Source organism: Urocitellus parryii, chromosome 4 (assembly GCF_045843805.1).
Source record: "Urocitellus parryii isolate mUroPar1 chromosome 4, mUroPar1.hap1, whole genome shotgun sequence".
Classification (NCBI taxonomy): domain Eukaryota; kingdom Metazoa; phylum Chordata; class Mammalia; order Rodentia; family Sciuridae; genus Urocitellus; species Urocitellus parryii.
The window spans coordinates 99097464-99240663 of NC_135534.1; the positions used below are offsets into that span (position 1 = coordinate 99097464).

A 143200-nucleotide genomic window follows, 5' to 3' on the forward strand; every position below is an offset into this window, starting at 1 on the left:
ACCCTTGGACAGCCCCGCAGGCGGTTCCTGGCACCTTATTCTCGTGAAGCGACACTCCAAGCCGCTGCCCCCAGATCTAAGGCTCCCATCGATCGCCCGGCCACTCTGCGGGCGCGTACCCAGCTCCTCGTCAAAACAAGGCCACCCCCCTCCCCCCAGCATCTCTCACAACGCCACTATTAGCCAGGCTCTCTCCGCCTTTTTAGGCCCCGACCCCACAACGACTGTGCTCCTTTCTATCTTCTGGGATGCCTCTCTTAGAACTCCGTCACCTTCCTCCCTTCTCCCATTCTTTGGCCTCCCAAACTGGGCGCCAGCGGCAGCTTCGCTGAAACACGCCTATTCGGGTGGGTCCTAAGTAGTCGCCTCACCGGCCTAGAGCCTCCCAGACCAGGTCCCGGCGGAGGAAGAGCGTTGGTGGGGCGCACTGGACTGCGGAGGGGCGGCGTGAATTCTCCGAACCGGTTTTACGACAACGTGCGGCTGCGCAGAGTGGCTGACGGCAAAGCCGCGCTGCTCTAGGAGAGGTCACTCCGGAGACCGTATAGGTTTTGGGGTGTGGGGGGAATCAGTGGCATTATGTGGCGCGTCTGTGCGAGACGGGCCCAGAGTGCAGCCCCAAGGACGGGACTCGGAGCTCGATGGACGGCCTCCCGGGAGGGATCTGCAGCTCAGTGTGTGAGCCGGCGGTCTGGCCCCGCTCGTTGCAACAGCACAACCACAAGGTATGGCGGGGTCCGGGCATTGGGCGGCTGGAGCCCCAACTCTGGCGCCACTCCGCGGAACCGCTTACTGTTGCAACTTCTGGGCTCGTCTAGCCGCCGCAGTTATAGTCTCCCCCCGCATCAGAAGGTAAGCTCTCAACCTGGGACCCGGTTGCCCTTCAGGGCACTCTTCTTGGCCTTGGGAACCTCCAGAGGCCCCAGTGATCTTCCAACTCCTCCCCAGTATCTGTCATCGCGCCTTGTCCAATACCTAGCTTTGCTGCAGCTCTTGAACGCCCTTCTTAGGGTCTGTTCCATTCAAAGGAGAGTTCCAAGCCTGGGGCTGTGTGTTAAACATCTGCTGAGGTTAGGGGTTTGTCAGACCCACTAGACTGTGGAGGAGGAAGCCTGCCACTGGAAATAATAAACTTCTGGTAGGCAAGAACTCCCTTTCTATCTCCAGGACCCAGTGTGTAATGGAACTCAGTAAACTTTTTGCATGAAATTAAATTGAGTGAAACCTTAAAGGAGGCTGAGAATTAAGCAGCTCTTGTTGATTTAATGCTTTTCCTTTTTCTCTTCCAGGTTCCGTTGCCTTCTCTTTCCCCCACAATGCAGGCAGGCACAATTGCCCGTTGGGAGAAAAAAGAAGGAGAAAAAATCAATGAGGGCGATCTAATTGCAGAAGTAAGTTTTAAAATATGGAGATGAGTTCGAAGGGGCTGGATATGTTGAACAGCTTTGTAGCTTTATGGATGCATAATATACCCTTTGCTTAAGAAACAGATTTTTTCCCCCCACAACGTGATATTAGAATTGGTTAAATAAGTGGTCGGTCAGCAGCTGGCTAAACTGATCTTTTTTTTTTTTTTTCTTTTTTGGTACCAGGATTGAACTCAGAGGCACTTAACCACTGAGCCACATCCCCAGCCTTTTTATGTATTTTATTTAGAGACAGAATTTCACTGAGTTGCTCAGGCCTTTGCTAAGTTATTGAGGCTGGCTCTGAACTCAAGATTCTCCTGCCTCAGCCTCCAGAGTTGCTGGGATTACAGGTGTGCACCACCGCCCTGGCCCATACTGCTCTTTGTTTACTCAATGCATTTTAAAAGAATTCTTTCTTTCAAGTCCATGATAATGGCTTTATTGTCATATGACTGTTGAACTGTATAATTCTAGACAGTTCTGGGTACTGGAAGTACAAATCTTAAGTTTCTGCTTTGTGTTAAAAGGTTGAAACTGATAAAGCCACTGTTGGATTTGAGAGCATGGAGGAGTGTTACATGGCAAAGATCCTTGTTGCTGAAGGTACTAGAGATGTTCCAGTTGGAGCCATTATTTGTATCACAGTTGGAAAGTAAGTAGAACCCTCACAATTTGTGAAAGTTCAGTGCTTTTCAGAATATTTTAACTAAGAATTGAGAATAAGTAAAGGCTGTGTGTGTGTGTGTGTGTGTGTGCAGTCTTAGCTGGGCGCAAGATCACGAGCCACCACACACCTTGTAGATACAAACAGCAATTCTTTATTCTCGAACTCACACCCGCCTCTACACATGTTCTGGGGAAATCCGCGTTCTGCCGCCACAAAATTCACGTCCCAAATGCTTTCTGAATTCAGCGAGAACTCAAGGGGAACTCAAGGATCCGGCGTGCCTGAGGCAGCAGGAACGCCCTATTCCCAGCAGGAATAACCTTAAACCTGGAACTTCCCTAAACCCAGATTGTCTTAAACCGGGAAGGCCTTAAACCCAAATTATCTTAAACCCGGATACTTCCTAAAACCTGCAGGATACACCCTAGTCCTGGATCCACCTGGTCCTTGAGCAGGGTCACCTTTCTCAAACACACATGCAAGGTCACAGCAAATTTCCAAGGCAAGTCCATTTAACTTGGGGTACGCTGGCAAGGAAATTTCGATGCGTCATTCGTACTTGGCAATGGCCCTCAGCATGTATGTGTGTGTGTGTGTGTGTGTGTGTGTGTGTGTGTGTGGTGTGCTGGGGATGGAACCCAGGGCCTTGTGCATGTGAGGCAAGCACTCTACCAACTGAGCTGTATATATATTCCCAGCCCCTAGTAGAGACTTTTGAAGACTTCTGTGGGAGCTGAATTTACTTTATAACTCCTTTATATTTACACATTCTTTCTTTTCCTTAGACCTGAAGATATTGAGGCCTTTAAAAATTATACTTTGGATTCCTCAGCAGCTCCTACCCCACAAGCAGCCTCAGCACCAACTCCAGCTGCTGCTACTGCTGCTGCATCTCCACCCACGCCTTCTGCTCAGGCTCCTGGTAGTTCATATCCCACTCATATGCAGGTGAGGATCAGCTGAGTATTTGCTCTAAATGATTTAATATCTATATATTTTTCATAGATGGCTATCATATACTGGAAACTGGCATTAAATATGGTTAGGTTTTGTCATTTGTGAGTATATGGAGATTTAACCCTGAAAATTGATAACCTTTGATCTTAGTTGTTATTTCCAGGCATGTAACTTAGACAATTCTTTTAACCTTTCTCCACTCAGCCTTGGTGTATTACACAGTATAATGCTTGGTAATTCTTACTCAAGAACATTATGTTCCACAATTATACATTGTCGGTGGAACTGTGGACTAGTACAGCTACTCTAGAAAGCAGTGTGGAGATTCCTCTAAAACTAGGGATGGAACCACCATATGACCCAGATATCCCATTCCAGAGTATTTTCCCAAAAGACCTAAAATTGGCAAACTACAGCGACATAGCCGCATCAGTGTTTATTCACAATAACTAAATTATGGAATCAAACCAGAAGCCTATGGATAGATGAATGGATTAAGAAATTGTGATATATGCCTGGGGTTGTAGCTCAGTGGCAGAGCACTTGCCTGGCACATGTGAAACAATGGGTTTGATCCTTAGCACCATATAAAAGGAAACAAATAAAATGAAGGCATGCTGTCTATCTACAACTACAAATTTTTTTTTAATTGTGATATATATACACACTCGCACAATCAGTCAACTCAATCAATAAAAAGAATGTAATTATGGCATTTGCCAGTAAATGGGTGGAAAGGGAGATTATCATTCTGAGTGAAATTAGTCAAACTCAAGAACTCAAAGGTTGAATTTTTTTTCTCATATGTGGAAGCTAGAGTAAAATAAAGGAAAGGGGGAGGGAAGAATAAAATTACATAAGGAACCAATCAAATACAAGTTAATAGATGATTAAAAGGAAGTCTAGTGGACTAGCAGAGGAAAAGGGGAGCAGGGTGGGGAGGACAGGAAGGAAATCGAGGGCTCATGAATTGAAATAGATTTCCATGCATGAGTGTGTTTGTTGGGATAAACCCAGCTACTATGCATAACCATAAAGCCCTAAGGGGGAGGGGGGAACACAAAAAGAGCTGAGTGTCAAGGTGCATGCTTGTAATCCCAATGGCTCAGGAAGCTGAGGCAGGAGGATCTCAAGTTCAAAGCCAGCCTCAGCGACAGCAAGGCACTGAGCAACTTAGTGAGACCCTCTCTCTAAATAAAATAAAAAATAGGGCTGGGGATGTGGTTCAGTGGTTGAATTCCCCTGAGTTCAATCCTTGGTACTCCCCCCTGCCAAAAACCCATAAAACATTATGTTCCCGATTTTGAAGGTGATTTTACTTATGTTTACTCCCTGTACAAATGGAGTGCCATCTGTTGAAAGTCCTCAGTTGGTGTTGTTATTGTCAGGGTGTCCAGTTGGGTTCCAGGTCCTTGGTGTCCCCAACAAAGAACTGAGCAAGACACACAAGTAACAGGTGAAGTATAGATTTATTGAAGGTGAAGATGGAAGTAGCACTCTGTAAGGTAGAGCAGAGTGAGCCTAGTAAGAGAGAGCTTCAAGGCCTCAATGTCTGGAAATTAGTGTTTTATTTAAAAGTCTAAGAAGACAGCAGATGAACTGTGAGGCATTTTCTTCCCTATATGGACCTGATGGAAGATCTTACTGGTCACCTTATGAGACCTGGTTAGAATATTTTCAATTTTCCCCGTTAGTTATTTTAGAAAACCTAATTAGAATACTGCTCAGTTTACTCCATTGGTCATTTTAAAATACTGAACCCATGGCAGGAGTTGGCATGGTAATGTCAACGGAGACATAACTCACCTCCCTGTGTTGTCCTCCAGCGCATCCTTCTTTTATACGCTGCCTCTGCCACCTTGGTGTCCCTGAACTCCTGCCTAAGAGTGTTTTCCTTTGACATGTGTTGGTCTACTTTTGCTGAATAGGTGAAGTACTTCTGTAGTATTCATAAATGACAATAAAGAGTAAGTGTGCAGTAAACACATAGAATAGCACTGCAACAAAACTGAAAGCTATAAATGCAGTCACTGTTGATTGTACTAAGTCACTTTCTAAGAAATTAAATCAGTTTATATTAGAGTAGTCCTGTGTATATTTGTATATTTTTAATGTTGAAATTGGATAAAAAACTAGTTATCCTTTTTCTAAAGGATTAATATCTGAACTTGCTTTAACTTATTTTTTCTTGAAAATTTTGTTTAAGAATCATTTTCTTCATTGGAAGTAATGTTCCACTTAAAGGACTATTAGTAACAATCACTTATGATGAAATTTTACCTGGTCTTACAATTCACACAGTTATATCATCCTGTTCAACAGATTCTATCTCATTACATAAGACCTCATTTCTATCCATTTTATGTCTGCGGCTTTGTATGCAAATGTATAAGTGTTGGGTTGTGCCTTAATTATTGAGATTATCGGCTCTAGTCTTTGGTTTTTTTTGATTGAACCCAGGGGTGCTTAACCCCTGAGCCACATCTCCGGCTCTTTTTTATATTAGCTACAGGGTCTCAGTCCGAGGATGGCTCTGATCCTCCTGCTTCAACTTCCTGAGCCACTGGAATTACAGGCATGCACCACCAAGCCCAGCTCCAGTCATTTTTAAAAAACAGATGAAGATGGCAAATTTTGAACAAACAAAGCATTTTTAAAGAATTTTCAGTCTTGTTTTACTTTTTCCCCCCTTCTGGAGACATCTTTGATTGAAATTACTTTCCCCTCAACATCGGACTATTCAGTATTGCTAATTAGATACAAAAGCCTAAGAAGACAGCAGATGAAGTCCATTATAACTGATGGACTGAATAACCATCCACATTCAGTGTGCACGCAAACTATAAAAATAAGAAACCAATTTTTAATTAATTAATTTTTACAGAAGGTCCACTAAAGGTACAAAGATCCAAGACCATTTTTATTTTGATGAAAGGCATATTATCTAAATTTTTCTTTGCTTGCTTGTATTTTGGTGTCAAATCTAAGAATCCTTTGCCAAATCTGAAGATATTCCGCTATGTGCTCTTATATGATTTTTGGGAGATTGACTATATACCAACTCAAATGGCAAAGGGGCTACAGATATAGCTTGGTGGTAAAGCATGTGTTTAGCATGCACAAGGCCCTGGGTTCATTCTACAGCAACACATTAAAAACAAATAAAATATATATAAGGAGTAATATACACATAAAGAGAACTCTAACCCATAATTTGCAACAGCCAGTCCAGGAAGCCAAACAATATCCTCTGCAGTGTTTTTCCTCAAAGTGACCAGAGATGGTTAATAACTGCCAGGTTCTTTTTTTTTTTAATATATTTTTTTTAGTTGTAGTTGGATACAATATTGTTAATTAATTAATTAATTATTTTATGTGGTGCTGAGAATGGAAACCAAGACCTCACCTGTGCTAGGCAAGCTCTCTATTGCTGAGCTACCACCCCAGCCCCCTGCCAGGTTCTTTAATTTTTGTGTCTCCTTCCAACTCAAGACCAACCAGAGGTATTTTTAATTTTTAATTCAGATGTTTCCATTTTGTTGGTGTGGAAAGGACTATTATAAGAACAGTTTTTGAGGAACTGGGAGTGTAGCTCAGCAGTAGAGCACTGTTTAGCATTCATGAAGCCCTTGTTTAATCCCTAGCACCCTCCCACAAAGAAAAACCCAAAATAAAATAAAGACCTACAGTTTTAAAAAATTTTTAGTTTAAAGAATTAATTTAAATGGACATAAATTCTTTGAATTTATAATTATAATGTTTTGAAATATGTATACATTGTGAATGGTGAAATTGAATCAATGTACATTTTTATTAACTATAATCTCCAAAGAATAGTTCTTACTGGTTTTGTAAATCTTATGTCTAGGAAGTTTGGGACAAATGTGGTTTTCTTTGGGTGAAAAGATGTATGGAGCACAGTAAAATTTTAGCAGAGGAGTTCGGACCAGATCAGTTTGTAAAAAAAAAATACCTTCCATCTTTTTTTTTGTGTGTGGTGCAGAGCCTTATAAATACTGTGCAAATACTCTACCACTGACTGCATCTCCAGTCCTTTTTATCTTTTATTTTGAGACAGGATCTCACTAAGTTGCCCAAGCTGGCCTGGAACTTGTGATCCTCTTATTCAGTCTCCTGAGTGGCTGTGATTTCAGGCTTGCACCACCATACCTGGCAAAAAAATTCTATCTTTTATTTATTTATTTATTTTTTAGTTGTAAGTGGACACAATACGTTTATTTTATTTTTATGTGGTGCTAAAGATAGGACCGAGAACCTCACGCATGCTACCTCTGAGCCACAATCTTATCCTCTCCAAAATTCTATCTTAATCTAAATGTCATAGAAAGATGAAAAGATGCTCTATGATTAGATATTTATTGGGGAAATTGACTATCTGGAAAAAAAATTCTTCCCATTTACCTGTTACTTTGAACTTTGAATGGTGTGTCTGCGTATGGCTAATACGCTTTAACGCTTAAGATGATCTGAAGGAGTATTTAACTGGTGGAAAGCTCTTGAGGCACTGAGCTTTCGATGTGATGACTGTTTGGACTCTCAAAGTCACTATCACTCCCTGAAACTGTATAAGGTTGCCTGAGTGTTTTGTGTCCAATGCTTCTTAATATTAAGCAGTATTATGTATTTACTTCTACAGGTACTTCTTCCTGCCCTTTCTCCTACAATGACAATGGGTACAGTTCAGAGATGGGAAAAAAAAGTGGGTGAGAAGCTAAGTGAAGGAGACTTATTGGCAGAAATAGAGACTGACAAGGCCACTATAGGTGAGATTTCTTCAGCTCTTAATGGTTGAGGCACTAAGTTTTCTAGTGAGCAAGAGGATTGTCATTCTTTCTTGTCACAAGTGAATGATGATGTGAAAATTTTACAATTTTTAGGATTCATTTCCTGGGACAAGAGTTTTATAACAAAAATGTATATGGTCAAATTTGTCAGGTACATATCACATTCATTGAATCAAGAAGAATGTCAACTCAGATTATTCTTAGGCTAGAGTTTGCTTCTTAGCCTTATTTTTATGTTACTGAAAAGCTATATCATAACTGCCATTGTCTAAACTGGGCAAAAAAACAGAAGAGGAGAAAATCACTCCCAAGGCAGGAAAATATAAAAATATTTAAGATGGCTTCAAGGGAAAGCTGAAAACCAGGGTTTAGATTGTTTTCATAGTTTGAAAATGACATGCATATTAATCTGTTCCAATAGTACATTTCCATGTTTCCCCCTTTTTTGATTTGTTTTTATGCTCAGAAATAAAATGCATATAGATAATCTTATATTTGTGATAATATTTAGGATATTTGTAGGTATTATGAATTTCTTGCCCTTTTCTCCAGTCGTCAATAAAGGGAGCCTGTCTGTTCTACAGAGATGTAGTAGAAGATCCTAGGCATCTTCTGCAATAGGCTTGGCAGATTGTATTCTCTTAAACCCCATCGTTACTCACTGGCATCTTGGCAAAGGAGAATTAAAGAGTAGGACCCTACAATGCCCCATTTCCCTCCCCTACTCTACCAGAACAGTTCTTTTTCTTTTGTAAATTATAGTTCTCCATAAATGGGTGTTTTTGGGGGGAAGATGGTTATTTATCTACGAGTCAAAACTTATTTATCTTCTCCAGTGGCTTCTTTTAGTTTTACTTTTGCAACTCTAATTTTTGGTTTCTTATAAGAAAAGCAGTAGCTGAATAAAATATAAGTTGTCAACACCGTAGACATTCCAATAATGTTGCATTTTTTCACATTGAAATATTTAGTATAACACTAAATATAACCTCTTTGAAAAGCCCCAAGGAAACTTTTAGAATTGAACTTGAACATCACTGTTCATCTGGGATGTTTTTTAATTTGACATCCATGTGGCTGTGATTTTTATTTGTACAGCTGACACTATCTTGAAGTCTTGTAAGTCTGCATGGGATCTGCCCTTGGAGATATTTTTAATAACTTTGAGAACTAATTATTTTCTCTAATCTCTGATAGTTTTATTTAGCAGATACAGTTGCTCCTCAGAATCCACAGGGAATTGGTTCCAGAATAAAAATCTGTACATGTTAAGCTCAGATGCATTATTTTTTTCAAATGATTTTAGTCCTGTGGATTTGGAGGGTCAGCTGTATTTGTACCAGGTATTGTTTCTAAGTTCTTAAGAAATATTCATTTAAATTCATTAAAATACCTGAAGTAGGTATAGTCATCCCTTGGTATCTGGAGGGGGGCAGGGAATTGCCCCCCCCCAACCTGCAGATAATTAAGTCTCTTATATAAAATGGCATAATATTTGCATAGAATTTATATGCATTCTCTCATATTTGCCATATATTTGTTTTTTTGGTTTTTCTTTTTGATGTGCTGGGGATTGAACCTAGGGACTTGTGCATACTAGGCAAGACCTCTGCTACTGAGCTATTCCCTGACCCTTCCTATATACTTTAACTAATTTCTAGGTTGCTTCTAATACCTAATACAGTAAAAACTAAGTAAGTAGTTGTTACATTATATTGTTTAGGGAATAATGACAAGAGAAAAAAGTCTATATACATCTTCAGTATAGATGCAATTATCATAGACTTAACTCAGGAACAGTATAAAATTTTGACCTATAAATAGTTAAATCCAATGATGACTGTAATATAATTTTGCCCATTTTATAAAGAAACTGAGGTCCAGGTTAAATAGCTTATAAAAAGGCTATGTAACTAGTTAGAATGAAAAAAGCCTGTACTTAAAACTCTACTGTGAGTTTGTATTAATAGTAGAGTCTTTTAATTACCATAATTTTTTTCTTTCTATTTAAGGTTTTGAAGTACAGGAAGAAGGTTATCTGGCAAAAATCCTGGTTCCTGAAGGCACAAGAGATGTCCCGCTGGGAACCCCACTTTGTATCATCGTAGAAAAAGAGTCAGATATCGCAGCATTTGCTGATTATAGGCCAACTGAAGTAACTGATTTAAAACCACAAGCACCACCACCTACCCCACCTCCGGTAGGTATGGCTCCAGAATCAAGGGAACATTTATCCTGTTAAAGAATAAATTAAAGGGATGTGATTAGATGATGTCCTAGGTTCCTTTGAGCTCCAAGATTATATGAATGGGGAAGGGGATAGTTTGTTAACATTTGTAGGGTTAGTTGGCACTGTGCCATGCTTTTAATGGTCAGTAGTTTGAGCATTCTAGCTTTTTTCCCACTGCTGTCTTGAGTCCTGCTGAGAAAAATGTGGAGGTGACATAGTCACATTTACTATATGATGCCTGACATTTCTTATCCTTTTAGGTATTTACATTTTATAGTAGGTCAATATATATTTGTAATGCACTGGAAGCTTGACAAGCATACTTGTTTTGCATAGAATTTGGTATATTACCATATACAATGTATTGTATAGTATACATCTATAACATGAACTTTTGTGAACTCAAAGTATAGATAGATAACACAATGAAGCTTCTGCAGATGCTAGAATCATGTGAGTTCAGACTAGGTGCACATTACTGTAGGAGAAAATTTGATTTCTGTGTGTCCTTCATTCACAGGGAGCTAGAAAGTAGCAGTGTTAGTTAATTTTTTTAGATACTTTTCAACTTGGAACATTCTAGCATAATTTTGTATTTTGAAATTTGATTAAATAAAGACAAAAGCTATGTTGGTGATGTACTTAATCAGTATAAAGAAATGGCAAGTGATTGAAGTGAAGAGAGGCTGTAAGGATATTATATAGTGGTCAGCAGTATTAAATTCAGTACCTCTCCATGTTTTCCTAAGATAACTTGACTTTGTTCTGTCTTTGTCATAAAAGATTGTTTTTGCTGTTCCTATTGTTACACTGTGTTGGTTAAGCAGAAAGAAAGATCTTTGGGGAAAAGGATGCATGTTATTTAATTAAAATACCTTTTAATTTATTCATAAAATATACACTTAAATCTTTCAGACCAATCTTTGCGTGATTAATTAATAATTTGAAACTTTTTTCAAAGGTGGCCCCTGTTCCTCCAACTCCTGCACCTTTATCTCCTACACCCTCAGCCACCTTTCCAGCTGCTCCTGCTGGACCAAAGGGAAGGGTATTTGTTAGCCCTCTTGCAAAGAAGTTGGCAACAGAAAAAGGAATTGACCTTACACAAGTAAAAGGTAAGATTCTGTCTATGGCATGGAGTTGTAAAGTTAAAATATAGTTGAATTTCCTCTTTGAAACCAGTGCATACAACTGTATATAATAGGATGATGAGGGAGGAAAATATCTCTTTATTGTCTCCACAGAGTAGGGAAACATTGTTATGTTTTATTTAGTCTTCTTAGGATCTTCCTGAAGAATTTAGATACCTTTTAAAAATTGCCCTACCTTCATGGGAACTGCTTAATTGTTAGTGAAAATACACATTTTTGCTTAGCAAAGTTGGGTTTTAGGACCTGGTTTTGTAATAAGAAGATATTTTTATTAGTGCTAGGTTTACTGAATGTAACAAAACAAAACATGAAGTAGGGATGATTTTAAATGACTTAAAATAATAAAATTCGTATGAAACTGAATTAAAGCTCCCTAAGGGCAAGGGCAAAAGCTTTATTCATCTTTTTTTCCCCAAAGTAAACATACAGCTTAGCCAGCTGTGGGGTGGTGCATGCCTGTAATCCCAGTGACTCAGGAGGCTAAGGCAAGGCTAGCCCCAGCGACTCAGCAAGACCCTAAGCAATTTAGCAAGACCCTGTCTCAAAATAAAAAACAAAAATGGCTGGGGATGTAGCACAGTGATAAATCACTTGGGTTTGGAATCTTAGCTTTTTATTGTTTACTATGTTTTCATCTTTAGGTGAATGACTACTTAGCTTATCTATGTCTTTAGATGAATTTAAGATAGTAATGTATATAGAGAATGATGAGAATTAAATGTGTTATAAAGGTGAAGTGCTTAGAAAAGTATCTAGCATGTAAGTACTCAATATGTATTTGTTGTCATTCATATTGTTACTATTACCTGGCACATAAATTCTTGTATTCTTGGATAAACTTAAGCTAGTTTAATATAATGTGATTTAAATACTTACTTGGAAAAGGAGGGGAATTAGTATTCTTGGAACCTGGTTTGATGGTTAATGCTATGTGTTGGTCATTTAATGTACCACATTTAATTTGAACAACAGTTTCTAAAGTAAGAATTAACCATTTTTTTGGGTAAGAACAGAATCTTAAGGAATATTCCTATTTGTTACATAATGAAGTTGCAATTTGAATCTGGATTTGTTATATCTCTGAAGTCTGTTTTTTTCCCACCACCTTATGTTGCCATAATTACCGAGGAAAAATATGGCTGGTTTCCCAGTTGCCCAGCTGTGGGCACTCAGTGCTGGTTATCATCTGCCTGCAAACTACTATTTTGTAGTTAAAAGTCAAGCCAATCCCAAGATACAAGGATAGAAAGTTATAAATTGTTTGGACTTCACAGGATTCTTATAATATTGGCAGACTCTTTTTTTTTTTTTTTTTGTCCGTCTTATGCTATTTCACTTGTATGTTGCCATTCCTTTCGTATATATGATTAGAGTCAAGATAGCAGTGTTAGTGGGAATAAATTTTGAAGACAGAAGAGGGACTAGATTATTATTTATATCTGAAAAATTTAAACAAGTTAAGAAAGACCATTCATAAGATAGTTGGCAACACTAACTAATGAGATAAGAAGGGAAAATCCCATCATTTTTACTATGCAGGCAGTTAGGTTGTTCATTTATTATTATTTAAGCAAATATTCACCAAGTTCTATATACATCAGATCCTTGTTCATAAGATTTTAGTTTCATTTGCCTGCATGGTCGACAGTAAAGAAATAAGCTGGGTGCAGTGGCACCTGCCTATTATCCCAGCAGCTTGGGAGGCTTAGGCAGGAGGATCACAAGTACAAAGCCAGCCTCAGCAATTTAGGAGGCCCTAAGCAACTTATTAAGACCTTGACTCAAAAAATAAAAAGGGCTGGAGATGTGGCTTAGTGCTTAAGTGGCCCTGGGTTCAATCCCTGGTACCAAAAAAAAAAAAAAAAAAAAGTGAACAGAAAGGAGATCTATAGCTTAGTAATTAAGAGTGGGCTCTGATCAGAGGGAGGGAGGAGAAGAGGGAAAGGGAAGGTTCTGGAGAATGAGAATGATCAAATTATGTTATGTGCATGAAGTGTGGGCTCTGGAGCTTGATTGCTTGAGTTTAAATGTTAGCTCTTTTAGTACTAGCCATGTGAACTTTGTGTCTCATTCTCTTCATTTGTGTATAAAAATAATACCTGATTTGTTGTGAGGATTACATGAGTAAATAAATGCCTGTGCAGAGAAAGAATATTTAGGTATTAGCTATTACAGTAATATATTTTATTAAATGATGATTTCAGTGTTAAGAAAGAAATAAGCTGAGTGATACACTAGTGACAGGATAAATATATGAACGGTCATGACTACTTTTAGACATGGTGGTTAGAGAAGATCTTTTGGATGAAGTGACATTTGATCTGATTGAAAGATGAGGAGTCAGCTTTGGGCCAAGCATGTGAAGTACAGAGGAAAGATCATTTGGGGCAGAGAGACCAGCAGTATACAATCTAAAATGGAAAAGAGCTTGACGTGTTCGAAGAATGTAATGGAACATAGGGAGCAGTGGGTCTGGTATAGTGGTAGAAGATGAATGAGTTGGGGAAGAAGCACAGAGATGAGATTATTATGAGTCTTATAGATCTTGATCAAGAGTTGAAATTTCATTTAAAGTATAATAGGAAGTCATTGAAAGACATAAGCAAGGAAGTGAAATAAAATGATTTATGTTTTTTAAGAGAATATTTTGGTTGCTTTGAAGAAATGGATTAAATGAAAGCCAAGTTATCTGTTTAGATGGCTGGAGCTAATGATGGTAGCTTAGACAAGGGTGGTGAAAATAAAAAGAAATGAACAACTTTAAGACACATTTTTTACCTGGAATCAACAGAACTCAATCAAGGATTTTGTAGAGGACAACAGTAATTTCAGAAGAATGATTGAGTGGAAACCTATCTGAATAAGTCAAGAAGTAGACGTGAAATGGAGAGAGGATTGTGGACAACTCATTCAAGAAGTCTAGCTGTTGTTGCTCACGCCTTCTATCCCAGCAGTTCAAGAGGTTCAGATAGGAGGATCAGGAGTTTAAAGCCAGCCTCAGCAACTTAGTGAAGCCCTAAGCAACTCAGTGAGACCCTGTCTCTAAATAAAATACAAAAAACAGCTAGAGATAGTAAGTGCCCCTTAGTTTAATCCCTGGTACTGAAAAGGGGGAAAAAAAAAAAGCTTGCTATGAAGAAAGGCATAGGAATAATGATAGCTTTAGATGGATGTGGACCTAAGAGGGTTTTTGCTGGGCATGGTGGCAAGTGCCTGTAATCTCAGCAATTTAGGAGGCTGAGGCAGGAGGAGCGTAAGTTTGAGGCCAGCCTGGGCAACTTCACAAGACCCTATCTGAAAATAAAAATAAGAAGGGCTAGGGATGTAGCTCAATGGAAAAGCATTCCTGGATTCTACACTCAATCCTGAAAAAACAAAAAAGTAAAAGAAAATAATAATAAAGTAAAATATATGTAGGGAGGGCTTTTGAAGATAAGTGTTAGAATGAATCTAGTATGGAGTTCCTCAGTAGTGGCACTATTGATTTTTTTGACCAGATAATTTTTTGTTGTATGTGGGTTGTGACCTGTACATTATATGATGTAATGTTCTTGGCCTCAATCTAGTAAGGTGGTAGTTCCAATCTCTATTTAGGACAAACAGAAATGTCGTAAGACATTATCAGGGATTCCCTGGGGAGCTAAATTGCTCTCCTTGAGAATCAGTGGCCTAATAGAAAAGGATCAGTGGATGACATAGAAGGGGATTATGAGCAGGATGGTTTCACAAGGAACAAAGTTCTTAAGAAGGAATTCGAAAGGGCTGTGGCTGTGGTTCAGTGGTAGAGCACTTGTCTAGTATGCGTGAGGCACTAGGTTTGATCCCCAACACCACATTAAAAAAAAAAGAAGAAGGAATGTAATTGGCCTTTATAGAAATTAAGAACATTTTTATCTATTTTCATAGGAGAGAAAATATAGAATGGCTTTATCAGTTTGGTGGTAAAAGATGACAAGAGTTCCTTTTTGGTCACTGCTCTTTGATAAATAAATGTGAAATGAAGATATTAGCTGGTTAATGAGTGAGGAAATTTTTGTGGTTAGAGCAATTAGAAAGTAGTAGCCTCAGAGATCAGAAAGGTGAATTTAAAGGAAATGATTGCATTTCTGGGCAGTTTTGTGTATCTGTTTTAGGTTTGTGTTTCTGTTTGTGTTTGTATTTCTATATAGCAACATTAAGTTGCTCAGTGTTGACACTGAGAAAGATAAATAGACTTAGGGTTTTGCAAAGGAGGATTATAAGAATAATCCATAGAATGTAAACTGGGTTAGGAGGAAAGTGAAGACCAGAGGGAGGTCATGGATAATGAGAGTAAAGGAATCAGTGGAGTGGTATCTTGATGAGGCAGAAGTGATTATTTTTTCATTGGGGGAAGGGTGTGGTCTGGGCTAAGTGAGCTCAGAGTATCAGTATCAGTATCAGTTATTGTGTGTTTTCTGACTCCAAATGCTTGGTATCCCCATATCCTTCAATTCTCTGATGCCAGCTGGGTGTCCAGGAATTCAGTCCAATTTTGACATTAGCTACCTAGATTTGGCATGAATCCACAGGGCTCAGTCCTGTAAGACACCCTTTACTTCAGTTACTTTCAGTTGCCAGGCCTGGGTGTCATCTTTATGTCTTAATCATTAGTTAGTAATCAGGAATCCCCAAGAACCTCTTCTCAGGTTTGGTGATTTGCTAGAACAACTCACAGAACTCAAGTAAACACTACTTACTACTATTGATTTGTTATAAAGGATATAGCTCAGAAACAGCCAAATGGAAGAGATGCATAGGGCAAGGTATAGTGGGGAGGGGTACACAGAACTTCCATGCCTTCTCTGGCATGCCATCCTCACAGCACATGGATATGTTTACTAACCTGGAAGCTCTCTGAATATCACTGTTAAAGAATTTTTATTTTCAGTGTTGGGTATATAGCTCAGTGGTAGACGTTTTGTCAGTTCCCAGTACTGGAGGAAAAATATTTATTTTCATAGACATGTCATTACAAAGACATGATTGACTAAACCGTTTGCCATTTTGTCATTGAACTCAGTCTCCAATCTTCCTTCTCTCCCAGGAAGTGGGGCAGCAGAGGAAGAAGGAGATGGGGAGAGAGAAGGGAAAGGGGATTGAAAGTTAATTACCCTCAGTCATGTGTTTGGTCTTTCTGGCTGACTACTCCGATCCTAGTAGCTATCTAAGAGCCCAACCTAAGGCACTTCCTTAGCAAAAACTCTGGTGTGGTATGAAGGGACTCATTATGAGTAATAGAAGACACTTTCCACTCAGGAAATTCCAAAGGTTTCAGGAGGTCCATTCCAGGAACCTAGAACAAAGATCAAATATATTTTTTATTATATCACAGTGATGGCATTAGTAAGATGGTTGCTTGAATTCTAGATTCAGAGATATCTAGAATTACTAGTACTAGTTTAAGTACTAGTAATAATATAGTCTAGGATTTTACCTTAGAGGTTGGGGGTGTTCTTGTGGGTGGGAGGGAAAAATTGGAGCTGAGTGTCTTAGAAATCTGGGTTTTGAGTGGATTGTGGTTCCCAAGAGGACAGTGTGTTAAGATGCAATTAATCTGAGTAAATGGGAATGGTTATGTATTGGTAGATGAGACAGACATGAAGAATAATAGGCTGTATAACCAGATGACATGAACTTCAAAAGGGGTTGAGGTTTTTGAGGAGATAGAAAGTTTTAGAATTAGCTAGGAGGAGTAGCAAGGATACTTAATCCACATCCCGACTCTGAGCAGCATTATGTGAGAAAGAAAAAAAAATAAGCCCAATTAAGGAAAAACTAAGGGAAAAGTTGAGTAAATCAATAGATTGTTTTGCAAATTTGACCAAAATATAATTAGTTAGGGAAAAACTATGTTGAACCCTAAACCTTGGTTCAGAGTTTGATTAGACTCAAGGCTGCCCATATAATATTTTATATTTCTTTGGTGCACAGAACTTTTTACATCCCTATCCCATTTTGTCTTCACAACTTTCCTGTGAGCGGGGATTGATATTATAATCTCTGACCTACACGTGAAAATGAGGACTAGATGAGACTATGTAACTATAGTCATCTGTCTAGTTTATGTTAGATAAGAACCCTCCATACTTTACTGCTTGTTCACTGTTCTTCCCTTTATGTCATTTTGCCTCATGAGTGTCTGCTATGTCTTCTTAGGCAGAGAGGCAAAGAAGGGTAAAAGGTTTCAGTTAATTACTATTGGTTAGGAAGTTCTCATAGGTGGCTGAAGCTTGGAATAAGGCAGGTGATGCTACAGGTTTCTTCCCTGGTGGGGCTGCACATCTCAGTGTCTAGCTCAGCTTTGGTTATAAGGGGAGGTTATGGTTTCTATCTTTTATAAAGGAAGATAATCTAATAGGGATGCTGACACCTCTGTTCTAGAGCTCCTGGTGAGGATAAACACAGTCCTAGCCAACTCAGTTTTTATATTGAAGGAAAGGAATTGGGAAGAACTACACACAATGAGAGTCCTTTTAAAAGTCTGCCATGGGGGAAGATGAATCAATTTGACCAAATTTTTTCTAGAAGTGGGCCAGTATAAAAGGTATTATAATAACTAAAGTCTGAATCTATCAAAATTAAAGGTCAGGATTATGTCCTTGGGTCTAACATTAAATGTATGCTGTTACAGATTGGAGGAGGGGGGAAATTAAATAAAAATAATACTAAATCTCTTAAATCTATGGAGAGTACTTGGAGAGGTCCTTCCTCATATGTGGCATTGTACCCGATTCTTTGTCTCTAATCAGTAGCTTTGGCTACTGTGAGAAAGCTGTGAATGTCTGAGACCACCTAAGGAATGAATAGTCCTCAAGATGAGATAATTAAAATTAAAATTCATGCTATTGGGGGGTGAAAATTTGTCCAGACAATTACTCACATATCTGTCAACCCTGTAGAGAGAATTCTTTATGAAGTAAAGTGAGATTCTATTTCAGGTTGAGAATTTTTTGTTTGTTATTTTTTTCTTTTTATTTATTTAGCTAACAAGTAGGGAACAGTTTTTCTTACAGATGTGTAAACTGTGCTCAGCATTATTTTTTTGCCAGTATTTCCCAAGTTAAAAGAAGATGGAAAAAAAAAAAGCACAGCTTATTTAGATGGAAATCTAAAAGAGAAATAGGCCAGGTGCAGTGGCACATGCCTGTAATCCCAGGGGCTTGGGAGACTGAGGCAGGAGGATTGCAAGTTCTAAGCCAGCCTCAGCAACTAGGCGAGGCCCTGGCTCAAAATAAAAAATGTAAAAGGGTTGGGGATGTGGCTCAGTGGCTAAGAGCCCCCTGGGTTCAATCCCTAGTACGGAAGGAAAAAAAAAAGAGAGAGAGAGAAATTTGGCATATGTCTAATCCCAGCTACTTGGGGAGGCTAAAGCAAGAAGATCACAAGTTCAAGGCCAGCTTGGTAATTTAATGAGACCCTATCTCAAAATAAAATAAAAAGTCCTGGGGATATAGCTCAGTGGAGTAATACTTGCCTCGCATCTGTCTCTGGATTAAACCCCCTGTACTGAAAAAACATAAAAAGTAAAAAGAATAATGAATAAACGCTGATATTTTAAGGGAGAACTTGAAGGACTGCAACCCCTATAGAGTGTTTTTGGTAGCAAACCCTTAGGAACTTGCACTTCAGGACAATGTTGATCTCCTTGGAGATCTAGTGGCATGCTGTCGTATATGTGATATTTATGTATTTCTTCTAGGGACGGGACCAGATGGCAGAATTATCAAGAAGGACATTGACTCTTTTGTGCCTACTAAAGTTGCTCCTGTGAGTTATATTTGACTTTTTTCAGTTTGTCCCTGCAGAGTGTTTTGTCCTGCCTGTTAGACCATTTCATACAGTATGAATGAAATAATTTAATCAAAACTGCATTTTCTTCTAATATCAGTGGCTTAACAATTTGCATTTGGGTATTCATCCCTCCGCACTTGCCTTTTTTTTTTCCTTTTTGATATTGGGGATTGAACCCTGGGGCTCTTTATCACTGAGCTACATACCCCGCCCTTTTTTTCAGTTTTGAGACAGGGTCTTACTAAGTTGACTACGGCCTCACTAAGTTGCTGAGGCTGGCCTGTGGTCCTCCTGCCTCAACCTCCTGAGTTGCTGCAATTATAAGCATGTACCACCATGACCAACTCAGCCCATTTTTAAAAACATATTTGCAAGTTGGTTGTCTAAGTTTATATGTGTTTAATGAATCTACAGAAGGACTAAATCTATATGTCCAAATTCTGTTTTATTGGGTAGGATGTTAAGATAATCAGCGAAAAATGAGGAAAATTATTTAGTTATTCAATGTTCTCTTTATTTAATATTTTTTTAGTTGTAGTTGGACACAATACCTTTATTTTTTATTTATTCATTTTTATGTGATGCTGAGGATTGAACCCAGGGCCTTACACGTGTGAGGCTTGTGCTCTACTGTTGAGCCATAATCCCGGCCCCAGATGTTCTCTTTAAAATGAAAGATTTAGCCTTGTTTTTCCTTAACATTGTTCAAGAAATTGACTAGTTTGTTTATATTCATCTCTTAATCCTTTTAATTTAAGAATGGTTTGATTGCTTTATTGAGGATAATTTTGCAAAAATAATATTATTTTGACATAAATTAGGCTCAAAGAAAAATGATATTTAAAACATGATTTCAGAATTCTAAGTAAAACCAATTAATAATATCTCTTAAATCTAATTCAAGTCCCTTTTGCTTCCTGGGGATATAACTAGTTGTTCTACAAAACTTTTAGTTTTTACTTTGCCATCTGTAAAGAGTCACTGGTAGTGTACCAGGTATTTATGCTTGGATTGAGCCATAGTTACTGAGAGCTTTTTCTTTCCACCTACAGGCTCCAGCAGCTGCTGTGCCTCCGCCGAGTCCAGGAGTGGCACCCATTCCTACAGGTGTCTTCACAGATATCCCAATAAGCAACATTCGTCGAGTAAGAGCATTACCAAAATCTGGATCCAGAGCTGTTGGAAGCATATTTACTCTAGTTGTTTTGTTGTATTCATAATTTAAAACATTAACAGTCCTTTTTGTTTGGGAATATTAGATGAATAAGGAAAACTTGTTTGGTTAGTTGAATACTTGGGATAAAGAAATCACTGTGTATACATCTTCCAATTCTGATAATGCTTGGGGTTATCATTATGAGGTAAGCAGAATGAAGAGGCAAATAGATCTGAATTAGGGAAGGTCTCCTCTCACTCAAGATAATTGATTTTTGAATCTCTGGTTTCAGGTTATTGCACAACGGTTAATGCAATCGAAACAAACCATACCTCATTATTACCTTTCTATTGATGTAAATATGGGAGAAGTTTTGTTGGTACGGAAAGAACTAAATAAGGTAAAACTTTCAGAAATTCCAAATCTATAAATTATAAAATATTTTTTTCCACTAAACAGTTACATTTTTGTCTGTGTATTTTATTACAGTATGCCAATTGGTGATAAAAAATGAAATATCATTTTAATTTTAACTTGCTGTCAATATCCTAGAGAATTTTCATTTTCTAACCCTTGATTAAAACTTGTCACTTAAAGTCAACTTTGCCAGACATATATTTTAGCCTAGCAAAGTCACTGGGATGTAATATTTGAGGGTTTTTTTTTTTTGGTAAGTAAGAAACATTATAGATATAATTTTAGGAAGCTATTAAAAGTTCTGACTCAGGGTTCTTTGAACAATTTAAGCAATTATTATCTTTTGGAAACTCTGTTTACATAATTCTTCACTGCTTTGAAAGATTTTTTTTTTAATATTTTTTTAAAGAGAGAAGAGAGAGAATTTTTTAATATTTATTTTTCAATTTTTCGGTGGACACAACATCTTTATTTTATTTTTATGCGGTGCTGAGAATCGAACCCAGCGCCCCGTGCATACCAGGAGAGTGCGTTACCGCTTGAGCCACATCCCCAGCCCTGAAAGATTTATTAACTTAGCAACACTATTAAACTTTGTAGAAGGTGGTGTTTAGTGCATGTGTATTGTTATATACACATTTATAAGTCATACTGCTTAGCTTGTATAATAGCTGTAATACATATGTGCTAGGTTTGCATAATTCTTTAAAAAAACTTTTCTAGATTTGCAGTTGATATTTACTTTTTTTTAAAATACCGGGGGCTGAGGTTGCAGCTTAGTGATAGAACACTAGCCTGGTGCATATGCAGCACTGGGTTTGATCCTCAGCACCACATAGAAATAAATAATAAGATAAAGGTATTTTGTCCATCTATAACTAAAAAAAATTTTTTTTAAATACTGATAATTGGGCTTGGGATGTGGCTCAAGCGGTAGTGCGCTCACCTGGCATGCGTGTGGCCTGGGTTCCATCCTCAGCACAACATATAAACAAAGATGTTATGTCTGCCGAAAACTAAAAAATAAATATTAAAAAAAAATTCTCTCTCTCTTCACTCTCATTCTCTCTTAAAAAAATAAAATAAAATAAATAAATAAATACTGATAATTTTTGGCCATGATACTTAACCAGAAAAATTATTCCATGTTGTCATTGTGTGATATGATCTATAGGTAGTTTCTGGGAAGAGAATAGAGAACTTACACAGTTTGCTCTTTAGTATGAAAGGAGGATCAGTTTGTGAAACACAGATTGTCCTGTCAAATGAAACAAAATAAAACCATTGTTCAAGTGAGTCCATTTAAAAATATTTTTAAAGAAATACTGAATTGCATGTCATTCTTCATACTAGTGTTGTAGACTAAATCTACAAAATTGTTTTTCTATGTTCAGTATGCTTGTGTCTTTCTAAATACATTATATTCAGTAACAGGAGACAGTTTCAGCATTGTTTTGATCTATATTCATTATTTAGCTTTCAATATTGGATTAGCTAAAAATCTTATTTATGGATGTAATTATATGGCAAATTCTTGCTTATTAGTTTTTGTTTAAAAATTATGTTTAGTAAGAGCTAAGCTTTTTAAAACAAATGCAGACATTTATCATTAATAAAACCTATGGTTTAATATCAAAAAAGAAAGGAAAGAAAGAAACATTATATTTACTTTTTGTTTATAGTTAAGTATTATGCACTTACTTGGTGTTTAGGATTAGCATAAGGCACTTTTGGAAACGTGATATAAGACACAGTCTTTTATTGTTATGAGTTCCTAATTTAATTGGGGCTAGAATATTTGTGAAAATATGGAAGGCTTTTTTTTCTTCTTCTTCTTTTTGGTGATGCTGGAGACTGAACCCAGGGCATCATGAATATTTTAGGCAAGTGTTCTATATCACTGAGCTATAGCCACAAGATTTTTGTCAAAGTAAAAATATTCATTTGTTGATCAGTCTCTCTCTTTTTGTTTTTTTCTACTGGGGATTTAACCCAGCGGCAGTTTACCACTGAACTACATCCTTTTTATTTTTTGTGATAGGGTCTTACTAAGTTGTTTAGGGCCTCGCTAAATTGCTGAGGCTGGCTTTGAACTTGTGATCCTCCTGCCTCAGCCTTCTGAATTGCTGGGATTACAGGCATGAGCCACCATGCTGGACATGGATCAGTTTCTTTATGGTAATACTCATCAATTGCTAAATTTTATTGTACAGGTTATTACAGGTAAAGGATCTATATAGATTTAAGTGTTATTGGAGTTTAGAGAAGGAGAAACCAATGAGAGTAGTTGGGGAATTCACAAAGGACATAACTTGGTTGAACCATGCAAAGTTCGAATTGTTTTTATTGGCAGAGATGTTGAAGTAAGTTCATGCTAATTATGGAGTGCCTAAGGCTCTTAATTCTCCTTCCCCACTTTTTCTCCTTAGACTTGACACTATCTAATATATGTCATATATTTATTATTTATCCTCTTTGGAGCATAAGCCCCCTGAGAACAGAATTTTTATGCATTTTGCCTACTGTTTCGTACCAGAGCTTCACTGTTAGTGCCCAGCATAGACTCTTAAATGTGAGATACATAGCTGAATGCATGAGTGAAACAGTGCCAGAGCTCTGCAGATGGCTATAGGAGTTAAAGATGATGGCAAGCTTTTTTGTCAAAGTATTAAAGCTCTTTTCTCACAAATTTACTTGGAAATTAGGCAAATGTATGTACAATGTTTTTTTTTTTTTTAACTTTTATTTATTTATTGTATGTGGTGCTGAGGATCGAACCCAGCACCTCCCATGTGCCAAGCAAGCACTCTACCGCTGAGTCACAACCCTAGCCCCTGTACGATGTATTTTATTCAAATTCTTTTGAACAGCTTTATTGAGTTATAATTCAGTTATAATTATAATGCCATACTATTCATCCATTTAAATTTTTTTTAATTGTAAATGGACACGATATCTTTATTTATTTTTTTATGTGGTGTTGAGGATCGAATCCAGTGCCTCTCACATGCTAGGTTAGCACTCAACACTGAGCTACAACCCCAGCCCCCATTTTCACCCATTTAAAGTGTACAATTCAGTGGGTTTTAGTATATTCACAGAGTTGTACAACCATCACCACAGTAAGTTCTAGAACATTTTCCTCACCCCAGAAAGAATTCTTCCACCCCTTAAACCAGGTGTGGTTGTGTATACCTATAATCCCAGGTACTTTGGGAGACTGAAACAGAGGATTGCAAGATTGAGGCTAGCCTGTGCAGTTTAGCTAGACCCTATCTCTAAAATAAAAAGGGCTAGAGATGTAGCTCAGAGGTAGAATGCTCCTAGGTTAATCATTAGTAGGTAATTAAAAAAAGAGAGAGAGAAATGTTATACCCCATCAGACCTCCCATCATTCCAATCCTAAAAAACCACTCATCTACCTTTTTTTTTTTAAATAATTTTTTAGTTGTCAATGGACCTTTATTTTATTTATTTATTTGTGTGCAGTGCTAGAATCAAACTCAGTGCCTCACACATGCTAAGCAAGTACTCTGCCATTGAGCTACATCCCCAATCCACTCTTCTACTTTTTGTTTTTGTAGGTTGGTCTATTATGGATATTTCCTATAAATGGAATCATATGATATATAGTTTTTTCTGAATGGCTTCTTTCATTTAAGATGTTTTCAGAGTTCATCCACAATGTAGCATGTATTAGTATTTTATTTTTTTAAACTGCTGAATAGTATTTTACTATAATGAGATATGTCACATTTTGTTGAGTTGTTCATTAATTGATGATGGACAACTCAACAAAATGTGACATATGGATTATTTCCTCTTTTTATCTATTGTGAATAATGTTGACATAAAATTTTTATGTACAGATTTTTGTGGGGACCTAAGTTTTCATTTGTTTTATTACATTTATGCCTAGGAGTGGAATTTCTGGATCATGTGACAACTCTATGTTTAACTTATGTGTGTTTATGTGTGGTGCTGGATGAGCCCAGGGCCTTGTACATGCTAGGCAAGTACTCCTCCATTGAGCAACACTCCCTCCCAGCCCTTTGGTTACTTTTTGAGGAAGTGCCAGATTGTTTTCTGAAGTGGACTTGCCTTTTTATATTACCATCAACAATGTGTGATTGTACTAATTTCTTCATATCATTACTAATAATACTTGATTATCTTTTTGAGTCATCCTAGTAAGTGTCAAGCGTTCATTGTGGTTTTAATTTGCATTTCCCTGGAGGCTAATCAGATTCAACAGCTTTTCACAAGTTGGCATTCTTAAATCTTCTTTGTAGAAATGTTTACTCAGTTAATTTACTTTTTTTCTTTAATAGGGTTATCTTTTTATTATTATACATATGATTTCTTCATTTACTCTGCAGATCCCTTACTGTAGATAAATGGTTGCTAAAGTTTTTTTTTTTTTTTTCCATTTTTTAGCTTTTAGTCTTGCTGTCTTTGATGGGATCCTTTGAAGTGTAAACTTTTAGTATGTCTATTTATCCAATCCCCCCCCCCCCCTTTTGGCATTTTATCTGCTAAAAGCTCGGTCCTTTTTTTTTTTTTAAATATTTATTTATTTAGTTGTAGTTGGACACAATATCTTTATTTTATTTGTTTTTATGTGGTGCTGAGGATCGAATCCAGGACCTTGCACGTGCTAGGTGAGTGCTCTACTGCTGAGCCACGATCCCAGCCCAAAAGCTCGGTTCTTGTCCTTAATGCTAATCCAATAACAAGAACACAGTTTTGAGAAAAAATGAATAAGAAATTTTATTGCTTTGCTAGCAAAGGAAAAACACTGGGGACTCCTGTCCCAAAGGCTGTGATTCTGCCCATCAGCAGGAACAGGAGGCTTTTAAAGAGGTGATTCAAAGGCTACATTCCATGTGTTCTCTGTTGGAGTTGTAATTCACTTGTTAATTTGGAAGATAGTCATTTCTGAGATCTTCTGGTACTATCCCCAAAGTCTGGATAGTCTTTTCTATGGTGGGTGTATAGACTTAAGGAGAGATAAATCTGCCTAAGAAAGGAAGAAAGGTAATCCTGTTTCCCCTGAGGTTAGGGAATGGGAAAGATTAGGGAGGAGCAGGGAGAGAGAAAAAGAAATGTGTTGTGTTAGTCTGGGTTCTCTAGAGGAACAGAATTAACAGGAAGTATAATTATAAAAAAGGGGACTTATTAGGTTGGCTTATGTGACCAAAAGCTAGATAGTCCATAGTTGCTGGCTGGAGAGCTGGAAAAACCAGTAGGTGTGCATTCCAAGAGACTGAAGCCCCAGGACAAGAGAGATCAACAGTGCTACCCTAGTCCAAGACTGAAGGCTTCTGGAGAATCTCTGGCAGTCTTCTTGGAAGAGTGAAGAAGCGAGAGTTTGATATCCTCAGATGATCACTGTAGCAATCAAGAACCAATTCAAGAATGGAGTTGCATCTCAATAAGAATTGAGCTCCTTGCTTCCTTTTTCTTCAACTTTTATTCCATTCAAGCCATCATCCTATTTGGATAGTGCTGCCCAAGCTTAGGGAGGGTCTCTTTCAGTTGGCTATCTCACATGTTCCTAGACCTACCCTCACTGACATACCCAAAGACTCTTAATCTTCACCATCTCTTAATCCAATCAAGTTGACAATTCAAATTAACCATTATATATATCCATTTTAAAAATAAGTTCCAGTGGCTGAGAGCAAAGTTTATATTCAAAGCATAAAGTAGACTACTGTTAAAAAGTCTTTGTCTAAGGTTATGAAGATTCATACCTGTTTCCTTGTAAGAGTTTTATTGTGTATTTCTGCACAAATATAAGTAGGAGTCAACTTCATTCTTTTGCATGTTTACATTCAGTTGTCCCAGCAACATTTGTTTGAAAAGATAATTCTTTCTCCATTGAATTGTCTTGGCATCCTTGTCAAAATCAATTGACCATACATGTGAGAGTTTGTTTCAAGATTCTTAAGTCTATTCTATTGATCTGTGTGTGTACCCTCTAGCCAATATCACAATCCTGATTACTGTAACTTTGTAGTAAGTTTTATGGGTAGAGAGGTAGATGCATACATACATACGTACATATGTACGCACATACTGGGGATTGAACCCAGGGTTGCTATACCACTGAGCTACATCCCCAGCCCTTTTTAAGTTGCTTAGGGCTTCACTAAGTTGCTGGGGCTAGCCTTGAACTTTTGATCCTCCTGACTCATCCTCCTGAGTTGCTGGGATTATAGGTATACACTACTATGCTGGTCTGCAGTAAGTTTTAAATGATGAAGTTGTCATGTTTGTTCTTTCTCAAGATTGTTTTTTCTGGATATCTTGCCATTATGAATGAATTTTAGATTAGCTTGTAAATTTCTGCTACAAAGCCAGTTGAGATTTTGGTAAGGATTGCATTAAATTTGTAGATCAATTTGGGCGTTGTTGCCATTTTAACAATATTGTCTTCCCATCCATGATTATGTGATGTTCTGGCATTTATTTAGGTATTCTTTTAATTTCTTCAGTCATTTAAGTAAATTTTAGAGAAGTTTTACATATTTTTTGTTGAATTTATTCCTAGATACTTTATTCTTTTTGGTGCTTATATAAATGGAATTGTTTTCTAAATTTCATTTTCAGATTGTACATTGCTACCACACAAACAAAAATAAAACTGAGTTTTATATATTGGTCCTTGTTCCTGCAACTGTGCTAAACATTATCTATTTAATGTTGAGAAAGGGACTAGGGGGATGAAAATATACAAGCAATCCAAGGTGGGAAGGATGAAATGAAACCAGAAGTTGGTTCTTCCATCTTGTTTAATGTAGGCCTTAACAGGTATACATCAATTTAAATATTTTTTTAATCTAAGGATTAAATCTATACATTAATCTATGGATTTATTTGTTTTTTTATTTTACTAGGAATTGAATCCAGGGGTGCTCTGCCATTGAGCTACTTACTTCCCCAGCTATTTCTTTTTAAATTTGAGACAGGGTCTTGATAAATTGCCTAGGCTGACCTCAAATTTGCAGTCTTCCTGCCTCATCCTCCCCAGTAGCTGGGATTATAGGCCTGTACCACCACACCTGGCTCAATCAGGGTTATCTAATTTGTTCGAATATGGTTATTCATAGTATTTCTTATAATCCTTTATTTATATAAGGTAGATAGTAACATCTCCTGTTTCATTCCTGATTTTAAGAATTTGAGGGGCTGGGGATGTGGCTTAAGCGGTAGCGCGCTCGCCTGGCATGCGTGCGACCCGGGTTCGATCCTCAGCACCACATACAAACAAAGATGTTGTGTCCACCGAAAACTGAAAGAAATAAATATTAAAAAAACTCTCTCTCTCTCTCTCTCTCCTTCTCTCTCTTTAAAAAAAAAAAAAAAAAAGAATTTGAGTCTTTTCCTGTCAGCCAAACATTTGTCATTGTGGTTGTCATTTGACTGATCTTTTCAAAGGATCAATTTTGATCTTGTTGAGATGAGTGAAAATTAAGACATATCATAATTTATGGGATGCATCTAAAGCAGTACTTAACAAGAAATGAATAGCTGTTAAGGCCTACATTAAACAAGATTGAAGAACCAACTTTTGGTTTCATTTCATCCTTCCCACTTTGGATCACTTATATATTTTCATCCCCCTAGTTCCTTTCTCAACATTAGGTGTACAATCTAAGACGTTGGGGAGAGAACTTAAGAAAACGATCATAGTTTCTTGTCTTTACAGATGTTAGAAGGAAAAAGCAAAATTTCTGTCAATGACTTCATCATAAAAGCATCAGCTCTGGCTTGTTTAAAAGTTCCTGAAGCAAATTCTTCTTGGATGGACACAGTTATAAGACAGTAAGTATAACTAGAGGTTTATATCTATCAGCAGTTTTCTTTCTTTCTTTTTGTTGTAGATGGACACAATACCTTTTTTTTTAATTATTTTTTATTTTTATGTGGTGCTGAGGATTGAACCCCTCACACACACCAGCCAAGTGCACTACCACTGAGCCACACCCTAGCCCAGCAGTTTTCTTATGTTATCTAATGTATAAGTAAGAGTTATAGGGGGATATGACATTCGTAGGTGAAACAATTTTAAAACTACACAAAACAATTTATGAGATAGTACTAGTTTAGCTAGTAAAGGCTGTAAATTCTTTGTATGAGCTCAGAAAAGGGAAATCAGTATACACTTGAAAATAGTGTTTGTTATTGTCACCGTGGTACTCAAGTATATTTCACATAAGGATTTCATATTTAATTCTTAATGGCCATTTTATGAGTAAGTGCTTTCCCTCCATTTTCTAGATGAGGAAACTGAGGCTCAGTGGATTAAGTAAATTGTCCTGTGTTAATATGTTAGTAAGTATTATAACTATGATTGGAACCAGGATTCTGACTCCTAAGGTAGCCCTTTTCTAATATGAGATAGATGCTTTCTTCTTATAATTATTATTATTATGAAAAGGAAAAAAACAAAACAAAAAACGAAGCTCTTTTCCTTTCTTCTGTGCTCTCACACACTTATAACACCACATCTGTGACTAGATGTATGTGTGTGTGTGTTGGGGGGTGTTGGTTCCCCACACATCAACCAAGCAGTCAGTTCTGGAGTGTGTAGGTGTCCTTCAATTCAATTCAATTCTGACCCTCTACCTGGGGTTAGAGTCAGATCCCACAGACTGGGGACTCAGTCCCACTAACACTACTCTCACCTCAGATGCCAGTCTCAAATCTGTCTACCTTTGCTGCTGAGCTACTGACTACAAACTGAGCTTCCTATGACTTATATTCATTATTTATATTCATTATTGGGTTTGATAATTGGCTAGGACAGCTCATAGAATGTAGGGATACACTTACCTATGTTTACTGGCTTATAGAAAGAATATTACGAAATACATAGATGAATACTGGATGAAGAGATGTAGGGCAAGGTATGGAGTAATCTAAAACTTCCATGTTCTCACCGGGAATATCACTCTCCAATCACCTCCACATGATAGAAATTTCTAAAATATTAACATTTAATATATAAAATGCTATATGTAAATATAACATTAATGTAATATTTATGTTAAATATTTTAATTTTTTATGGTCTTCTCCTGTAAAATATTTGGGTCTAATTAAAATATGTAGTTTACCATAAATACTATATTCACTGGTTTTAATGATGACTTAAGGAGGGGGAAATAATATTCTGTGTTCTCATCATGAATTTTTTCTCAATCTCCCCATACTGGATGGTTTTTCCTTGGTCACTCCCCTCTTGGAGAACATCTACGAGTTTAATATTCCTTATAAGCATATTAGTCTCATAGTATTGTTATAAATTACCACAAAATTGATGTCTTGGAATTGAAATTTAGGACTTGGAGTTCAGCACAATGGTAGAATCCTTGCCTGGTATGCACATGACTCTGGATTTGATCTCCAGCACCAGCAAAAACAAATAAAAAAATACAAACAAACATAAATCTACTCTCTCATAGTTCTGGAGGCCAGGAGTCCAAATTCAGGGTATTTACAGGATTTTGCTCCCTCCAAAGATTCTATGGGAGTATCTTTTCTTGCCTTTTCCAGTTCCAAAAGTTATAGGCATTTCTTGGTTTGTGGTTGTATAAGTTCAGTTTCTACTTTCATCTTTACATGGTCTTTTTCTTTGTATTCTCTTTTCATTCATTTTTACATGGTCTTTTTCTTTGTATTCTCTTTTCTTAAACAGACTCTCGCTTGTATTTAGAGACATCCAGATAATTGAGGATGATCTTATCTCAGGAAGTTAAATATACCTTCAAAGGTGTTTTTCCAACTAAGTCTGCATTGATGAATCTGGAAATTAGGATATAGACATATATTGGAAGACTACCAGTCAACAGAGTCTGTCTTCCTGTTTTCAGTACTGTCCATACCATCAAGTCATGGATAGCTTTCTGGGGCCTGAGCAGAAGTAGTTTGTAATTTCTGGCATTCATAGCCATCTATAATTCAGTCAAGGCTTGCTTTCTGATCCTCTATAAAACCTTCTTGTGCCATTTTGAGTTAGCCACTGTTGCTGTATATGCCATTAAGTTTCCTCTTCTCTGAATGTTATTTGGGCTTTTCCTTTCTTTGATTTTAGATTGATTGCTAACACTTAATGAGTGCTTAGGGAATTTATATTCATTATTTAATTCTCATGAGTATATTGTAAAGTAGGTACCATTTTTGCCTCCATTGCATATAAGGAAATTGAGGCACAGAGAAGTAATCTGCTACATATCCAGAGAAAGGTAAACCAGCCAAGATTTGAATCCCAGCTATATTACTTAGCTTTCTGTCACTGTGACAAAATATTTGAGATAAACAACTTCTAGGAAAGGTTTATTTTGGCTCATGGTTTTATAGGTTTCAGTCCATGGTCCTTCGGGCTTGATATGGTAGAAGCAGCTTATTCATCTCATAACTGCTGGGAAGCAAAGAAAAAGACCTAGAGGTGCTCATCCTAATATCTCCTTCAGGGGCACACTCCAGTGACCTAACTTCCTTCTACTGGGCTCTACCTCTTAAAGGTTCCACCTCCTCCCAACAGCACCAATGGCTGGGACCAAGCCTTTAACACATGGGTCTTTGTGAGACATTTCAGATTCAAACCATAGCACTCCCAATTCTCTGAACCAAGACTAAAACCTAGTCTTGAACCGCAACATTATACTTTTCTATCCTGTTTAAAGCATACCTGTCTTATTAAAGCCTAGTTCAAGTTCCCCTTTTGTGAGTACCTACGGAAAATTATGCTCTCTGAATATCCTTCTGAATAGTGTATGTATTTCTCATTTGGTACTTGCATTCATGCAACAAACATCTGTTAAGCACTGGTTTTGGTTTTTTAATTTTAAGTATTCTGAAGGCAAGTATAGTTTCTTATATTCTGCCCTTCTGCCCATCATATAGGCAATTTTTAAAACAGTTTTAATTTACAGTAGTTTACATACCATAAAATCCCACAGCTCAACATTCCTTGATTTCTGTAAATTTACAGAATTGTGCAGTCTGCCATGTTCTCATTTTAGAAATTTCCATTACTTCCACGAAGATCACTCTTGTCCATTTGAATTTGAATTACTGCTCCTATCCTCAGTCTTCTCAGCAATATGTACTGCTGACTCTATATGTTTATCTTTTCTATACTTATAGAAGTGGAATCATAAAATGTGCCTTCTTTTGCAACTGGTTTCTTTCACTTAACAATGTTTCCAAGAATCCCCATGGACATGCATCAGAAGTTTATTGTTTTCTATTGCTAAATAGTATTCATTTGTTTCTGTATGGGTGTACCATGTTTTGTTTTTGCATTCATCAGTTGATGGACGTTTGGTTTCCCTTTTTTGCTATTATGAGTAATGAACATTTGCATACAATATTTTGTGTAGAAATGTTTTCATTTCTTTGGAGTACATTCTTAGGAATAGAATCACTGAGTCATTCATTGGGTAAACATTTAATTTTTAAAGAAATTTCTACACTAACTTCTCAAAGTGGTTGCACCATTTTACCTTCCCACTCACAACGGATGAGAGTTCCAGTTTCTCCACATCCTTGCTAACACTTGTTATTGTATATGTGTTTTAAATAGCCATTCAAATTGATATTAAGTGAGTGCCATCTACTTTTAAGACTACATAAAGAAAATAACATATAAAGAAAGGATCAAAGTTGCAGGGCAAATTCTATGAATTGTTTACTTTTTTAAATTTTTAATTATTTGTTCTTTTTTAGTTGAATTGTTTAGTAATTCTCACCAAACACCCTTCATTTATTTGTTATACAGCCTTTCAACAAATACTTATTGAACATGTACTGTTTGCTGGATTCAGTGATAAACAAGTTAGGAAATACCATCCCTATTTCAGGGAGAAGGTTATTAAGCAAGTAACATTGTAATGACAATAACTTCAAATATTTTTAATTGGCACATAGTTATATGTATCTATAGGGTTGAGTGTGACATATTAGTGTATGTATACAATGTATAATGATCAGATCAGGTTAAATGGCATGTCTGTCACCTTAGACATTTATCTTTTTTGGCGGGGGGGGGGTTGTGAACAATTCAGAATTCTCTCTACTAGCTTTTTTTCTTTTTTTCTGGGGAAAGGAGTGTGTCAGTACTGGGGATTGAAACTTGGGGTGCTTTTTTTTTTTTTTTTTTTTTTTTTTGTGATGCTGGGGATGGAACCCAGGGCCTTGTACATTAGAGATAACACACTCTATCAATTGAGCTATATCAGCTGAGACAGGGTTTTGTTAAGTTACCCTGGCTGACCTCAGACTACTGGGTAGATGGGATTACAGACATGTACCTGGCTCTACTAGCTATTTTGAAATATTCGATTAATAAAGTCCAGTTATGGTAACTGATAAGGACCACAGTATTACTGGTAGAGGTCTCTGTGTTTGCATGTAACAAAAGCCTGTCTCTAGCCAGCTTGGGCAAATTGGGGGACTTGGTACCTACAATCTTCTAGAACTTATCCCTAGGGAAGGCTGAAATGACTGGAGTTCTTTCTTTAGAGCAGAGCCATGCCTTCATGTGGAATTTTGACTTTTTCTCAATTGAAGAACACTTGGGCAGGATCCCTTAAAGACCCCATAGAGACTGTAGGTACTATTCAGAACTTGGATGGGGGAAAAAAGTCATCTTTTTTTTAAAACCTTTATGGACATTTAGTATCTCTTCCTTTCATAAATGTAGAGAACATATAAAGAAATGTCATAGTATTTGTGGTTAGTAACAAATAAAATTATTTTCATATCACATTGTAGTTATTGCATCTATCTTTTTTTTTTTTTTAATTTATTTATTAATTTATTTTAGTTCTCGGCGGACACAACATCTTTGTTGGTATGTGGTGCTGAGGATCGAACCCGGGCTGCACGCATGCCAGGCGAGCGCGCTACCACTTGAGCCACATCCCCAGCCCTGCATCTATCTTTTTTAAAAAATTTTTTGTAGTTGTAGATGGATAGAATGTCTTTATTTTATTTGTTTATTTTCATGTGGTACTGAGACTGAACCCAGTGCCTCACATACACTAGGCAAGTGCTCTACCACAGAGTAACAGCCTCAGCCCACTGCATCTGTCTTAAAATATTATTTTGCTTATCTCCACTTCAAAATAATAGGAATTAGTTTTGTTTCTTAATTATTTTTGTAATTTGAGTATTTTATTTTTGGTATTAAAAAATATTCTAAAACGACAGCTGAGGATGTAACTCCTCCTGGGTTTGAGTCCCAGCACTGCAAAAAATAAATCTGAGATGAAACCTAGATGCATAGGTGCTTCTGGTGATTTACTCTGGAAAAATTTGGAAACCTAATTTTAAGTTCTGAGATAGCACCACCTCTATGTCCTGAGTACTCCTTTTTCCCTTCTAATGCAGTTCTGTTCTTTCACTCTTTTTTTCATCTGCTCAACTGCTGCCTACAGAGACTCAGCTCCAGACTGTGCACCTCCATTTAGTCTTGGAGTTCAGATAGTTAATTCTTACTGAATGTTGTGTTTTTTGTTTTTTGCTAGCTATACCCATGTTTTTGGTCAAGAATGGTGGAAGAAGTTAGAGTGGTGTGACTCCAATCTACTGACAAATTTTTCTTTTTTTTCTCATAATCATTTTTAAAAAGTGTAAGTCAAGGAGAGGGCACAGCAAAATGTATAGACTAGAACAGACACCTCGAACTGAAGCACAAACTGGCTCTAAAAATTTCTAAATATTCATATTCCTCCTTAACTTAGTGCTGTTTAAAAAATTTTAAATTTTTTTTGTGGTATTGAGGATTATACACAAGGCCTTGCATACTAGACAAGTGCTCTGTCACTGAGTTACATACCCAGTCCATAGGCTCTTTTTTTTATTATTATTTTTTTTAAGAGAGTGATAGAGGGAGAGAGAGAGAGAGAGAATTTTTAATATTTATGTTTTAGTTATTGGCGGACACAACATCGTTGTTTGTATGTGGTGCTGAGGATCGAACCCGGGCCGCACGCATGCCAGGAGAGCGCGCTACCGCTTGAGCCACATCCCCAGCCCCATAGGCTCTTAAAAAAATATCAGTATTGATTATTTTTCATTTCTTTTTTCTTTTTAAACAGAAATCATGTTGTTGATGTCAGTGTTGCTGTCAGCACTCCTGCAGGACTCATCACACCAATTGTGTTTAATGCACATATAAAAGGACTGGAAACCATTGCTAATGATGTTGTTTCTTTAGCAGCTAAAGCAAGAGAGGGTAAACTACAGCCGCAAGAGTTCCAGGTGAGATAGTACATACTGACCTTTAATGCTTATTTTATTTTCCACTGTTTGATTCTGCCACATAGTTTTAACTGATACTAGGTCCTAAAAATAAAGGAAAATTGAGTCACATGTCAAATGCTGAAAATAAGACATTTTCCAACTAGTGTGCAGAAGCCAATACAAAATTGTCGTAAGACCTTTCACAGAATATTTGTAATTTTTTCTACTTTACACTGGCAAGCAATTAATATGATCTGTTTTTAATCTTTTTTCCTTTAGGGTGGCACTTTTACAATCTCCAATTTAGGTATGTTTGGAATTAAGAATTTCTCTGCTATTATTAACCCACCTCAGGCGTGTATTTTGGCAATTGGTGCTTCAGAGGATAAGCTGGTTCCAGCAGACAATGAAAAAGGGTAAGTGCCAAATTGGAGAAGGAATTATAAGCTGACTTTCATTACATTATGCATCTGTTTCTGAGTTTGGTTTTATAGGTACTTATGGCATGGTGTACTGGAGCTTTAGTAGAGTCAGATGCAAATATAGGATGAAATTCCTTATAGCAGAAACTTCTATTTTACTAAATGCAGTAATCCTATTTAAAATGGGATCCTGCTCAGTAGTGCATGTCTATAATCCCAGTGGCTTGGTTTAGGAGGCTGAGGCAGGAGGATCAGGAGTTCAAATTCAGTGTCAGCAAAAGCCGGGCGCTAAGCAACTCAGTGAGATCCTGTCTCTAAATAAAATACAAATTAGGGATGGGGATGTGGCTCAGTGGTTAGGTGCCCCTGAGTTCAATCCCCAGTACCCCAAAAAGTGAAATTAAATTAAAAAATAAGAAAAATAAAATGAGATCCTATTGATGGGATCTTATTTGAGATTTATTCTAGGTGAGAGTTTAGCACACTTACAAAGGTCAGATAATAAATATTTCTGAGCATGTGGACTCTATTGCAAAACCCTACCATTGTAGTATGAAAGCAGACATAAATAATATATGAAAGGATTAAAATTAAAAAAAAATCTATAAAAATAGGCAGAGGACAGGATAATGGCACATGTGGTATAATTTGCCAACCCATGTTCCCAGGTGTCTGTCTGGTCTTTTTCTTCAAGCTTTTAATTTGAACTAAAGATATAGAGAACATGACATTTTGTGTTCTACGAATCAAAATGCATTCTACTGTCATGTATAAAAAATCAGAATAAAAAATTTTAAAAAAAGATATAGAGGGGCTGGGACTGTGGTTCAGCAGTAGCACGTGTGAGGCACTAGGTTTGATTCTCAGAACCGCATATAAGTAAATAAAATAAAGGTCTATCAACAACTAAAAATATATATATTTAAAAAGATATACAGGACATGAAGAGTAGGTGGAAAATAATATTACTTGGGTTGGATTATAGGGTAGGAATCAGCATGTGCATGATTGCTGGCTAAAATCTGTTTATTGCTTTCAGAGTAACTAATAATATTTTTACTCTTTCTAGATTTGATGTGGCTAGCATGATGTCTGTTACACTCAGTTGTGATCATCGAGTTGTGGATGGAGCAGTTGGAGCCCAGTGGCTTGCTGAGTTTAGAAAGTACCTTGAGAAACCTATCACCATGTTATTATAATTAACCCAAGAATTTCTGTATTCTCCCTGGTCACATTGGTTCATTCTTATTGAGATATTTATGTTATTAAACAGGTGGTTGTTTTAAAGTTAACCAGTTAATTTTTGAGTCTATCTAGATAAATTATTTGTAATGGGCATTACTGAAAATTTTTTTTTAATGCCAGTTATACCCAAATATTGTATGCAATTGGTAACTAAACACCAGATTTTAATCTGTGTACTTTTAGTCATGGGACATGTGGCCTAGCCTGAGGATAAGTATTTCCATAGGAGATATAGAATAGGCAGAAACCTAGTTCCCTAGAGACAAGTAACCTGGGTAAAACCTTACAGTTTTAAATTTGCCTAAAATTGCTTAGGTGTGAGGGAAAGAGAAGTCAGGAAAATTACTTCTCAAGAGAAAGATCTGAACTGAATCAAGCTTTATTTTAGAATTTAACACTGGTTCAAAATTTTCTATTATATGAACTTGGTTTTGGTTTATCATTCATGGGAAGGGTATAGAATTTCAGGGAAAATAGCTGAAACTTTAAGAGTCCACATTTTTTTACACTTCTTCACTGGTTGGTCTTTATTTTTCTATGAATCTCTAAATGAAATGATTTTCCCCCTCTTACGATATATAAACTATTTCTTGGTATAAATGAGAATTTATGTGGGTATTTATTTAAACAACTTAAATGTGTAATTCTTAAAGTAGAATTCTATAGTTATTTCCAAATAAAAGAACATGCTTATAAAATTTAATACAATTAAGAAGTTGTGGAGGGGCTGGGGATATAGCTCAGTTGGTAGAGTGCTTGCCTCGTATGCACAAAGCCATGGGTTCAATCCCCAACACCAACAAAAAAAGAAAAAAAAAAGAAGTTGTGGAGGTAGAATTTTCTAAGATTAACTGAGAGTTGATTACAAATGAACTTAGTTATCAGGATTTATTATTCAAATAACTGGAAAACTATGAGATAATTATGGAATATATGCGGGATGAGTGTACATATGTAAAATATGGTTACTAAAGTTGGATATGTGCCAAACTCCATTTTTCAGCAAGTCCTGTCTGAAAAGAGAAGGGATACACTGGTGAATTGTTTAGAATGCTAAAAAAGGAAGCCCAAGCCAGGCACCGTTGCTACCTTTGTTGTCCCAGCTACTCAGGAGGCTAGAGGATCTTTTTTTTTTTTTTGAAGAGAGAGAGAAGAGAGAGAGAATTTTTTTAATATGTATTTTTCAATCTTTATGTATGCTAGGCGATTGCGTTACTGCTTGAGCCACATCCCCAGTCCTTATACCAGTCTTTATGTATTTATTCACACATTTGATAAAAATGTCACAGTTAAGAGTGAAATCATTACAATGACATAAGTAAGTCTACAAAGTCAAACTGCTTTTTTAAGTCCGAATATGGGGCAGCTACAGCTGCTTAGCACCTGTGCACACCCACGCAGGCATGCCCTCCCACACACACCCACTCAAACTGGCAGGCACTAAGTTCCAACGTTAATAACCCAGGGACTCTTCCCTGGCTCCGCTAGAGGATCTTTTGAGCTCAGGAGTTTGGGGCCAACCTGGACAATTTTTCAGTCCCTGTCTGAAAAAACAAATATAAATGATGTCCAAAACAAAATGGTAATTTGTTTGGATAAAGTGAAAATAGTTAATATAGGCATACGAGGTTTTTTTCCTACCCTAGCATTGTCTCATGTAAAATAAGATAGCCCTGAAAATCCTATTTGAGAGAAAAAATTAATTATGGCTACCTTATCAGTCTAAATCTTTTTTCAACTTTATTATTTTGCCTTTCTCTTGGAGAGGAGGAGGACATGCTATCCAGGACAATAAAAATGAATTGGGAACTTTATCACAGTTCCAGATTTTCTATTGAATTGACACATTTTAATAAATGTTTGGAATTATTTATTATAACTACTTAAAATAAACCTGACCAGTGCTTCCTTGTATATGTAATATGCGCAACTATCCCCTGAAATTTGCTTTAATGTTTCAGTGTTGAATCTGTTTCTGAATGTTCATTTATTATATGGTGCATAAGTGATACTCTATATATTCCTCAAACATTCACCTTGCTATATTATTATGAAAATAATTCAACATATTATTCTGATTTTTCACAGTATTTAGTAATTTCAGGTTGAAGATTATGCAAAAAGAACAAGTGTATCACAAGGGACCAAATTAGTATGAGCCAAATTTGGTTCAAACAAGAAATTTCAAAGATAATTTATTCTTTGCTAATGCTTATGGCTCTGTTGTTCCCTTGAAAGAAAAATAAAAAGTTCCCATATAATAAAAAGTTGTTCTGAGTTAAAAATTAAATCTCAGCTATAATCTAAATCTGGACTCAGTATATCTCTCTTACCAGAACTAAAAGAAGAAAGCTAGAAAAGAAAAAGTCATGGATTTTGGTTTAAATTAGATTGTTTTAAAATTAAACTTTGTTTTCAATGTGTGTGGTCTAATTTTTCATCTTTTGGGAATTTTTAAAAAATGATTTTAAGTTTCAGTGTCAGCTATATACTCATAAACTCTCAATACAGATAAATTGGTAAAGGTCTGACTTTAGGAGGATAGCCAAGTCTTTAAGCTTAAGAAGTTACTGAAGCAGCCTGTGTTCAGACATGGTACTTATTATCAAAATGGAAAGAAAGTGAGATCTGGCTCTGTTTGATAATTTAGTCTCAATTCTGAGGTTTGTGAGTTAAAGTTATGGTATCCTGAAGCATATTCTAAAAAAGGAGTAATTGTGTGAGAGATAATAGGAATATGTTGCAAAGGAAAGTCATTACCTATTAATGCATGAATTGGAATATATAGGGAAATCATAATCACTATTGATAAGGGACCTAAAACTAAATTTGTAGAAAAATTTACTCTTTAAATTTCAAATTTTGAGAAGAAATCTTTTTTTCTTTTTATTTGTTCCTTTTACTTTTATGTGACAGTAGAATGTATTATGATATACATAACATGGAGTATGACTTCCCATTCTTGTAGTTGTATATGATATGGAATTATACTTGTTATGTATTCATTCATATACGAACATAGGAGAGTTATGTTGAATTCATTTTACTCTCTTTGCTATTCCCAACCTCCTTCCCTTCCCTTCATTTTCCTTTGTCTAATCCAGTGAACTTCTATTCTTCCCTTCCACCCCCTTATTGTGTGTTAGCATCTGTATATCAAAGATCATTTGGCCATTTTTTTGGGGGGATTGGCTTAACATGGTAGACTCCTGTTCCATCCATTTACCAGCAAATGACATAATTTCATTCTAAAAGAAGTCTTAATAAAGGGGTTGAGGTTGTGGCTCAGTGGTAGAGTGTGAGGTACTGGGTTTGATCCTCAGCACCACATAAAAACAAACAAATAAAAGAAAGGTGTTATATCTTAATAAGATTCAAATTTAAGCCAGCACACATTTCATTATTAATGCCCTTTCTGGGAATATAGTGCTTTTTTGTAGGAAGGAGGAGGCAAAAGTATTTTTCTTAATATAAAATCCATTAAGATATGAGTGATTTGGGCTGGGGATGTGGCTCAAGCGGTAGCGCGCTCGCCTGGCATCCGTGCGGCCCGGGTTCGATCCTCAGCACCACATACCAACAAAGATGTTGTGTCCGCCGAGAACTAAAAAATAAATATTAAAAAAAAATTCTCTCTCTCTCTCTCTCTCTCTCTCTCTCTCTCTCCTCTCTCACTCTCTCTTTAAAAAAAAAAAAAGATATGAGTGATTTAAAAAACTATCAAGAATGTAAATTTAACATTGTATTATTAAATGTATTAGCTGTTGATATGCATTTTATTAATGAGTACACAGATATAGTGATGCAACAAGCATGTGTGTACTGAGTGCAAAAGGAGAGATTCAGTCAGTTCCTTGTGGTTAGGAGGATTTCCTAGAAAATACATTTTGACTGTTTTTGTAGAAGAAAAGATGGTGAAGGCATTCCAAATGTTTTGAGAAATAACAATTTAATAGGTTTGTTAATTTTAGGGCATGATATCACTGCTAAAATTTTTCAGAAGATAAATTTTTGTATTGCTAATAGAATTCAAATCCAGGCCAGGTTTAAGAAAATTATATTTGCTTAACATCACACAAATTATTTCTTTTATCTATACAACATTAGTTTCTAAAGTTAAAGGTTTTAAAATTTATAAAGACTTTGTAATAATTAAAGAAGCTGTTTTATCTAGAAAAGATGATTAAGGAATGTTCAAAATTTGATGTGCATATTGCTAAATCAGATTGTATCTGACACCTTAGATTAATGGAAGTTGAAAATATATTACTTCAGGCCTGGGGATGTAGCTCAGTTGATAGAGTGCTTGCCTTGTATGCACAAGGTCCTGGGTTCAATCCCCAGCATCACCACCACCACACACACACACACACATACACACACAAATGTACATTACTTCATTTCTGGGGGAGAAAGGTACTTTTCCTAAAATCTACTTTTTCCCTCAAATTAGAGATGGATCTGTTCTGCTTATGATGAGCAATAACATCATTACTGTTACTGCATCACTGTATCCATTAACAGACAAGTCCATACCTGATATTAAAAGAAGTCTTTTAATATGATTGGATGGCATGGACACCTGATAGGGCTGTTTAACTGAAATACACAAGTTCATAGATGCATAGATTTGAGTATTATATTTGGCCCTGTATCTTTATTGCTGGAGGAAACTTTAGTAAAGCCTATCCTGGTTTTAGAAAACTTTGCACAGTCTGGTAGTTTTTCCTAATGTAAAACTTTACTAGAGATTTTTAAAGAAATTTTTTCAAGCAGTAAGACAAGATTTTCTACATGCTGTTTGGAAATAATGAGAATTTTTCCCCAAAATATTTAAGTTATTAAGGTCAACTCAATTATTTTTAAAATAAGTACCTCATGGATTCACTGTTTTTAATAGTTTGGGGTTGATGACAACTTTATTTGAGAAGAAAAAGTGAGTGAAAAATAGATACAACAGCTGAAGGCAAAATGTCAATACATCAAAGTGACCTCTTAGAAAATATGTGATTAATATTTAAACCACTACCTCTTTACCTATAATTTACATGACTTATAGCATTAAAAACCCCAAACGTAGTGCAGCTGTTTTATACCAGTGGCATCATGATCATTAATGTAGATTTCTCTTTGATAAATTTTGCAGTAGTCATTTCAATATTAACAGATTCTGGAAGATTCAGGTGTAATCTGTACTTTTCAGAGACTTCGATTAGTAAATCATCCTAAGAATAATAAATTGAGAGATTATTAAAAGGTTAAAATAGAAATATTTTCGGTTAAAGTTTATGCTGTGGATTATTGCTCCCAGTTATTCACTTCTATAAGAGGAGAATCACTTTATTGCCATGTGACTTATAATGAGCAATAAAATTTCTGGTGCAAATTCCTGACATTTTGAGATTTTTATTGCTGCTCAGTATGTCAGATGTTAACTGACAGAGTACTAGAAGTAGGATATTGCCATACTAAATTATGTGGTATTGTTTTAAGAGTCAACCAGAAAACAGCAAGGAAACTTACTTGGACTTGAAAGATGTTTCACAGTGATAAAGCTCTTAGTGAATGTAGCATGATCATTTGGAAGACAAATAATATACCTAATGAATTGGTAGATTTAGATGAAATGGGAAGTAGAATGTTAGCATGTTAGGTTCCTTAAAATATTTCTTTATTCCTTAGCTCCCTAGTTCATTGTTTTTCATGATCTGTTGGGAGGTATTTTGCTATGCAGTATCCACCTTGGCTACATCTTAAAAAGAATATTTTAAAATAAGCCATTCTTTTTTGGGGGTCGGGAGCTACCCAGGATTTAACTCAGAGGCACTTGACCACTCAGCCACATCCCCAGATCTATTTTGTATTTTATTTAGAGTCAGGGTCTCATTGAGTTGCTTAAGTGCCTCGCTTTTGCTGAGGCTGGCTTTGAATTTGCAATCCTCCTGCCTCAGCCTCCCAATCTCCTGGGATTACAGGCATGCACCACTGTGCCCTGCTAGAATATGCATTCTTATGCTCTGTATTTCACAAGATATTACAGGAAAAATTAGTGTAGAAAATAATTGCGCAGTGTTTTAGTCAGCTTTTTTGCTGCTGTGACTAAAGGATCTGACCAGAACAACTGTAAGGAGGAAAAGTTTATTTGAAGGCTCACGGTTTCAGAGGTCTTAGTCCATAGAAGGCTGGCTCCATTCCTCAAGGCTTGAGGTGAGGCTGAACATCATGGCAGGAGAGTGTGACAGAGGGAAGCAGCTCACATCAGGAAGGGGAGAGAGAGACTCCACTCTCTAGATACAAAAAAATATACCCAAAGCCAAGCCCCTAATGCCCACCTCCTCCAGCCACACCCTATCAGCCTTCAGTTACCACTCAGTTAATCCTTATCAGCTGATTAATTCACTGATTGGGTTAAGACTCTCACAACCCAATCATTTCTCCTCTGAACTTGATTGCATTGTTTCACAAATGAGCTTTGGGGCCATCCAAACCACAACACTCATGTTGCAAGTAGAACTGAAAGAGAATACATAGAATAGGAGCCCAAAATTTCTAATAATTGAAAACTGAAAAATTGAACAAATTTTTGTTTTCAGCCAATAAAGGATAAAAATTGAGAAATTTTTATTAACAAAGCCTGATTTTGACAGTTTAGAGATAAGATTAAATCACAGATCTTTATGCCTGCTGTTAAAACCTCTTGAGTAGATTAAGGTAGACTTCAGTAAATCCTTGCATTTGGCTAAAATGACAGCAATTAGTCTCAAGAGATAGGTTTTGAAACATGGGCATGTCTAAAAAGGAACTGTGGGTGTGCACTGAATGTAAGCAAAACAAAAACAACTTGGACTAAAAGGAACTGACTTCAAAATTTTAAATATCATTTGGGCCTCTGACACTTCATGAGCAGGTCAGGCTGAGAAAGCTGCTCAGCACACGAGAAAGGCATAGTCTATAATATTTAAGATACAGCCAAGGTGGATAATGGAGAAGGAAAAAAAAAAACCTCCTGCATCTGGAGCTGAAGATCATGAAACTGGGGAGCTAAGAATATCCTTCACCTTCACATAAGGGGCCTTCACAGGGTTTGCCTACTAGTATTTCAGAATTGCTGTGCGCCAGGTAACATCAGTGAGTCTCATTTTTCCCATTTCTGAACTTAGATTGTAAATTATGGCTTTCCTCTCCCCATTCCACATTATACAGTGGATGAGGCTGGAGGAATAAATAATTTGTATGTCTTCAGGCTGTGATTCAGGAGCAACACAGATTATAATGGCAAAATCCTGTACTTTAGAGCCTGATACTGGGAATAGATGTGTTTTCCTTGAGCAAAGGAACAAATATCTGATCAGGGTAGAGTGACAGACTGTAGGAATGTTTCCAATTATCTGCCTTTTTTTTTTTTTTTAACCAGGGATTTAATCCAGCCTTTTAATTTTTTTTTTTTTTAATTTTGAGACAGGGTCTCCACAAAGTTTCTGCGGCTGGCTCTGAATTTGTGATCCTCTTGCCTTAGGCTCCCAAGCTATTGGGATTACAAGTACGTACCACTGCACCCAGCATAAGTTTATTCATACTTTTTTTTTGTGAGGTGCTGGGGGTTGAACTCAGGGCCTCATGCATGGTAAACTTTACCACTGAGCTATTTCCCCAGTCCTCAATTATCTGCTCTTTATAAGAGAATCATTCCTGCCAGGGACTTCTGTCTTTACCCAGTCTTTCTGATTGGAAGATTTGGCCTTGTACTTTGGCTAATGCAATGCAATCAGAAGTGATCCATACTGTCTGAATGGAAGTTTTAGCCCCATTGCATGGGTTACCATTTCTACTTTTCCTCTACCACGAGAATGGAATATCTCAGATGGTAATTACTCCATCTGGATCTCGGAATGTGACAGACTCATGGAGTAGAACAGGTATAGCTGATAAACCTGAGCAAATGGTAAGCTCCTGACATTCTGAAGTTCATAACAGTGAATGCTGACCCTCTGAATCTAAAGGTTCTGCATCCATGGATTCAATTTTATCTTGGACTGGAAATGCAGAATGCACTGGAAATGATGACTGCATCTTTATTGAACATGTAACAGGCTTTTGTTCTTTTCATTATTTCTGAAACAAGATAGTTCAACTACTTGCTATAATTTGGATCTTAAGTATCCCCCCAAGGTTCATGTGTAAAGGACTGCTCCCCAGGGAAGCAGCTAGTGGGAAGTAAGGTGGTGGAACCTTTAGAAGATAGGGCCTAGTGGCAGGTCTTTATGTCATTGGAGGCATGCCCCTGAAGCAGACTGGACCTTGGGTACTTTCTTTCTTCTCCCTATCACTATAAGATGAGTGGTTTTGCTCTGCTACATGCTCCTGCTATGATGTGCTGCCTTACCACAAGTCTAAAATAGGATCAAATGATCATGGATGGGACCTTTTGAAACTATGAATCATTTTTCTTTGAAAGTTGATTATTTCAGGAAATTGTTATAGTAACAAAGCTAATGCACAACTACTTACATAGGATTTCCATTGTATTAGGTTTATAAATTATTTAGGGATGATTGATAGTATATAGGAAGATGTGCATAGGGTACTCCCATAGGTTATATACAAGTTTAATATAACTATATCATTTTCATATAAGGGACTTGAGCATCCTTGAATTTAGGTAACTGTAGGAGTTCATGAAAACAATCTCCCATGGATATCTAGGGACTACCATATTACCTTCTGAACTTACCTCAGAAACACTAAGGTCACAGAGAGACACTGAATTAATACCAGGTAATTCAACTTTTAATTCAATTTTCAGAGGTTTCTCATTCTGATCCTTCACAATTTTTAATTCATAGACTGGTATCTTCATCTCCACCTGTATTTCAGTACTAGAAATCTCTTCTATCAAACGTCCTGCTTTGCCTGAAACTTGGTCTTTGGGCAGTAACAGCTGAGGAAATTGATCTGGATTGCTCACAGTACTGCTTCTTATCTGTCCAAGACTATGTTCTTTATGAAAAAAAAAGGAGAAATAAAAATTACAAAATGCTATCAGGTTTGAGCTGCAAGATATGTATTGTTAACTGAGATGGAAGATAAAGCTGCAGTTAAATTAGTTTAGGAATATTAAGCCAAAAGAATCTGGGGATGTAGGTCAGTGATAGAAGCCTTGCCAAGTATGGGAGCTCCTATGTCTGCTCCCTAGTGCATCCAAACCAAAAAAAAAATCTGGTTGAACAATTTAGAAGTCTTCATGGATTCTTTAACATTTCTAATATTTAATTTTTATATTTTAAGTTTCTCATCATTGAAGACTTCTAGATTGCAAAACATACACAGGTTGCAAGAAAATTTTAAATCAAAAGGTTAGATTTTGATTTATATTTATCAACTTACCCTTTCTCATTCTCTCTTTTAAATCTGTGCATTCAGCCTGTATTCCCATTAGATTTTGTTTTGTTCTTTGAATGCTTCCTTTTATTCTGAATTTGGTAATATGGTAAGTGTGTGAGAGAGTGAATTGGAGTTGTTCTTCAATGCATTTCATAGTCATCTTTACTAACTGATCTTTTTTCACTTGGTCCTTTTCTGCTGTCTGGAGAATATCAGGGTTGTAGGCAACATCGATGACTGTGTAAGTATCTGTGTGTAATTCAGAGGGTATAAAGTGAAGATAAATTCTTTCTCTCATGATAGTGTCAGGTTATATATTAAACTATATTCCCAATAAAGTCTGTATTTTTCAGATGCAATCACAATAGCATTATATACACAAAATTCCAATGAAGGCATTGCTTAGCATCTTCATATGGGTTAAAAGTGGCTCATATTATTAGGAAATTTGAACAGTGTTAAATTTGCATGATAATTCATTTGTCATTAATTATGTTATTTTTTAATATTTATTTATTTTTTTTAGTTGTACACAACACCTTTATTTTGTTTATTTATTTATATGTGGTGCTGAGAATCGAACCCAGGGCCTCGCACATGTTAGACGAGCGCTCTACCGCTGAGCAACAACCCCAGCCCTGACATTAATTATGATCAAAAAAATATTTTACTTGAAATGCCTTTACCAAGTAAACTATGATCCCATGCTAATTCCCAGTAAAATTTTAAAAATGTGTTTTCTCTCCTTTAACCCATTGTACCTGATGTCTCAGAGATATCTTCTGGTCTGCCAACAATTAGAGGTACTGGATGAGTGAGTGATTTGGGAGCAGGGATCCTTTTCCACTGACAAAGGTTGATAAAAAGCATTTTTTCTTTTGGTTTCTGGAAAGCAAATAATTTTGATGTCTCAAAACCTTAAAATTTAATTTTCTTAACTTAGGTTTTGATAATATCCTCAAAGCAACTCATCATAAAGCTGGAAGAGGGGGAATTTTAGGCACTAAGTCATTCCATGTATTAAAACCATATTTGATAAATTATACTTGATTTTCCCAAAGCTCTTGACTTTTTCAGCAAGAATCTAGCTGCTGTTTCCTCCCAAAAAAACACCTGACAGCAGAAGGGAGAATTTATCTAGGTGCATTTGACCCTGTTTCACCACTTTATATCTTAAATAAGTTCTTTATTTGAAAAAGATTCAACTTTACAATTCTCTATTAAATCACTACATCACCTTTTCCTTCTAGTAGAAAAAGTGACTCATTTTGAGGTTTCCAAAACATATCAATATGAATTTCCCATTCTTACTCCTTCAACACAATCTTCCACGCTATGTTCCATTTTCTATTTAAAAAGGCAGATTTCATCAAGTTTTCTTGTATGAAAATAACAATTGCTAAGGGTAAGGCATTCATTCTTTGGTTATTCCAGGATCATTCATTCATTCAAGACCTCCCCATCCCTAGCACTAACTCTACATACATACCAGGATCCTGGTCTGTACACAGAACTGTGGTTCTGGGCCAGCACATAGCTGTTTTCCCTCCTTCAGCTCTTGTTCAATAAAGTTTTTATAGCCCTCAGGGTTATTTTCAGCCAGATCATCTAGAAGGTTCCAGAACTGAGTAAGCTGGGTGAGTAGACCTTTTGAGGATGTCTTCATGATTGATAGTAAAATAGGCCTCTAAAGCCTGTGGAAAGATAACTTAAAGAAAAAACTGTCTGTGTTAACTATTGATATTTATTTATTTATTTATTTATTTATTTATTTATTTATTTATTTATTTATTTATTTTAAGAGAGAGTGAGAGAGGAGAGAGAGAGAGAATTTTTAATATTTATTTTTTAGTTCTCGGCGGACACAACATCTTTGTTGGTATGTGGTGCTGAGGATCGAACCCGGGCCGCACGCATGCCAGGAGAGCGCGCTATCGCTTGAGCCACATCCCCAGCCCCAGACATTTATTTTTATTAGGGGAGGGGGAACTCATCAGGAATTTTTTTTGGTGAAGTTAAGGTAAGCTAACCTTAACACCTGTGTCTAAAAGATTGTGGCCCAGCACGACTTTATCATTTCCTTATTCTACATCCCTTCCTAAATTCTTAAGTTGACCTCTCAGATAAGGCCTTACCTCTACCTAGACCTTCACAAACCCTAAGTGAGCATAGCAGTCATCTTCTGTCTGGGATTTCTGGTGATCTAGGTGATTCCAATACCTGAATATTGGTTGACTGGAGCCTCCCCAGTACTGAAATAGACAAGTTTGTGTGTGGGGTAAGGTCCACATGAGATCTTCTTAATCCTCAGTGTAGTTTAGTAGTTAACATCAAGGACTCTGAGCCAGTATGCATAGATTCTAAATTCTATCTCCTGCTAGCTATGTGACCTTGAATAAGAAATGTAAATATGTCTCTGTTCTACTCAAAATGAAGATAACTCCTATCTCTGACAATTAATGTCAGGATTAAATAATTAGCTCCTTAAAATACAGAAGCTGGAACACTTGGTAAACATTACAGAAGAGTAATAATATTTCTATCTTTTGAGATAACCCTCCTGGTCCCCCTACCCTCTTCCTACTGGAGAGGTGTCTCATAGAGTCCACAGAATGAGGAAAAAAGGAGGCTTTGAGTCTTTGAATACTACATTAGGGTTAGATTAAATAGACAACCAAACCCAACGAACAATCATTCCAAAAGCTTGGGAACCCACCTCTTCTCTCGGTTCCTAGACTAACCGCGACGCCTGTTACCAGGGTAACCAGATGGTACAACTTGTAATTAAGCCCGGGAAGCTCCAGCCAGAGAAGGTCTCTACACGCAGTTCCGGAATGTTCCCCTCGTGGTGCCGGGCTTGCACTTCAGCTGGACCCGACCGGTGTTCTCTTCCAAGAAAGCGCCTGCTTCCTTTCCGTAGGCGTCGGCCCCTAGAGTGCCCAGGAAACCCTCCCAGAGGGAGTCTTGGGTCTCGGATAGGAAGGAAAGATTTCTCGCGAGCACGACTTCCGGCCTGGAAGGGAAGCCTCCTCCTTTTTCTCCCAGATCGCTTCCTCCCCCCACCCCCGCCACGCGAGGCTGCGGCGCACGGTATGGGTGTGTTTGTGTGTATTTGTGTGGGGCGGGCGTTTGAAGGGAAAAACACCGGGAGCTCCAAGGCCGCTGGGGGACAGGGACCCCGGTGACAAAGATGGGGGTATTTTCTCTGTTTTCCATTTGGAAACCTCAACCCCCACTTCAAGCACCCTAGACACTTTTGGGGCCCAACGGAAGGTCGTACCCATCCCGAACGTCTTCATCCTTTCTGGGGAGTGAAACCCTACTCCGAGGGGCTATCCCAGCAAAGTGTGAGCGGGGAATGCTCGGGTCAGCCCGGCGGTCCGGATTCCGTGCCGGCGCTCCGTCTGGTCTCAGTCCGGGAGAGAGATCTGGGCTGGGGGAAGGCAGCCGTGGCCTGGGCCACGGGTGAGGGCAGAATAACCGGTGGGAAGGCTACGTTTCACGAAGGACTCGGGTGAAGCTGCAGAGCTGCCTTTGAGCCCTGACTCCTTGGCTTCCTGGGTCGGAGGAGATCTTGTAATGGAGTGGTTCTTCGTCTCACACTAACAAGATGCCTGATTTCCTCAGGATTGAGGGGTGAGTGAGCGTTGGGGTGGTTACACAAAGCCCCTGCTAGCTGCACATGTGCATAGATTTGTCATCTAGTTTTTGGAAACTTCCATACAGAATAGGAAATAAAAGGCCCCGAATTAAGAAATTAAACCCATCTTTGCATTTGATGTTTTTAGGCGTCAGTTTTTGTTACTGTTGACTTTTGTGGTTTCTGACACTCTTAAATCTAGGTATTTGCTTCATCGCAAACTAATTTTGGGATTCGAGATTTGATTTCTAAACTGGACATTGACACACATCGTTTGCCTGGGATTATGAGGCCTGGGGCAAGTTACGACTTTTTAAGGGAACTTCATCTACAAAATAGGAATGGAGATGCAGTCGGCCCTTCGGTATCCTATGTTCCGCATCTTTGCGTTTTCGGGTTCAACCAACAGCCAATTGAAAATATTGAGAAAAAATTGCCTCTGTACTGAACCTGTACAGATGTTTTTCTTGTTGTTATTGCCTAAAGAATACACTTTAGAAACTATTTACGTTGCATTGTATTAGGTGTTATAAGTAATCTAGAGATGATTTAAAGTATACAGAAGGATGTACATAGGCTAAATGTAAATACTACCCCATTTTGTATTAAGAGACTTGAGCATCTTTGGATTTTGATATCTTCAGGGTACTGGAACCAATCCCCTGTAGATACTGAGGGACAGCTATTTGCCTTATTAAAGCGTAGAGTTGTGAAGATTAAATAAATCTGAGCCTATGAAAGCACTTAATTTTAGTTTTAAAGGACTTTAATGTGCATTATTTCTTTACATCTTTATGTTAATTGTGATCAGATATTTCTTTCTTTTAATGGTGAAGGAAAAACTATTCCTCAGGACCTTTGACTTCTAGTTCAGTGATCTTTCCTTTACCTCATACTTCTTTATAAAATTTAACAAAAGATGAGACAATCAAAGAGATTATTAAGTGTTATTTATTTATTCATTTCAGATTGAAGAATGTCTCGGGTTCCATTGGGGAAAGTCCTCCTGAGGAATGTCATCCGGCATACAGATGCTCACAATAAGGTGGGAGGTACATCCCAGTCATTGCTCAACTCTTAGCCCATTTAGTATACTAAGCATTATTCTGGTACAGTTGGGAAGTACCAGTATGAATCAATAGATAATTACAGTACAGTTTGGTAAGTACTATTTAGTAGAGACAGTTACAAAGTATGTTAGAGCACTGAAGAAGGAATATTGAACTCTGCCTTGGGAAATTAGAAAAGTTCCTGCAGAATGAATGTATTTGAACTGCTGATATTTTAACTGGTTCTTGATGAATTGCTATAATTTTATTTGATATAAAAGATCATTCTGAACAGAGTATCATCTATGGAAACAATAAGGCATGGGCTGCAGCCGTAGCTCAGTACTAGAGTACTTTCCTAGCATGTGCAAAGCCCTGGGTTCAATGCCCAGAACCACCAAAAAAAGAAAGAAAAGGCATGAATCACTTGGTGTGCATCTAGAAAATAAGGAATATAGTATTAGATAAGATCTGAATAGCAAATTAGGGTTAGTTTGTGATGTTTAGAAATTAGACTTTTACCTCAAAGCAATAAAAAAGCCATCAAATATTTTCAGCAGGGCATGATACGATTATATTTGTATTTTAGAAAGATGATTTATTAACTGGGTAGGGAATGAATCAGATGGGAGAAACAGTAGAGGGATCATTGAGGAAATGAATATAGTGTTCCAGGTGAGAGATGATGAGGGTTTGAATGAAAGCAGTGACTGTAGGGATCAGAAGAGCAATTTAGGAGATACAGTCCAAAAGTCTTGGAGACTGATGGGATGATAGTGATAAGAGTGGAATCAGTGTGTGTGACTTGGTAGATGATAATGATGAGCCCATTAATTAAAACAGGGAACAATAACAATGAAAGATAAATATGATGAGAACTTTATTTAGTTTGGTTTTGACCATTTTATATTGTGAGGCTTACAATTGAAAGTTTGAATTTGGAAGAAAGGAGAAAAGTTGGGAATGGACATAAATGAAAATTGATATGTAGATAAGTGATAGAGGTCATAAGAGTAGGTAGATAAGGTCACCTAGGAGAGTACATATAATGAAAAGGAGGGGCCAAGACCCTTAGTTTAGTGTTCTTCAGTAAATTGTACCATTGGTTTTATCATAAATAATATCACTATCAGATCACTTAAGTTTTTAATTGTGGGTGATGTTACAACTGCTACTTATGCTGATGTGCAATTGTGTTAACCTACTTCTAGTTGTATGGGGGACTTAAGATTTGAGAGTGGTAGCTAAAAATGATAAACCTAGCACAGATTTAAAACAATTATGCAGGAGAAATTAGAAATAAAATGTGTTCTTGTTTGTGGGTAGTTGTACTTTGCTTTCTAGGAAATTCTCTAGCAACCATACTGTTTTTGTTTTTGACAAGAATTATAATGTCAAAAGAGTCTTGGCTTAGAAATTTTAGGTTTTTTTTTTTTTTTTACTTTCTCTGAGCTTTTGTTTTTTCTCAGTAAAATGTAATAATGATACCTGCTTTGTTTTCCTCATAAAGTTGCTTACGAGTAATTGAGATTATGTAGTTAAAATTATGTTGTATCTTAGAAATTGTTGTTATTTGTTAATTGCAGCACAATTGTAAAATTGGTAGGGTAGTAAGTCTGATTATGCTGGGGTTAAAAAGTTCTGTTGCTGTAGAATTCTACATACTTGAGATTTCATCTATTAAATTGTTCAGCCACTTTCTAGAGAAGCCAGAATTTATTTTCTAGGTGCCTGATCATAGTCCAGTCTGTAACCTGTAATTAGTGCAGACAGTATTTTCAGATACTTTTCTGCAATGTAAAGTGTTATTTTTAGTGACTTATTTTTGTTTCTTTCCTTTTAAAAATAAATCTAGATTCAGGAGGAGTCAGATATGTGGAAAATAAGAGAACTAGAGAAACAGATGGAGGATGCTTACCAGGGGACGAAAAGGAAAATGTTACCCAGCAGTTCAAGGTGAAGTTGCAGCTCTGAGAACCAGAATATTTCTCATCTTCGTAATAATTATCAACTTTTGCTTAAAAATATTTTGATATGTTAAGATAGATAAATTCAGTCATGTGAGTTATATTAAGCCTTCCCTTTTTCACAAATCTAGACCCAAACATAAAGATAATGACTATGATCCATATGCTAGACACTTTGTATTTATTTGCCTTTTTTTTTTTTTTTTTTTTTTTTTTTGCAGTGCTGAGGATTGAATTGAGGGCCTCACACATGCTAGTACTTATTCTAAAATTTCTTACTCCTACAGCTGAGCTACAGTCCCAGCATTTTTTTTTTTTTTTTTTTTTTTTTTGAGGCAGGGTCTTGCTAAGTTGCCAAGGCTGGGCTTGGACTGGAAATCCTCCTGCCTCTGTGTCCTGAATTGCTGGAATACCAATCCTTTTAATTTAATTTATTCACGTTTATTTTGTGGTACTGGGGCTTGAACCATATCAGTGGGCATTCTACCTCTGAACTAAATCCCCAACCCTTTGTATCTTTTATTTGAGAAAGGTCTCACTAAGTTGCCAAAGCTGATCTCAAACTTGTGATCTTTTTGCCTAAGCCTCCTGAATCACTTGGGTTATAGTCATGTGCCACTATGCCCAGCAATACTTATTTGCAATGGAAAACTTAAAAAAAAATTCGGCTGTGGACAATTGTAAATACTTAGGGTCGTAGATTCTGACCTTGTCTAATAGTTTTTAAACTTACAGTTTTCTATTGGAATCTTTTGGTCATTTAATTAATCAATCATTCTATTTCCCTTTAACTTTTCATTCTTTCAGCCTTTTTCTTTGCTCCGTCTACTTACTGTCTTTGCCAGATCAATAGCTTTCCATATTTCCTTTGTAATAATTTTGAGTGTGAATGTGAAGGATTATACAAGCTTAGTTTTCTTTTATCTGTAGAGGTATAGGAATGTCTGAGGAACTTGGAACATCTCTTAGGCTTCACTCATATGCCTATAAGTGTAGAAGCTATGTTTAAGAGAAATGAATATAAAGTCATAATTCTGATTACTAAAGCTTTTTTTGGGGGGGTGGAAATTAGCAGTTAATAATGAGATATTTAAGGAGAGTATGTATGCCTATGGAGTATGTGGACTTCAGTGTATGATTACCTATGTGTGAATAGCTTCAAGTAAGAAGTATTTAGGATGTACATGGTGGGCTGGGGATGTGGCTCAAGCAGTAGCGCGCTCGTCTGGCGTGCGTGCGGCCTGGGTTCGATCCTCAGCACCACATACAAACAAAGATGTTGTGTCCGCCAAGAACTAAAAAATAAATATTAAAAAATTCTCTCTCTCTCTCTCTCTCTCTCTCTCTCTCTCTCTCTCTAAAAAAAAAAAAAAAAAAAAAAGATTCAGACATGTCATGTTTCATAGCAAATCTGTGCTCTTAACTACTACAAAACTTTAAAAAAAAAAAAAAAAGGATGTACATGGTAAAAAGACAGTCACAATATAAATAAATATCTGCCAGGGTTTTGTTTTTTTTTTTTTCTTTTCTGAAGGTGGTCCTTTGAGAATTCAGAAGTAGAGTTAGTACAGGTAATGATTTATTTTGTACTGGTTAATTCCAAGTGGCAATCCAGAAATAAAACCATTTCTCTTAGAGTAGACTTCTCCTAATGCTGTCATGGTGAATGAATGGTAAATCTTTTTTTTTATTTTTATTTAGTACTGGGGATTGAACCCAGGGGCACTTTACCACTGAGCTACATCCCTGTCCCTTTTTTATTTTGATACAGGGTCTCATGAAGTTGCTTAGGACCTTGCTAAGTTGAGGTCCTTCTGTCTCAGCCTCTAGATTTGCTGCAACTGAAAGTGAATAAATTTTAAAACAATCTTTTTTAGGGACAAGAATTCTGATAATGTCATTTGCTGTTCTGTTTCTACCAGCTAGAACAGTAGTGCCTGGCATGTAGGAGAGCCTTAAACATTTTTAATAACTCATGAGGTGGCTTAGTAGCTGGTTAGTGGAGATTGTAAGCAGAGGCCAGATCAGTGGTTATCAACATTTTTCCTGCCCCAATATTACCATGGAGTAGTCCTTATTCCCATTGTTACTGTGGCCTTATTACAGCAAGTTGCTGATTTGCAAGAGTGGGAGGTGTGTTTCAGAAACTTCTAGAGTAAAATATTCCCAACTGTGATTTTGCTGTGCTTCTCACTTTGCATGCCCTCCTGGTGAAGAATTAGTGAGTGAGCCTACAGCATGACACAGTCCAAAAATGATTTCATCTATACTCTATAATGGGAGTAGTAACAGTCAAGATTTGTTATTGTTTATATGTATATATATAAACACACACACACATATATATATATATATATATATTTTGTGGATGAACCTTTTTATTTATTTATTTATTTATTTATTTATTTATTTATTTTTATGTGGTGCTGAATGGTTGTGAGCCACTGGATTCAATTCTGAGCCACAACCCCAGCCCTAAGATTTGTTGTTGGCCTTTACAAATAAATAGAGTTGTGTTAGCTTTATCACAATAACAACATACCTGAGATGATTAATTTCTAAAGAGAAAAGGTTTATTTTGGCTTATAGTTTTGGAGGTTTCATAGTAGATTGGTGCTATTGCTTTGTGCCTGAGGTGAGGCAGCTTGTCATGTCCAGAATGCATAGTGTAGCAAAATTGCTCACTTCATGTGCAGGAAGCAGAAAAGGAGAGAATAGGAAGGACTGATTTCCCTTATTCTCCTTGAGGGCACACCCACCAATGATCTAAAGACCTTCTACTAGGCCTCATCTCTTAAAGGTTCCATTACCTCCCAATAGTGTCACTCTGGGGATCAAGCCTCAACTCATGGGTCTTTGGAGGACATTTCAGATGAAACTATTAGCAGAAATGAACAGATAATTTCTAATCCATGTTATTTTTATTTTTTAAACAATATTTGGTTGTTTTTTTCCTCCTCTCAGCCTGTTCTGTGTTTTATGCATGATACTTCATAAAGTAACCTTACAGATTGTTTTGAAGTCTAAAAGTTCTGTTTTCTTCTGTAGTCGGATGCGTAGTGATGGTTTTGATGAAGAAAGTCAAAGAGACTACTGGAGGCCAAAGAATGAAATTGCTGGGACTCTGGAAGATGATTTTCTGAAAGCTAAATCCTGGAATAAGAAGCTATATGATTATGAAGCTAACATGCCAGACAGGTTTGTGATTAATTTTTTTATGATCTTTAATGGTATTTGGCCTGAGAATATGTACTTGAGAATTAGTGACCTAACAAAAACCTGGTCACAGGTGTTTATAGCAGCTTTGTTCATAATTGCCAAAAAAGTAGAAACCCAAATATTTCCTGATGAATTGATAAACAAAATGTGGGATATCTGTACAAGGGGATTTTTTTTTTGGCAGTAAGAGGAATGAATTACTGATATGTACTACAACATAGAAGAACCTTAAATCTTATGCAAGATGAAAGAAAAGCCAGACTCAAAAAGTGACATGATTTATTTTTACATGGTATGTCCAAGATAGGCAAATGAGTAAAGACTGATAGCAGATTGATAGTTGACATGGGTTAGAGGCACCACATTTTGAAAGGGCAAATTTCTCAGTATGTGAATTATATTTCAATAAATATTTTTAAATTACTGTTATTTAAGAAAATAATTGCCCCAATGACATTATTTTTGGAAAAGTGCTTTTTACCTAAAGAGCAGTATCTTAAAAAAGAATGGATAATTCTTTTACAAATGGATAGAGGAATCCTTTGTGTCTGAAATGATAGTGTACAATACAGAAAATGTAGCTGTTACTGAGCTATAATAAGGATATGGCTGTACTATATGTCTGTTTTCTTTGTCCCATGTGTATGAATGTGTATATATGGCCTAAGTTAATCTTTTTAATTTCCCAAAATGTATGCATTGCTTTAACAATATAATGTGTCACCTTACAGATGGGGTCACAGTGGTTATAAAGAATTGTACCCTGAAGAGTTTGAAACAGACAGGTAAGGTAATTAGGTTTACTGAAAAAAAAGTTGAAAATTAAGGTAGCATTAAAGTCTATATTATAAATTACCTTCCTAATTTTTAAAAATATTTGCCACTGAAAATGTAGCTAGAACTAGGTGTGGTGGTTTATACTTTTAGTCCTAGCTATTCCGATGTTTGAGGCAGTAGGATCACTTGAGCCCAGGAAGTGAGACCAGCCTGGTCAACATAGAAAGCCCTTATTTCCTGCCCCCACAACAAAAAAAAAAAAAAAAAAAGGAAAAAAGATTTGGTTGGGAGGCAATCCCTATTTTGTCTGTTTTTGATTTATATTTGGCATATTTGTAAATATTTTGATTTTTATATATAATAGTCCTTTCCTATGTATGGTAGATGTGTTCTAAGACCTGCAGTGAATGCCTGAAATCTCAGATTAGTACTGAACCCCAAGCACTATATTACTTTTTTTTTTCCTGTGCATAATACGTACCTGTAACAAACTTTTATCTTTTCACTTAAAGGAAGCATTTTATGGCTTCTCTTTGGTATATCTGAACTGCCAGCATCACTACTCTGGTGCTTTGGGCCACTGATAAGTAAAATAAGGTTTACTTGAACATAAACACTGCTGTACCATGATAGAGCTGATAACCCAGATGACTTCTAAATGACTAAGGGTTGGGTAGCTGGACAAGGTGATTTGCATACCAGGTGGGACAAAGAGGGACTGTGAGGAATTTCATCATACTACTTAGAATGGCATGCAATTGAAAACTTGTGAATATTTATTTCTGAAATTTTCCATTTAGTATTTTTGCCCTGTGATTGGCCAACAACCCACAGAAAATGAAACCATGGATAAGGGGAGACTGGTGTTTAACTATTCTGTACAATATGGTACAATATTAGAATTTTTATCTTCATTTTAAAGATGAAACAAATACTCAATGTAAGTGTATAAGACTCATAGTAACCCTTTGTCAAAATTGATTTAAAATTCAAATGTTAACAATTTCTTATCTAGAATGCAGAATATTAAAATGTTTATGTGTACCTTTTCTACATGAAAGATTCTGTTTTTTTTTTTTATTTGTTTTTTTTTAACTCTTATTAGTAGTGATCAGCAAGATATTACCAATGGGAAAAAAACATCTCCCCAGGTAAAATCATCTACTCACGAATCCCGCAAACATAAGAAGTCAAAGAAATCTCACAAAAAGAAGCAGAAAAAAAGATCACACAAAAAACAGAAGAAAAGCAAGAAGGAAGCCACAGATGTAACAGCAGATTCCTCAAGCGAGTACTCAGAAGAAACTGGGGCTTCTAGTACCAGGAAAAGAAAACAACCACATAAGCGCAAGAAAAAATCTAGGAAAAAGTCTCTCAAAAAATCTGCTTTATTTGTAGGGGCAGAAAGTGACACTTCCCAGTCAGATGATTCAGCATCCAGCAGTTCTGAGGAGAGTGAGGAAAGAGACAATGAGAAAACCAAAAGGAAAAAGAGAGAGAAAAATGTCCATATCCCCATAGTTAACAATGAAATACAGGAGAGGACAAACAAACGCACAAATTGGAAAGTGGCTACAGATGAAAGGTCTGCGGAGAGCTCAGAGGATGACTAAATGGGAAACATTCTTGTATTTCTCATTTGACTCTGGTTATTTACAGCTCTTACACCTTGGAGTTTGGCCAGTGACTCCTTCAGCACAGGGGGTCTGAGGTCAGAGCTGTCTTGTGCCATCTATATGTTTTGACAGACTCCTGTCTTCTGTTTTGGCTTGTTAAACTTGATCCCCTTTTCTTGTTAATAGGGAATCTGGTATTTTGTTATGAAGGTTTCTTGAAGAGATTATTTTTTTGCAATTAATCACATTTAGTGTAGAGGACATATATAGTAAATTAAAGAACCCAGAAAGCTGAATCCAATAATGACCTGGGTACACCAATTGGAATGTTGAAGTTGGGGAAACTGAGGGCTGAGATCAAGAGGGATTGATTGGAAAGCAGTGTTAAGTAGAATGGTTTGATAAAGCAAACACTATGTTATGTTTATACAGCAGGTATCCTAACTGATTTGTCTTCAGCCTTGGTGCTTTGATCCTTGGGTTTTTTTTGACCCCACAACTGTGGTCTGGTTTATTTAATGAGAAAATGGCTTAAGAACAAACTGTTTCATGTTAAGATCCAAAGACAACTGAGTCTAGGGTTTTCCCAAATTTCCCTGCTGGACAGGATCTATAGCTACACTTAGTATACTTGTAACACATGGTAACTGGATAGTAAATGGTTTTATAGTTCCATTGCTGTATATTGCCTAAACAGACTTGTGTTCAAAATTATTTCTTCAGTTGTCATAACATCTACCAAATGCGGAAGAATTAGGAATTAGTTATGTTAATAATGCTCTGAAAGGGATTCAGGGTAGCAACAGCCATCTAAATGTCTATATATTGTCCCCACCCCCCAGTCTGGGGTTTGTTCCCAAGGTCTTATGCATGCTAGGCAAGCACTCTACCACTGAGTTGTACTCCCAGCCCTTTGTCTTCCTTGTTCATTTCTAATTCTAGTAATGAATTTAGATTTTCCCTGAAACTAAGTTGAATCAGTTCCAAAATGAAACAGGCTTCTCAGGGACATCTACTTCTTCCCACTCTGCCTTTGAGTTAAAGCACCAAGTAGAGACCACATTATTTCTCTTTGCCATACTGTGATCCCTACTATGTTATTTCTTCAGAAACCAAAATATCACTGAGAGAAGGCTGGCAGAACACAGGTGAATTTTTCATTATGGGAGAAAAGGTCAAGTGGCATATTGTCATTTTCTTCCTTATTGTCACTTTATGAGCTAAGAAAAAGGCTTAAAAACTCAAAAGACTTTTGGTCTTAGTTCTGCCATTAATCAGTTGTAAGTTCTAGAGCAGCTTAAGTTAATCTCCCTGGCCTTTCCCCATGTGTAATAGAGAAGTACTTCATGGTAGCATGACAATTTAAGACACCAGCAATAGAATACAACTATGATGACATTCCATGAAGTGTATTTTATAGTTCTAACTACTAAAATTAGTTCTCTTTATGGAACAATTTCTAATAAATGCTTGGTTTTAAAATACATGGTTGGCCAGAGGTGCCCTATCCTTTGATTATGAGTGGGTGCTACCTTTTGGGATATTTATTTGAAATACTAATTCTTTGGTACTCAGTTGTCAATGTTCCATGGTATATATTTTTGTCCTTGGCATAAGTGGAAACCTAATAGGGGGGAAGAAGAGTCTTTTAATTACTACCTCTTAACCTTCTTGGAGCAACTGAAGTCTTTGTTGGAAGGAGTTATTAGTGTGTATTTTTTTAGCATTGTTTTGTGCTCTTAAGTACTGATTGAAAGCACAGATTTGGGAAAATGAGCCAGTGGCATAAGGCACCTCCAGGAAGTTGGCTCTTTGGGTCTTGACCTTTCCCTCCTACCATACTAGCAGGCTTATCTCTTTCCCAAGGAATACATATTTTGCCTGTTTTTTTTTCCCCTTTCATGTTTTATCTTTTCTTGGTCAAGTATAAGCAATAAAGCTGTTTTGTTATTAATCTTTCAACTCCAAATTCTCTTCTATGCCTTAAGCTAAGACTTTCATGCTACTTCCAACCCTTTTAACTATGGCTTAGGGTGGCTCTTTAAAACCTATCATCTCCTATTTGCACTACTAGCCTTGGAACATGTTTATTTCTAATGTTCCTGCCAGATATCTCAATATTAAATCCTAAAATGAAATTTAAAGGAAAAAAAGAAAGTTGGAGAATTCATGTTTATTGAATAACTGGTGTGATACAACCTGGAATTTCTGAATTCCAAATAAATAAAATTTCACTTTTTGAACATTCGATCTGTTACTTTTTAGCACCAACAAACTTGGTAACAGCCTGATGCTGACTTGACAATTGGTTGACAATTCCTCCCCCACTTGCACTTCAATCTTAATAACAAGTCCTTTACTGCTTTTGTCATTTTCTTAAGGGGTGGCCTACTGCCCTCCTTTCTGTACAATCTGGGCAAACCGACTGGTGATGGCAAGAGTAGTGTCAATGAAGCGGTCCACACAGCTAGAGAGACAATTTTCAGTTCGAGAGTCTAGGCGATTCCCTGGCTTCTCCACACATTTATCCCAACATAGTTCCATGAAGTGATGCACCTAAGGAGGAAGAAAAATATTAACCATTGGGGTCTGTAGATAACCCTAAGTGATCACTCTCTTACTTCATTTTCAATTTCCTCACAAAACCATCCTTTCAACCAATGAACCATGGGAAATCACTTTGGGCTCTTTGTTACATGTCTCCAGTTGGTCCAGATCCTCATCCCTACAGATGGTAAATTCTCAGGTAGTGCTAATACCTTCTTTAACATCCCCCAAGGCAGCCAGCACAAGGTAAAAACGGGAAAGTAGCAGCACTCATTCAGAACCTGTGCCCTGAAGACAATGTTAGTTCTTAACATTGTGGGGGCCATGGATACATTAAGAATACGGATTCATTCTCCAGAAAAAAGTGCATATATGGGCACAGAAAATGTGTGCATTTTCAGAATATTCAGGACCCAAAAATTTCTAACAGGTTCTTGCTACTCTACCTGCATAGTGCCTCCTCCTACTGCCCAGCAAAAGGGAAAAAATAAACATTTACCCGCGGTATTTTTGAGAGGCTAGGTACTAAATATATGTCCAAGGTCATGCAGCCAGCAAAGGCCACGCTGGGGTTTGAATCTCCCCTATAAGTTCTCCAAAACAAAACAAAACCCTTGCTTTGCAATGAATTCTTTTTTTTTTAACATTTATTTTTTTTTTAGAAGTAGTTGGACACACAATATCTTTATTTTTATGTGGTGCTGAGGATCGAACCCAGGGCCTCACACGTGCTAGACTAGTGCTCTACCTCTGAGCCACAATCCCAGTCCTGCAATGAATTCTTTTTTTTTTTTAATTTTTAATATTTATTTATTTATTTTTTAGTTCTCGGCGGACACAACATCTTTGTTGGTATGTGGTGCTGAGGATCGAACCCGGGCCACACGCATGCCAGGCGAGCGCGCTACCGCTTGAGCCACATCCCCAGCCCCTGCAATGAATTCTTAAGAGCTCAGCTTTCTCCAATAATGTTTTCGTGCCCATTATTTTCAAATACATTATCTCAAACGATCTTCACCAATCCACAGAAGCAGAAAGCGACAACGAAATCAAAACAAAGTGGGTGGGTGTCTCGACTCCTGGCACGTGGCCTTCAAAAGGAGAGGCAGATGGGAGCCCACACAGTCCCCTGGCTGGTAAGGATCCCATGCTTTTAACTTCTACCCCCTACCTGAGCACTACTGCAGGGGACCGGGTCACAGCGCGGATCCAGCTTCCAGTCGCCTCACCACTTCGTCAGTAATACAGAGCTCCACGGGTCGGGGACCTGTACTTCACCTTCCTTTTCTTAAAACTCCCAAGGCTGATCCCGGCCCTCTCACCTGTGCAGTGAACTGCGCTTTCTGCTGTTCAGCGGCCACCAGGCGCTGTAACTCCGCTTCGTCCGCCTCCCCAAGCTCCGCCATTCTCAGAATCAGACTTGTGAGTGCGCGTGCGCAGTGAGTGCGACAGACTCCTACTTCCGGTTCACCTAGCGTTTTTCTCCGCGTTTCCTGTGGTCGTTGTGGGGTGGGAGTTGTCGCATAACTGCTTCCGGGTTGATGGACGACCTTGAGCCCTCAAAAGCGAGATGGCGGTTCTCTTGAGGCTCGGTGTCCTCTGCGGTGCTCAAGGAGGCCGAGGTGAGGGGTCCTGGCAGGTAGAGTTGTTTATCGCAGTCTCCAATCGGGGAAGGGGATGGGAGTGAAGACTCTACTGACCTGTGGGGAGACATCTTGAGTAGAAGGTCTTCCCTCTCTGCTGCGCCTCAGGCGTCTGTGCGACTCACCGCAGTGACCACTGTGGCCTGCGGGCCCAAATGTTCACCTGAGCGCGTATCACACCTGCTTAAGGCTGAAGTGGTGATGGGGTAATTTGGAAGAAAGTTCCTCTGGAAGTTACAGTGTTCCCGAGGATATTCCACATAGGAACTCTTGTTTTTTCTTACCTTGCACCAGGAGAAAGAGTCCCAATGCGTGGTTTCTCAAGTTTTTCCTAACGAGTTGTGTTTAAGTGTGGATGTAGGGGATCAGTTCGATAATCTTGTAACTGGGCATTTATGTTTTACCAGTGCTGAAGTAAGGCTGGATACAAGTTTGAATAAGACGTAACGCCTGCCCTCGAAGAACTTTCATTTTTTAGGGAAAATGTTGATAACAATAATCTAACATAAAGCAAAAACTTGTTGTGTACGTAAATTGTTATGTGAGTTCAGAGAAAGAATATTTTTAGCTGTAGTTTGGAAGGATTACCCTGTCTTGTTTTTTTTTGTTTTGTTTGTTTTTGTTTTTACTACTAGGGATTGAACCCAGGGGTTCTTTACTAATGAGCTACATCCCCAGCCCTTTTTGCTTTTTATTTTGAGACCGGGTCTCACTAAGTTGTGGCGGCTGACCTGGAATTTGAGATTCTCCTGCCTCAGGCTCTTGATTTGCTGGGATTATAGGCGTGTACCACCCCTCCTCTCTTTCTTACTTTCTTTTCTTTCTTTCTTTCTTTTTTTTTTTTCTTAAAGATCTAAGATTTTTTATCCACTTTTTAAAAATTGGTGCATTATTGTTATACATAATTTTGGGCTTTTTTATTATATATTTATGCATGCACACAGTATAACAGTGTTATTTGGCCAGTACTTGGCTCCTAAAGAGGTATGCCTGATTTGAGTCTTGAGGATAAAGAAAGTAAGGAATAAGGATCTGCTGAAATGAGCAAAAACAATGATGAAGGCATAGAATCTGCATGGTATGAGAGAAAACAAATACAATAGTGTGAGAACATGAAGATCAAGGTGAGAAATGAATTTAGAAATGTGAAGTGAAACTGAATCATAAAAGAATCCATCTTTTTTTAAATATATTTTTTACTTGTACATGGACAAATACCTTTATTTTTATTTTTACATGGTGCTAAGGATCAAGCCCAGTGCCTCACAAGTGCTAGGCGAGCACTCTACCACTCAACCACAACCCCAGCCCAAGAATTGATCTTAATATAAGATTGTGTGCCTTACCTTATGGAAGTGTAGCTTTTTTTTGTTTGTTTGTTTTGTTTTGGTTTTTGTTTTTTGTACTGGGGATCAAACCCAGGGTGCTTTACCATTGAGCACATCCCCATTCCATTTTATTTATTTATTTATTATTATTATTATTATTATTTTTATTTTTATTTTTATTTATTTATTTTAGTTTTCGGCAGACACAACATCTTTGTATGTGGTGCTGAGGATCAAACCTGGGCCGCACGCATGCCAGGCGAGCGCACTACTGCTTGAGCCACATCCCCAGCTCCGCCATTCCATTTTATTTTGAAACAGGGTCTCATTAAGTTGCTTAGGGCGTTGATAAATTGATGAGACTAGCCTTGAGCTTACAATTCTTCTGTCTCAGCCTCCCAGGCTGCTGGCATGCACCACCGTGCCTGACTTTTTCTTTTTTTCTTTTTTTTTGAAACAGAATCTTCATATTTTGTCCAGGCTGTCCTCCAACTCCTAAAGGATTGCCATTGAAATGTTTGACAGGGGCTGGGGATGTGGCTCAAGCGGTAGCGAGCTCTACTGGCATTCGTGTGGCCCGGGTTCGATCCTCAGCACCACATACAAACAAAGATGTTGTGTCCGCTGAGAACTGAAAAATAAATATTAAAAAATTCTCTCTCTCTCTCAAAAAAAATTTTAAAAAAACCGAAATGTTTGACAGATTTGCAATTTAAACTTATCATTTTGGTAACAATATAGTACATGGCTCTGATGGAAGATAGAGAAGACTCAGATACAAGTCAGGGAGACACTGTGGTAGAAGTCTGGGCACAGTGTCATCTCCCTGAGTTAAGATGGAAAGAAAAGAAAGAAAGAGCTGGGAAAGTGTGTGTGGGCATTTCTTAGATGACATGGGATTAAAGTAAGGGTTAAGTATATTACATTGAGGGAAGATAGCCAAATGGAAGGAGAAATTAAAGATACAGGAGATAAAATAATAAGGAATTCTTGTGTGTCTTCAACTTTATGAAAACTGTGCTAAATCCCTTATATATATTATCAATTTTTTAACATTATTGTGAAGTAAGTACTATTATTCTTTAACAAATGAGGAAATTGAGGCTTAGAGACCCCATTTAATTAAGCTGATTTTTATGTCAGAGGTAAAAAGTGGTGCACCTGGGTGAATTAGGTCTATTTTTCAACCAAGAGATAGGGTCCAGTAGGGATAGAAATGGTTCGAGAGTATTAAGTAGAGACATTGGTCTTGAAATGGAAGAAGTTAATATGTGAACTTTTCAGACTGGACTGAATTCTTCAAGAGCAGAGACTTTGTCTTTTATCTGTCTTGCTCCAGAACCAAGCATAGTCTTGATTTTAGTAAATATTGGATAAATAGATGAGAATAGAGAAGAAGCTACCTTTTTTTTAAGTAGATAAAAGTGAGGTCCTTTTACATAAGTGTTTCATTGAGTCTTCAGTCTTTTGATGATTACCTGGTTGAGTTCATAGTTAACCCCGTGAAATCAACACTATCTTCATTTTGTAGATGAGATATTATCTCATGTTTAGGGTTAAGTAGTTTGTTTATTATGATCACTTAGAAAGTCTGTCAGTTCTGTTAAAGAAGAGGTGCTTATGATCCCTGTAATGTTTCTTTCCTCAGCTCTGTTCCTCCGAACCCCATTGGTCAGACCTGCTCACATCTCAGCATTTCTCCAGGACCGACCTACCCCAGGATGGACTGGAACACAGCACATTCACCTGTCACCAAACCGCCATTGTATGTTTTTTCATCACTGCTGTTTTCTTGGCTCTAACCTGGGTTCATTATCATGTCTTTGGTAGGGCTTGAGGTCTATTAGGGGGACTCCCCTGTCCACCTGTATCAAAGGAAGACCTAATTTTAGGCAGACAGTGACAGCATAGTTGAATAATACCACTTATACTCAGAGAGAACCTTCTGGCCTAATTAGGTCTTCAAAATTTTTTAAAAATTTCTTTAAAAAGAAAATAACGCTTAGGAAGATTCTGCTCAGTACAATTTAATCACTTGTGTATATTTAGCTAATGGATAGGAGCCAGATGTAGAAAATTGAGACAATTTAAAAAGTCATGTCCATACACTGCAATGTGTACTTATAGCTGGGATTATTATTTTTTTTTTAAGGTTACTTTAAAACCATATGGCATTTCTTAGAGGAATGCTATTTAGTATTATTCAGATTAGTCTTAGAAAATCTGAAGATGAACTGGATGTGGTGGTGAACACCTGTAATCTCAGCAACTCAAGAGGCTGAGGCAGGAGGATTGCAAGTTTGAGGTCAGCCTCAGCAACTTAGTGAGGCCCTAAGCAACTTGTCTTGAAATAAAAAGGACTGTGGTTATAGCTTACTGGTGTAGGGTCTTTGGGTTTGATCCCCAGTACCTATCCCCACCCCACCCCCCAAAAAAATGAGGAAGTAAATAATGACCCAACTATATTTTTATTTTTAAAGTCTGGAGAGATCAGTGATTGGCATTTGGGGAGTGGCAGTTAGTAACCAGTGACTGAACCCAGTGGTGCTTAACCCACTGAGCCACATCCCCGGCCCTTTTTTATATTTTATTTTGAGATGATCTCGCAGAATTGCTTTAGGACTTCATTAGGTTCTGAGGCAGGCTTTGAACGTGCAGTCCTCCTGCTTCAGTCTCCCAAGCTACTGGGAACAGTGTTTTATATAAAGACTTCACTCATTAGTTATGAGAGCCTAAGTGAGAATAGTTTTTCTGCTTCTTCTTCCTATTATTGGTGATTGAATCCAGGGTTGCTATACCACTGAACTCTATCCCCAGCTCTTTTCATTTTAGTTTGACACATGGTCTTGCTAAATTGCCCAGACTGGCCTCAAACTTGTGAGCCTCCTGTCTCAGTCGCTCACGTCATTGGATGATAGGCATATACCACCATACCCAGCTTTGAAAACTTTGTGGATTCCTTTGCTTAGTATGGTTGGATTTAGCAGAGTGGTTCTGGAGTACACAGGGCTGAAGAAAAGTCTCTGAAGTTGTATACATAAATATGTATTTATGTACATTTTTCTGGGAAGAAACTCCTCTATCCTTTTATTAGATTCCCAAAGGGGTCTGTAACCAAAAAAAAGATAGTCTTTCAAAGAGATATTTAAAGTCCCTACTGTTTTTTACTTTAATAAGAGTTTTTTTTTTTTAATATTTATTTTTTAGGGCTGGGGATGTGGCTCAAGCGGTAGCGCGCTCGCCTGGCATGCGTGCGGCCTGGGTTCGATCCTCAGCACCACATACCAACAAAGATGTTGTGTCTGCCGAGAACTAAAAAATAAATATTAAAAATTCTCTCTCTCTCTCTCTCCCCTCTCTCACTCTCTCTTTAAAAAAAAAAAATATTTATTTTTTAGTTTTTGGTGGACACAACATCTTTATTTTATTTTTATGTGGTGCTGAGGATTGAACCCAGTGTCCCGCGCATGGCAGGCGAGCACGCTACTGCTTGAGCCACATCCCCAGCCCCTAATAAGATTTTTTGTGTTTCATTTGTTTTGGACTTATTTGTAAGTCCAGGTCAGAAGAAGGACCATGATCTCTGAAGACCTTTGCTTTGCTTTGAGTTGGTAGATTTAACTTTATTTTCAGAGGATAATACTTCATTACTTGCAAAGGTTAGAAGGTCTAAAATAACAAGTAATTCATCAGATGTTGCTAACTTATATTCATAAGGTACCTATTTCACTGAAGTCTAAGGTTGGCTTCATTCTGCCTTCTTGCTAATAAGCAAAGTATGCTCGTCTTCTAATTAATATGTATAGGCATGAGACACCCTAGTGCTAAAAGACTTCAACAAAGGAATGTTCTCTCCCTCAGTGAACTGTTTTTATATCTTAATCTCTTTTTGCTCAGTTAAATGTTGCATGTATACTGTTTGCCGTTCTGTCATTTTAGGTTATTATGTGCTAAATGTTGAACATGAGAGCTGTGTGTCTCTTCTCTCTTTTTTTTTTTTAATGTTTATCTTTTAGTTATACACAATACCTTTATTTTGTTTATTTATTTTTATGTGGTGCTGAGGATCGAACCCAGGGCCTTGCACGTGCTAGGTGAGCGCTCTACCGCTGAGCCATAACCCCAGCCCTCTTCTCTTAACTCTATGGAATTTGGTCTGTTTTTACAGCTGGTTCCAAGGCTGCATCTCTTCACTGGACTAGTGAGAGGGTTGTCAGTGTTTTGCTCCTGGGCCTGCTTCCAGCTGCATATTTGAATCCTTGCTCTGCAATGGACTACTCCTTGGCTGCAGTCCTCACTCTTCATAGTCACTGGCAAGTATAACAGTCTCTTCAGTATTTATGTTGTCTGCTCAGTTTGCTTGGCTTGTGAGTTTTATATTGTATATGAGGGAGAAGTTGATTGAGATATTCAAGACTTGTAGAAAACTATATATCCAGATACATACATTCATTGCCTATTTGATGTTTTCATTTTCATATCTAAACAGGCTTTTGAATAGAAATAAAATTGAGTTCCTATCTTTTCCAAATCTGGTCCTCCTGTACCCTTACCTATCTTAATTGACAACGTTTCCATTTTGCTTCTATTTGTTCAAGTCAAACTTGATCTCATCCTTAATTCCACTAGTATTCTCCTAACTTCTTCCTTTACTATCTGTTCCCAAGACAACATATCCAGTGATCCTGTTAAAATATTAAGTTAGGAAAAGACATTCCAAACTCTTTTTTATCTCCTAATCTTACTCAAACTAAAAGAATTTTTCAGTGCTCTACAGACTGTACATGACCTAGGACATGGTGGCGTATGCCTATAGTTAGAACTATTATTGGGGAGGCTGACAGGAGATTTTTTTTCTAATTTAAATAGAGATTGAATCTAGGGGCACTTAACCACTGAGCTACAGCCACATCTCCAGCCCTTTTTATTTTTTATTTTGAGACAGGGTCTCACTGAGTTGCTTAGGACCTTGCTTAATTGCTGGCCTCAAACTTGTGATCCTCCTCCTTCAGCCTCTGGAGTCTCTGGGATTACAGGCATGTGCCACCACATCCAGATGACAGGAGAATATTGAGTTCAAGATCAGCCTGGGCAACATAGCAACACAGTGTCTCTCTCCATCTCCTCTCTTTTTGTGGTACTGGGATTGAACCCAGGGGCACTCTTAGAAGTGACCTACATTCCCAGCCGCTTTTGACTTTTTAATTTTGAGACCGGGTCTTGCTAAATTACTCAGCTAGCCTCAAACTTGGGACTTTCTCCTGCCTCAGCTTTCCAAGTAGCTACTATTACAGGTGTGCACCACCATACTTGGCAAGACCTGTCTCTAATAAAAATAAGTAAATAAATAGATTTTGTCCTCAGACTTTACGTGATCTGGTCCTCTGCTTCCCTCATCTCCAGCTATTCTTTTTTTTTTTTTTTTTTTAATCTATATTAGATTATTCCTTGATATTTCTCAAACACACTGGGGACACTTCAGGCTTCAGGGCTTTACTCTTTTTTTCTTTTTTCTTTAAGTTGTAGATGGACACATACCTTGTATTTTATCTATCTGTTTATTTATTTAATTTATTTTTATGCAGTGCTGAGGATTGAACCCAGTGCCTCACACATGATAGGTAATCACTGTACCACTGAGCCATGACCCTAGCTTTACTCTTAATGTTCTTTCTATCTGAAAGTTTGGTAGTTACATACTTGGCTTGTTCCATCATCTCTTTCACATCTTAAATGTCATTCTTTCAACAAATCCTTCCCAAACTAATTCCTCAGAAGTGTAATGTTTCTTATCTTTTCTGATATTCCTTATCTTTCTGTTTTATTTTTATCAATAGTACTTATAACCTTTTAATATACGATATCAGCTTTTTATTAATTTGTATATTTGTCATTTCCCACCCTTAACACCATAATGAAAGTACAGATTCAGAAAAATCACAAAAATTAGATCTATAGTTTAATGAATTATAAGGGTAATAGCACCCAGATCAAAAATAGAACTTTGCTACCTATTCAAGTAGCCTCTTCGTTGTATTTCATCTCAGTCATAACTGCTCAGTATTCCTTCTCCCTCTGGAATCATTATCCTGATTTTTATAGTAATCACTTCCTTGCATTTTGTCATAGTTTTATCCCTCAAATGTGCATCCCTAGATACTATAGTTTACTCTTGCCTTAAAAAAATGCATCTTTAAAATTATTTTTATTTGCTCTTTTGTACTTAAAATAGTATCTGACACATAGCATTTTGTAAATACTCGTTGAATGAGTGCATATCTATTTTCTATTTACTTTTGTATAACTTTTAAGACTTGCTAAGTTAATGAAACGTATAAAGGAGTTTAAATAACAGGTTGAATTTCCTGAGTTGTTTCTTTTTCTTTTCTTTTCTTTCTTTTTTTTGAGATATTGCAGATAGAATCCAGAACCATGCACATGCTAGGCAAACACTCTGCCATTGAGGTATACCTCCGGCCCTTTTAATTTTATTTTGAGATAGAGTCTCCCTAAGTTGCCTAGACTGGCCTGGAACTTTCAATCTCTTCTCGTCAGCCTCCCAAATAGCTGGAATTGCAGGTGTGAGGTACCATCACACCTGACTGAGTTGTTGTTTTACAAGAACAATGTAATATAATTGGTAGGAGGGGGAAGGTGTTTTAAGATTGTTAGAACTAGAAAGTCTTGGAATATCTTAACCAACCCTGTGATTCTACCAATGTGGAAACTAAATCCCACTGAGCCCTTTAAAAAATATATTTTTTTAAAAAATTTGAAACAGGGTCTTGCTAAGTTGCCCGGGCTGGCCTTTGACTCATGATCCTCCTGCTTCAGGCTCCTGAGGAGCTTTTTTTGGTGTGTGTGTGTGTGGGGGGGGGGGGGTACTGCAGATTGAACCCAGGGGCACTTGACCATTGAGCCATATTCCCAGCTCTTTTTATATTTTATTTTGAGAGAGGGTCTTAGGGCCTTGCTAAGTTACTGAGGCTGGTTCTGTACACACAGTCTTCCTGCCTCAGCCTTACATCACCATGCCTGGCTAATCTTGACTTTCTTGATGTTCTATATAGTTTACCCAGATAAACTCAGCTTTGACCTCATTTCCTGAGCTGCATACTTGTTTATCCCGTTGTCTAATTGACATGTCTATTTGGATGTCTGAGCGTCATGCCCAATTTAATATTTCCCAAATCATTCTTTTTCTCTTCCAGATTTCTCTGATTTCCCCTTAAAACCTCCTCCTCTATTAAATCTAGTTGCTCAATCTAAAAATCCTAGAATTCATTCTAGATATTTCTTTTTGTCTTACCCTTTAGTTTCCATTAGTTCTCTCTTCAAAACGTAGCCTGAATTGTGACTTAACATCACCTCCTTGGTCAGAGTCTCTTTAAACCAACAGTCTTGCTTAAGTCACTTCAGTTACTTTCTGCTTTTGTTTTTATCTCTTCCTGCTTTCCATTCGCACACAATAGCCAAAGTGACCTTTTTAAAGTTAAATTTTTCCAAAGAGGATATAAATGGTTAATAAACACATGAAAAATTGGACGATATTATTTGTCATTACAGAAATGCAGATTAAAAAACCCCACAATGATAAAACTACAAAACACCTACTCAGGATGGCTGTGGAAAAGAAAATGGACAATTACAAGTGTTTCTAAAGATATAGAGAAGTTGATACTCTCATATATTTCTGCTAGGAATGTATAATGTTACACATTTAGATATACCTTAGCAGTTCCAACGAAAGTTAGTAATCATTACTCAGTAATTCTACTTTTAAGTGTATACCCAAGAGAATTGAAAATGTTTCCACCTGAAACTTTTATAAGAATGTTTATAGTACATTATAATAGCTAAAAAGTATAAACATTCCTAATGTTCATCAACTGATAAATACCTGAATAAAATATGGCATACTCATACAATGGAATATTATCCAGCTATACAGAGGAATGAGGTACATGCTGCAATGTGGGTAAACATTGAAAAAAATGCTAAATAAAAAAAGTTTGACTTCACGGCCACGTATTGCATAATTTCATTTATATGAAACATTTACAAGGAATAGGCAAATCCAGAGACAGAAGCAAATTAGTTGTTGGGTAATGGCTGATGGTAGAAAGTTTCTATTTGGGGATGACAAAAATATTCTGGAATTAAATAATGATGATAGTTCACAACTCTGACTATAATAAAAATCACTGACTTGTATAGATAAAAAGGTGAAGTTTATGGTATGTAAATTATATATCAATAAAATTACTATCTATAAAATTAGATCACTCCTTACTTAGGATCCTCCCTGCTTAAAACATGCTCCTGGTTTCCTATTTCAAATAAAATTTAAATTTCTGTGACTTCAAAGCCCTAAGCAATCTACCCCTGCCTTCCTTTGATCTTTCCTCATTTCCTCTAATCTTTTCCTTATGTGCTCCAGCTATACTGTTCTTGTGTCCCCCATACTGTTCTTTGTATGCTTCACCTATATGTCCTTCAGAGATACCAGTCATTGTCACGTTTATTTGGACTGTTCTTTAAGTCATTCTTTCTAATATATTTCTTCAGTTAATATTATTGCAGCTAGGGATTGAACTTAGAATCTCAGACAAGCAAGGCAATTGCTCTACCACTGAGGTAGACAATATATATTGTCTAATATATTTCTTCATACTAACACATATATTTAATTTTTTTCTTTCTTCTTTGTTAGAATATTTATCCCATAAAGGCAAGGAATGATTATTTTCATTTTGTGTACTGGCACATAGTATCTCCTATTCAAATATCAATTTGAATATTTTTCAGATTAATGAAAAGCTCTATAGTTAAACTATAACTATACTTTGTAAACAGGGGAGCATTCAGTTATTGTTTCTGATATAAATGACTCTGGAAAATTGATTTCCAAAGAGTAAGAATATATCTTTATGACATATTAGGAAAATCTTGATATTTCTTCATTTTGGTTTATTACCATGAGTTTGGTTTATTGTCTCAACAAAAATATGGAAATAATTCCACCTATCCCCTAAATAAGCAAACAGTTACTGGCTGGACAGAGAGAAATTGCATTTTTAAACTACTGGGTTTTTTTCTGTTGCTGTTGTTTTTAGATACATTATCTATTAGCCTTCCAACTTCACTCATGTGTGATTTTTTTTCCCCCCCGTAGGGGCCTTGGACAAGTTGTCACTGATTATGTTCATGGAGATGCGTCACAGAAAGCTGCCAAGGCAGGCCTTTTGGCACTCTCAGCTTTAACCTTTGCTGGGCTTTGTTATTTCAACTATCATGACGTGGGCATCTGCAAAGCTGTTGCCATGCTGTGGAAGCTTTGACCGTTTTGACTTGAGAATTGATTGTATGCCTCTGCCTCTGCTCTGTCATTCAGCTTGTAATAAGGAGGAAATAACAGAAAGTTCATTGGTGGGCAAACCTTCTTCTAATCACATGGTTATTTTAGAATTTAATTGTTGAGGAAGAGATTTGAGAGGAAATGTGTTCAAGAAATTATGAGACCCAGTTCTGCATTCTAGTGAGTTAATGGGGTTGTCTTCAAGTTCATGAGATTCACAGTATGACTAAACTTTACATATGAGCTTTTGCTTTTGTCAGTCTCTTAAAGAGAATTTAGCTTTAATATTATCAGTATATGATCATTTCTGCATTTATCTTGGAAATAATGGTCAAAGGGAAAGACTGTTAATTCATGACTTTGCAAAAAATTAGATGGTGTTTACTTTTGGAAACTTCTCTGTCTGTCCAGTTGATACCAGCTACTGATGGTTTTATGTCCTAGGGAAACTTTATAGGAGATGCTAAAATCTCAAATTACAGATTTCTATATCCTAGGAAGGAAAGATTGGAAAGCTTCTGAATATAGAGATGCTCAAGTTAGAGAAGAAGTCTTCCTTGTAGACATATCAGAATATTACAAATTCTAAACAGATGTAATTCTCCAATGTGTTTTACTTGTCCTAAAATAATCTGTCCACAAATATAAAACTAATAAATTACTTTCCCACTGTGGGAATTGGTAATAAGAAAATGTATTCCATGAAAAGAAATTTTTTTTTTAAATAAAATGTTGTATAATAAAAATGTATTCTACTCTTTTATGTATTAGCTGTGCTTAGTCTTTTTTGTGTGTTTGTTTGTGTTTGTTTTTTTTTTTTTTAAGTTGGTATCTCACTATTTTGCCAAGGCTGGTCTTGAACTCCTGAGCTGAAGTGATCCTCCTGCTTCAGCCTCCCAAGTAGCTGGGACTACAGGTGTACACTACTGTGCTTGGCCCTAATTTTATTTATTAGAATTAAGTGTTGCATTCATAACTCTAAAACGGAACTGTTTAAGTTTTGTTCTGAGATTTAGGAGTTAAGTAAATCAGACACAAAGTACTATAATGAAAAAGACTTACATGTGATAAGTAGAAATAATAAGAATAAATAGTTTGTTATGAATAGTATATGAAGATTTAGTAGTATGAATTAGGAATGTCTAGCTCATGATGATTTGTGGGTGCCAGCTTGAGTGTTTTTCCTAATAATACAGAATATTGAGCTAGCATGTTTCGCTCACCGAAGAATTAAAACCAAGAATCAATAAATGAGATGGACTCAAACTAAAAAAGTTTCTTCTCAGCAAAAGAAACAATCTGTGAGGTGAATAGAAAGCCTACATCTTGGGAGCAAATTTTTACCCCTCACATATCAAATCACTAATCTCTAGGGTATATAAAGAACTCAAAAGCTAAACACCAAAAAACAAATAACCCAATCAATAAATGGGCCAATGACATGAACAGACACTTCTCAGAAGAGGGTATTGAATCAACAAATATATGAAAAAATGTTCATCATCTCTAGCAATTAGAGAAATGCAAATCAAAACTCTTCTGATACCATCTCACTCCAGTCAGAATGGCAGCTATTATGAAGACAAAACAATAAGTGTTGGCGAGGATGTGGGGAAAAAGGTACACTCGTACATTGCTGGTGGGGCTGCAAATTGGTGCAGCCAATATGGAAAGCAGTATGGAGATTCCTTGGATAACTTGGAATGGAACCACCATTTGACTCAGCTATCCCTCTCCTTGGTCTATACCCAAAGAACTTAAAAACAGCATACTACAGGGACACAGCCACATCAGTGTTTATAGCAGCACAATTCACAATAGCTAAACTGTGGAATCAACGTAAATGCCCTTCAGTAGATGAATGCATTAAAAAAAAATGGCACATATACACAATGGAATATTACTCAGCAATAAAAGAATAAAATCATGGAGTTTTCAGGTAAATGAATGCAGTTGGAGAAGATAATGCTAAGTGAAGGTAGCCAGTCCCCCCCCAAAAAAAAAATGGTAAATGTTATTCTCTGATATAAGCTGACTGACTCATAGTGGGGTAAGGAGGGGGAGCATGGGAGGAATACATGAACTCTACATAGGGCAGAGGGGTGGGAGGGAAAGGGAGGGAAAGGCAGAGTGTTAGCAATGATAGTGGAATGTGATGGACATCATTATCCAAAGTATATATATGTATGAAGACATGAATTGGTGTGCACATACTTTACATACAATCAGAGATATGAAAATTTGTGGGGTTTTTTGTTTTTTTTAAAGAGAATTTTTGTTTTGTTTTCGGCGGACATAACATCTTTGTATGTGGTGCTGAGGATCGAACCCTGTCCGCACACATGCCAGGCGAGCCTGAGCCACATCCCCAGCCCGAAAAATTTGTGTTCTATATGTGTAATATGAATTGTGATGCATTCCGCTGTCATGAATTTAAAAAATAAAAGTTAAAAAAAAATGACCTCCAGCAGCTGAGGCAAACTTGAGAGTTTGGCCGTTTCCTGGCCCAGGTCCAGTTGATTTGGTTATTAGGATGGAGCTGATTCTGTCTGGAAAATCAGTGGTTGCTATGAACTACTAAAGCAACAGTAAAATGAGGAAGGGACTATCTGCATTAAGGGGTTCCTGAGGGTAAGCAGGAAATGATGAGAATTGTGCTTTAGGAAGAGGTTAGGTGACAATTAGTACGTTTAGGATGGTTGATAAGCTAGAGCAGAAAGAGATGGAAGAGGGCAGAGGTAGAAGAAAGGACCTGAACTTTGGCAGTGGAAAGTAGGAGTCAATTTCTTTCCTTTTTTGGTACTGTATTTTATTTAGAGACAGGGTCTCACTGAGTGCCTTCCTTTTGCGGAGGCTGACTTTGAACTCATGATCCTCCGAGTCGCTGGAATTACAGGTGTGCACCACTGTACCCAGCTAGGAGTCAATTTCTAAAGATAAAGTTTAAGTCAAAACCATTCATTCATTTCATAGATATAAGTATCTCATGTAATTGGCACCATGGATAAAAAGGGAATTTTCTCTTTTAAAGGAATTTATAGTTAATTGAGGCAACAGATGAATGGTTACAGTGACAAGTGAAATCATGGTTAAGCACATACTGCTGTGATAAAGTGGACAGTAAGAAATTTGCCTTAGGGGGCTGGGGATGTGGCTCAAGCGGTAGCGCGCTCGCCTGGCATACGTGCAGCCTGGGTTCGATCCTTGGCACCACATACAAACAAAGATGTTGTGTCCGCCGATAACCAAAAAAAAAATAATAATAATAATAAATATTAAAATTCTCTCTCTCTAATCTAAAAAAAGAAAAAACATATTTAAAAAAAGAAATTTGCCTTAGGTTTTCTGGAAAAGAAGATTTTTTAAAATCATTTTTAAAAATAATTTTTTAAAAATTATATTTATTTATTTATTTTTAATATTTATTTTCTAGTTCTCGGCGGACACAACATCTTTGTTGGTATGTGGTGCTGAGGATCGAACCCGGGCCGCACGCATGCGAGGCAAGCACGCTACCGCTTGAGCCACATCCCCAGCCCTAAAAAAATTATATTTAAAACATTTTTTTAGTTGTAGATGGACACAATACCTTTGTTTTATTTATTTATTTTTTATGTGGTGCTGAAGTTTGAACCAGTGCCTCACAAATGCCTTGTAAGCATTCTACCACTGAGCCACAACCCCATCCCAGGAAAGAAGATTTTTGAGCTGGGATAAGAAGCTGACAGTGGCCAAGGAAGCTGGAGGGAGGTGTGAAGACAGGAGGATGGTAGATGAAACAAGACGGCTCCTAATTTGGTGTTACTGTAGCAGAGCAAGTGACTGGCTGTGGGAGACCTTATATGCTATGGCAAATAATTGAGACACTATCTTGATGGTGATAATGTGTCTTCAACTGAAGACTTAGTTATGCAAAGTACATAGTTAAATTTTTATTTGTTTTTGGTACTGGGGCTTGAACCCAGGGGCACTTTACCACTGAGCTACATTCTCCCACCCCATCCTTTTTTTTTAAGAGTCTTGCTAAATTCTTTTTATTTATTTATTTATTTTTTAAAATTTATTGTTGGTCGTTCAAAACATTACATCATTCTTGATATATCATGTTTCACAATTTGATTCAGAAGGGTTATGAACTTCCATTTTTACCCCGTATACAGATTGTTGAATCACATCAGTTACAGTTACGTCAGTTACATTTCCATTGATTTACACATTGCCATTCTAGTGTCTGATGAATTCTGCTCTCTGTCCTATCCTCTACTATCCCCCCTCCCCTCCCCTCCCCTCCCCTCTTCTCTCTCGACCACCTCTACTGTAAAACATTTATTCCACTTGTATTATTCTTCCCTTACCCCTCACTTCCTCTTGTATGTAATTTTGTATAACCCTGAGGATCACCTTCCCTTTCCCTGCAATTTCCCTTCTCTCTCCCTTTCCCTCCCACCTCTCATCCCTACCCTAAAGACCTAATAAGAGCATGCTACAGGGACACTGCTACATCGATGTTCATAGCAGCACAATTCACGATAGCAAGATTGTGGAACCAACCTAGATGCCCTTCAATAGATGAATGGATAAAAAAATGTGGCATTTATACACAATGGAGTATTACTCTGCATTAAGAAACGACAAAATCATAGAATTTGGAGGGAAATGGATGGCATTAGAGCAGATTATGCTTAGTGAAGCTAGCCAATCCTTAAAAAATAAATGCCAAATGACTTCTTTGATATAAGGGGAGTAACTAAGGACAGAGTAGGGACGAAGAGCAGGAGAAGAAGATTAAGAGTCTTGCTAAATTCTTAAGACTAGCCTCAAACTTGTAATCCTCCTGTCTCAACCTCCTGAATTGCTGGTATTACAGAGATGTGCCACTTATTTTAAATAAGTTATGCTTGTAGCTGTGTGAAGTATGGATTTGAGGAAGGTAAGCATGAAAAAGGAAACTAATAAGTCAGAACATAAATTATAAATTCAGTAATTTAGTACCCAGAATGAAGGAGACACAATCAAGAGATATTCTGAACTTGGAATTAACAAATTATACTGGGGTGTTAAAGATAGAGCAAGGAAGAAATCTATTCTCAGTTTTTTGTTTTAAATAGGTGGATAAGAGGTGATCAGAGGGAATTTTTGAAGGAAAATTAATAGTGGGAGGGATATGTAATTACTGAAGTTTTGAATTTGTGAGATAGGCCAAGAAGAAAATTTATAGACTTCTGTTTCTGCAACATGGTGAACAATTTTAGAAAACATTTTAATATGAAGCCCGTAGGAATGTTAACAGGAATACTGTTAAAAACACTTGTAGGGCTGGTGTTACTGCTCAGTGATAGAGTGCTCGCCTCACACGTGCAAGGCCCTGGGTTCAATCCTTAGCACCACATAAATAAATAAATAAATAAATAAATAAATAAATAAATAAATAAAGTTATACAAAAAATAAATACACTTGTGAGCTTGAAATCTCTAAAGTCAGAGCAGAATAATCATGCAAGTAGAGAGCTAAGCAAATGCTGAGGGCATCAGTTGTACTGGGAGCATCACCTACTCTAGGTGAACTAGAGTTCTGGTCTGGAGATGGAGATACAGGGACCAGGAACAAATCCTTGGGCTCAGATTGGGGAGTTAGAGTGGAGACTTCATAAATCCAGGAACTATAATCTTACCCTCTCTCTGAGGGTGAATTAGAAATTTTTTTTTTTACCTGAAAATGCAGAGAGCAGAGAAAAGCTGTCTTACCTTGGTTCTGATTGGAGGAAAGAAAGTCTTTGAGAGTATGTGGTTAAGGACCAGTCCACATGTGGTCTGGATCCTGAATTAATACTGTCTGCGTGTCTGAAAAGATTACATGCTACAAATTTAACATTTACCTAGTTGGTAAGACCTGCAGTGCTTGGTAGAAATAAACACAAATCCTCACTGGAGGAAGATTCCCCCAACACAGGCCTCAAAAATCCCTACAATCTTTTGATTAATATGAACTTGCAGAAAAAAAAATTGTAATCTTTTTTTTTTTAAATGCATAGAGGAATACCTTAAGTGAGTCAGCACAAGAAACAGGACCACATCTAAAAAGAATGCAGATCCTGGAATTTTCAGATACACGATATAAACATAAAATAGGTGTAAACCTAAATATAAGTCAGTTGTCTGGTCAGGGATCAGAATGTCTTTGAAGAAGTAGTTTATGCCTGGCAGTCTTCATCCATAAACTCATGAGAAATAACTGTTTACTGAGGAAAGATATTCGTTTCTCTGGAGACCTATTGAGTTGTCAGGGTCACGATTCTCAATGGGGCTGGATTTTCAGGTCCTAGGACCTTAAGCACCTTTGTATTAGGCTTCTCCACAGCTGTGTACCTGATGCTTAAGAATTGCATTTCATGTTAGAATCCCCAAACAGCCATTTCTAGTGTGGTTACAAGGCTTTTATTGGTGTCTTTTTTAGTAAATCTAAGTTTCCCAGTTTTATACATTGCTGGAAGTGGTAGAAGGCACAATATATCCAATTCTATCACTTTCAGAAATATAATCTGTATAATATAGAATATGAGATTCATTTTTTATGAAATATAACAAGATCACACCATATCAAAGATAGAATCCTTTAGAAGATGAGTCTAGCCCAGGAAGTCTTCTTATAGTAGATCCAAGGGGTCTTCACCTATAATGGTTTAAAATGAGAGAGAAGATATTGAGGGGCTGGGGATATAGCTTACTTGGTAGAGTGCTTGCCTTGCATGCACAAGGCCCTGTGTTCTAATCCCCTGCACCACACACACAATAAAAGATTTTGAGAAATAAATTATAATATCATTAGACATAGGCATAAAACTTAGAATAAAGGAAGTTTTAGCCTACTAGAGATTTTGATGTTGTATCAATATTCTCATTTTCCTCTAAATATTTTTTAATTTCATCCCTGATTTCTTCTGCTATTCCTTTGCCATTCGATAGCATATTATTTCATCTCTGGGTGTTAGAGTAGCTTCTGTTTTTTATTTTATCATTGATTTCTAATTTCATTCCATTTTATCATTGATTTCTAGTTTTATTCCATTATGTTCTGATAGAATGCAAGGTATTATCTCTATTTTTTTGTATTTGCTAAGAGTTGCTTTGTGGCCTAAGATATGTTCTGTTTTAGAGAAGGCTCCATGTGCTGCTGAGAAGAAGGTGTATTGAGTCATTGATGGATGAAATATTCTATATATGTCTGTAAAGTCTAAATTATTAATTGCATGTTTTAGTTCTATAGCTTCTTTATTTAGTTTTTGTTTGGAGGATCTATCCAGAAGTGAGAGAGGTATGTTAAAGTCACCTGGTATTATTGTGTTGTGGTCTATTTGATTCTTAACCCTGAGAAGGGTTTGTTGGATGTACATAGATGCTCCATTGTTTGGGGCATAAAAATTTGCAATTGTTATTTCTTGTTGATGTATAATTCCCTTAATCAGTATGAAATGTTCTTCTTTGTCCCTTCTGATTAACTTTATTTTATTTTTTTTAAATTTTTTTTTAATATTTATTTTTTAGTTTTCGGCAGACACAACATCTTTGTATGTGGTGTTGAGGATCGAACCCGGGCCGCACGCATGCCAGGCAATCGCACTACCGCTTGAGCCGCATCCCCAGACCCCTTCTGATTAACTTTAGCTTGAAGTTCACTTTATTGGATAGAAGGCTAGAAACTCCCGCTTGTTTATGAGATCCATGTGAATATGTTTTCTCCCATCCTTTTACCTTCAGTCTGAGATTGGTTTGCTCTGAGGTAGAGGCTGGTTTTTCACAATCCCTGGTACCAAACACACACCCACACACACAAGGCCGGCTGGGGTTGTGGCTCAGTGGTAGAGCGCTTGCCTAGCATGTGCAAGACTCTGGGTTCGATCCTCAGCACCACATAAAAATAAACAAAATAAAGGTATTGTATATAACTAAAAAAATAATTCCTTACTTAAAAAAATAGCTACAATGAAATACCATTTCTTACTCATTAGAATGACTATTTGTTTTTTTGTTATTTTAAAGCCCAAAACAGAAAATAATAAATATTAGGGAATATGTGGAGAAATGAAATGCTTGTGTAAAGCCACTGTGCAGAGTGTATGGTGGTTCCTCAAAAATAGAATTACCATATGATCCAGTAATTCCACATCAGATTGAATCCACATCAGGCTGAATACCCCAAATAAATGAAAACAGGGTTGTATACCATGTTCACAGCAGCATTATTCACTATAGCTAAAAGGTGGAAACAACCCCAGTGCTCATCAGTGGAAGAATAAATAAGCAAACTGTGGTATATACACACAGGGGAATATTATCCCTCTTAAAAAGAAAGGAAATTTGGACAGACGCTATGACAGGAATGAATCTTCAAAACGTTCTGCTAAGTGAAATAAGTCGGTCACAAAAAGACAAACACTGTATGTGCTAGTCCGCTTTTTGTCACTGTGACCAAAATACCTTACAAGAACAACGTAGAGAAGGCAAGATTTATTTTGGCTCGTGGTTTCAGAAGATTCAGTCCATGGTTGAGTGGCTGCAAGGCAGAAACATCAGAAACATCTGGGAGGAAGGGTGTGGTGGAGGAAAGCTGCTCAGCAGGAAGGAGGGAGGGAGGGAGAGGAGAAGAAGGGGAGGAGAAAGAAAGCTGGGAAGATGATAAGCCCTTCTAGGGCACACTCTTTTTTTTTTTTTTTTTTTTTTTTTTAAAGAGAGAGTGAGAGAGGAGAGAGAGAGAGAATTTTTAATATTTATTTTTTAGTTCTCGGCGGACACAACATCTTTGTTGGTATGTGGTGCTGAGGATCAAACCCGGGCCGCACGCACGCCAGGCGAGCTCGCTACCGCTTGAGCCACATCCCCAGCCCCATAGGGCACACTCTTATTAACCTACTTCCTCCAATTAGGTCCCAACCCTCTCCGCGCCCCCCCCCCCCATAGTCAAGGGCCTTCATGATCCAATCATTGCCTAAAAGCATCACCTCTGAACCTTGCTGCACTGGGGATCATGTATTCAAAATGTGATGTTGGGGAACATTCCAGATCTAAACCATAATGCTATATGTGAGGTACTTAGAGAGGTCAAAGGGATAGACACATTACGTAGAATGGTGGTCCCCAGGGATGGGAGGAGGAAGAAATGGGAAGTTATTGTTTAATGGTATGGAGTTTCAGTTTTGCCAAGAAGAAAAGAGTTTGGGAGATGGTGATGGTTGTACAACATTATGAATGTGTTTAATAGCAAATTGTGCATTTAAAATGGTTAATTTAGTAAATTTTATGTTATATGTATCTTGGTACAAGTAAAAATTGGGAAAAGATCTTTTATTATTAAAAAATGTAAAACTTAGCCGGATGTGGTGGCTCATGCCTGCAATCTCAGTGTCTTGGGAGGCTGAGGCAGGAGGATCATGAGTTCAAAGCCAGCCTCAGAACGTAGTGGGGTCCTAAGAAACTCAGCAACCCTGTCTCTAAATAAAAAATACAAAAAAGGTCTGGGGATGTGGCTCAGTGGTTAAGTACCCCTGTGTTCAATCCCTGGTACCGCCCCCCACCAAATGTAAAATTTACACCATGAGTACTCATCTCCTTGCATATTGCTTATTCTGTTTCTCCACCTCTCTTTTTTTTCTAATGGTTTTTATTTTACTAACTTATATTGTCTAATTATGTGCTCATGTCACCTGAAAGTAGTGATACATTGTTCTTTTTTCCCTTATGTTTATTCCTCATTAAAAAAAAAATCCCATTATTTTAAGGTGAGTAACTCCAATTAATGGAAATGAGAAAGAACAGGAAATCTTGCTTTATCTTAGTTTTAATATGCATATCTTTGCTATTTAAGAAAGAATGCTGGCTCTTCCTTTTATGCCTATTGCTGCTTTTCAGCTAAAACAAACAGGAACCCTCAACAAAGGACATCACTCAGTACTCACTCAGAAGGAAAGGAAAGACACATACATTGACATACATACAATGGTACTGGCTTTCTGGAAATTAATTGCATTATATAACCAGGACTTTTAAAAGACTAGTGATAATTTACCTAGGAATTCCAATTTAAAACTCTATCCGAAGAAGATGATGAGATTGTCAAAGATAGATGTGCACGCTTTAATACGCATGAAATACTCCTTATTATTTTGGAATTTTACACCTGTTATCCCCAGCCTCTTTCTCTGTTGTTACTGCTTACTGAAAACATGGACCCTCTCTTTTTCTAAGCCTCTCTTACAGCAAGAGGTGGCCATGTTTTTCAGTTCTGGTCAATAAAATGTAAAAGGATTTTACATTTTCTGAAAAAGATGTTCTCAACCAAGGCTTTAACTTCCCTACTGAAACCTTTTCCTGTCTTTAAAATCAATCAAATAAGAATGTGATACTTGAAGCTATTTCAACCATACTGTGACACAAGTCAACCCACCTAGAAGTGACAAGCCAATATGCCCACAATGATATAACAGAAAGGCAGAAGGAACCCGGGTGTTGGATGTCATCAGTGATCTGTTGCATGCACCCAGCTGGGTCCACCTACTACCTTTAATAGGACATATTCTGCTCTAGTGTTCTTTTTTGTGTGATAGAATAATGGATATGCTGTTACTTGCAACCTAAAGGAAACCCACCTAATGTGTATGAATGTCCCATGATTAGTTAAACTGGTCTTTCAGTTAAATTTTTAGGCTTGATTTTTTTTTTGGATACTCGGGGTACAACCCAGGGCTTTGCGAATGCTAAGCAAGCACTTTACCACCAAGCTCCATCTCTGGACTTTTTAATTTATTTGGAGACAGGATCTTTCTATGTGATCGAGGCTGGACTTGGAATTTGTGATCTTCCTGCTTTAGCATCCTGAGCAGCTGGAATTACAGGTGTGTTTCATTGCACCCAACCAATTCTATCTTTTTTCCTATCATAAATAAAAGTATGAGAAACATATTGGGATTACATCTTTGTCTTTTGGTAAGCATTTTTTTTGTCTGTTCTTGTCCTCTGCTTCTGAGAAATTTATTCAAATATGTCTTTTGTTATAATTTTGACAGAATTAATTTTGCTTTAACTCCTTTTTCTATGTTTTTTATTTCTTTGAAGTCTTTTCCTTCTTCCCTTTCATTACATCTGTTTTACCTTTCATTTTAGCCTATATTAATTTTTTTCTGTTAGAGTTCATATCTTCCTCAATTCCACTTAATACAACCAACAATTTTCCAGTGTCTCCCACATCTTCCCCTACTCCCCTTGGTTACTGGGGGAAAAAAATTTTCAGGTGAATGCAGAGCTTTTGCACTGCTAGAATATTTTCCTTTCTCTTGTTTTAAGCTTTGCTTTTTTTTTTTTTTTTAATAGTTTCCATGCTGCTTTTTCCCATCATACTCAATTTTAAACAAGGTGGTGTCTATTCAGTCATTGTTTGTTACCAGGCACAGTAAACCAGTCATATCTCTTTTGGTTCTGCTTACTGTATGGTGGCCTCATGGTTGACTCCTCCTTTAAAGTCTACATCTGGAGGGCAAAATAATGCCAACATATCCCAAACACACTCCCAGTTTCGAGCAAATTTTCACTTAGCATACTTCTGCTCTGTTGAAATTGCACCTCCCCCCTACTCCTATTGCCTGGGTTTCTATTAGTCTCAGCTACTCTACTGTGGAAAAAATAGTGCTTAAAAAAAAAATGAAATCCAGGTAAGGGGTTTCTTATTTCTTCCCAACTCTAGCACCAGGGCTATGCTTAAGGACTAGTTTTCCTAAGCATTCTGTCCAGTTTATTTTTGGGATTCAAATGAATGAAAGAAAAAGACACACAGAGAGACAGACATGGGGAGAGAGATGAAGGAAAGCAACTACCCACGTGATTTTCCTTGTCTCTTTCCCTCGCGCTCTCCCCCGCCCCTCCTCCTTTTTTCTCTCCCTACAGAGGGAGGGGGTGGTGGTGGGTGGTAGTGGGTGGTGGTGGGGGTCAGTGAAGCGGGCAGGGGAGACTGATTAAGAAACAAGAAAACTGCGCCGTCTAGTGGAAAGAAAGAGATAATCATTGCGAAAGAATTTAAGAACCAGTTTCCAAATCCAAATCTTTCCTTGATATTTCAATATTTCACCAATACAAATAATTCTTATACCACATTCTTAAAAGGAAATTGGATTGATAGCTGCTACTGTGAATAAGGAAGGAAGTGGCACTTTCTTGTCTATCAATTGTCCTATTTATGAATATTCTTTTCCTAAAAAGATGGATGTGAGTGATCGCTTACATAATGTCAATGTTGCCGCCTCAACCATAATTAAACTATGTTAGTAGCCTTGTCAGATTTGAGGCCAGAGCATTTCCTCCCCTCTCCAAACTCGTTATTTTCCCTCGAGGCTGTCAGAGCAGAATTATGGGATTATGTGTCATTGGTTTATTTCCTCTGTGACTTAGAAGCTTGGAGAACACAATAATTTTTAAAAACTACTTAGCTCTTTTGTTTTATCTAACAAGCTTAGTAAATCAAAATATTCTTCAGGCCAGATGAGAGATAACCACTAAGTTATCTTGGACTCAGTGTACTTTTTTATTTAAAGGCTTATTTTTTTTTTTTTTTAGTTATAAGATGGACACAATACCTTTATTTTATTTATTTTTATGTGGTTCTGAGGATGGAACCCAGGGCCTCACATGTGCTAGGCGAACGCTCTACCACTGAACCACATATCAGTATACATTTTAACCCAAATATTCTCAGCATTCCACCTAAACGCCATCAGTATGACCTCTGTCTTTTTACAAGATCTGGGAAATTTTAACTAGTAAAGTTACCCCAATTTTTTTTTCTCCTTTCCATGTTACGTAAAATAAATGCAAATAGAAAAAAATTTAAACCTTCTATGCAGGTAAGACAATGTGACTCAGTGGTAGAGCACTTGCCTGACATTCATGAGGACCAGAGTTCTATTGCTGGCACTGCAAAAAAAAAAAAAAAAAAAAAATTCATGGAGAATTTCTCAGCTTTTAAATTTTAGAGCCCACGTTTCTGAGTTGATGAACACCTGGTGACAGACATATATTTTAATTGTGGATTTTCCCTTCTTTCCTTTTACATTATTTTTATACTAAAATGCTTTTTAAAAATATTTTTTTAGTTGTAGTTGGACACAATACCTGTATTTTATTTATTTTTATGTGGTGCTGAGGATGGAACCCAGGGCCTCACATGTGCTAGGAGAGCGCTCCACTGCTGAGTCACAACCCCGGCCCCATATTAAAATGCTTTTTACATCTTATATTCTGTTTCTCCACAATGTTGTCTAAAAACATTAATTAGTATTGTGTCATTAATCTTGACTTTATACATGTGCAACTTTTTTTTTTTTTTTATGGTACTGAGGACTTTGCCACAGAGCATCATCCCCAGCCCTTTTTTATTTTTTATTTTGAGACGGGGTCTCACTAAGCTGCTGAAACTGACCCAGGACTTGGGTTCCTCCCGCCTCAGCCTCCTGAGTTGTTGAGATTCCAGCCTGCGCCACCTACCCCCCTCATGTGCATTTTCACTTGCTTCCCAGGATTTGCTTTCATACTTCCACTGCTCCCACTGTGAATATGGCTAGGTACATTCATCTGCCATAGCTCAACGATGCCATTCCTTATTCATAATCAAAACTGGGATTTCACATACATTATCTTATTATTCATTCATATATAAAAATTATTTGAGCATTTACTATGTACCAAGCACTTATGCTGGGCTCTGGGGATACAAGGATGAAGAAGACACTAGAAGCTCACAGGCTCATTGGGGAGGCAGGTAAGACAATAGACAGGTATTGTGCTCAAAACTAGACTTCTGGTAATGGCTTTCTTCTTTGTAGTCTTCTTCTTTTCCTTCTCCTTCTTCTCTTTTGGTACTGGTGATTGAACCCAGCGGTGCTTTACTATGAGGTATATCCTTAGCCCATTTTATTTTGGGATAGTGTCTCCCTAACTTGAATCCTCTTACCTCAGCCTCCCAAATTCCTGGGATTATAGGCAGGCACCGTTGCGTTTGGCTGGGTTTTGTTTCTAAGCAATTTTTTTAAAAATTAGGAAGTGAGTATCTTGACTAATGATGGGCACTGGATTTTTTTTCCTCTTTGACATTTGTATTGTGTGTGTGCATAAAAAAATGAATGCATCAACATTTTAGTTTATAAACTAGTCCTTAAGAGCATAGCCATGGGGCTGGGGTTGTGGCTCAGCGGTAGAGTGCTTGCCTAGCCAGTGTGAGGTACCGGATTTGATTTTCAACACCACAAATAAATAAATGAATAAAATAAAGGCCCATCAGTATCTTAATTTTTTTTTTTTTAAAGAGCATAGCCAAACTGAATCTCTAATGGCTAATGGGACAAATTTAAGGATCTGTCCCTTAAACTTGAAGCCTAGATCCATGTCCCCTAAGAACCATTAAGCTCAAACAAGAGAGCCCAATAATAGACAGTCAATGGTCTTCTTTCTCCTTTTCAACATAAAGCCCATCCCAATGCCAGGTGCAGTGGCCCATGTCTGTAATCCCAGCGACTTGGGAGGCTGAGGCAGGAGGATCTTAATAAGTTCAAAGCCAACCTCAGCAACTTAGCAAGGTCCTGTGGAAGTTAGTATAAAAATAAAAAGCATTCAAAAAAAAAAAAAAGGCCTGAGGATGTGGCTCAGCGGTAAAGCACTCCTGGGTTTAAACCCCAGTACCCACCGCCAAAAAAAAAAAAAAAAAAAAAAAAAAATCATCAGTATTCAATAATGCCAGATAAAGAAAGGATTCCTGAAAAAGCACAAGCTTTTTTTTTTTTTTGTTCCTCTTTCACTTATATTTATGTTGTAACTAACATGTAAGAGGGATTCCTCTCCTGTGATGCTTTTAATTTTGGCATATTCGAAGTAGAAATGGATTCAGTGGCCTAAGTGTTATGCTTCAGGCGATAAACATCTTAACTAGAGAAGTGAGTCAGCAGGACCATGAAACTTAGGAACCAAGATCAGTCACCCGGGTAGTAGAGCTGCTCAATGGGATAATTACTTTCTCTTGAGGTCATTTCCCTTGAAATTGGGTGGAACTCCCCACACCTATTGCTCAATTTGGCAGCTGCAAAAAAGTGAGCAAAGACAATATGCAAAATCTGTGAGTATTTGATTCATCATAGTAGTTAATCCATTTTTTAAAAAAATATTTTTTTGTTGTAGGTGGACACAATACCTTTATTTTTTATTTTTATGAGGTGTTGAGGATCAAACCCAGTGCCTCACACATGCTAGGCAAGCATTCTATCACTGAGCCACAACCCCAGCCCAGTTAATCCACTTTGTTTTGAACTTTCTTTTATATTCTTTAAACAAATATGAATTATTAGAAACATATTAGCAATTAAAAAGGAAAGATGATTAGGGAAAGGACTCAGAACCTTAGCAAAAACTATTCTATTTGGGGAGTGTTGGAAATGAATTTAATTCCAATTTGGAGGTGAATTTTGGAATGAATTAGTCCTGTGCTCTCTCAAAAAAAGTCTGTACATTGGGGGGACAGTGTGATTGCTTTTGAATGCCAGTAGATTAACTAGTAGTAATGCTAGTTAATCTAATTATCTATCTCAAGGTTTCAATGTCTCTTTCTAAAACTTAACTCATTTCTTTTCTTCTTTGCAAAGAAGAAGTAAACTTTAATTTCAAAGCTGAATTTGGGAATTGAGAATACACAGATTCTTTCTCAAGTTCTAAGCTAATTAATTTTAAGTGTTGTTAGATGCCTGCAGAACTTGAGGTCATGAAAATGAGGTCTCCCAATATTATTAGTGGCTATATAAGAAGAGGAAGAAAGAACTGAGGAAATATGCTTTCTCAGCACCATGTGATGCTCTCTGTGTTGGTGTAGCAAGAAGGCCCAGGCCTTCCCCATATGCTGAACAGATGCCAATTCTCTTCTTGGACTTAGTCTCCAAAACTGTGATCCAATAAACTTCTATTCTTTTTTAAAAAAAATTTTTTTGCAGTTGTAGATGGACACAATACCTTTATTTTATTTGTTTATTTTTATGTGTTTCCTGGATCAAACCCAGAGTCTCACGCTGCTAGGCAAGCGCTTTACCACTGAGCCACAACCCCGGCCCTAAACTTCTATTCTTCACAAAGTATCTGGTCTCAGGTATTTTGTTATAACAACAGGAAATGTGCTAAGGTACCTCCTTTCTCTCTTTTTTTTTTTAAATTCATTTTTTTTTAAGAACTGGAGATAGGGCTGGGGTTGTGGCTCAGTGGTAGAGTGCTCGCCTAACTTGCGCAAGGCACTGGGTTCGATCCTCAGCACCATATAAATGTAAAATAAAGATATTATGTCTACCTAAAAAAACTAAAAGATAAATATGAAAAAAAAATAACTGGAGATAGAACTTAGGTATGCAAAGCCTCATGTATTCTAGGAAAGTACTCTGCCACTGAACTACATCCTCAGTCCATATTCCAATTTGTTTAATGTTTATAGCTTTAAGAAGGTGGAGGGGGTTGGGGTCATGGTTCAGTGGTAGAATACTTGCCTAGCACTTGTGAGGCACTGGATTTGATCCTCAGCACCATATAAAAAGTAAGTAAACAAATTAAAGGTATTATGTCTATCCAACTTAAAAAAAAAAAAAGAGAGAGAGAGAAGGAGGTAGAAAATTTATAGGAACTCAGGAATCTCTTGAAAGGACAGGAGTCCAATCTTGTGCCCCAGCATTCAAGGTAAGGGAGCCTTGATTGGAGGAAAACTGTTAAAGTCTGTAAACAAGTCTGGATGGCGCCTGGCATTTTGCCAGAGGGAGTGGTCTGTGAAGTAACGCCAGCGAGCCATTAAGTGTGGAGATTCCTGGGGCTAGGGTTGTGGCTCAGTGGTAGAGCGCTTGCCTAGCATGCACGAGGCACTAGGTTCAATCCTCAGCACCACATAAATGTAAAATAAAGATATTGTGTCCACCTAAAACTAAAACATAAATATTAAAAAAAAAGTGTGGAGATTCCTTATTGGTTGACTGCTGTATGGAGTTTATGTTAATTAAGATAAGCTGTGTAAAATGTATAAATACCTCTGTTGTCCTACAATAAACGGCTCCCACTCCTGCTGTATCAATCTACACAAGTTGCTCGTCACCCCTCGGTTAGTTTGCTGCAGCCGGACTGCAGCAGAAAACAGCATGGTTTTTCATCAGTTTCCAGCAATCTAGAACATCAGTTCTAGATTCAGTGGCAGGGAAGACTAGGAGTTTGTTTCCCTCCCATAGAACTGCCATAATGGCTGGAGTTGGAGTCAGTGATTGAGTCTCTGCCCTGATGAATTGAGGAAGAGAAAAAAACACAGCTCTTAGTCTGTTAGTAGCCTGGGCTGGAACCCACTTTCTCAGGGAAGACTCACATGCTGGGGAAGTAGCTACATCAAAAGAGTCTGAGTTGGAGAACCCCTGAGGGAACCCAACAGGGGGGCATGAGCTTGACCTCTCCTGAGGAACTCTTTAGAGTGTTGTAGAGAGTGGAAAGTCCCTTTAACTTTCCTCAAGACATCTGTGACACTAGCTCCCAGAGTGACTCTTCCAGGAACAACCTGTCTAGTAGCAACGATGCCATCCTTCAGTCTCAACGCCAAGCAGACCCTAACCTCTTGGACAGGTATAGTCACACAGGGACTTCTGAATACCTCAGAGAGGGTTGGGGCCTTAAGAGATGGAACTGGACTTGCATGTGGGGGTCTGAGCATCACAATTTGTGGGAGGGCATTGACCAAGCCTCCAGCTGTGCAGGTGAGCACTACAGTTACCTGAGTAAGTAAGGCAAATTCAAACTTAAATAAGAGACTCAGTTCTCCCTGTTAAAAATAAGGGAAGAGATATGCTCTGGTCTCTTAGAGTATTTACTTTAGAAAACTTGTAAGTTCTTTCCTATTCTTTGAAGTATATGAAATCCTTTTAAAATTTAAATAAGCCTTTGCCCAGGGATGTTTTTTTTTTAAACACTTGGGAACCATTTTTTTTTTTTGCGATGAAATCATCCAGGGAAGATAGTATCTTGATATTCCAGTTTCGATGGGAGGGTAGGAGACTAACTTCAGTGAATACCTGGCTCTTTTTGCAGGTGCAAAACTATCTTCTGTCAGAAAGATAGGATAAGTTTATTTCTCCTTTGTCTGAAACCAATTAAGTAGCACAGATGGCTGCCCCTATTACCTGGTAAATTTAGGATGAGCTATGTGTAATAAGTGGTGCTGCCAGGTCCTCTTACTTGAGGACTGTTTACGGTTGGTCTTGAGAACACGTATGGAATGGGTTTTTCTGCTTGACTATGTGAAAGGGTGGGATTCCTTTCTGTCTTTGCATCTGCTAATGGGCTGCATGGAATGTGCATCACACTCTGGTTTAAGGCTTATTCAATAATAAAAATGTTTTCTTTCTCTTGCTTTGTTGAGAGGTTTTCTGGGTTGGGAAAATATTTTTAATTATATTTTCCCAACACACACTTATACCACAACCCAAAAGAAAAGTTTATATCCAGTTAACTTTAAAGATTTGACTTCTAAATGATTCTCTCAGATTTTACCAGATAATCTCCTTATCTTTTTGTCTTCTGTCTTAGTGTCTCCCACTTTTTTTTAATTTAAAATAAATTAAAAAAATGTTTGTAGTTGTAGTTGGACACAATAACTTTAATATATATATATATATATTTATATATATACATATTTTAATATATTTATATATATATATATACATATATATATATATATATATATATTTTTTTTTTTTTAAATGTGGTGCTGAGAATCGAACCAGGGCCTTGCACGTGCAAGGCAAGCACTCTACCGCTGAGCCATAACCCCAGCTCCCCCATTTTCTTATATTGTCTATCTCTCTTTTATCTGCTTGAAAGACAATGTTCAAATTAAGATAAAACTATGACCCTCATACAGACATAAAAATGATCATGTGTTAAAATTTTATTCTATTCATTAATCTATAAGAGTATGCTTGTCAACTTTTTATCACTCTGATAATGTACCTGAGATCATCAACTTATAGTAAGAAAAGTTTATTTTGGTTCATGGTTTCAGTCCACAGTTTCTTGGCCTTGTTAATTGGGGCCTCTGGTAGCCCACTACATCCTGATGTGGGTACAGCAATGGAGGAGGTCTCTTTACCTCATGGTGGCTGGGAAGTAAAAAGAGAGGAAGGGGCCAGGGTCCCAGTGTACCTTCCAAGGGCACAGCTCCAGTGCCCTAACTTCCTTCCATTAGGCTCCACCTCTTACAGGTTCTACCACTTCCCACTAGTTCCAGGGACTGGCAACCAAGCCTTCAACACATAGGCCTTTGGGGTCATTCAAGATCCGAACCATAGGAGAAGGAACCAGGAAATTTGTTTTTTAAAGGACAGCAATTTTATTTTTTTATGACTTTATTGTATTTGTTTATTTTTTTATGTGGTGCTGAGGATCGAACCCAGTGCCAAATTCTGCAATTGTTTTAAAAGAGTTTCTGAAGAATGGACACATTTACAAGTGAGAAATATTAAAATAAAAATAAAAGCAGAGGTAAAGCTGGTTTTCTAGGAGGGAGGGAGGAAGTCAGTGGCTCTTCCATCAGATAGGAAGGAACTTGCATGTCTATATATAAAAAATTACTTTGCACTGTTATTAGTCATTTATAACTTACAGAATGGAAAATAGCTTCTATGGATTTGGAGTCAGATAAATTAAGGGATCACCTCAACACAATGTATAATTTTTTACTGAAATACAAAATTTCCCCTACAGTCTTACTCTTTTTTTTTATGATAGAAAAAAAACTAATAATGTATGTCAAAACATTTTTGAGAAGTTGACAGTAGGTAGTAATTGCTTTGTCTTTTTCTTCACCAGAACAAGCCTCTTACCCAAAATCTGATTATTAAATCACCTACTCTAGGAAGAATTCACTAACTCTACGTGACATGGCTCCATCAGCATTACCACCATCATTAGAAAACATTTTTGTGTTTAATGTGCCATTGTTGTGTCTGACATTTACTGTCAGCATAAATGATTGTACTTCTGTGAAACCATGAATAACTGCAATAGTTATTAGAATTACTAGTAATGATAAAATAAATAAGTAATCGCTTTTCTTCAGTGGCACGGTGCCACATAGCTAGTGTGATTAATTAAAAGAAAGGAAAGAGCCAATTGGAGAAGCAGAATTTTATGAGATTGATGGATGCTTTTGATATGGTAAAGAACTAGTCCACAATGTCTCTTTTTGTATGTTTTTAACATTTTTCAAATATGCTTTTTTTCCCTCACAGAGTCATATTTCCTTGAAAGAAGGTACTGTGTATGGTTCATCTTTGTACGCCTGGTGTCTGGTACAATGCCTGGCATATAGTAGGTGCTTAGCAATACCTGCCAAATGACCAGCTCCCTGACTCTAAATGTCTCAAGGGCAGGGTCTTCCTGCTGTCTTCCTGGCATGCTCCCTGGATGTTGTTTGTGTGCTTTTTCTAAGATCTCAAAAAGTCTTTTTATTTAGAAATTCATTTATCTCTTCTTCATGAGGTCCAAGGATACTCAGTACTGTAAAAATTATTAGGAAAACCATATGGCCTGGTTGAAAGAGCATTGGGTTGACTAATGCCAGGGACTAGCTGTGTGACTGCTGCAGTCTGGCTGGGCACAATTCACGAGCCACTTGTCAAGCAGAAACGAACTTTATTTTTAGAACACAGATGCTGCACCACAGGAGCTCTTCAGGAATTCCCTCAGAGCCCAACTGCCACCACTGGCTCTCAACCCCCACTCCTCCTCTCTTGAGGCCGATTGGCTGGGTTGTGTGGGTGGAGCCAAAAGAGTCCCCCAATGAGCAGCCCCGTGGTCTGAAAGGGCGGGGAAACAGCCCAATGAGCATCACCGCAGAGGAGCCAATTAGCTGGCAGCTGGAAGTTTGCTGGGGCCCTTTCAGCTGTGGCTCTCAACATGTGACCTTGGAGTAAATATTTCACTTCTTGAACTTCCATTTATTATTTTCTCTGTACTTCAGTTTACACTTCTGTATAATGGGGATTATAGTATCTCTAAATATTTTGAAATCATGGCATTATGAGTATAAACAAGACCTGTTCCTTAAATTCTGTGAAAGGATTTGGACAGATATAGGCTGCAGTTAATTTTGGGTCTCACATGATTTTAACAATAAGCATGTACATTGGTTGCGTACATTATTATGAATATGTATGCAATAGGTTTATGCCTCACTTGCTTCGGGCATTGAATATACACTTTCTTCATAGTCATTATTTTAAACAGGAAAATTTCAAAATCAATACCAGGGCTGTCTGGAGAAGGCCTTTTCTTTTGGTACTAGGATTGAACTCAGGGGTACTTTACCACTGAACTACATCCCGGCCCTTTATTTTTTGAGCCAGATAGCTCCCTAAGTTGCTGAGGGACTCACTAAGATAGTTAGGGTCTCACTAAGTTTCTGAGGCTGTCCTGGAACTTGTGATCCTCCTGCCTCAGCCTCCTGAGTAGCTGGGATTACAAGTGTTTTGCCACTGCCCCTGGCAGAGGCCTTGTTGAGGAGGTCTACCTATGTATGATTCTGCACATGAAAAGCTCCGTTGCAAATGCAGGGCAGGTTTTTACAGAGAAAGTAGATGGGAGATTAGCTAGGTCCTTTAGCTATTCAGCTTGCCTGGGAAACAACTCTCATAGGCCAGGTTATCTGTGAGCACAGTGTGGTCAGACCCAAAACCGGGAGTCGTCCTGGATTCTCCTCTATTCGTATCCTATGTCTAACCCATTGACAGATCCTTCCAACTTTCCTCCACAACATTCGATTCTGGGTTCCCTCTCCCTCCACTCCTGCATCCTACTCTGCTATCATCTTTCTCCTCCTGGGCTAGTGCATTTTCTCCCAAATGGTTTCCCTGCTTCCATCTTTGACAAGTTAAAATCGATTCTCCTCCCAGTGACCTAAGTAATCTTAGAAACATAAATCAGGGTGCATCATCCCTCCTGCTATAAACCCTTAATTAGCATTTAGATCAAATTTCCGGAATCAATTAGCTTTCTGTCATATAACAAAATACCAGAGGCTATTAGCTTAGAAAGAGATAAGGTTGATTTTGGTTAATGATTCTGGGAGTTCCAGGCCCTGACTGAGAGCAGCATGTTATAGAGGGGGCACATAGTGGAGCAAACCATTCACCAGAAATTAGAGCAAGAGAGGAAGAGGAAGAGACCAAGGTCCCACAATCCCTTTTGAGGGCATACCTCCAATGACATAAGGACCTCCCAGTAGGCCCCACTTAAAGGTTACATCACCTCCCAATAATGGCACCCTGGGGACCAAGCTTTTAATACATGGACCTTATCCAAACCACAGCATTTCCTGAGTTCATGGAGCCTCTGACTAGTCCTGACTGCTTCTCCACCTCATCCATGACCACTCTTCTTTTTGCTAACTGTTCACTGGGGACTGTAGCAGCTTTCCCTGCCTTATGTACAGCCCAAACTTGCTCTAGTTTCCAACCTCAGCACTAACTCTTCTCTTTGCCTGAGATGCTTGTCTTCATATTCTTGACATGGGAACTTTTGTCTTGGCCTTCAGATCTTAGTTTAACTATCACTTTGTCATAGAGGTTCTTAATTCTCCACATAGCATTTTTTTTTTTTGTACCAGGAATTGAACTCAGAGGCACGTGACCACTGAGCCACATCACCAACCCTATTTTGTATTTTATTTAGAGATAGGGTCTCACAGAGTTGCTTAAGCACTTTGCCGTTGCTGAGGCTGGTTTTGAACTTGGATCCTCCAGCCTCCTGAGCTGCTGGGATTGCTAGCATGCGCCATTGTGCCTTTCTCCCCATAGCATTTTTTGCTGATTTTATTTTATTTGGTACCAGGTATTAAACCCAGGGGCACTTTACCACTGAGCCACATGCCCACTCCTTTTATTTTAAGTCAGGTTCTAAGTTGCTTAGGGCCTTGCTAAGTCGCTGAGGCTGGATTTGAACTCATGATCTGCCTGCCTTAGCCTCCTGAGTTGCTGGGATTATAGGTATACATCACCACACCTGGCTACTATTTGATATTTTGATCTCTAAAAAATATTTTCTGTCTTAATTTCTCTCTACTAAAATGTAAGCTCCTTGTGAACCAGAATCTGTCTCTTTCATTTACTGAATTCTTAGCACCTACAAATGAGTCTGGTTCATAATGGTTGCTCAGTAAAGATTTGTTGGATGCATGAGAGACATTACTCAAATAATTCTTCAGTTGATTTTTCTTCTATCTGTGGGTGAAAATAACATTTGAGCTTCAGGGATGCAACACAAAGCTTCCAACTTGATGGGCTAGTTGGACAGTGGGGTAAGGAGGTGAGGTGGCAGGTCAAAGACTGATTGGCAGTTGGAAGTTTATTCTTTGGAGGGAGGGAGGGAGAGATCTTGGCAGAAAGCTCCCTTTTCTGTTAATCAAGCAACCCTTGTTTTGTACGTGCCATGAAACATTAATCTTGGGTCATTTGTTAATGAGAATACAGTTTTATTATATATTTTGCCAGACTGCCAGACTGCAAAGAAAGGAAGGAACCAGGAAACTATACTCTGGTGAAGCTTGTGAGTTTGGCAGGCAGCCTACCCTTAATCACTACTTAGAGGAGTGAGGAAATTCTGTCCTCACCCTAGGACTATGGTTGTTATTGCCTTTTTAAGCAACTTGAGAACACCTCCCATAGATTAACTTGGCCTTGGGAGCCTGTTTGTTAGGAACTTGACTTATAGATATTTGTGTAGCTAAATGATATAATGCCTGACATATAATAGGCATTAATAGGGAAGAATTTTCTAGCTTGGATATAACCATTCCTTTCAGGGTGCCCCAGGGAAGGGTAGAGCCTGTCTACATTCTGGAATGTGAGGGTGTGAGGTTTTATCAAAGTAGATAAGGAATGCTGAGCAGGGAGGGCCCCTGTGTTTGTTCTGTACATCACATACCACCTGCAAAGCTGTCCTTAGCAGCCCTATGTCTAGCAGGTGTTTGGTGTTCTCTCTTCTATAGTCAACCTTTAACCATGAAAGATACTGAGGCAAACAGCCATGGCTAAATGACAGGCAAAATCCTAAATTACAGATTAGGTAGATCCTCTGCCCCTCAGTTCAAAGAGCTGAGGCTCTTGACTAGAATCTTCAGGTCTTTGCAGAGTTTGGAAATGTGTACATTTTATCGATTGACTTGCTTTGTCTGTAAGAAAGTATTACTCCCTGGAATTTATATTTTTCTTCTTCATTCACTTATATATATTCATATATTGAGCACCACCAGTTAAGTAGCAGGTTTTGCTCTGGGTGCTTGGGATGTAATAGTGAATAGAACAGACAGGGACTCCTGCCCTGTGGACCAAAATTCTACTGGGGAATAGAGACAATAAATAATAAGTATAGTATGTAAGTAAATTATAAAGTGATGGCTTCGAAGGATATGAAATTGATAAACCCCTGATAAACCCCCAAGATAGTGTGTGACCTGGGAGGAAGGAAGGAGAGAGAAGATGAAGCTTTGATACTTCCAATAAATCATTTTTCAATAACATGACAGTGAAACTACACGTTGATCTTGTCTCTGTGGCAATACAATGACTCCTGGAGGTCAGATGAGCACTGGACTCTGCACCCTGAACCCTCCATCCTTGCCCCTGTAAACACAAGCATTATACTGTATGTGACAGTAAATCTGATAACCAAGATGGCTACTAGGTTACCAATAGTGTGGGTGGCACATATATAGCATGGACAAAGGGATGACTCATGTCTCAGGCTGAACAAAGCTGGATTGTGAGGGATTTCATTATGCTGCTCAGAATGGTGCACAATTAAAAATTTATGAGTTGTTTATCCCTGGAATTTTCATTTGATATTTTTTGACCATGGTTGTTCTTAGGTAACTGAAACCACGGAAAGAGAAACTGCAGATGGGGGGGCTACTGTATTTTAATCTTTTTAGTACTATCGTAAATCGAATTGTTTTTTAAATTTTATTTGCAGATTGTTTATTGCTGGTATGTAGAAGCACAATTTTTTAACATGTTGATCTTATTATATTCTGCAAGTTGCTGAACTCGTTTATTAATTCTAACAGATGAGTGTGTGCGCACATGTGCATGTGTCTGTGTGTGTGTGTGTGCGCATGTACATTATGTAGGATTTTCTACATACAAAATCATGATTTTTTTAAAATAAAGACTTCTTCATTTCTAATCTGGATGCCTTTTATTTCTTTCTCTTGTCTGGCTGCACTGACAGGAACCTCCAGTATAACACTGAATAGAAGCTATAAGAACTGACATGCTTGCATACTCCTGATCACAGGGGAAAGCATTCAGTGTTTCATCATTAAGTATGATGTTAGCTGTAGGTATTTATAGATGACAATTATCACGTTGAGGAAGTTCTCTTTCAAGTTTGTTGAGAATTCTTATTATGATTTAGATTTAGTCAAATCCTTTTTTCTGAATCTATTGACATGGTGATGTGGTTTAATCCTTTACTCTATTAATATGTGAATTGTGTTAATTGATTTTAGGAAGTTAGACCATTTTTGCATTTCTGGGATGAATGACACTGTCAGAGTATATAATCCTTTTTTATGTTGCTGGATTCAGGATCAAACTGACTTTTAATGATATCCTGACTTCAGAAGAAATTCAGAAATTAGTCAAGCGAAGGGTCCCAGAAAGTTCAATAATGTTAAGGATATTTTTTAAAATCTAAGGCCAGATCTGTGGTGCACACCTGTAATCCCAGCAATTTGGGTGGTCTGGGCAGAAGGATTGCAAGTTCCAGGTTAGCCTTACCAACTGAGTAAGACCCCGTCTCAAAATAAAAAACAAAAGGGCTGGGGATGTAACTCAGTGGTAAAGTACCCCTGAGTTCAATATCCATCCCTCCCCACCAAAAACAAGTCAAATATCAAAATCTTTCATTATTAGGACCAATAACCCAAAAGATTCAAACCAATTCTATTGAGTACAATATATGTACCAACACAATGGTATATATATTTTATTATTTATTTTTTGGTGCCAGGGATTGAACCCAGAGGCACTTAACTACTGAGCCACATCTAGCCCTTTTTTGTATTTTATTTAGAGACAGGATCTTGCTGAGTTTCTTAGTGCATTACTTTTTGCTAAGGCTGACTTTGAACTTGTGATCCTCCTGCCTTAGCCTCCTGAGCCGCTGGGATTACAGGCGTGCACCACCACGCTCAGCACAATGTTGTATTATCTTAAAACTATGCATTTTTATTTATTTTTAAACATTTATTTTTTAGAAGTAGTTGGACATAATACCTTTATTTTATTTATTTATTTATATGTGGTGCTGAGGATCAAACTCAGGGCCTTGCACTTGCTAGACGAGTGCTCTACTGCTGAGCCCCAGACCCAGCCTGCATTTTATATATTGTAAAAATATTTTATTCACTTAGATAATTCAGTTCTGGGAGACTTTTTTTTTTTTTTCAGTACTAGGGACTGAACCCAGGGTCACACACGAGCTAGGCAAGTGCCCTACCACTGAGTTACACCCCAGCCAACTTATTTATTTTCATTACAATGCTGGGGATCAAACCCAGGGTCTCACATGTTAGGCAAGTGCTCTACTACTGAGCTGCATTCATCCCTAGGCACCACTTACTCATTTTTAAATTATGCATTTTGAGATCCTTGTTAATTTTATTTCATCACTACATGTATAGGCTTGCTATGGTTTGTATATGGTTTGTTTCCTAAAGGTTCATGCTATAAGCTTTTGGTCTCTGAGGTAATAAAATTGAGGTGGTACAACCTTAAAGGTGGGTTTGGTGGGGAATGATTAGATCATGAAGGTCCCAACTTTGGAATGAACCAATGCCCCCCTCTCAAGAGTAAGTTATTATAAAGTGAGTCTAATCCATGTGTTTGGCACCTTCTGTCTGTGGCTATTTCTCTTCCACTTCCCTACCATGTTTCGACACAGTCACGGGGTGCCCTTAGCAGGATGCTAGCAACATGCTTTTTTGATCCTCCAGGTACTAGAATCATGAGACAACTAAACCTCTTTTTAAGTTACTCAGCCTCCAATATTTCACTATAGCAACACAAAGGACTATGATAAAGCTCATAAACTCTTACAATCTTTCTGAAACACAAAAATTCAGAAAACATTATATACAAACAGAGATATGAAAAATTATGCTATATATATATGTAATAAGAATTGTAATGCAAAAAAACAGAGTACATGTATGAATATATGAATTGGCATGAACATACTTTACAAAGATATAAAAAATTGTGCTCTATATGTGTAATAAGAATTGTAATGCATTCTGCTGTTGGGTATTTAAAAAATAAAATCAATTAAAAAACTCAGAAAACAAATTTTAATGTTCAGTTCTTGTTTATAACAGTGAACATTATAGATTTATCTCTAGAGTCATCCTGTTTTTTCAAAGTAAGTTTGTAAAGATCTTTCTCTTTTTTACAAGCTAGAAAGTATCCTTCATACAATGAAGATTCAAATTGCCTCTTATCATCATGTCCTGGAACAGCTCTCTGAAAGAATATGATGTCACTTTTTGTCTCATTAATATTATCAGGAGGATGGATTTCCTATAGAGAAAAAGAACACAAAATTAACTAACTTTTTTAGGATATGAGCAATTTGAATATATGCAGTTTATTTAGAAATATACTATTGAACAGAGCTAAAATAGTTTTTCTTCTTGAAAGTTAAGAAAAAGAATCTCTAAATATAGAAGTATTTATCTCCTCTCCTTAATTTCTAACCTCCCATTCTTCCTGTCCACTCTGACTCTTTTCCACCATGAATATACATCCACATTCAGACTTCCTGGTTTCCCTATTGTTGGATAGCTTCCTTCTCTCCACTTCCATTAAGTGGAGCCCACATCTGCTCAAGATGAAATGGAGTTCTAGCAAAGACCACACCTTTTGGAGCTAATATCAGTTCCTATCTCCTCCAATCATTCACATCTAAAGATATTGATGATCTCCTCTGTTACAGCTTATAAGGTGTACTCCCACAGCTCCTGCTAATGTAGGAAAATGATCAGAGGTGAAATGATTAGATTATGAGAGCTATAACCTAATTAGTGGGTCAATCCATTAGGTAGATTAATAATTTGAATAGACAGGGCTGGAGCTTTGGTTCAGTGGTAGAGCAATTGCTTAGCAACTACAAAGCCCAGGTTCAATCCTAAGAGCCATTAAAAAAAAAATTGAATGGACTTACTGGGTGGTAACTATAGACAGGTAGAGTGTGGCTAAAGGAAGTAGGTCATTGGAGATATGCCTTTGGAGTTTATATTTTGTCCCTGGTGCTTTGCCTCGCCCCCTGCTTTCTATCTACCATGAGCTGAGTAATTTTCCTTAACCATGTACTTCGGCCATGATGTTCTGCCCACTTTGGGCCCAGAGCAGTGGAGCTGGCCAATCATGAACTGAACCTCAAAAAATGTGAGCCAAAATAAACTTTTCCTTCTCTAAGTTATTCTTATTGGGTATTTTGGTTACAGCAACAAAAAGCTGACAAAAACATCCTTCTATAAACCTTGGTAGCTCTAGTGTCTGAGACAATTCTGAGAGAGGCAGGATATGCCAAAAATCTCAATCTCTTCTTTCACTGGATCCTAAAACTACAATTTACTATAATTAGATACAATAGTTGTTCTTAAGGCTGGGTCCTGGGTTCTTGTATATCCCTGCTATACTGGCTCAGTCAATAGCCCTTGACTTTTTCTCTGTGAAGCATACTGGTGCAGAGTGGTCTTGAATTTTTATCATGAATATAGCCTACTTGGCTGAGCTGTATGCCCTGAAAGGCACACATTGATTCCTGTATTTTTTAACCAGAGGACAGGGTCTTGTGAGGAATGGTTAGATTACCTGCAACTATAATCCTGCTGGTCATCTAACTGTAAGTAGTACCCACATTTCCTAGTTATTGCACCATGTTTACTATTCAGCATAGACTAGAAAATGTGGGAACTGTCCAAGTTTCTTCCATGTTAATCCTGGAACCAGTAGACATTTTGTACTAAATTTTGACCCCATAGTAGCAAAGATTCTCATCATCGTAGGGCCTGATGAATAAACTTTTAGAATTAAAATAGAATCCATCCACCTTCCTCCTAAGATGCCTTGAAGACTCTTGAGCACTGGTGGAGATGAGTACTTCCAACTTAGTTATATAACCTTTTCCTTTACCAACAAGTGAGGATCCTGAGTTGATAACAGTAGAAATTGGTTCCGTCACTGATATCTTCTTTTGCAGCTGTCTACAGCAAACCACAATTTAGGAAGAAACCTTAAATTGTAGGAGTCAATCTGGGACTAAGCTGAAGTCTAATGTATAAGTAAGAAACAATTCTTGGCCAAAGTATCAAAAGCTTTAGTAATATCACAGAGGAAAATGAACTTGTTAGATCAAGCCTAGCGTGGAAAATTATAGTTGAAGGTGGGAGTGTGCATAAAATAGGTGATCTCTTTAATCATTTTTCAATGTCACATTTCAGAAGTGAGACAAGAAAATCCTTGGAATTTTCCTGTGTCTTGGTTGTGGCCACTTAAAGTCATCCCAGGGAAAGTACACGGCAAATTGATAGAGTGACCTTGGAGATCCACAACTTGGAAAGGCTACCTGGTGAAACACATTCTCTAAGGGCCAAAGATCCTTTATATGAGGAGGGATCAATTGGATGCAGGTAAAGTTAAACTGGACCTAACATCAGCTCTTTTGTACACTTCTGATTCCACTGCAAAGTCTGGATATATAGGTGAGAAATAGGTACTGATAGTAATTCCTGAAGAAAAGCCCTCTTGGTGTTGTAAATGTTCTTGTGCAAAGAAATTCAGAGCTAATAGCTAACACAGAAAGGTGAGCTTAAAATGGCAGCCAGACATGTCTTATTATTTAGACCCTATTCTACAGTAACCTCCTCTAAGATTATTATTAGTGGAGGAAAAGGGATTAAAGAACAGGAGCTAATACTGGTCCTAGCATACTCCTCCCACCTCACCTCTCTTCCCTTCCTCTCCCCTTCCCTTTTTTTCCCCATCCATCCATTCAATTAATATTTACTGAGTTCCTTCCAGAAATAAATTCCCTAAGAAGCTATTGAAGCTTCAATGTCAGGACTGATCACATGTAAGTTTCTCTTCTAAGGCCCTCTTTTCTTTTTTTAGTGCTAGGGATTGAACCCAGGGGTGCTTTACCACTGAGCTTTGCCTCTTGTACTTTTTTATTTTTTTAAATTTTGAATCAGAGTTTCATTAAGTTGCGAAGGCAGGCCTGGCACTTGCAATCCTCCTGTCCTGGCGGTCAAGTTGCTGGAATTAAGGTGTGTTCCACAGTGCCAGCAAGGCCTAACACCCTCATTTAAAAAAAATCCTAAATAAATTGTAGTTTATGCCTCTGTTTTATATTTTATATTTTATAAATATTTTATACTTTATAAAATATAATTTTATATTTTATTTCTTTAAATGGGTCACGAAAATTGTATAAGCTTCAGGGTCTCCTAAACCTGGATTTGTTCCAATTCCTATTACATTCCAAGCATTACTTTGATCTTTTTTTTTTTTTTGAATTTTTAATATTTATTTATTTTTTTAGTTCTCGGCGGACACAACATCTTTGTTGGTATGTGGTGCTGAGGATCGAACCCGGGCCGCACACATGCCAGGCGAGCGCGCTACCGCTTGAGCCACATCCCCAGCCCCATTACTTTGATCTTAATACCCTAGTCAGTCTCTCTCAACAAGAATTCATGTGAAATTCCGTATTATCTCAGATTCTGAATCTGCCTCTTCAGCTGAAGTAGTTTTCTTCTACCCACAAAGCCTGAGGTTGGCCATTTCTTTCCCTTCCAATTTTCTTGTTCACTTAACTGCTTAATCCTTTCCACTCTGCCCTTCCATTCCAGGCCTCAAATTCCAATATGATAACTAAGCTTCTGGGGTAGGAACTGTGAATTGCCATCTGAAGGGGTTCACTCTAGTAAGAAGGGAATGGCTCAGAAATTTGTCTGGAGGCTTTATCTGTTGCACAATCACTGTTCTTACTTGGATTATATTTTAGAAGAGCTTTTTTTTTTTTTTCTTTCAAGTTGCCCCTTGGCCTCTCCACTGAGGTCACACCCTAACTATTTCATTGGGAGTGGTGATTCTGACAGTGGTTTTCCTACTCAGAGTCTTTACAACATGTGATTCTCCTTTAAAGAACTGTCAATTTGTCAGCAACATCTGGCTGCTCTCATTGGGAAGGAATTTTCTGACGCAGTCTGTAGCTATAGTTAATAGTTGTTTATCTAACAACGATACAGAAAACAGAGAAAAATAATACAGAATAATGGAGAATAATGGAGAAAAAAGTAATGGCCAAAAATATTTTGAATTTGACTTTGAGAAAATCATAGCATTATTTTATAGCTGATCTTATTAATTTTATTCAATTAGATCAATGTTAAAAATAAGATACATCAACTGAAAACTGAAGGATGTGGCTAAGACTTAGGCCAAGAAGCAAGAACAGAATAATTAGGGATTAAAACATCTTCATCATAGTTTATAAAGTAGCAGATTTCCAGGACAATTAGCTTCAATCTATGTAGCAAGAGTTTATCTAGAAAGTCATATGCTACTATTAAATGAATTTATAATTCATATACTTATTCTATACTACTATTTGTATACAGGTTGGCTATTAAGACATTCAGGTTATGAAACAAGTGTGCCTATTTGTTCTGTGACAGGATCAGAAAAACCATAGTGTTACAGCAAGAGGTTGAAGAGTTTGAAATTTTTTGTTAACTGTCCATCTCAAAGGTTCTGTTTCTTACTCTTTCTGTTCTAGATCAAAGGCTGAACTGAGGATATTTGAGTTTTCTAATTTTGTCCATTAATATGGCTAAAAACAAAGTCAGGCTCAGTCTTACCTTAAAAGAAATATTTTTGTTCTCACAGGAAAGAGTGTAATATTTCTCACACTTCACACAGATGGCTACAGCCAGACCTCTAGGTTGGCTATCTTTATATATGTATATTTCAAATGTAGTTCGGGGTTCATTATCTGAAATAAACATTAATAGATGAGAATACTAGTTAGAAGAATTTTTGTGCATTGATATTTTGGAAATGTAACCAAAGAACAGTTCTTAGACCCACTGCCAATTCTGCACTCTGAGATTTGACCAGAGAGCAAAAGGGGACTACACACAGCTGGCCAGATTCCTTAAACATATTTAAAAGATGTTTGTTGTTGCTGTTGCTGTTGTTGTAGTACTTGGGGTGGAATGAGTGTCTTGTGTTTGCGAGGTAAGCAGTCTATCACTGACCTACATACCAGGCCTCTTTTTTTTTTCTTTATTTTTAAATTTATTTCTTACATATATGATAATAGTGGAGTGCATTACATTCACAATTATCCATACCAGGCCTCTTTAAAACACATTTAAATGTATGTACAACACATATGAGACAACTTTTTGAACATGTTAAATATATTCTGAATTCTAAGATTGTTTTTAGCTTTTGAATGCTAATTAGATGATTAAAATATATTTATTAAGGTATAAATTCCATGTTTTTCAAGAATGTACATTCAATACTTCATCCTGGTCCCAAACTCTGATATGTGGAATTCATACCTTAAGAGGCTCAATAAATTTACTCATTTTCTAAGACAATCTTTGAAGTTTTTGGTAGAAGACTGACTCATTTGAAATGCTTGCATGTTAATGTTTAATTTTGAGTTTTAAAATGTTACCAAATGTTATCAATATTTTCAGCTATAACCAGCAAGGATTAAGGATCCAACTCTATAGAGATCTTATACAGTTAATACAATTAAAATGAAGGGATTGGTGATCTAAATGTAGATGCAGAATGATGTAAACTCCAGCAATGTGTTTATTAGATCAAATTTTTCACGCTAACTCATAAAGTATTTTATAGGAGAAACTATTATTACATCTATGGCTTTTTATATAAGGATTGGGTCTTGTATAGAAATATGTAGGCAGTAAAATGGAATGAGAAGAAATCATTAATTATCTCTGAATTTGAAGATATAAAAAAAACATACCTAAAATGTCACAATCAGTCATATCTTCAAACACAGGTTGCTCTCTCCGATCAACAAAGAGAACTTGGTCATTCAAATTTCTTAAGATTGAGAGTCTAAGTTCAATCTTGCCAAAGTAATCTGATTCCAGGTTGTCTACAATATACATTAAATGTTATTAAAATATATTTTTCTAAGTGTATAAATAGACCCTCTGTACACTTCTATTTTCAATATCGATTATAATCTTCTGTTCCAGAAGTGGCTATGATCAAGTTGACTGTTGTTTTTAGCTTGCTTCCAGAGGCTCACTGTTGCCTGTTACTACTCAGAACCACCCTCTGAAATGTTCACTTCAGATATCCACTTTCTGATCAGTTTCCTGTCCTTCTGGTTTGTTTATGCTTTTACTCCAACTACACATATTCTCAGACTTCACTAAGTCCTCCAGTCTCCTGACTCTAATATTTCCTTCCTAATCTTCTCTTGTCTTCTCTTCCTTCCCTATGCAGTCAAATCCATTTTGTCTATCTTTTATGTTGGTATTTTACATCTTGAACTCGTTAATCTTTTGACTACAAAACTCCAAGCCTGGCTTCTGAGTGCTGTTGTTGAAGGGACCAGCACCACATTGCATCTTGCAGCCTTGAAGATCAAGGGCCAGAAAGCATCTTCTTTGTTAGAATGAATCATAATAAACAGATTATTTTGTAATTTGTTCTAGTTAGTTATACATGGCAGTAGAATGCCTTTTGACACATTATGCACAAACACATTATTTTTATAATCAGAAAAACCTAAAGCTCTTTGATATTGAAAACTCCTCCATCAAGCCCATCTCACTGTACACCTATAGCCTACTTTCCCTCTTTGAACAGCCAAGCTTCTGGCAAGAATTGTCTGTATCATTTCTTTACTTTCCATTTACTCTTTTACTTATTGAAATCTGCCTCTGCCTCCATTTCTCTATCAATCTGATTTCACTACAATCACCAAACTTTCTGCTGCTAAACCTAATTGATGCTTTCTGGTTCAGGGGTAGTGGTGGGGGAAGTAGGCATCATCTTTTCTGCCTTACTCTATATCCCCTTTCAAGTCTAACCCCAAATAATATCTTATTGGTTCTTTCAAGTATTTCTAAAATCCATTTGCAGCTTCTCATGTCACTCCACACAATTTCATTTAGAGACTAAAATAACAGTCCCTTAACTGTTATCTTCCTTTTTTTTTTATCCCCCACATCCTCATCCTATACCATCAATTCATTATACTGAAGCTAGAAGGATATTTTAAAAGATTATCCTGTTATCCCTGAATTCTAATGAGGCACATGGCCACCCAGAATAAAAATATATTTTCCAGATTTCTTGCAGTTGGTGTGGCCATGTGTCTTGTCAATGGAATATGAGTGGAATTGATGTGTATAGCTTCCAAGTAAAGCCTTTAAAAGGAATGGGCTGGTCTTCCTTTAATGACATTTCTTGATAACTGGGTTATAGACCCAGGAAGTATAATGATTTTGAATAGTAAGAATGAGTCAAACAACTAGGGGATGATAGAGTAACAGGAAAGAAGAAATTGGAGATTGTAGTGTCATCAGGCTGCATCTAGCCATATACATGAACCACACTCTGAAATGTTCTGAAATTAGTCCTGTGCTTAGTGAATTTCTATTACCCCCCAAGACAAGGTCCAAATCCCTTACCCTGACATAAGAGAATTTCTTAATTTGCACCCTGTTTCTCACTAGCTTCTCTCATTGTTCTCCTCCCACTCTACTCCTATCCCGAATTACCCTTAGTTCCTCATATATGCCATGTTTCCTTTCATATCTTGGCCTTTCAATGTGGTCTGCTTACATTACCCATCCCTAGGTTCTTTTATTTTTTAAATATTTAATTTTTTGGTGTAGTTTGGCACAATACCTATTTTTTATTAATTTATTTTTATGTGGTGCTAAGGATCGAATCCAGGGCCTCACATGTGCTAGGTGAGCACTCTACTGCTGAGCCACAACACCAGCCCCTCTAGGTTCTTGACTTCCAGAATACTCTTTCTCATGGGAGCTTCCTAGACTTTTTCCCAAAGCACTTCTAAGAGAGGAGGTTTAAGAAGGGAGATACTGATTTTGGACAATTCTCTTACACTGGTCTCCTTTTCCTATTCCCTCCAGACAATCTATGCCTCCCTGATAATCTTAGGACCTGTGTAATAGGTAAGGTCTATTTTGTAGCTTCTAAGAGTTAGAAATTCCTAAGGTGTAGGAAGCAAATTTTATAGTGGTTCTTTTTGTATCCCTTATGGTTATCTTCGTTCCGATGCTCTGCTGTTCACTCCACATTTCTTTGAGGAATGATGCCTTTTCAAATAGGTTGGTACCATGTGGACAGTGTCTCCCAGCTGACAAGAGTGATGTGGATGTGCCAAGGCTGAGCCACCTACTTTACAAATAAGGAGAAATATATTTATATTTTACCATCATCTTCAGCTAAAGGAGAGAAAAAGGAGAAAAAATATGTTAAATTATATATTTCTACACAGAATTTCCTCTTACCCTAGCCTTTGATGACTCTCTTCTGCTGCTCCCATCTTTAACCTCTGTTTTTCTGGTGGCCTTTGTTGGCCTCCGTCAAAAAATATTTTATTATCATCCAAAAGGCTGATAAAATGAAGCTCATTAGACTTAATGTGTTGCTAGATAAGTTAGATTTAAAACTTAAGTTTAGGATTTATAAAGTTCAATACATAACTAAAGAGAAATTTTATAAAGTCATAAGTTTTATTCTTGAATTTATTGCTCAAATGGAAAGTCACCTAAGAATTTTTTATGAAGCTTTCAAATGAAGCTAAACTTTCTATTGAAATCAAATTGCTCATGAAAGAGTAATCATAAGAATGAATTTTTATTCAATATATTTGCATAAGATGGTATAACTCACTTATAAAACTCTATATTCAGGGGATTTCATAATCTACCAACTTGCTTTGGGAGATAGTATTTCCTCCATGTACCCAGTTTTGTGGGACTTGCAGGATGTGTACCTGCTGCCACTTTGAGAGTGGGCTACTACTAATTAAAGTGCTAAGACGTGCTGGGAACTAGTACTGGGACTTTGGAAGTGTTGTGGTTAATTTCTAGAGATTCAAATTTTTTGAGAGAAGAGAGATCTTAATATTACAATGGAATCTGGTGACAAAAAGGAATTACTTAATAGTTTACCTCACAACCTTTCTAGTTGAATATATTTATCTAAGCCTCAAATATGTTTGTCCTATTGCTTTACGACTAACCTTTGAAGTAAAGTGTATCATCAATAAATGTCATTTCCACAAAGTTGATATAATTATTTTCTGTGGGCGAGGCAGCCATCTTTATTCCTAATGGAAGCAAAGAGTCATCTGTTGTTAAGAGGCAATGATTGTTCTTTTTATATAAAAGGAAACTTTTATTGTTATCTTGATCTACCTGCAAATTTAGAACTCAGTTTATAACTCAGTATGAGTACCCATGTTTAAACATTCTCTTAAGAATCATCAGATATTTGGAATAGAGAAAGCACTTTTTGATTAAACAATATTATTGTGGAAAAATGGCTCACAATTGAACTGAATTAATTGTCCTAGTGTTCATTGGTTAATATAAACATATTATCCTTATAAACATACTGCAAATGAGGATACCAGAAACATATCTAATCCTGTTCTTTAACTAGGGACTTGTTCATTCCTGTCTTATAACAAATGGGTTCCCACAAATGAGAAGCTAAAGGTTCACAACTTCATTGGCAACGTATTAAAATTGAGGCAATGACAAAAATGGCTTTTCCACCAGAGGGTTGGGGCAGGGGCAGGGAAGGTTGAAAGGCTCTGGCATTTGATGGCCTTTTCTTTGAGCAGCAGCAGCAGCTTTGAATATGGAGTCTGGATTAGACCATGTTTTTACATAAATAGTACCTAAATATGACCTTTCTGTAAAAATATCAAACAATACAGAATTTGAAAAAATTCTAATTGCTTCTTTTTGCTCTTAACTCTTCCCCACCTTATCCCACTACAATATGGTGTGTATCCTTCCAGTATTTTGTCATGGATTAAGGGTTCTAAGTATGAGAAATCTATGAACTTGAATGGGAAAAATACATATTTATGTTAACCAACTTCTAACTGAAATTTAGCCTTCTTCCAATTATTTGTGCAGGAAACAAACCACAGAATTATCAGTGGCATCTGTGACTGTCACTAATAGAAACACACATTTCCTGTTTCAATTGTTATAGAGATCTTGAAATACGGCTTAAGCTCTATTTTGAAATTACAGAAGTTATTAGTCTTACCAAGAGATTTTGTTTAATGTGTTAAAAATCACATCTATTTTAAATTTTGATTAAATTGTTGTAACTCAGCTTTAATATAATGAGTTTCCTTTGTAAGTCTAAGTATTTATTTATTTATTTGTTGGTACCAGGCATTGAACTCAGGGGCACTCAAAAACTTAGCCATATCCCCAGCCCTATTTTGTATTTTATCTAGAGACAGGGTCTTGCTGAGTTGCTTAGCACCTCAGTTTTTCTGAGGCTGGCTGTTGAGAGCCACAGCCAAAGGGGCCCCAGCAAACTTCCAGCTGCCAGCAAACTTCCAGCTGCCGGCTGATGATTGGCTCACAGTGGCCCCAGCAACATCTAGCTGATTGGCTCCTCTGCAGTCATGTTCATTGGGCTGTTTCCCTGCCCTTCAGACTGCCAGCTGATGATTGGCTCACAGTGGCCCCAGCAACATCTAGCTGATTGGCTCCTCTGTGGTCATGTTCATTGGGCTGTTTCCCTGCCCTTCAGACTACGGAACTGCTCATTGGGGGACTTCTTTGGCTCCGCCCACGCGACCTAGCCAATCGGCCTCAAGAGCAGGAGGATTGTGGGAGGTGGTGGTTGGTGTGTGAGTGAGGCGTGTGGAAGCCGGTGGTGGCAGTTGGGCTCTGAGGGTTTTTCCTGAGGAGCTGTTTTGTTTGGCGTTTGTAGTTTTAAAAATAAAGTTTGTTTCTTTTGACAAGTGGCTCCTGAATTGTGCCCAGCCAGACTGTGGCAGCTGGCTTTGAACTTGGGATCCTCCTGCCTCAGCCTCCTGAGTCGCTGGGATTACAGGCGTGTGCCACTGTGCCTGACTCTAAGTATTTAATTTTACAGATGTAAATACATTGTTCTGAGAAAGGGCTACAGGCTTCACTAGCTTGTTAGGAAGTCTGTTACGGCTTTTTCTCCTCTTAATCTATCTATGGCCACTTTATTTTAAAAAACTCAAATACTGAACTTTCAGAGGAAAACTTAGAACTTTCCTACACCAAAAAAAAAAAAAAAAAAAAAAAGATCAGGATGCTCTTCTCTGAAGTTTAGAAGTGCTTTGTGCTCCTGAGGGTGGTTACAGTTGGGGCTCCAAGCAAGGTGGCAAAATCATAGTCATCAGGGGCTGGTGATGTGGCTCAAGCGGTAGCGCACTGGCCTGGCATGCGTGCAGCCCAAGTTCGGTCCTCAGCACCACATACAAACAAAGATATTGTGTCCGCCGAAAACTAAAAAATAAATATTAAAAAATTCTCTCTCTCTCTCTCTCTCTCCCTCCTCTCTCACTCTCTTTAAAAAAAAAATCATAGTCATCAATGATTTGTCCCCACCAAAAATCATGTTGAGGCTTAGTCCCCAGTGTGGCAATATTGGGAAGTGGGACCTAATGGAGGCAGAGCACATTGGTGCTTTTCTCACATGAGTGAGTTGTTAAAATAAGTCCTTCATTTGTGTTTTATCGCTTGCCCTTCTCCTTTTTATTATGAGTTGAAGTGGCATGAAGCCCTTATCAAATATGGCTACCCAATCTTGAACTTTCCAGTCTCCAGAACTGTGAGCCCAAATAAATTTCTTTTCTTAATAAACTACTTAGTCTCAGGTATACTGTTACAATCATAGAAAACTGACCAAAACAATGGTATATAGGGGAGTACTTATAAATCTGTGCTCATATGTAAAGAACTGACTCAATTTTTTTTCTAGAAAATCTGAGGTCAAGCAAGCATATATAGTAGAGGAAACAAGAAATTAAAACTGAGTTGAAAAAACTTAATTCAAATTAAACTATCCTAAAATACTTTGTTACTTGGTGAGCTTTGAACAATTTCATCTAGGTTTAGTTCCTTACATCCAAATGTGAATAGTTAGTAAATGTATTTTATATAAATAAAATGAAGACAAATCGTTTAGAATTATCAATTAATTTCTTAAAATGGGGGATAAGGGAGATTGAGAAGAAAATAATAAAACAGAGGATAAAAAAGTTTCTGAGATAAATATAAACATTTATTTTTACTAAAAGTAAACAAACTTTAAGATTAAAAATCAGACCTATAATAGTTAGATTGTGAGCTCCATGAGGGCATTTTCTTTATTCATTTTTATCGATTTATTACTTAACACAGTTCCTGTTATCAGTGTCAGAATTCATTTTGGCAGACATTTGTTATGCCGGGACTCTATTTTGATTGGTTATAAATGGGTGAAATAATGACTACAGTTGGTCTTTTCTACTTTTAATTTACATATTTATTGAAGTAATTCACTTGAAATGTACTGAGCTACATGAGCAGGAATTGGATTAAATTAACTAATAGTTAGAGAAGGACACAGTCACCTTAAAAATAAGATAGCTATTTTTAACTACTGTAAGAATAAAGTAATTACTATAGAATTTTTTTTCAGTACTGGGAATTGAGCCCAGACATGCTCTACTGCCAAGCTATATCTCTAGCTCCTTTAAAATTTTATTTTATTTTAAATTTTGAGACAGGGTCTTGCTAAGTTGCCCAGGCTGGCCTCAAACTTGAAATCCTTCTTCCTGAGTAGCTGGCGTGTGCCACCATGCCTGGCTCTACTACATAATTTTTAAACTCTTTCATTAGTCAGAGAATATTCACTATGCATCAGGTTTGGGGTCAGAAGCTGATGAAATACCCACATATGAAAATTTGCTCCTGTCCTCCAGTGACCCAGATGCTAGTGAGGGAGACAAATATACAGTTATGAAATAGTTTAATGAACACTGTAAGGGCTGAATTTACAAGAGATCCTCTGTTTGGTGGTATTGGAGAAGACTTCTCAGAGAAAGTGATGACTGTGTGGCCTTAAAGGTGAGGCAGTATTTTCAAGGCCAGGGGAGAGTGTCCACGAAGAAGGACCTTGTAAACAAAGGCTAGCAAGCAGGGAGGGTTGTTTGAGGCCTCATCATAAATAATGCAAGTGTAATCACATTCCAGGAAGGATGTGTCTCTGAAGACCTCACATAAGTATGAGATTATTTTTTCCTTGGGAACAAATGTAAAAGCATGGGAAGAGATATTCTTGTAGTGCATGCTGTCACCACCAAAGTGTATATGTTCTTTTTATCTACTTTCCAGGCATGATTACTACTGGTTTATAGAATGCTTTGTCCACACAGCTTGTCATGATGGTACTTTGACATTTCTTTTTCTTGCATCTAACTTTTGTTCCAACTTAATATTTGGAGATGTTTTTAGAACAAGCAGTAATAATACCACTTAACATGTTGATAAGGTTACCAGATATAAAAATATTTAAACTTGTTATGTTGAAAACATAACACAATAATAATCTGGATTTCTTAAGAACTTTTGAGATATATAAAGAATAGATTAACTTATATGATTTTGATGTGGAGGCAGATAATTTTATGAGGTATAAGAGACACTTCCATGTGTAGTAATGTAACAGTTAACAACTCCCTTGGCTTGCTGGCTAAACTATTTAATTTGAAAGAATTCACATTATTTCCATTTATTACTCCAAGATTATCATTTTTATATTACATTTGTTTGATTTTGCTTGATTCAATTCACAGAAAACAGAACTTGCAGTGTAGTTGCCTTGACAAAAATCTGGGAAGGATAGTCAGATTACAAAAGCTTTGTTTAACAAGCTAAAGAGGTTAAATTTTTCTTCTTTTTTTTCACTTAAAAAAGGACATTTTAAGCAGGAGAAAGACAGTTAAATTGATGACTTAAAAGCTCACTCTGGTAGCATTATGGAGAATGGATTCCATTGGGCAAGTCTGGGACAGAGGCAACTTCAAAAGCAACTTCATTTATTAATTTTTTGTGTTGCTGGGGATTGAATTCAGGAGCTCATGCTTACAAGGCAAATGCTCTACCACTGAGCAATATCTGTGGAAGCAATTTTAACAGAAGTTGATGAGGCCATAAACTAAGGTAGTGAATTCAATAGCAGGATTTTTTTTTTTTTTTGGATTGGTTGTGAGTCAATAGGAAGAGGAGGAACTGAGGATGACTTTAAAGTTTCTGACTGGCAATTTGTTGAGTGATTGACTACCTCATTAGCAATGAAGAGAAAGAATGAAAAATAGCCTAAGTGGAAAAACATTTAGTTCAGTTTTGCAAATCTTAAGAGGGATGTGACACATAAGCCAAGGTTCTCAGGAATTTCTAGGAAAGGCTCTTTGAACTCAGAAGTTGCAGAGCCCATAATTTAGATACAAGCTTGAATAAGTTCACTGAATTTGGCAATTGGGAAGTGTGGTCACTGTAGAACAATTTACACAAACCAACTGGAGGTAGCAGAAGGTAAGTTAGTAAAACCCAGGACAGAATGTGGGGATGGGGGAGAAAGAAAGCTATCCCAAACTACTTTTAGGAAGCAACATAACAAGTTTAGGAGCATGGTAGTTGTTGGAGAATATATAATTCACAAATGTCAAGTTCTAGCTTCCAATCCAATTTGAATGGTAAGATAGCTAATGAATTATCTTCCAAAGCATGTCCAAGTAACTTTTCAAGACCTGGGAGTCAATCTTTTTTAAAAAAATATATTTTTAGTTATAGATGGACATAATACCTTTACTTTGTTTGTTTATTTTTATGTGGTGCCAGTTATTGAACCCAGTGCCTCACGCATGCTAGGCAAGCGCTCTTAACACTGAGCCACAACCCCAGCCCTGGGAGTCAATTTTGATTCTTTTGTCTAACCTTTTTCTTATCTGATAACATGAGATTCTGATTCAGAAATGTCTCTAAAATTTGGTATCGCCTCTTTATATTGCCAGCACTGTTTTAAATCAAGCCTCAACACTTCTCACATCTTCTATTTTAGAACTTAAGTAAACTTAAGTTTTCTTGCTTTCAGACTTTCCCATATTACATATTATTACCAGAGTAATTCCCCCACCAGGTCAGAATTCCTGTTTTGTTCATCCACCAAACTCTTCTTTCCTTCATGCCTTAATATCTCCTCTAGGCAAACCTTCTTTACTCCTCTACTCCTAGCTGGTCATTCTCTATTCAGAGCCCCCTTTCCTCTCTTCCCTGTTCGGGCTTCTGAAATAACTCTTACTACCCTGAATTAACATTACTTTGATTCCAGGCAGGTTTGCCTAGTTTTAGTCTGAATTTCTTTAGAAAACGTCATTCTTTTCCCCCCAAATCTTCGACACCTGGAAAGAGTTTACAACTTAGTAAGAGTAAAAGAAATATTAAATGAATAAATATTTGCTTGTTGCCAAGATAATAGTATAAAAATTATTAATAGAATTTCCTTTTTCTTTCTTAAAACTTTTCCTCCACTGCTGGGCGTGGTGGCACAGGTCTGTAATCCCAGCGGTTCTAGAAGTTGAGGCAGGAGGATCACAAATTTGAGACCAGCTTCAGCAACTTAGCAAGACCCTGTGCAGCTCAGTGGTAGAGCACCCCTGAGTTCTATCCTCAGTACTGGAAAAAAAAAAAACAAAACAAAACCAAAAACAACCTTTTCCTCTGTCTAAAAGCCAAGGAGAAAGAGAAAGAAAATGAGGGAAGATTATTAATTAAAAAAAAAATTAGAATGACTTTTAAAAATATCCTCTTTCTTCTTTTTTTCCTTGATAGTTTCTTTTTCATTTCTTGTGTTAATTTTGAATTTTTCATTTGTTTTTTTTCTTACCACTTTTTTAGATCTCAATTCATTTATGATTACAAGTGTTGTGTTCTTGTCCTTTATTCCTCCTAATTTTTCTCTTATCTTTCCTTATCCATGTTCCTTTGCTTTGCTTCACAACTCTAGTGTATAAAAATTATAGTTCCCATTGGATAAAATGTTTTCAACATTCTCTAAAGATTCTTGGGCTATTGACTTTTTTTAAGAAAAGAATTATAAACCACCTCAGAAAGCTCCTCCCAGGAATATGTAGTGACAACAGGTTTTTTTTGAAACAAAAATAAAGTCTTAGTTATATAACTTTTTCAAAGTTAGCCAGAGGAGAATGGATGGCAGAATATCACGATAGAAATTAGGCCACATGAGTTCCAATTTTGTCTGAGGCAAGTCACTTAACTCTGAAGGTCTCAGTTTCCTCATTTGGACAACAAGGAAGTTGGACAGTGAAGCTTGAAGGTCTTTTCCAGCCCCAGCATTCTGCAGTTCTAGACTCTAGTTAAGGCTGCCAGGAAACAACCATTTATTTGTGGCAAATGCCCCAGGGACCACTTCCTTATAATTCTGACACAGCACATATATTTATTGGCTACTTATAATACAACCAACATTGTTAAGTCACTATGTGTTTAAAAACACAGTATTAGATTAAATGTAAAAATGCCTTGAATTTTAAAAGCTACTATGATTATGTTTATATTTTCTTTAGAATTCTTTAAAAAAAATAAAAAAATATTTTTTTTGTAGTTGTACATGGACAGCATGTCTTTATTTTATTTGTTTCATTTTTATGTGGTGCTAATGATCAAAACCAGTGCCTCACACATGCTAGGCAAGTACTCTGCCTCTGAAATACAGCCCTAACCCCCCAAAATGTTTTTATTAGTGCCTTTCTGAAAAATTCTAATTCTCTGGATGAATGTGGGATGAAATGAGGAAGCATGCTACATAATTAATTTCCTACAATCAGGTAGAGAGCCATCTCAACAGAAAAGATCAAAACCCAACTTTTCAGTTCTATATAACATTTTGCTTTTGAAAACTGTGCCATCTTGTGAATGTGTGTATTCAGATGTGGAAGAGATAAGGGTAAAATGAATGAACTAGGAAATGAGTTAGTTAATTATAAAAGATAGACTCAATTACTAAATATAAACGTAAAATAAAAAGTCAAATGGAACTGATGTAGTTGAAATGGCCTTATGTGAAAAAGAGAATTGAATTTAATCTCAAAGAGTGCTCAAGATTTGAACATAGGGAGAAGGGCATGGTTAAGGGTAGGTAGAGAGCACCATGGAAGAGCATTTATGTGATAACCAGAACAAAGTGGTTGTGGGTGATGGACTGAATGGACCTCGTTTTTGACTGTAGTGGAACAGTTCTGGTGCATTGCAGTGAACACAAGATTATGGAGGGTTTTGGAAGTCATATAGAGAAGTCTGAATTTAGTTTTATAAGCAATAAAAAGAACACACTGTAGGGGAAAAAGACATTTTGAAGCAGTATTTAACAGAACTTGAAATAGCTGAATACAAAAAAAAAAAAAGAATGGGGTTTAAGGATGTCCTCATTTTTTGTTATTCAACTTTGAAATAGAGTTTTTCAGCCCTTCCCTTATTGTGAAATGGAATTCTCCTTGGAAATATCATAATATTATTCAATGGTAGCCCAGCCCAAAGGCGGATATTACAGATACCTTCAGATATACTTGTGCCAGGTGTTTGCTTGCTTTTAGTATAATTGATTTGGAGTCGAGACTTCCTTTAAAGAAAAGCTTATTTATTATATCACTCTAAAGCAACAATTCTCAGGGTTTTGCAAAGTCAAAGCTATATTATAATAATTCTAGGGTATGATTTATCTTTTTCTTTCTTATTCTCTCACGAGGATACAAAAGAATTTACCAGAGCTACATTCTGTGTGACAGAGACTGAATGCAAAAAAGACTCCCTATGTCTTCTGTAATGCCAGACACTAAAGAGATTTGCAAAAGTGAAAACTGAAGTTATTCTTTCACACTGGGCTCCCTCTTGGAACACATAGCTATCTTTAATTTTAAAATGTCAATTATGATAGTGTAATATACTTACTATTATTTTAAGATAAATTAGTATGTAACTAATTTTTAAATTTCCAAGTTTTACTTTCTAGTACAGTAAATTATAGTAAGGCAGTAAATAACCCAGGGAAACAAAAACTCTTGAGAGTTCTCAATAATTTTAAGAGAGCAGAGCGGGCAAGCGACCCAAAAGTTGGAGAATCTCTGCCCTAAGGTGAAACTCTTTTAACAGTTTCTGCTCAAACTTTTCTTATTTCCTTGTTACTGATTGCCTTAGTGATGAGAAAGGACTTAAAACTCTTCTTGATAGCTTTTTATCAACTCTAATTGCCACGCTTGGATTTCTAAATAAAGAGGAATAATATTGCTTACCTGTACCAAATAGTTTTCTGAAAGAGTAAGTGATCTTGGAGGTTTGAGGTCGTTTTTATTTTCCTAAGACCGTGGAGACTGTAAAAGGTGACAGTCCCTTCAGTAGTTGGAGTGGACAGCCAGCAATGCAGATGGCACGGGAGAGCAAAACTCCTTGCTGCGGATCTGCATCCAGCAGTCCTGGGAAGCAAAGGGCCAAGGGCACTGGAAGGAATGAGGAAGAAGGTTCTGAAGGGGGAGGAGACTGCCCCTGGCACGCCTTGGACCCGCCTTCAAATACTGGCTCTTTCCTAGGGCAATAGAACTCAAAATGTTATAAAATAGGGTATTTCTTTCAATATAAAATCACTACCTAATGAAATAATTTCTTCTGTAGGAGCTGGTGTCCTTCCAAAACCTGTACTTCTTTCAGAAGTACACTGTGAAAGCATTTTAAGAAAGTTGCACTTACTTAGTCCAAAGAAGCATCTTCTTTTCTCACATCAGTCTCAGTTTTGAGTATTTCTGATCACAAAACTTCTTTCTTGTCTAATAGTGTAGAAGAATCAGTTATACTGGAGTAATTCCTAAAATATAATCATACCACCTAAAATACCCCTAAAATGTAATGGAAAATTTTTTTGGATATAATATTTTGTATAATATTGCCTCCTTCCTTCCTTCCTTTCTCTTTATGACCTAATCCAGGACTTCTCCCTCCCAAGCTCAACATGATGTCAAAGAATAACTGATAGAGGTCATTATGATTTGCTTCTGAAGAAGAAGATTTGAAAAATAAAATTGCAGCTGTGCATAATCCTAGCTACTAGAGAGGTTGAGGCAGGAGAATCACAAGTTTGAGGCCAGCCTCAGCAACTTAGAGAGACCCCTGTCTCTAAATAAAAATAAAAAGGGCTGGGAATGTACATCTTAGTAGGGCATCCCTGGGTTCAATCCCTAGTACCATAAATAAATAAATACAATTAAAAAATTAAAACATCTCCAATTTGTGATAACAAAAAGATTTACATAAATAGATAGAAGCAATCCATTTTTTATAAAACTTCTCCTTTATTTGCCATTTCAGATGCAAACCACAACACATACCACCATTAGAATTTTATTAATTTTATTATTTTGTGCAACAAGGGAAATTTGCTCTGACACAAGAAAAATATTTATTTGTAGTTTCCAGTGCTAAAACTTTCTATTTCTGGAATGGTGCCAAAATTCCAAATGAAAATATTTGAAATATGATTTAGGGAGATGTCTCTTAGGGATTATATTCAATTCTTTAAAAATAGTTTTCTACAACATAACTTTGAGGGGCTGGGGTTGTGGCTAAGAGGTAGAGCACTCGCTTAGCATGTGTGAGGTCCTGGGTTAGATCCTCATGCACCACATGAAAATAAATAAAATAAAGGTATTGTGTCCAACTACAGCTAAAAACAAAAACAAAACCCCGTAACTTTGAAGAGCTGAGTATGAACATTACAACCTTGAAAATAACAGAAACAAAAATGTTTTGTGGGGTACTGAGGATTGCACTTGGGATGCTTTATCACTGAGCTACATTTTTGGCCCATTCTATTTTGAAACAGGTGTCCCACTAAGTTGTTAAGACTGTCCTTAAAAAGCCTCTCGACTAGCTGGGCTTACAGGAGTGTGCCACTGCACCTGGCTGAAACAAAACTTCTTAAGCAATGTTTTATGAACTTGTGCTAAATAGTATTATTTTACTAGCAAGGAAAATTGGAACGTGTTTTTTTTTTTTTTTGGTCAGTATAGAAATGATACAAAAGGAGAGGGGTTCTAGAGTTGGGAAACAAAATAGGTACATAAGCAGTTATTCAGTGTGTGTGTTTGTGTGTGTGTGTGTGTGTGTGTTTAACAAGATAGGGTTTGCATTTCCTAAATTCACAAAAACATCATGTCCACAGCAGTGATTATAAAGGAAGTCTGTGGCAGGGTGGTTAGAGGTCTTACTGTGGTGACTTTCAGAAAGGGAAAAAAAAAGTATTTTTAAGAAGGATATATGCCTGAATTTGAAATAGCTAATTTTCATCCTCCAGTTGTATTGTCCATTTGGGTCAATTAACATGAAAGCATGAAGTAGGGTCAAGAAGTGATTAGAACAGAATAACAAAGACATTCTCATTTTAAATGACCTGTTGTCAGTGATTTTTTTCCTAGCTCCAAGATGTAGAATTTATTCATATCTAAGTTTTTTCCCCTTTGATATAGAGCAATCCAATGTCTCAGTGTCCTGTGTACATCCATCTTTTTAAAACATTAAATGAGACAACCATGATGGTCCTCCTTTGAACATTTCAAACCATTGGGTCAATATAACCCTCCACATTTTCTTGCTTATTCTTATCCATTATTTGTATCAATTTAGCTTGTGTTCTCTTATACAATGACGAGTTTTTAAAAATAAAATGAAATGTTATAGTATACTCTGAATTGGATAATGACAGCATGTATACATTGGGTGTTTGGAATAATTTTTTTCTTGGAAATATTTTAGAACCATTTGTCACAGGATGAGAATTAGGCAGATAACCATCTATTTAGATAGCATACAATGTGAAGGCTGGGAGAGAAAATAGGTCAGCATTTCCCAGTCTCTTGAATTCAATGGACCATTAAAAATAACAGCAATAATGACAACGGAAAAGAGATAAACACTGAGTGGACAACTTTATATTTTACCAATTAAAGACATTAAAACATTTTAATATATTTACATCTTTATTTCATGAAAGGACACTTTATGCCACCCCCCTCAAAAGGAAGAGCAAATATTGTAATAAAGGCTACTCTTTTAAAGTGAATACACTTGACTTTATAAAAACTTTCTCACTTTTCCCTTCATTTTACTATTGAAGGTAAATTTTCAACAGATTGCAATTAGTCCTCATACAATGACTGGGATTCTTTGAATACTATCAATAATTTCACCAAATCGTGGAGTTCAGTACTATCGTGCAGCTTATATTTCGCAATATTAGCAAATCATCCCAGTGTCTATTTTCCAGGGACTTACTTTAAACAGTTGGCTTTTTATAATCAGTAAAAAACATGTACATACAACACTTCCAAATCTTGAAGAAAACATATTTAAATGCAAAGGGGAAAAAAATGAAAAATGTGTATGTATTGAACATAGTTACCTAAGGTGTAAGATTGTGTACCTACCTGTAAATTCATGGAGCTGTTATTGACCTTTGCCTTATGAAGTGATAATGCTGTTTTTTCTTCCACACCAACTACCCAGGCATAAGGTTAGAATGTTTATCTGTGAAAGGGCAGGTCAAAGTCGCCATGTTAAAGCACCCAATGGGGCTAAGCCACACGTGTGTGAGCCACACTTATTACAAATAACTTTTGAAAGCTGCTGCCAATTAAGTCAACTAAACTTACTGACCTATCCAGTAAGGAATTCTGTTAAAAGGTGGGATTCTGAAAAATTAGTTGCATCGGGACAACGTGATGGGAATGGAACCCATAACAGGGATGGGGAATTTATATTTAAATTTTTTTACACACAACACACACACACACACACACAAAATGACAATGTGACGGGAATGGAACCCACCCCAGGGTTAGGGAATTTATATTTATTTAAATTATTTTACACACAACCATACCCTCTCACACACACACATTTAAATTCTTTTACACAACACACCACACACCACACACACACACACACACACACACAGGGTTAGGGAATTCATATTTAAATTCTTTTACACACAACCATACCCTCTCACACATACACATTTAAATTCTTTTACACAACACACCATACACAGCACACACAGCACACACAGCACACACACACACACACACACACACACACACACACACACACACACACAGATCCCGGTTCCACGAAGACTCCTGCGCGAGGTGAGCGGGAGCATGCCTCCTTCCCACACCACACACACACCACACACAGATCCCATGCCTCCTTCCCCCCCCCCCACACACACACACATGCCTCCTTCCCACACAGCACATACACACACACACACACACACACACACACACACACAGATCCCGGTTCCACGAAGACTCCTGCGCGAGGCGAGCGGGAGCATGCCTCCTTCCCAAAGCCGCAGGAGGCCCCTCAGTCTTAGGAGAGGCCCAGGGGGCGTCACATGACCCGCGCACTGACTGCCGGGAGCCAGGCCGCCTCGCGGAGTCTGCGCAGTCACGCGCGTCTGGCCTCACTGCTGTGCTTTTGCTGACGAGGAAGGTCCTGATGCCGCTTTGTAGACTGTTCTGTGGTGGGACTGGAGGGACGAGTTCGCCAGAGAGTGTGTCCTGAGTGGAAAGGAGACAGTGGGAGTGGATGGGAGCGGCTGTTCAGGGTCTTTAGTGGGGCGAAGCACAGGCTGGGAAGAAGGGCAGGAGGACAGGGGAGGCGAGAGCAGGCGGGAGAAATGGCCTGAAGAGCCAGAGTAGCGCTGAGAAGAAATAATTGAAGAAAACAGTTTTATAGGGCATGGGGGGTATTTGTTCGTAATAACCTAGTTTCCAACGCCTAAGGTTGCATAGCGCGGACAGTGGTGGTGACTGGTATTTGTCACAGGATGAGAACCCGCCTGTCCATCAGGCCTGAATTAGTTCAAGGCCTTAAGTTGTGACAGGAAGACAAACATTTTTTACAGAGACAGAAGTACCTAGTTTAAAAGTTTTTATTTGGCATACATGCACATTGTGTTACTTTGAGAAAGGAGGGGGGATGTAAAAGGAAAAGGGAACATGGAGAGGGGAAGGGAGGGGATCAGTGCTTGGCTGCTGGCTTCTCTGACATATTTTCCAGCTCCCAAGGCAAAGTCGGCGCTGTTGTGCATGTGTAGTATTTTCTGTGTTACTATGATAGTACTTAAACTTATATACTATAAAGATATTAGCAGGGGTGTGGAAATACTATACTGAATTCACTAAACATTTTTCTATTTTTAAACTTTTTAATTGGTTCATAATAGTAACATAACATTAAGGTTTATTTTGACATAAATGCATAGAGTATAGTTTGCTCCAATTCAGTCCTCAGTATTTACCCCTCTTCCTCTGTTCCTTTTCATCTACTCTACTGATCTCTATTTATTTACATTTCTTAAAAAAATTTAGTGTCTTGTGGATATATATAATGAGGAGATTCATTGTATTGTATTCATATATGTACATTGGAAAGTTAGGTCAGATTTATTCCCCCGTTTTCCCTGTTATCCCATTCCTCCTCCCTTCCCCTCAATCCCTTTTCCTACTCGACTATCTTTCATTTTGATGGCATTCCCCACCTACTATTTTTCCCCTCTCCCTCAACCCATTTTAGATTAGTTTCCAGAAATAATTCGATCCTGGACTTTCTGAGTCTGATTTATTTCACTTAGCATTATAGTCTCCAGTTCCATCCATTTACCAGCAAGTGACAGAATTTCATACTTTTTTCATGGCTGAGTAATACTCCATTGTACATATGCTACATTTTCTTTATCCATTCATCTATTAAAGGCCACCTAGGTTAATTACATGGTCTGGCTATTGTGAATTTAGCTGCTATAAACGTTGATGTGGTTGATCTTTTGGGTATATGTGAAGAGTAGGATAGCTGGATCATATGATGGTTCTGTTCCTAGTTTTTTGAGGAATCTGCATACTGCCTTCCAGAGTGACTGCACTAATTTGCAGTCCCGTCAGCAATTTGTGAATGTACCTTTCTCCCCACATCCTCACCAACATTTCATAATTACCATTTTGACTGGAGTGAGATGAAATCTCAATGTGGTTTTGATTTACATTTCCCTAATTGTTAGAAGTGTTGAACATTTTTCATATATTACAAATATCTTTCTTTACAAATTGGTTTTGCTCTTGCTGTCATATATGCATAGTAATGTGACTAATTAGATTCACTGTAATTGTCCAACTCAGCATAGTTTTTTTTTAAAAAGTAACTTGATAACTTGAATGTAGATCACTCTACATCTCTAAGATGTAGAGACTACACTCTCAGGTTCCAACACTTTTTATTTAAGTTTAAACTTAGTATCATAAACTTCTAGAAAAAAATACCTTTAGAATTTAGGGAAAAGAAAAGAAAACCGACCAAAAACCAAAACCAAACATTTTATGGGAAAGCAATATGATGCTATAGTAAGATAAGATAGGACTATAGAAGCAACTTCAAACTAGAAGAGTTGTTTCTGGTCTGGCCCAGGCTGACTTGTTTGAACTTGGTTAAACGTCTCTGTTTCTGTTTTCTCAATTGTGGAAAAAAAAGGTATATTGAATAAGATAAACTGTAAGATCTGATGAACTGTAAGATCTACTTCAACATTAAGATTTTATGAAGTTAGAAGAATCCAAATGAGCTAATCCTAAAACAAGATACAAATGCCAGAGACTAGTTTGGCTGCTGAGTGTATATAAAGGAAGAGTCGAGAATGATGAGAATAATAGGTTGGCTTCAGATGGTAGAGAACCTTGTACACTCATATATTAGAATTTGAACTTACCTTGAAGCAATGGATAGTGAAAGGTTTTTGAATGAAGGCAGTGCAGTAATCAAAGTCTTAAAAAAATCAAAGTCTTATCCTAAACAGTTGTTAGGATAAATTAGAGAAAGGGGAAATTAAATTTAAGTAAATGGTCAATTGTGGTACCCTAAATAAATAGCAGGAAAAGGAAGGGATTCAAGAGAACTGTGCATAAATTTGATACTGTTCTAAACTTACAGTTTTTGCCTCCAGAATATTATGGCAAATCATCTTGTAAAGCCTGATTCTAGAAATTGCAAGAGAACAAGAGAATTGGAGGTAAGCTGTGTGTTCCTAGAGTCTTAATCTTTTATTCTATTTTACATACTTCTTAAATTTCTTCCTTTTAAAAATGTGCCAATCATTGAGCACAGTGGTGCACACCTGTTATCCCAGCTACTCTGGAGGTTGAGGCAGGAGGGTTGCAAGTTCAAGGCCAGTTTGGGCAATTTAGTGAAACTCTGTCTGAAAAAAAAAAAAAAGATTTAAAAAGGGGCTTAGTGGTAGAGCACCCTGGAGTTTAATCTCTAGTACCAAACAAACAAACAAAAAAACCCCCAAAACAAAAGCAAAAACAAAAACCCCAACTTTTGTTGTTAAATGAAATTTAATACATATACCCAGAGCTACGATTGTCCCAGAAGGATCTATGTGGACTCCAGTTGCTTTTTCACTAATTATAGATCTCCAGGAAACTATTGGGAGACTTCTTTTTGCTAGTTTGTGATCTAGAGACAGAAGTGAGTCCAGACCTTTATGATACATAGGACTTTATGTAACTATTTTGCAATGATAAGTAAGACACCTAGGTACTATAGTTATTAATCTTTTAAAAGAAAAGCTCTGTATCTAGTCCTTCATCACTGCCTCCACCAATTAATCTGTTGCATTTGGGACATTATTTGCTCCCTTGAAAATTATAATATGTTGCAAAATTTTGCAAGTATTTGGTTATTTTTCCAATAACAACCACTATATTTGTGTTAGCTTTTTGTCACTGTGACAAATACCTGAGAAAAACAATTTCTTAGGTTCTTAGGTTCATGGTTTCAGTTCATGGTCTGCTGGGTCTAAGGTGAGGTAGAACACATGATGGAAAGGTATGGTAGAAGAAAACTTGTCAATTTATGGCAACCAGGAAGCAGGGGGATGTAGGGAGGGTGGGAGGGAAGGTCCAGGAACAAGATATTGACCCCAAGGCATGACTCCAGTGACCTGCTTCCTTCAATGATGCCCCACCTGCTTACAGTTCTCATCAACTTCAGTAGTCTATTCAGATGTCAGTGGATTAACTCACTGATAAGGACAGAGCCCTCATGATCCAATTACTTCCCCATTTTTCCATCTTTGGACATTACTGCACTGGGGACCAAGCCTTCAACATATGAGTTTTGGGGGAACATTTCAGATCTAAACCATAACAGTGTTGCTGTGAACATATCCAATGGCTCAAGATACAAGATAAATTTTCATCAAGGGATTAAAACCATATTCAAAATCTAATCTAAAATAAAGACAAAGGTACTTTTTTAGTCCTAAAAGTTCAGCAACATACTTCTTAGTCCTAAAATTTGAGCAAGGTACTTCTTAGTCCTAAAAGTTTCCTTGATAAAAAAATTTCAAATGACTAGTATGTAATTTCTGTTTGATTTTTCATATATATATATATTTGCTTTTTAAATAAACATAATGATACTTCTTTACTTTCTTCTTTTAGCCTCAAATGCCAGATAGCCCACAGCTGTCCTCTCTTGGAAAATCGGATTCATCTTTCTCTGAATGTTCTGGACTGTTTTATAAAGATGAAACCTTAGAGAAAGATTTAAATGGTGATATATAAAATGATTATATTTCTATATACTTATTATATCATGCATGTTTGTTATATTTCATAACTTAATCAACGATTCTTTAAACAGATATGAGCAAGGAAATTAATCTAATGTTGTCTACGTATGCAAAGATCTTAAGGCAAGTATTAAAGTATATTTTCTTGGGTCTTTTATGTTAGAAATAGTATTTGTCTCTTGGAAATTCTGTAATGGGAAGTTTAATTGTGTTGCTGAGAAACCTTTCAAGTAATTAAACTTTGGAAATTCTTTTATTCTATCTCAATTCCTTGTGATAGATTAGTTGGTTATTTTCAGGAAATAAACCCAAATTTTCCACTAAACATCCTTTGTTTTGCTAATGCCAGAGCCAAAACTAGACTGTATATGTGTATATGTCTTGACCTCTTACTTAGATGATATTGCATTTAAAATTTTATATAAATGCCTTTTTGAGAAAAATACCATTCAGTGAAGTTAATTATAATAGAGTGATATTAAATACGATGTTATTTCATATACTTTATCTTATATTTTATCATGTCTTTTTTAAATATATATATTTTTTAGTTGTAGTTGGACACAATACCTTTATTTGTTTTTTTTTTTTTTTTTTTAATGTGGTGCTGAGAATCTAACCCAGGGCCTTGAATGTGCTAGACGAGCACTCTACTACTGAGCCACAACCCCAGCCCCTATCGTGTCTTTTTATCTTTGTATTTGAAGACTGAATTTAGGTATTTAATTGGCTTAAGATTATGGTGAATATAAGGTGATTTTTAAAAAAACTACTAGATAGTCATCATACTTGAGTAATAGTTTGTATGGCTGTAAAAATCACTTATATAATTTAATATTAGTATTATGCATAAGATTATAAGTATTATGCATACTTTCTGCTGTGTGAGGAGACTTTTGTGAGTAGTCAAAAATGTTTTTGGGACTAATTTAACATTTTCTTTGTAAATTAATAAAGCTATCTCATGCACATAGTCATTTAAATGAAATAGTTAACAAATCTAGTTTAATAAAGAACATTATCATGATAATGTTTATAGACTATGCAACTATTTAGTTTAACATAAAACGTTTTATTCCCTATTAGTGAGAGAGCAGCAATAGATGCATCTTACATTGACGAGATAGACGGACTCTTTAAAGAAGCAGATATTATTGAAAACTTTCTCATACAAAAAAGAGAGCTCCTGAGACAGAGGTTTACAGTGATTGCAAACACACTGCACGGATAAAATGTTTAAACTTAAAATAAGCTGAGGATTGAAACATATTGTTATAATAAAAGAATGACATGTATGTTCTGAAGGCTTTCTAGTTGTTAAAAAAAAATGTAGATCTTAAAGAAGAGGAAACTCCTTGAATGTTTTTCTAGATTTAAAAGGGCCTTTAAACTGAACATTAATATGAAGTATGTAACTTTTCTCTTGAAGGTCAAATGTTTGGCATATTTTACAAAAATGTAAATTATTTAAATCATACATGAATTCTTTTCTTTCTTCTTTTTCCTAAAACTACATTACCTTTCTTAAGCTTCTAAAGGAGAATTCAGTTAATTTGATTATGTGTAACAATATCATACTTTTTCCTTATAGAATGTTTTGTTTAAAAAGCAAATAATTTGGGACATAATGTAAAATTTTTTATGGCCAGTCGTATTAAAGAATATTAAAGTATTAAAGGTAATTTGTTCAGTTTCTAAGTATGTAATACAGTATAACTATATGTTATTGTTATTTAATATTATCATTTGATTATTTTCACTATTATTATATATAACTAATATAAACTTGGTTTAAAATATTTTTCTGTGCTAAAATAAAACCCAGAAATTACTAACTAGAACCTTGTGTGAGTGGCTTTTTATACACATCAACCAGATCAATGTATGCAGTTAGTGATTATATTTAGAAGCCTTAGAGCAGTGTGGTATGGACTAGAGATTAATGATACAGCAGTAAGGAGATTGGCTTAACAACAGGATGTCCAGGTCATTTCAATTGTATAATTTAGAAATTGAATTTAGAAGATCTCTAGTGTTATTCATCAGGCTAAAAATATTCTTCCTTTGATGTAAATAAAGTACTGCTATAATTTTATTCAAACTATATTGATATATAATTGCATAGGAAAACTATAATTGTCATATTTATAAGAATCACAGTACCCATTTTTCAATCAAAGATAATTAATTTTTTCTGTATGTCTATTTTTCCAGTAAAAGCAATAACAGATTTGGACACATTTGCAAACAGTATCACAGAGAATTGGTATTTTTAAAGAAGATAGCTTGTTTGCCTTGCTGTGTTCTAAGCTCTAAAATTAAATTTCGCTGTTTTAAGGCATAAACATTATATCAATACTCATACCGGAGAGGATGAAAAAATTTATAAATTTATAAATAAATTTAAAAAGTTGGGTATATGTGCGGGTAGGAAAGAAGTTGGAATAAGATGGACATCATTACCCTAAGTACATGTATGAAGACATGAATGGTGTGAATATACTTTGTATACAAACAGAGATATGAAAAATTGTACTCTATATGTGTAATATGAACTGTAATGCATTCTGCTGTCATATATATAACAAATTAGAATAAAAAAAGTTGGGTATATGGAAAAAATTATTGGGTTGGTTGAGATATACACTGCTGGGATAGGATAGATTAGAGGTCAATAAAATAACTATTAGAAATGAAATTTTTAGGCGCCTGGGGTTGTGGCTCAGCGGTACAGCACTCGCCTAGCACGTGTGAGGCCCTGGGTTCAATCCTCAGCACCACATAAAAATAAATAAATAAAATAAAGGTATTGTGTTAACTACAATTAAAAAATACTAATAAAAAAAAGAAATGAAATTTTTAAAAACTTAATAACAACCAAAGGTGATATTTGAGTTAATATGACACATCACCTGAATCTTTTTTTTTAAAGAGAGAGAACTTTTTAATATTTATATTTTTTAGTTTTCGGTGGACACACATCTTTATTTTTATGTGGTGCTGAGGATTGAACCCAGCACCCCGCACGTGCCAGGCGATCACACTACGGCTTGAGCCACATTCCTAGCCCCTCATCTGAATCTTGAGTCATTTTATTAGAGTTCTTTATGTTTGAAATAGAAAGATGATTCTGTTGACCTACTATCTTTAAGAAATATTCATAGTTTTGCTAAGCATTTATTATTATTATTATTATTATTATGAAAAATAAGGTCAACAGATTATTTCAAATTGAATTTTATAATATACTTGATATATATTTTATAGTATCATTATTGTTCAGCATCTCGTTATTCCCTTTATAATTCCAGAAAATTTATTGGGTAATTTCATTTGGTGAAATTAAGACTAAGGAACTCATATTTTAAGTCACAGTGTCTTTACTATTCAGAATGGCCACCTTCTAGTACCAAAATGCCTAAAACCTTAGTAATTAAGGCTTATTTTTTAAAAGTCACATTTTGATGATTTTTGTACCACCCATATAAATAAGAATAATTTCACAACTCCAATATACTGTTGCAGGAGTCACTCTTTATCATTTTAATAAATTTCAAACATTTTAAAATTATTTATCATTGACACTAATCACAACATATATTGAACCAGCTTTGTGTATTATACTGTTAGGCACTGTGGAAAGTATAGAATAGTTTAATAAACTGCCTTTTGACATTCTTCACCACTCCTTTATTGAAATACACCTAAAGTTTTGCTAGGAAGACGTGATATGCTAATGTTAAAAGCATTTCTATGGGAGTTACTAGAACTGGAAAGGAGGTCAAAAAGTTTTTTTTTTTTTTTTTTGCAGTGGTGGAGATTGAACCCAGGTCCATGAGCATGCTATGCAAGCACTCTACCACTGAACTACATCCACAGCCCTTGGGAAGTAGATTTTGAGTTGTATTTCTGAAAATGAAAGAAGGTAGACTATCTCAGACAGGGAAAAGCTTGTTTAAGGGCATAGAAGAACCACAGCACATCATGGTATGTTAGGCACTTTGCAGAGATGAGAATTCATAATGGGGAATAGTTATCATCTAAACTGCTGGAGAGCAGGGGCTGACTCTTGTTTTTTGGTATTCTTACTTTGTATCATAGTATTCAATGGACTGGTGTTCAAAAATGTTTGTTAAAGTAATAAAATCATATATGTATTTTTTATGGTGGGCATACCTTCACAGGGTATGCCCTGTGGTACTATGTTGTCAAAAAATGTTTGTAAAATCGACGATTGAAAAGGTATGAAATGATAGAAAGGCAAAGAATGAAAGGTAAGTTGTTTCTTAATTGTAGAATCCCCCTATTGACCATCTTAAATTTGGCCTTTATTTCAGAGGAGAGGAATGGCACAATGAAGGTGATCACCTTGGATCCAAATCAACTGACTTACCAATAGTGTAAAGATAGAGGAAAGTTTAAAAAGGGAGTCTACTATTGGTGATACAATTTTAATATTTCAAAATGAAAGACTCCTTATTATATAGATAGTTTGTTGGGATATTTGCTCTGGAGATGAGACAAGGAGAGATTACTGGTGTTTTGAAGCTCCACCCCTTACCTCCCCTCCCCATCCCATTTTGTCACTGAGCCAGGGACAACCCTGGAGAGTCAGGGACAACCCAGGAAGTTCTGTGAGCGGTCACTGTTTAGTGTTTCTTCCAACTGTGATTGCCGGTGAGTGTAAGCATTTGAAATCACAGGATCTGCAGCTACTGAACAAATTAAAAAATCTGTTTTCAAATCTTTCTCCATTTTGTCAGGAATCGTTCTACCACTGCAGTAGGTTTTCTTTCTGTGGCAGTGTATCGGCTCCCAGGTAGGAGATTTACCCTTTCTTTTCCTTTTCCTGCCAGTCTGTACTTAAGACTCTGTGCTTCTTTCCGGAAGATTACTGAAGGCTTTTGAAGCTTTCCCTTTCTGTGCAGAGCAGATACAGGTAGCAACTCTGCAGAGCCAGAAGTGAAAGAAGGCCCAGTCAGGATTTGTTTGTTTATTGTTAGGGAAACAGTCCTCATGTTCATGTTTTATACAAAATATAGGGGTAGGATTCAGGTTTAGGGATTTTCTTGGATCTATAATAGGAAGGATATTTACTGTTCAGACTTCTCTAAATTGAAAATCACTGCCACATGTTCTAATGTAAATATTTGGTTTTTCTATTTGCATTCTGGGGAATTGCCTTCAAACCTACTTTTTCTATTATATTTCTACTATTGTTTCATGATTTTATTTCTTGAAATTGGCTCATATAGAACTGTCAGAAATCTAACCCATATGCATTATGAATTGTATAATTATTTAATCCAATAACTTTGCTTGCATTATGCAAAGTAATAGGTACTGGAAGAAGAGGGGAGACAAAAGCCAGATCCTGTACTCGAGGAATACTGGTGGTAGAGTTTGTAGAACATATTCATCTAAAACATACAAGACAGGAAATAACACAAGGGCTATAAGAGCTATAAATTGCTTCTTTGTGATTTCAGACTCAGGAGAATCAGTTCTTGCTATAAGAAATGGGAATGCCATGCTTAGGAAGCAGGTGACATGGAAACTGGATCTTGAAGGATGAGTTAGATATGTGAATTCCATCTGAAGAACACGAGAAATATCTTTGTGTTATGAGAATGTTATCCTCGTGAATGAGAATGTTATGATTATGATAAGAAGAAAATGGGACTGGTCCAGGTAGGCTGGAGTAAAATACATTATCAAGAGGCAGAATGACATAAAAATATGGTAATATTTTTACCATGCAAGATGGGATCTGCAGTCCTGCAGATGTGCTATTTAGAGCTGAAGGCCTTTGGCCATCCCAAACACAAAGGGGATAATAAGCCCACTAATTAGGAAGCTGTGGTGTAGAAAATAATTTGATTCCCTAATTTCTCCTTCCAGTTAGGAGGCTGCTATAATATCCAGTTAAGAGGTGAGAGCCCAAGTTAGAACAGTAAGAAGGAAGTGACTAGTAGGAAAGAGAAGTTGAGGCATCTGTGCTGAGGACTGGTTCAGGAAAAAAATAAAGGGAGTTGTCCAGGAGGGAGGAACTGTTCAAAATCTTTACAAATTCCCCTAGGCACTCTTGCAGACTTTTGAGCCCTAATAATTTATATTGGCCACCTTATGTTCTCTCCTTAACATCCCCTTACTGGCTCAGTGTTGGTATAGTCAGCAAAACTTAACCATTTAGTGAATGTGAGGGGGAGTGCACAAAATTAATTCAAAGCTTACAGAGATCTTGAAGCTGGGTGATGTGGCTGGTGAAAAATTTTATTTGGAAGGGGGAAATAAAGAATTATATTTTGACATGTTTAAGAATCACTTGCTAGAAGTAATTGGTGAATTGAAACTAGATAGAGATTACAAGTGAAAATGCTGAGATGAAAGAATAAAGGTTCAAGGTGACACCTTAGGAAGATTTATGTGGTGATAAGGGAAAAGGAGCCAATAAAGGGAATTAACATTTAGAAAGTATCATTATATTTAATTATGAGATCGACATGGACAGGAAGTGTTAACCTCTTTTTATTCCAACTTTATCATTGAAAAACCTGAAGTTCAGAGAGATTAAGGAATATGCCCAAGGTTGTCAGTTAAGCAACAAAGCTGACATAAAGCACAGAGTTGTCAGAAAGGGAGCAGGAAAGTCAGAATAGTACAGTGTGTCAGAAGCCAAGAATAGAAAGGGATTTGAAGAGATGTTGACAACATATCAAGTACCTCAGAAAGTTTGAAGAGCATGTACTATATTGCCAACAACATGGAGTATAGAACATATAGACATAAAAATACTTTCTAAAATGTAAAATGTTTCAAATGCATCTGTACTCAGATAAGCACCCAATCAGGTTATCCAATTTAATTTTACTTAAAAAAGTGAAATGAGTAAAATACCTGACTTCAAGGAATTTATTTTAATTTAAGAGGAGAATAAGAAGGAGAATAAGACAAATCTATATAAAGTTAATAAAAGTAGGATAAAATAAATAGGTTTGCTTCTCTCTCTCTCTCTCTCTTTTTTTTTTTTTTTAAAGCAGCATCTTAATACCTCTTATAGGGCTGGAGTCATGGCTCAGTGGTAGAGCGCTTTCCTAGAATGTGTGAGGCACACTGGGTTCAATCCTCAGCACCACATAAAAATAAATAAATAAAAAGGTATTGTGTCCATCTACAACTAAAAATTTTTTTAAAAAAAAACTCTAATAATATGGTTCCCAAACTTCAATATGCCTAAGAATACCTGATTGCTTTCTTCCAGAGATTCTGATTTATTATGTACAGAGTTGTGTCCAGGAGTTTGCATTTTAGCAACAACATCAGGTACTATTTCTTTGCAAGTAGTCCTCAGACTGGACTTTGAGAAACAATGTTTAACAAATCACTTATTATCAATAATCTGTTTTTTTACTAAGCAGAGGAGAGTGAAGTTTCTAATGCTTTTTATCCTTCAGCAGTGCCTGGCACTTTGTTAAATGAATAAAGTAATTCCAAGAAAGAAGATATATAGTAAATCTTATTGGATTATTCATTAAAAGCTATATAAATGATAATACCTAATACTTTTGAGTATTTATTGTATTCTAACTCATTTACTTATAGCTTTAGGTATGATGAGAATTAGTATTTCCCCAAATTTAAAGGAGGAAATAGTACAGAGAGTTTGAGAGTCTGTTTGGGAAGTGACCAAGATTTGAAACCAAGAAGTCTGAGGCCAGGCAGAATTTGAGCCTACAGTCTTAAATATTACACTGTGCTTCCTTTTAAAGGAAGTAACATTTGAGATAGAACTTGTGCAATACATAGAGTTTTTTAAAGGAGAAGTTTTGGGAAGGACATATAGAATGAAAGTGAATTTTATTTGGGAAATCAGGAAATAGTTGGGCTTGACTGAATTGTTAAATGCAGGAAAGTAAAAGTTCTTGTGTGCCTCTGAACTGAATATCTGCCTAAAGAATGCAAATCTCATTTAGTCAGGGGAATGGTATCCATATGTGTTTGTTTATTTTTCTACTTTCAACTTCTGTATCACTGTTAAACTTTTATGAAAAAAATAAAGGATTGTATTTTATAGTATTTGATTGATTATTTGCATTGATTACCCTTCTGCATTAAGCAATACTGTCTTGTGAACACTCAGTAAGTATGAAATATTAGAGATAATTTCAGCTTCTGAATATATGAGTTTTACTTCTTATAGTTTTTGGACTTCAGGTAATCTCATAATGAGTATCACTGCATAAATTAATTTATGATACTACTTTCATAGAAAATGCCGTGTCCTTTCATCTAAATGCTATTAAAATGGAAGAAATTAGGGGCTAGGGCTGTGGTAGAGTGCTTGCCTCGAATGTGTGAGGCACTGGGTTTGATCCTCAGCACCACATAAAAATAAATAAATAAAATAAAGTTATTGTGTCCATCTACAACTAAAAGAAATATTAAAAAATAGAAAAAATTAAATTTGACATCATATCAAATTCACAGAAATCACTATAAATTTTTGAGATCACATTCTAGTATATCTAAAATACTGGGGTCAAGGTAATTATGATAATATTGAATGGTGGTCATTTAAATTTTGTTGTTGTTGTTATAGATGGACACAATACCTTTATTTATTTTTATGTGGTGCTGATGATCAAACCCAGTGCTTCACACGTGCTAGGCAAGTGCTCCACCACTGAGTTACAACCTCAGCCCAATCATTTTAAATTTTAACCGTGAAGTTGTTATTAGCACATCTAGGGTTAGCATGTAGAGTGATCCTTATAAAAAGATAAGCATTGCTCAACTATGAGAAATGAGTAAATAAAGTATTGAGTTAATTCTTAGGCAGATCAGTACTGCAAGAAACAAAAGAAAGATTTTTGTGGCTCAAAAGTGGAGAACCAGTATTGGTAGTCTGAGAATGAGGAAGCAGAGGGAAGGATTTGGAGACCATTTGATGTTAGGTTCACATTTCCCTTAAGCTGTCAGTCTATAGATTATTGCTTATGGGTCAATAGGCATGTTTATAGAAAATCTGGAAATTTTTTTGTTTGTGTTGTACTTTGGCTTTCTCTTCACAGTTTTGAAGACATACATGGAAAATACTCATCAGAAAAAAACCCTCTTGGGGCAGCGGCAGAATCTGCCATGTATTGCACCACTGCTGACCACGGTGGAGGAGACTGTGCAGATCATCTCTGCTCAAGTCAAGGGACACATTCCTGAGTGGCTCCATGGCTATCTACTTCGAGTTGGACCTGGAAAATTCGAATTTGGGAAGGATAAGTAAGCCTACATTTTGGAGAACAATGTAGATTTTTGGAATGGGCTGATTCTGTGGAATAGGAATTAATATCTTTTTTTTTTCTCTGAAGCAAACATTGTATTTCAGTTCCTGTGATTACAGGACAGAAAGTATAGCCTAGTGGAGAAAAAAACCCAACAAGACTTAATTGTTTTTTAAATGTCTTTCTTTTCCTACTCTGCAGAATATTGTAAATTTGAAGCCCTCAAAGTTTATGCCAAAAGAGAAGTGGCAGGACTGTGTGACTACCAAGCTGTTGCATCACAAGTTGAAGGACAGCAGTGTCTTTACCTCCTACCATTCTTGCTTGCACCCCATACTCCCCAGATGCAATGCCCTCTTTCAGTTCCTTATACTGGCCACATCTTTTTTTTTTAAATTAAATTATTTATTTATTCTAATTTGTTACACATGATGGCAGAATGCAGTTCATTTCATATTACACATATAGAGCACAATTTTTCAAGTACACAAAGTATTTTCACACCATTCGTGTCTTCATACATGTACTTAGGGTAATGATGTCTAACTCATTCCACCATCATTCCTACTTCCTTGCTCCCTTCCTTTCCCTCCCTCCCTCCCCTTTGCCCTATCTAAAGTTCCTCCATTCCTCCAATGCTCCACCCCCACACCTCATCGCCATTATGAGTCAGCATCCTCATATCAAAGAAAACATTCCAAAAACATTTGTTTTTTTTGGGATTGGCTTACTTCACTTAGCATGATTTTCTCCAACTCCATCCTTTTACCTGCAAATGCCATGACTTTATTATCTTTTAATGCTGAGTAATGTTCCATTGTGTATGTATACTAAAGTTTCCCTATCCATTCATCTACTGAAGGACATCTGAGTTGGCTCCACAATTTAGCTATTGGCCACATCTATTTTTGCTCAGCATTTTAGCATTAACTCTCTTAGCTGTCTTCCCCGATCTTCCCAGGTCTCATTCTTATCGTCCAGATACACACTAGATCTCCTGTTCTTTGAGTCTTCTCTATCTTCCAATCTAAAAACACTATTAATTATTATATTACCAATTTAATTCTCTATATAGCACTGTCATTGTCTGTGGTTTAGTTTGTTGATTTGTGTGTTAGCTGTGTTGTCCCTATTAGAATATAAGTTCCATGAAAGCAGGGACTTTTTAATCACTTGATATCTTTAATATCCAGAACAGTGTACTGCACCCAGTTAGCACTCGATGAATAGATATAAACTCTTGAGGATATCATGTCTGTGTGTCTAGTAGGGATGTGAAGCAAAATGCCTATGTTCTGGAAGGATTCTGCTTTGTTTTTTTAATCATTTTTAAGTATTGGAAAAAAATTACTCATTATAAAAATTGTTATTTATATAAAATATTTTTAATGTAGAGAGGGGGAAAAGCATGTACCACTTGACACATCCCCTATTGCACTTTGGTGTATTTCTTGCCAGTTCTCTACCCTGTTTCCATAGAATTGTTTTAAATAATTGCAGTCATATATAGATTTATTGTTGTTGTTTTGATTAAAAAACAAACAAACAAAAAACTTTACACTATCAGCAGGGCCTGGTAGCTCATGCCTGTAATCCCAGCAACTCAGGAGGCTGAGGCAGGAGGATACTAAATTCAAGGTCAGACTTTGTAAATATCTAAGCACATACATTTCAAAACCTTGATGAAATGGATAATTTTCTAGGGAAAAACAGATTGCTAAAATTGGTAGAGATATAAAGTTTAAAAAGACCAGTTTATGTAGAAGAAATAGAGAATGTCAATAAAGACATATTCGAAGAAGAAGGAGGAAGAGGAGAAGGGCACAAGGTCCAGATTATTTTATAGAAGTCTCTCAAACCTTCAGATATGAAGTAGTTCTAATGCTTTATAATTTTTATAGAGCATTGAAAATAAAGGGAAAATTCCCAAATTTTTATGATATTGATATTTAAACAGGATAAAGATAGTGCAAAAATGAAATTATAGACTAATTTTATTTGTAAAAACCCATGATAAAATACAAAATGTATGATATTAACATAGGACTAAGATATTTTATTAACAAGAAAAATCTAACATCACATTAAAAATAAAATTCACTATAATCAGGTGGGAGTAATTCCAAGAATTCAAGATAGATTCATTATATACATAAATTATTATATAACCACATTAATAGATCTCTGGAAAAATAAACATAGAATTATCTCCATAAAGGTTGAAAGACACTTGTCAAAAGTCAACATCAATTGCTCAAAAAACCTGCTCAAGAAAATAGGACTTAATGGATAGTTTCTTTTTTGGGGAGGGGTACCAGGGATTAAACTCAGGGGCACTCCACTACTGAGCCACATTCTGAGTCCTGTTTTGAATTTTATTTAGAGACAGGGTCTCACTGAGTTGCTTAGTGCCTTGCTTTTGCTGAGGCTGGCTTTGCACTTGAGATCCTCCTGCCTCAGCCTCCAGAGTGGCTGGGATTATAGGCATGCACCACCACATGAGGCAGTTTCTTAACATAACTATGTTTGCATATATGCTTAGTATACATATCTTATTTATCATATCATACATATCTATCTCTATGGTTCTATCTCTGTCTCAATATTTTGTGCTAAAACTAAGTAAGTAAGTTGAGTAATACTACAGTAAGTAAGTTGAGTAATACTAAGTTGAGAATTACTACAAGCATTTTTTTCTAACTCCAGGAACAAGGAGAGGATGTCAGTATCTCCATTGCTGTTCAACATTATACCAGTTATAAGCAATACAATTAGACCAGTGACATTAATTAAGGGCAGAAGGCTTAGTAAAGAAGTAAAACTCACTCTTCTTTGCAGATGATATAGTAGCAAACCTGAAAAACTATGGAAAACTATAGAGAATCAATAATAAAACTCAATCTTAACAATAAACATAAAGTAACAGGGTATAAAATCAATATACTAAAATCAGTAGCTGTCATAGACACAAGCAGTAACATAATGATAGGAAAAACTTCATTTCCAATTGTGACAAAGAAGATTAAATACTTTGAAACTAACTTACCAAGAAATGTGCTAACTTTAAAACTCTTGAAAGATGCACTTGAGCAAATGGAAAGCCCATCCCCTGATCTTGAGTAGAATGATTCAACATTATAAAGATTTCAGTTCTATGTAAGTTAATTTATAAATCTAATGCAATCTTTTTTGTTAAATTGTTTTTTAGTTTTAGATGGACACAATACCTTTATTTTATGTATTTATTTTTATGTGGTGCTGAGGATTGAAACCCAGTGCCTTACATGTGCTGGGTAAATGCTCTACCACTGACCTACAACCCCAGCCCAAAGTCCATTCTTCTTCTTTTTTTTCCCCTGTGGTGTTAGGAATTGAACCCAAGGCCTAATGCAATCTTAATAAAAACTCCAACAAGCTATTTTAAGGCAATTAGACAAATTGATAGTAAAGTTCATTAGAAGAAATAAATATTCAAGAATAATCAAAAAAACATTGAAAATGAAAAATTTTCAGGAGTAGTGAGCAGACATCAAAATATACTATAAATCCTCTACAATTAAAACACTGTGAATAGTGTTTTAATAGGTGGATAGATAAATGACATGAATAGGTGAATAGATAAATGACATGGAATAAAAAGTCCAGGAATAGACCCAAGAACTTACTGAAGTTAGTGTATAATAAAGGTGCCATCTGAAATGATTGGTTTAAGAGTGACTTTTTCTTTTTTTCCTGAATTTAAAAAACTGTGGTAAGATACATGAAATATAAAAATTTCCATATGCCTTAATCATTTAATGTGTGCAGTTCAGTAGTGTTAAGTGAATTTGCATTGTTGCGAAACAGACTTTCAGAATGTTTTGCAAAACTGACACTCTTTACCAGTTAACACAACAACACACCAATTATCCTTCCCCACCAGCCCAACATACAGCATTCTTCTTCCTGTTGCTATGATTTTGACTACTTTAAATACCTCATCTGGAGGCTGTGGTTGTAGCTCTGTGGTAGAGTGCTTACTTAGCATGTGTGAAGGACTGGGTTTGATTCTTGGAACCACATAAAAATAAATAAATAAAATAAAGGTTTTGTGTTCATCTACAACTTAAAACAAAATGAAACAAAACAACAAAAACCTTATCTGCTAGGGGAGGTGGTGCAGGCCTATAATTCCAACAACTGAGAGGAGACTGAGTCAGGAAGATCACAAGTTTGTCTCAAAATAAAAAATAAAAGGGCTGAGAGTGTAGGTAGGGTGCCCCTTGGTTCAATCCCCAGTATTAAACTGATGTAGGGAAGATTAATAGAAGAAAGCATACAAAACATTATTTAATAATTGTTACATCAAATGGGGAACCCTCACAAGAAAATGATGACCTAAAGTATCAGAACTGAAAGATTATATGCTGGGTTGGACAAAGAGTGGTAAATTGTGGAAATATGACAAGACAAGGGTTAAGTCTAGAGCAGTTAATTGTAGGAAAGTGACTATGAAGACAAGTTTACCAAAGTTTGTTACAGATTTCTCTTGGCCTCCATGCCCCATCTCCAGCAATAGAAATGTTTTCCTTCTGGCACATAGAAAGTAACTTTCTTGTGGAAGTTATTTTCTGCTTTCAGAAAGAAAAGGGAAGGTCAGAGAGCTCTTCTTGCAGTTGGTGTTTTTCAAGTGCTTTTAACACAAAATAATCAGTATGTCAAAGTGACGTATTTTAGGGTGGCATGCTTGAACCCCCACAATGTAAACATTTTTTTATCCATTCAACCATCAGTAGAAACTTAAGCTGCTTACACCTTTTGGCTGTTGTGAGTAAAGCCACTATGAACATGGGTGAACAAATATCTTTCCTAATCTTTACTTTGAGAAACCATTGTCTTTTTTTTAAAGTATTTTCTTAATTCTCAATGGACTTTATTTATTTATGTGCAGTGCTGAGGATTGAACCCAGTGCCTCACACAAGATAGGCAAATGCTCTACCACTGAGCCACAACCTCAGCCCATCCATTGCCTTTTAAGACAATGATGTTAGCTTTGTTTACCTATCATTAAGCATTCACTCTGTCAAGCATATGAAAGGACCACATAATAAGCCCTTTTAAAAGCAAAACCACAAAATTTTTCTTACAGTTTTTCAATATTCTATCATTTAAGTAGAACATTTCTAGTATAATTATAAGGACAAAAATGATTATGCAGGAAGGACAGTCATCCTGTTTATTTTACTTTATAATGTAAGGGTCTGGCGAAGCGTCGGAGAAAGAGACCACCAAGAGACCACTCATGCAATTGGCAGAAGGGGATTTATTGATTCAGCATGCTGGGGCTCTGTGCCCACTCAAGAAAGGAGAGCAGCCCAGAGCCCCGGGCAGGGGTTGAGCAGTGCTTAAGTACACTTTTTGGGGAGGGCGGGGACTTTACACACATCATAGTTTCCTTTAACAAATCACCATACACCACGGGAAAATCAAACAATAATTCTTAGACTTGATTAGTACATTCATTGGCGGGAACAGGCTGGGCAGGGGTGATTGGTCACTTTTAAGCGGGGTACACATTCAAACTGATTGGTTTTGGGGCCTGGATGCCTATGTGCCGGGCTACACAGGGCCCTAAGTTATTAAACAACTAAATGGCCAGTAGGGCATTGTCTTAACTGCCTTAGGAATTTCAGGTTCTGTGTGTAGTTCAGAAACTTTACAATACCTAGTCCTTTACTTTTTAACCCAGGCTTTGTAGTTTAGAAGCAGTTTTACAATGCCTGTTCCTTTACATTTTAACTCAAGCTTTGCAGCTTAGAAACTTTACCCTTTCAATACAATTGTGAAAAATTTGAAAAAATTTAAAGTAAATGGAAAATTTAATATATATAAACTATGAAGATAACTATTTCTAAAAGCTTAGGAACTTGTTCTAATTGTAAGGTGCCAAGTTTTCCATAACCTCTTAAGCTAGTCTCTTGGCTGCAGGGTAAATTTCAGAATTATCTTAAGATTCACACTGTAGGGTTTTTCTTTAGCCTTATGGAATGTGAGATTTTTGGATTTTTGACAAGGGTAAGGTTCAGGAGAACATAAGTTGCTGTTGTTCCCCAGGTTCAATCCCCAGTATTAAACTGATGTAGGGAAGATTAAGAGAAGAAAAGCATACAAACAGGATATTCAAAATGCCATCTTCCCTGAATTTTAAACTCTCTGAATAATCAGGTGGTACTGGGAGTCCATGTAATCTTCTTATCTCTTCATTTGAAATGTGGATGTGTTATTCCACCTTTAATTTTGACTGCATGCTTTTCTTACTGATACATGTTTTCCTGTTCTTTTCTCAAATTTGCAGGTACAGTCACTGGTTTGATGGAATGGCTTTGCTTCATCAGTTCAGGATGGAGAAAGGCACAGTGACATACAGGAGCAAGTTTCTACAGAGTGATACATATAAGACCAACAGTGTTGGAAATCGAATTGTGATCTCAGAATTTGGCACACTGGCTTTTCCTGATCCATGCAAAAATATTTTTGAACGTTTCTTGTCAAAGTTTGAACGGCCTGGTAAGCAGCCTTTCACAAGCCCAGAATTTTGTAGGTGATAGTGACCATTATTTAAAATTATTATATTATAATCCATGCAAATATAAATTTTGAAAAACATGCTTTGCTTGGTGTGAGAGGATGTTGAAGCTATTTTCTCTCTGTAAATATATACTTAGTGTCTACTACAGTAAATTCTTATGCTAAAATAATTCTGATGGTTGGTTTCAGCCATGACAGACAACACCAATGTCAACTATGTGCAGTACAAAGGTGATTACTACATGAGCACTGAGACCAATTTTATGAATAAAGTGGACATTGAAACTCTGGAAAAAATAGAAAAGGTAATGTATAGGTTAAAAAATGAATAAAATAGATCCGAACATTTCTTTCCATTCAAAATGCT

The 143200-nt window shown here is 36.8% G+C and overlaps 8 protein-coding genes and 1 non-coding gene across 19 annotated transcripts in view; 6 read left to right on the forward strand and 3 right to left on the reverse strand.

Annotated features, from left to right (window-relative positions):
* Window positions 1-492: 492 nt before the first annotated feature.
* Window positions 493-38754, forward strand: Dlat (dihydrolipoamide S-acetyltransferase). The gene is made up of 14 exons (XM_077796908.1): window positions 493-852; window positions 1290-1391; window positions 1937-2061; window positions 2862-3024; window positions 7691-7817; window positions 9851-10038; window positions 11030-11183; window positions 18940-19007; window positions 20084-20176; window positions 20480-20587; window positions 28319-28434; window positions 34718-34880; window positions 35142-35278; window positions 36354-38754. The coding sequence occupies exons 1-14, from the start codon at window positions 580-582 to the stop codon at window positions 36481-36483; spliced, it is 1947 nt and encodes a 648-aa protein (XP_077653034.1). The 5' UTR covers window positions 493-579; the 3' UTR covers window positions 36484-38754.
* Window positions 38755-40808: 2054 nt separating this feature from the next.
* Trnat-ugu (transfer RNA threonine (anticodon UGU)) lies at window positions 40809-40881 on the forward strand. The gene has a single exon. It is a non-coding gene; the product is annotated as a tRNA-Thr (tRNA).
* A 427-nt stretch (window positions 40882-41308) lies between these two features.
* Pih1d2 (PIH1 domain containing 2) lies at window positions 41309-48708 on the reverse strand. Of its 2 annotated transcripts, none has more exons than XM_026392598.2 (6): window positions 48627-48708; window positions 47400-47618; window positions 46672-46795; window positions 45914-46159; window positions 45261-45526; window positions 41309-41754 (listed from the first exon to the last, which is right to left on the reverse strand). In XM_026392598.2, exons 2-6 carry the CDS (start codon window positions 47574-47576, stop codon window positions 41620-41622), a joined length of 948 nt encoding a protein of 315 aa, XP_026248383.1. In that variant the 5' UTR covers window positions 47577-47618; window positions 48627-48708; the 3' UTR covers window positions 41309-41619. The 2 variants fall into 2 exon arrangements, with proteins under 2 accessions (XP_026248383.1, XP_026248382.1); XM_026392597.2 differs by having other exon boundaries at window positions 47400-47604; window positions 48627-48706.
* A 208-nt stretch (window positions 48709-48916) lies between these two features.
* Nkapd1 (NKAP domain containing 1) lies at window positions 48917-59418 on the forward strand. 6 transcript variants are annotated; one of them, XM_077796909.1, is made up of 6 exons: window positions 48917-49000; window positions 50519-50595; window positions 52455-52555; window positions 55615-55764; window positions 56517-56570; window positions 57671-59418. In XM_077796909.1, exons 2-6 carry the CDS (start codon window positions 50527-50529, stop codon window positions 58173-58175), a joined length of 879 nt encoding a protein of 292 aa, XP_077653035.1. In that variant the 5' UTR covers window positions 48917-49000; window positions 50519-50526; the 3' UTR covers window positions 58176-59418. The 6 variants fall into 6 exon arrangements, with proteins under 6 accessions (XP_077653035.1, XP_077653040.1, XP_077653036.1 ...); XM_077796910.1 differs by lacking the exon at window positions 48917-49000 and adding an exon at window positions 49020-49546; XM_077796911.1 differs by lacking the exon at window positions 48917-49000 and adding an exon at window positions 49658-49914.
* Window positions 59419-60331: 913 nt separating this feature from the next.
* Timm8b (translocase of inner mitochondrial membrane 8 homolog B) lies at window positions 60332-62169 on the reverse strand. The gene is made up of 2 exons (XM_026392552.2): window positions 62048-62169; window positions 60332-60734 (listed from the first exon to the last, which is right to left on the reverse strand). The coding sequence occupies exons 1-2, from the start codon at window positions 62129-62131 to the stop codon at window positions 60567-60569; spliced, it is 252 nt and encodes an 83-aa protein (XP_026248337.1). The 5' UTR covers window positions 62132-62169; the 3' UTR covers window positions 60332-60566.
* A 45-nt stretch (window positions 62170-62214) lies between these two features.
* On the forward strand, window positions 62215-73821 carry Sdhd (succinate dehydrogenase complex subunit D). 2 transcript variants are annotated; one of them, XM_026392550.2, is made up of 4 exons: window positions 62216-62347; window positions 65345-65461; window positions 67865-68009; window positions 72872-73821. In XM_026392550.2, the coding sequence occupies exons 1-4, from the start codon at window positions 62296-62298 to the stop codon at window positions 73035-73037; spliced, it is 480 nt and encodes a 159-aa protein (XP_026248335.1). In that variant the 5' UTR covers window positions 62216-62295; the 3' UTR covers window positions 73038-73821. The 2 variants fall into 2 exon arrangements, with proteins under 2 accessions (XP_026248336.1, XP_026248335.1); XM_026392551.2 differs by lacking the exon at window positions 67865-68009 and having other exon boundaries at window positions 62215-62347; window positions 72872-73047.
* Window positions 73822-100497: 26676 nt separating this feature from the next.
* On the reverse strand, window positions 100498-118777 carry Il18 (interleukin 18). The gene is made up of 6 exons (XM_026392558.2): window positions 118601-118777; window positions 109484-109570; window positions 108669-108680; window positions 106214-106348; window positions 105066-105199; window positions 100498-100719 (listed from the first exon to the last, which is right to left on the reverse strand). The coding sequence occupies exons 2-6, from the start codon at window positions 109560-109562 to the stop codon at window positions 100498-100500; spliced, it is 582 nt and encodes a 193-aa protein (XP_026248343.1). The 5' UTR covers window positions 109563-109570; window positions 118601-118777.
* Window positions 118778-122809: 4032 nt separating this feature from the next.
* Window positions 122810-128424, forward strand: Tex12 (testis expressed 12). Its single transcript, XM_026392593.2, has 5 exons — window positions 122810-122849; window positions 125340-125418; window positions 126857-126968; window positions 127059-127110; window positions 128074-128424. Exons 2-5 carry the CDS (start codon window positions 125359-125361, stop codon window positions 128216-128218), a joined length of 369 nt encoding a protein of 122 aa, XP_026248378.1. The 5' UTR covers window positions 122810-122849; window positions 125340-125358; the 3' UTR covers window positions 128219-128424.
* Window positions 128425-131590: 3166 nt separating this feature from the next.
* The window catches only part of Bco2 (beta-carotene oxygenase 2), a 35285-nt gene continuing 23675 nt past the window's right edge, over window positions 131591-143200 (forward strand). The window contains exons 1-5 of one of the 4 annotated variants that reach the window (XM_077796917.1): window positions 131591-131664; window positions 132477-132678; window positions 136059-136263; window positions 142601-142812; window positions 143023-143138. In XM_077796917.1, the coding sequence (XP_077653043.1) occupies window positions 136073-136263; window positions 142601-142812; window positions 143023-143138 (519 nt within the window). In that variant the 5' untranslated portion in view covers window positions 131591-131664; window positions 132477-132678; window positions 136059-136072. The other 3 variants (XM_077796916.1, XM_077796915.1, XM_077796918.1) reach the window with 3 other exon arrangements.

What these genes read in the sequence shown, in the direction of transcription:
- Dlat (XM_077796908.1), top strand. Translation starts at nt 580, where the DNA reads ATGTGGCGCGTCTGTGCGAGACGGGCCCAGAGTGCAGCCCCAAGGACG. An exon ending in GACTGACAAGGCCACTATAG is followed by an intron (nt 7,818 to 9,850) that starts GTGAGATTTCTT and finishes TTTCTATTTAAG; the next exon opens with GTTTTGAAGTACAGGAAGAA. An exon ending in CAATAAGCAACATTCGTCGA is followed by an intron (nt 20,177 to 20,479) that starts GTAAGAGCATTA and finishes CTCTGGTTTCAG; the next exon opens with GTTATTGCACAACGGTTAAT.
- Pih1d2 (XM_026392598.2), bottom strand. Translation starts at nt 47,576, where the DNA reads ATGAAGACATCCTCAAAAGGTCTACTCACCCAGCTTACTCAGTTCTGG. An exon ending in GTGTACAGACCAGGATCCTG is followed by an intron (nt 46,796 to 47,399) that starts GTATGTATGTAG and finishes TTTGCTTTCCAG; the next exon opens with AAACCAAAAGAAAAAATGCT. An exon ending in GTGACCTTAGTGTTTCTGAG is followed by an intron (nt 41,755 to 45,260) that starts GTAAGTTCAGAA and finishes TATTATTCTTAG; the next exon opens with GATGATTTACTAATCGAAGT.
- Nkapd1 (XM_077796909.1), top strand. Translation starts at nt 50,527, where the DNA reads ATGTCTCGGGTTCCATTGGGGAAAGTCCTCCTGAGGAATGTCATCCGG. An exon ending in ATGTTACCCAGCAGTTCAAG is followed by an intron (nt 52,556 to 55,614) that starts GTGAAGTTGCAG and finishes TTTCTTCTGTAG; the next exon opens with TCGGATGCGTAGTGATGGTT. An exon ending in GAAGCTAACATGCCAGACAG is followed by an intron (nt 55,765 to 56,516) that starts GTTTGTGATTAA and finishes GTCACCTTACAG; the next exon opens with ATGGGGTCACAGTGGTTATA.
- Timm8b (XM_026392552.2), bottom strand. Translation starts at nt 62,131, where the DNA reads ATGGCGGAGCTTGGGGAGGCGGACGAAGCGGAGTTACAGCGCCTGGTG. An exon ending in AAGCGCAGTTCACTGCACAG is followed by an intron (nt 60,735 to 62,047) that starts GTGAGAGGGCCG and finishes CTTCCTCCTTAG; the next exon opens with GTGCATCACTTCATGGAACT.
- Sdhd (XM_026392550.2), top strand. Translation starts at nt 62,296, where the DNA reads ATGGCGGTTCTCTTGAGGCTCGGTGTCCTCTGCGGTGCTCAAGGAGGC. An exon ending in CCTGTCACCAAACCGCCATT is followed by an intron (nt 65,462 to 67,864) that starts GTATGTTTTTTC and finishes CTGTTTTTACAG; the next exon opens with CTGGTTCCAAGGCTGCATCT. An exon ending in CTCACTCTTCATAGTCACTG is followed by an intron (nt 68,010 to 72,871) that starts GCAAGTATAACA and finishes TCCCCCCCGTAG; the next exon opens with GGGCCTTGGACAAGTTGTCA.
- Il18 (XM_026392558.2), bottom strand. Translation starts at nt 109,562, where the DNA reads ATGGCTGCCTCGCCCACAGAAAATAATTATATCAACTTTGTGGAAATG. An exon ending in GACTGATTGTGACATTTTAG is followed by an intron (nt 105,200 to 106,213) that starts GTATGTTTTTTT and finishes TGTTTATTTCAG; the next exon opens with ATAATGAACCCCGAACTACA. An exon ending in ACAAAAATATTTCTTTTAAG is followed by an intron (nt 100,720 to 105,065) that starts GTAAGACTGAGC and finishes TTTTCTCTATAG; the next exon opens with GAAATCCATCCTCCTGATAA.
- Tex12 (XM_026392593.2), top strand. Translation starts at nt 125,359, where the DNA reads ATGGCAAATCATCTTGTAAAGCCTGATTCTAGAAATTGCAAGAGAACA. An exon ending in CTTAGAGAAAGATTTAAATG is followed by an intron (nt 126,969 to 127,058) that starts GTGATATATAAA and finishes TTCTTTAAACAG; the next exon opens with ATATGAGCAAGGAAATTAAT. An exon ending in ACGTATGCAAAGATCTTAAG is followed by an intron (nt 127,111 to 128,073) that starts GCAAGTATTAAA and finishes ATTCCCTATTAG; the next exon opens with TGAGAGAGCAGCAATAGATG.